We start from the raw sequence: 144,179 nt of genomic DNA, 5'->3' as shown, positions 1-144,179 counted from the left end.
GTGGTCACCATGAGGAACACCTTGGACAAAAAACTATATGACTATTGTGATGTCTTCAGAGATTTAGACCAGGCTGTATGATTTAAAATAATCATTCAGTCAATTACATCAATAAAACTATCAATTAAATTGGTATTAGAGAACACTATTTTTGGTAAAATGTATAATTACCAAATATTTACTTATAATACTCTCCACATTTGAATGATGCCGTAATACTTTACTTTGCAATGGCCTCATTCTGTATTCAACTATGGAATAGTATTGTATGCAGAACATTTCAGTGCTTACATTTCATGGTAAACTTTCCGTGTGTGTTCACCTTGAGAGCATTAATTTGTACCTACAATATCTTACTATAGCTTAATATACAGGTTAATACACTGGGGTGATGCTGTACCATTGTAAAGCGTTACCAAAAAGGTATTTGCATACAACATACACAATTCAAAAAGCACAGGGTTAAATACGTTTCAAACTGTTGGGCTATAAATTCACAATTCACAAATGTGTCACTAATAAGAAGAAATAGTAGTTAATCATCAAATGTGAAATTGTATCAGCAGCGGTGCAGATATGAACATGAATAAATTCACCCCTACTGCATTAATTATTTGTGTGCAGAGAAAGAATACTCAAAACGGTGTTAAAACAAGCATTGTGTGATATGTCTGTACCACAGTGAATAAAAACTACTGTTACTGTACCTGGGTCGAAAGCTGATGCAAATTGTAAGAGTGTCACCACCAACAGTACTTTGGATCCACCAAGCCAAATCATCCTCAATCACTCACACACAAGTTAATGAAAGGGCTGTTGTAGACACATTAGAACAGAATGTTGCAGAGACAAGTTGAAGGTACAATCGCACATGACAATCGCATGCTTATTTTGCCGCAACAAAATAGAAACTGCATGTGCTGCGACCACAAAGCAGGCAAGAGAGGGGGTCGACGCATTCTGTACAGTACATGTGGTTGTGTGTGTGTGTGTGTGTGGGTGGTGGATGTTGACCTGAGTACAGTTCTGAGTAGTGTTCCATTCCATTGTCTAGTTTAAGATGGGATACATTGTAAGTTAGTTAGTTAGTTTGTTAGTTTATTTCGGTCATGTTTCTTTTTAACAAAACAGTTGAACATACAACCTACTGTAGTCAACAAGATGACTATTTGGCCGAAAAGGTATGGGCTGAAGCCGAAGCTTATTTTGCCCTCCTTATTACCATTTAAAATAAATGATCACAGTAGCATAGAGAAACGTAAGAGCAAACAATAGAAGATGAACTATCACAAAGCTTTAAATATTACATTTCAGTACAGACGAAACAAAAAGAAACAACATTCCTGTTTACATTAGTTTTTCAGACGTAAACAATTTGTATATATATTTTACTAATTATATTATAACATCACTAGTAGCATTTATACCATCACTATTTAAAATGATTATTACTATTTATATTATTTTTTTATTTTTTATCTTTATTTATTTTTTATCTTCCAATTGTTAAGGTACATTTGTATTTATTATTTGTATAAATATATATCTCAATAACACACTTTCTATACATGAAGTGATTGCTTCCTACTTATAATATATGCATTCAAATACACATCCATAAACATATTTCTCCACATATGTATATGTGCATATGTATGTATGCACACACACACACACACACACACACACACACACACACACATATTTCAATTCAATTCAATTCGATTTCAATTCAATTTTATTAAAGTGTGAAATCACAACAAGTTGTCTCAAGACACTACATGTAGAGAAGAGACCCGACAGTCCCACCCTGAGCAAGCAATTTTGCGACAGTGGCAACGAAAAACTCCCCCTTAACTGGAAGAAACGTCAGGCAGACCCTAGGCTCTAGGGTGGGGGCCTTCTGCCTCGACCGTGTCGGGGGGAAAGAAGAGAGAGAGAGGGAGAGACAGAGACAGAGGAGAGACAGAAAGAGATACAAGCAGTAACAATAACAATAGTAGCAAATATAATAGTGTAATATAGTATATGATAATATAATATAGTACAACAATAATGTGTATGCAGTATATAATGGTATAATATAAGAATGGATACACACTTTCATCTTTTTACGTATTCATTGCATTGATGCTATATTATACTTTGGTACACACTTGCGCATGCTTTGTCCATGCAGTGTCAAGCTGTACCGACACTGTATTGCTGTACTGCATGTGTTTGCCAGCCTGTGTCATGGCATAGAAATTAGATTTTAGAGAGAGAGAGGGGGGAGAAGATAGAACATTTGTTGGAAAAGGGGTATTTGAATTCTAATCCAGCAAGAATCACTTAAGTGGGAAGTATGTGATTTTTTATACTTCTTCTTTTTTTGTGGGTGATTTCCAAACTCAAACACGCACGCATGCGCACGCACACATCTCGTGAAATAAATGCCTAGACAGTGTCCGTGTTAAAAAGAGAACCAAGTGTGCTGTTTAACATTTGGATCCACTGCGCCATCATCGAGGACATAGAGATGGCAGATTATGTCAATTCTCAGGACTTAGAAGATGAGAGAAAGCGGGTGGGGGTGAAAAAGAGACATGATACAGGTAAGACTGCTCATCAATGGACAGAATGTTTATTACGGTACAGGGGTATGAAATTACAAATGTGTGATATTGACTAATTCAAGGCAGGGTACTTGCCAGGGTACTACATAGAATATCTGTCGTAAACTTACAAGATGCATGTGAGAGAAAATCAGCGAATCACATTGAATGTCCCACTTTGCCACCACCATGCAGTCTTTTAACCACCTAAACCCTATGTATGTACTTACTTAGTTACCAGATAATTAGTATTTAGTTACAATACTTAGCGACCAGATACTTAGTACTTAGTGACCAAATTCCCCAGGTGGCTCTATACTAGGGCCGCTAGTATTTCCCTCTACAGTATACCAAATCTCTTTGGGGAAAATAGCTGTTCACAACACATGTTGCGAAGCGTTGTGAGCTTGTAGATTGGCTATTTTTGCTGGATGTTTGCAGCAGAATGGGGAAGCTCAAGTGGTTAAAGACAATGCCAGGATAGATTAAATTAATTTAAATAGAAGAAGTTCAGCCATGCTGGTGATGTTTAAAACATGGCATGAGCATTAGGAAAATAATCAGCCAGATTTGTATTGATTAACACTACAGAATGTATGCAGAGATTTATTTTCAATACTGCAATCTCTGCAGGACCACAGTGGAACCAAGCCCCCAGGGCTTTTGGTGTTATTCTTTTAACAATCTTTGTAAACTGTACCTTAATAAAGTATTCAATCAATCAAATTAAAGATTTGTAATTTGTGTGACAGCACTTCTTTTAGACCCAATGCTTGACACATGTTATTATCTAAATTTCTCAAAATGTTGTAACAGTGTTGTAACAAATGTCTTGCATTCTTACACGATTTCTTAAACGACTGCTTCCTCTTCGTGGTTACACACGTGTGTGTGTGTGTTTGTGCGTGTGTGTGTGCGTGTGCGTGTGCGTGTGTGTGTGTGTGTGTGTGTGTGTGTGTGTGTGTGTGTGTGTGTGTGTTGTTTCTGCCAGGGTCAAAGGTCTACAGAGTGGTTGCCATCAGCTTTGGCTTACTGTGCATCCTTCAAGTCACACTCAACGTTTCCCTACGGGTGTTTTCCTGTGAGTATATTAATTCATTAAACAATTAATAAAAGCACAATAATGACATTGACACATACAGTAGTGCTATTGCATATTGCACAATGAGGCTTAAACTCAATTTTCATTCAAATGCAGGATAAAAACAAGGCAGAGTAATAGAGTAAATAGATTTTCCTGGTAGACTAGTCTTAATGCAAGGTCAAGATGAAGTTTAACTGCACTAAACACTGAATAAAAATGAGGAACCTTCATATCTCAATTGCCTTCAGATGAGTCTTGTGGAGAGTATGACCACCAGTTATCACACAACATTGTGATGCCAACTAATGACATCACAGACCTGGCTCAAGGAGAGAGAACCCAACTAAACTATCTAAGGAAGCAGAAGAGGCGTTTACAGGCTGGTTATGACAGGTTGCAGACCAGCTATGCTGACTGTACCAGGAACCTGACTGCAGGTGCAGATCGGAGGAACCAGTTGCAGGCTAGTTATGAGCGGATGGAGACCAGGTATGATGACTGCACCCGGAACCTCACTGCAGTGGCAGATAAGAACCAGTTGGTGGAGCGCTTCAACGCTTTGACCAGAGAGAGAGACCAGTTGCGGAACGATGTCAGTAAATTGAAGAATCGCATTGAGGCGCTTGAGAATGAGAGACGGACGCGTTCCACCCGGGCTCTACATGGTGAGTGATGGAGATGATACCTTGCAAACAATTAACATTTTAATACAGTTGAACAGCATTATCTTTTAGCGGAAACGCCCTGCTTTGCCACACTTATTTCAGAATGTTAAAAAAAAACTTTTTAACATTGAAGTGAATGGAGCAGCAATTTTTTGGATAGCGTTATCTCCTAGTTACTTTGAGATACAAAAAAAAAAACAAGACCAAAAAATATATATATATATATTTTAAAAAGTTAAAAAAAAAAAAAAAAAATGTTTTTAAAAATAATTTCGTCATTTCCGTCCGTGGCCATGAGAGCCATAGTAGCATCGGACGGGAATTCCCGTTTTTGGCAATAAAAGAGTTAACGGTAACACACATTCCCAACTTGGAATGGCCCAGTGCTGCCGCAACTGCTACTGGGTACTGCTGCTCAAGTGCTCTGCTTAACACCCCTACAAAACAAAAGTTTCAAAATTAATAGATAAATCAATTCTAAATTGTTTCAAAACTTTTCAAAAATACTGTAAGGATGCCTTAACAATACTTTGTCAGGGAAATGTGTTTGATAAATTTGTCGAGTCATTTGCAGCTTGAAGGTTAATTTGTGAATATGAGATGACCAATAGTAGAGGGCATACACTTTCAACAAGCAAACTCTCTTAAGCTTAATTTGTCATAGGACGGTGTTGCTTGCTGGCAAGGACAGATTTTTGCACTTTAAATTAGGCTTCACAATTCTTAGATATTACAGTACCATCATCCCAACGTGTTATTCATCATTCATTCCATCCTGTGTCATTGTGTTTAGGACCAGAGCAACAGCATCAGGTGTGTCCAGTAGGGTGGAGCTTACACCTGTCCAGCTGTTACCTGGTGTCCTCTGAGCTCAACAGCTGGGAGGGGGCCAGGCTGGACTGCTTGAAGAGAGGAGCTCACCTAGTGGTGATAAACAACAGAGAGGAACAGGTGTGTGTGTGTGTGTGTGTGTGTGTGTGTGTGTGTGTGTGTGTGTGTGTGTGTGTGTGTGTGTGTGTGTGTGTGTGTGTGTGTGTGTGTGTGTGTGTGTGTGTGTGCGCGTGTGCGTGTGTATGTGTATGTGTATGTGTGTGTGTGTGTGTGTGTGTGTGTGTGTGTGTGTGTGTGTGTGTGTGTGTGTGCAGCGCGCGTGCGTGTGTTTCTGAATCCAAATTTATATAGTTGTGCGTTTGTGTCAGACGCTTACAATAAGTATAAATCAAGCGTAGAGTAGCTGCCTGCTCTGAGTCTGTACACACAAGCCAATGTCATTTTAAATTAAACTCATTTATCCCAAGGTACAGCTTTTGAGGAATAGACTACAGAAGAAAATCATTTTTTTTTAAATATATTTGTAATGTTCAGCGTGCTCACTTCCCATACATTTTTTTTAACATTTTCCAAATTGAATAAGATTATTCAGTATCATGATTATGATAAACTCTCAATGTCAAAGAATGTCCTAAAATGTCTACTAGGGGCGGCCATAGCTGAGTGGTTAGTGAGCCCGCCTAGGGAGCCAGAGGCCCTGGTTGCCCCAGGTACGATTCCAGGCCACGCCAGCATATGTGTCGTTGAAATGAAATTTGTCCCTGAGCAAGACTCTTAACCCCTAATTGCTCACAGGCCCTCATTGGAAACAAGCTCCTGTTAAAAGGAATTATCCTTTATCCTAGCAGTCCAACACACGTTATGTGTGGAGGGGAATTAAATAATGACATTCTTTGGAAGACTTTTCGTCGGAGCAGGAATGAAATCCCAGTCCCTGGTAGTACTATGACCATTTTCTAACCAACCATGTGATGAATTAGAAATGTACTGTATGACATAACAATTTTGCATGAATATTCTGTAATCCTATTATACTTGAATCATGGCCAACAGGTAGCACTCCACAATGGCTCAGATATCCCTGTTGACGCGTGGATCGGTCTGTCTATCGGGGACAGGATGGGAAGGTGGACATGGGTGGATGAAACCCCACTGAACACAAGGTGAGAATTCATTGAGAACAATGAGGATTTTGTCCCGGACGGCTGGCGTAGCGGTCCGGGCACCTAGGCTGCTGATGCGGGTTCGAATCCCGATTCCGATGACCTTTGCTGCGTGTCACCCCCCTGTCAGACTACTGTATACTATAAAATAAAGGCTGAAGAAGACAAAAAAATATCTTCAAAAGATTTTCCTGTGTGGATAAACATATCCATCAAATACCAAAAATGTACAATTTATTTTACAATGAGTGATGTAAATCATATATCGTCTCTGTCGGGTGGAAACCTCATATCTCCAAAACAGTTCCTTTTCAGGATTCAATTTCAAAAACAGCAAAAGTAGCAGATCTACAAGCTCAACGCTGCTTCGCACCGCGTGTCGAGCTTGTAGATGCTTTTGTGAGACGCTGTAATATAATCAAAGGGCATTCATTTACGAAAAAAACGATATGTTTTGTATTCTAGGTTTTGGGCAGACCAACAGCCAGCCAGTGGGGGCTCCAGATATCAGGACTGTGTGTACTCTAGTCAAATCCAGCCTATGATGGCCAGTTGGCATAATGCTCCTTGTGGAACTTCACTTCACTGGCTATGTGAGAAAGAGCTCATGTGATCCATGGGGTTTAGCTTATAGTTTTATCATACAGTGTGCTGCTGTGTATGGAAAGATAGGCATGTACACAAATGAATGCATAAATGCTTACTACGCTCCTTTTGATATCTCATTGACACACTCACACTAACTCACGCCTGCACGCACACACACAGCACGCGCACACACACACACACACACACACACACACATACACACACACACACACACACACACACACACACAAAAGAAAAAGGATTTGTCTGCTTGTTTTTACTTCAAAGAAAGGTATATACAGTAGATACAGTAGGCACCAGTGACCAGGTAATGATGACACGCTACATCAGAGCGATTAGGTAGCTTTTTGAATATTGAATTTTGGTGTTATTTTTATGATGAATTGAATACATAGGACCCAGTGGAAACAAGACCGCAAGGACTTTTTTGGTGTTATATCCTTTTAGACCAAGTGTTTCACTGTACTCCTGCTGTTGGCATTTCTGTCAAATAAAGTATTCAATCAAACAATCAGCTATACATGAATTGTTTTTGGAAGACCCTATTTTGCATGCATTAAGATGATTATTGAATGTACATATGGGTGTTTATTCATTCCATTTTCAAGGCTTACTATTGTTTGTTTGTAATGTTGAAGAGGACCAGCAATTTAAACTCACTCATGTGATAAATTAGTGTGAATCAAAATATTCTGTATTTGTAACCTGCGCACACCCTTCCTAAACACTAGAGGGCAGTGTTATGGTGACATATTTCTTCAGCATTGCACGATACAACTTACCAAAATATACTGTTATACTGGGTTGAAAAGTAAATAAATCAAGCAAGTTTATGTATGCATGGATGTATTTGTTGTATTGTTCTGTCTCTTGTACTCTTTGTATATTTGTGGTAAGGACCCCCTCGAAAACGAGATGATACATCTCAAGGGGTTATCCTTTCAATAAAGGTACTATAAGCACATTTCATGTTCAAACTTAATCTGCCTCTTTTGTGCTGCCAGCAAATCCATCCACTCTTTCCGTGACTGGATCCCTCTGTTCATATGACCTTTTCACAGGCTCACTCCTAAAAAAAGGACAGCAAAGCCTCAATTGATTGATTGATGTACTTTATTTAGAAAGACATGAGAAACAGTACATGGAAGTACAATTCCCAATACAAGGTCTACTAAACTGGATAACTCATAAAAGCACTAAGCTTGTTTAAAATGAGTTCCCACGCAAACAAATCATGATGACAAGAGACAGACAGATATACACTACCATACAGAACGTCATACGATCAGCTTACAGGTTACTGGTATGAAACATAAGAAATATGTACAAGAAAAGAGTTCAGGGGGGGGGGGTAGGTTAAGACTTTGACAGGGGCCAGTTTGGAATTGCAGCCTCCTGAAGGTGTCTCTTTAGGGCAGTTTTGAAAGTGAGTAGGGTTTTACACTCCTTTACTCCTTTTGGTAGGGCATTCCACATGTTTGTTGTATAGCATGAGAACGAGCTCATTCCCGTTGTTGTGCCCAGGTTGAACATGATCCTTGGAGCTGCCTCTGGTGTTGTGATATTGTGTGCAATAGGGCACAACTGTGCCCACGACTGTGTGTGCAGGTATTATGTGCAACTGAAGTAGGCCTACTACTAATTATTCATGGAATATCATCCTGAATGTACCATAACAGCATAATTGTAAACAGTAATTCCTGCCTTAACAAGAGTAGTTGAGTGCATTGCTTAATTATTGATTTCAGAATGTACTCTGAAAAGTTAATCAATTACAGTAACGAGACTACTTTTAACTTAGTTACTTCCTGCCCCTGAATATGTGTTACTTTAACTGACACTGTGGCTTTTGCCCCTGATAAGCAACGTATTATGCTGTATCTTGATAAGAATGTCATCTAAATGCCCAATGATAATTACTGGGCATTCAAATTACTCAAAAAATCACTCTGTCCTTTGTCACAGACTTTCCTTTAGTAGTAGCCTACATGTTCCATTTCCACTTCCATTTCCTGTCAATAGAAAGTAGAAAGGAAGCCTAATTAGAGAGAGCAAAGTACAGGTGCTCACGCTCAAGGCTATTCTTCGGCACACATAACCTACCTACCTCTGTAATATCCTGAGCAACAACACCACAGGCACGCACGCACACAGGCACGCACACACACACGTGCGCGCGCACGCGCTCTCACCGCGCTCTCTCACACACACACACACACACACACACACACACACACACACACACACACACACACACACACACACACACACACACACACACACACACACAGTCACACACACACAGTATTCTTCCATGAGCCATCAGTCCTGGCAGTAAGTGCTGTCCTGGTGTTTCTTACTGTAGGATTCTGAATTATTTTAGGATTGATTCTCTACCGAAGGTTGTCTCAGTGACTTTAATCTGCCTTTCCTCTTCATTTGTCATCAAATTTGGTATCTCCACCTCATATTAAATTCATCTCACACAAGCTTTTGTATAATAACATCAGTGGAAGTCTGAGACAGTGGCATACTGTAAGTGCAGCAGAATAATTTTTTTTTTGTGCCATTATCTATTCCTTTACCATCTTTCTTTCATACTTCTCTTTGTTTTTCCCTTCCGTCATTCTGTACCTCTACAGCGCACGCTGGGGTTCAATGGCACTTGTCTACGATTCTGATTGTTAGTTTTAACTTCCAGGTACACTGTCAGTCGTAGCAAAGCATACATAATTGACTTATAACTATCCATTGCTGAAATTCTCTAAGCCTTATATGGCAGTATTTGCCTTTACCTGTGTTCTGGAGTGACCCCACTCTGCATGTTTTCCAAGGAAAACAAAACAGCAAGTAGCCTACTTCTTGACCCTGGAGTGAAGTCTTGATAATGTTCCAACCTCCAGTCGATCTTCCACACATTACTATGTCATGTGCTTTGTAAAGACATATGTCCTTGTCTAGAAATCGCTATATATCACATTGACAGTAAACAAGTGTACGTACACACACACACACACACACACACACACACACACACACACACACACACACACACACACACACACACACACACACACACACACACACACACACACACACACACACACGTGCGCGCGCACACACACAGGTCAGTACTAAGCCAGGGTTGTGTCCGGGGTTCAAGGGTAGCAGAAGGACACAGCCCCAGTTCTTCCTCTTAGGAGGGGTTTTGACATATCCTGTTATTCAGACAAATCACCTCCACCAACACTGGATAAGTCAGAACATGCTGACTGGACCCTGGATATCCTTTAGTTGTTACATCATGGTCTCTGTGAACTGCAGAGCTACAGGGTAGCAATCTGATAAAAAATTGTAGGTCTGTAAAGCATAAAAACACACTTTTGGCCAGTATGCACTTGGGTCAATGTTTACACTCAGGATTCTGCTAGAATGTCTCATAATCTGTCCAAGTCACTCATAGAGAAAAAACAATTACCACCTGTTACCAAGTGGTGCCGCTTTATTTATGGGAAACATAGAGCCATCCAGAAAAGTAATCTATTTGCTTGTAAGACTTGACATTAGTGAATTGTGATATATCTCATTATCTTATATGAAATGACTATTATAATGACTATTATGTGCTGTGTAATGTATTTGAATAAATTATCTGAATGTTTCTCCATGTATTGTCCATGTAGTTTGTCTGTATGTAGTAAATTATTTATTCTCGCCATTAGTAACAGGCTCCTGCAGTACCACATTTCTAGTTGTCTCCGCCAGGCCGAAAGGCATGGCGAGAGAGTATGTTTTTCCCCCTGTCCGTCCGTCCGTGTGTCCGTCCGTCCGTCCATGTGTCCGTGTGTCCGTCATTCTGTCATTTTGTGTACAGCTAATCTCCGGCACTGTTGGCTTGATCGCAGCGAAACTGTGCACACACCCTCCCTGGATGCCAGAGCAGAACCTCTGCCCCAAATTTTTCAAATTAGCCTTTTATAGCTTCACCAGGAGGCCGCTTTTTGCAAAACACATTTCTTGACAGTACTCCTACAGATTTTATCCAAACATCACGCAAATCAGTACACAGTATTTCTATAGTCATGTGATCAACACGGATCTGTCCAATTTTCCATATTTCATCCTGATTGGCTAAGGTTGCCTTCCAAAGTTTGAAGGATTGCTCCGTTTTCAACAAAATGCCTCAAATCATGAACGCAGCTTGCGATTTCCGTGAGATTTCACACGCACATTCCCACTAGGCCGAGGAAGAAATGCCACTTGAAAATGTTCAAATCAGCCTCATGGTGGCGCTATAAATGGACGATTTGTGTTTTTAACTATAACTGCACCGATCTGCATGAAACTTTGCACGCACACTCCCTAGAGGCCAAGGAAAAACAACTGCCCTGCATTTTTCACATTTGCCTTTCATAGCGCCACCAGGAGGCCGACTTATGTAAAACATTTTTTTTTATATTAAGCCTTCAGAATTTATCCAAATTTCACGCACATCGGTACACATGATCTCTATAGTCATGTGATCACGATGGATCTTTTAAAAATTTCATATTCCATCCTGATTTGCTAACATTGACATCTAAAGTTTGCAGGAGTGGCCCGTTTTGAACAAAATGCCACAAATCATGAATGCAGCGTCCGATTGTGGTGACACTTTGCACGCACATTCGCACTACATTGAAGAACAAATGCCACCCTTTTAACATTGCCCTATTATAGCGCCACCAGGAGGCCAATTTTGCAACACTTTTCTTTTTTATATTACTCCTACAAATTCAAACATCATGCAAATCGGTACACATATAGTCAAGTGATCAAGATGGTTCCGTCCAATTTTTCATATTCCATCCTGATTGGCTAATTCCGAACATTGCTGCCCCAAAATAACCTACCTGACCTGGCGGAGACCTGTGCTCCGAGGAGCACTTTTTCTAGTTGCCTATTGTTTTTTTTGTTTGTTTTTTGCGACAGCACCACCTAGCAAATTGGTTCCATCCGCAGGCTTGCAGAGTAATGCAGACCCATTTATTTATTTATTAGAATTGGCTAAAGGGAGGGCGCGCCGGCCGGTGGGCGGGCGGACCTCTGACGTCACGCTCATGTCACCATAACACCATGACTCAGCCATAACCAGGACGGATCTGTTACCAAACGATCAGTTGTGTGCGAACAGATTCAACAAATATGTTTGCATGTTGACATTGTGGTAGCGAGCAGCACAGACAAGGCTGGTCAATAGGAGGGTCTTTCGCTCAACAACAGGATTGTGGGCAGGATGGGAGCCTCATCTTCAACCCCTGTTCCTCCAACCGCCAAGGCTGAGGCAGTGGCGTTCACACCACCTCAGGGCTGTCCCATGCACCACGATCCACAGCCTGTCAAAGTGTCTCCTCCGTCAGAGTGTCCCATGCACCAAGCACAGCCAGTAAGTGAATTTCCCATGCAGCAAGCAGCGCCACCAGCAGCTCCAGCTCATCAGGACAGGGCCTATGAGTTTGTGGGATGTCCAATGAAGGGAGCAGCGGCGGGCATGAAGAGTGACATCGACCCGACAAACATGATGCCTCCTCCTAACCAGATACCCGCTCCAGACCAGCCCTTCCCCCTGCCCGTCAACCGGCAGGAGTCCATGATACCCCGACACGGTTCAAGCAAGAACTGGGTCTACCCTTCCGAACAGATGTTCTGGAACGCCATGCTCCGGAAGGGGTGGCACTGGCGTGAGGATGACCTGGGTCCACATGACATGAGCAACATCATTAAGCTCCACAACCAGAACAACGAGCAGGCCTGGCAGGAGATCCTCAAGTGGGAGGCTCTCCATGCACAGGAATGTCCATGTGGTCCCTCTCTAAAACGGTTTGGAGGTAAAACAGAGTTTTCTCCCAGGGCACGCATCCGCCACTGGATGGGGTACGAGCTGCCGTTTGATCGCCACGACTGGATCGTGGACCGCTGTGGGAAGGAGGTGCGCTACGTCATCGACTACTACGACGGAGAGATCAACAAGGAAACCTACGAGTTCTCCATCCTGGACGTCCGTCCCGCCTACGACTCCTTGGACGCAGTCTGGGACCGCGTAAATGTGGCCTGGTGGCGTTGGACCTCCTAAAAAAGCCTCTGTCCCTCGTTCTCTTGTCATTCGTCGGGATGTGACGTGTTGTGAGCTTGTAGGTGTGCTGTTTTCAGAACATGCCCAAAATAGGAACACCAGGTGTAAAGCACTTAATTCATACTCCATTGTGCGAGAATCTACATGCAATGCGGCTTGTTTATCAGTTCTTTCTGGCAAGTGACATTGTCGTACTACTTGTATAAATTAAGCTTAAAGGACTCAAAGTATCTCACACACAGTCACAGTTTAAAATACTTGTTTGGACGGAATCCTCTTTTCACATTTGGAACCAGTGAAGCAAGTCAAGAACACTCAACATTACCCCAAAGGAACAGGCTGTACCGATATTCACCATGCTAATATTGATTATATTAAAACATTTAATTATTTCCTTTAGGCTTGTCATGCAATTAGAAGGTCTAGGAATAAATAGGAAATATTTAGGAAAACAGCTACATGGAATTGTATGTTCTCCCTACTGCATTGACTGAAGCTGCCCTTCTGATAGACCAAGTGGAACCCATAGGATTCTTTGTTAGAATTATTGTTTGATAGATATTGGGAAAACAAAAGCACCCTTCCCTGGGTGCGTTTGTCCTTCCAGGCTGGGTAGGGCGTTCTGGGACCCCAAGCCGGCTCAAGGTCCTGACCGTTTCCAGTCGTATCCCTGGCCACCGTCACAACCTCTGCTGCACGCTGTCTGTCTGAATGGCTTCGTAGTTCGAACCAAATGGACCCGCTTTCAGAGTTACGGAGCCACAAGGGTCCATTTGATTCGTGACTATCAGTCATATAGCTGGGGACCCCCTCTAAGGTCCCCGGGCCCCACTGAGAGAGAGAGAGAGAGAGAGAGAGAGAGAGAGAGAGAGAGAGAGAGAGAATGAGAATGAGATTATGAACCCGATCCTAAATTGGCTAGAAAGTACTTAAAATTTTAAGGCAGATGGACAGTAATACATTTTAATATTCTACCCTCAGGCCATCTTTATCAGGAAACAGAGGAAATGTTGAGGTGACCTACAACTTGACCTCCCTCAGGGGACTGCAGCCGAAAGAGAGAGCAAGGGGAAGTCATTCAGGTTTTCCTGAACGGTTCTCCCTGCCTCCACTTGTCGGGTCTTGTTAGTGCTGAGTGTCAACATGTTCTGTCTGGCCGAGTCTGTCACCCTGTGTCCTTGAGGTATAAGCACACAAAATGTCTGGGTTATGCAATCTGCCAGATGGTCACCCTATCTAGCCCCTCTATACTTTCTCCTCTGGTGAGCACTGGGAATGAAAACATGAAAGAAAAAAACTAAAAATGAAAGAAAGAGAATGTGTGTGTGTGTGTGTGTGTGTGTGTGTGTGTGTGTGTGTGTGTGTGTGTGTGTGTGTGTGTGTGTGTGTGTGTGTGTGTGTGTGTGTGTGTGTGTGTGTGTGTGTGTGTGTGTGTGTGTGTGGCACAGAAGTCGTAGCCCTAATCTTTTCACAACTTACCCTCCTCCAAACGGAGAGACAGGCAATGTAGATGGATGGATAGAAAATAATCAATAACTATAATCAACTTTATATAATACCTTTCTTGAACAATGTTTACAAAATGGTTAACAGAATAGAAACAGAAAGAAACATGAAACAACACAACAATCCAATGTTAAGAATTCTGAAACAACCAGAATAATGAAAGAGTAAAACATATGGAAGGTTGCACTCAGTAGAGCCCAAATCTGTGCCAGGAGGCATGCCTAAGGACTAATAGTGATGTATTCAGTTCCATTTCTACATACAACCATGATAGAGAAAGGTGGCATGTGATACCAGTGGTATATTTTATGTATTAGCTTATTTATTATGTAAAACGTATTAACTTAATTCGGCTTGGAATTCTGTACTCTAAATTCTGTAAAACAGGCCTTAGCTCGTTTTACAGTCTTTAAACTGCAAACAACCCCGGACTGAGTTGCGCAGACATTAAGAAGGCCTGTCATTCTTTTGTGCCATGGCCAGTTAAATCATCTGAAGGGCTTTGAGAGACGTTTTGCTAATGACAGAGCAATGGGAATTGTAATAAACTACAGGAGGTTATGAACGCATGGATGACAGATAGATGCTCCTTTCCTTCCTCTAGATCCCACTCATACTGCTCTCTCCTCCCCTTGCCTCTTCTTCTTCCCTGACCCCTCCCCTCCACTTCCTCTCCTCTTCTCTCTGGGTGCATCCACACATGAGATACGAGTTGACGCTAGTTGTCGCAAGCCCTTGTTCCGGTTCCGGCCATTTCTGGCCATTACTCAAGGCAGACCGGAACCCGGATATGAGCTTCAGACGCGCATCGGGACAGTCTTTCCGGTTTCCGACGACTTGTATCTTATGTGTAGATTCACCCTCTGACTACTCTTCTCACTCTCTCTATCTCCTCTCCCTCCCTTTTCATCACTTCCTTCAGAGACATGACTGTAATAACAGATCGGCTTTCATGTGGATATGGATTGAACTTGTCAGTCTGCTTACTGGAAAGATCAGTACTCTGTACGTCTGTCCATAGCTTGCCAAAATTAAGATACGGTAGACAATTATTGTGTCTACTGAACACTGATAAGGAGCTCTTTAAGCTGGTGATGTGGCACACTGGGGAGCATGGCAAGATTAACTGTACCTGTGGATAAGAGAACATCACTGAAGATGACGTCAATGTGCTCATCCGGTCGCACTGACATCTGATGGCGGCGTTGGATATGGATAGGGCATTAGATAGGCTCCTGTTTGAATTGTCTCAAAAAACAAACAAATACCTCCAGTGACAAAGCATTCTGTTAGTTTATTAAAGACTGTGGTGTTCTTTGTAACAGAACCATGAGTTCTTCTGACATCCCCAAACAAATGATAAGACAGCGATAGCAACACATTTTGGTGGTGGTGGGGCGATACTGAGTCAAGACTGAACCAGAAGAATTTGAATCCCAATAAATTCCATGACCAAATAATTCTGTTGTACAAAATAAAAAAATAAAAAATATATATATATATATATATTTATATAAATGTAAGTAAAATATAACTCATACAACATTTTACTGACTTTGGAACAGCTTATTGCCCGCGCTGATAAATATGGTCAGATACCATCTGGCCTGCATTCAAAATAATGTGTAAATAATTTACATCAAACCTTTTGAAATACGCGAACCAAAATGTACAGTATGCATAAATTACTCAAATTAGGAAGTAATTATTCAGGTGATTAATTCAAAAATAAATTGAGAATAAAAATAAATAAAAATAAATGTATGAGATCGAGATCGAAACATCAACATGAGACCATTGACTAAAGCCTTACTCCCTGCTGTAAAGTACTGTAAAGTACAGTACTTGGACATAGTCTGGTGGTGACGGTTTAATTGAATTTAGAGAAAAAACAACTGGCATCCATAAACACAAAAATAAATGTGCTTTGACCCCAGCTTTGAATGAGGTCATGTAGCCTACTAATCACATGTTGAGGTTGAATGCTTGGTTATCTGAACCAAAGAGCTGTGAAGTTTACAGCAACCCATTGCTCATACGCCTTGTCTTGCTTTCAGGATATATAGATATACCAGCCTCAGACCACTGTCAGCCTGGTGTCCCTATTTTGGGCATGTTAGCGAAAGGTTCAACTTTAAAAAATAAATAATATTTAAAAATTAGCAAAATAGATTATATACAAGCAGCTCACTGTGCCTTTGTGAGGTGTTGTGTGCTTTTCAATCTGCTATTTTTTGCCAATTCTGAAAATGTTTCAAAGTATAAAAAAAGCCTAGGGTTTTGTTTGAGTGGTTAAGGGCTCAGGGCTGAATGATAAATGCCTAAAGGTCAGTCGTTGATGTTGTCAAGTCGGTGGAGTCGGTTTAGTTTAGGCCATAGCCTACTATGCATTGGCTTCCTAGTCTTGCGTAGCCAAACAACTATTCAACAATCTGCTAACGCTATGTATGACCGGAAACATTGAGGGTGCTATTGGAAACATATAAACATTTGAAAATTGTGGAGGGCAAGATATATTATAACTATCATGGGCGACAGTGTGGCCACGTGAGACTATCCGCCTGGTAACGCTAGGTTAATTGGTTGTCTGAGGTTATTTTTAGCTATATGCTCCTGATAGCTCTGGTTCTGAAGGCTGAAGGGGGCGTTCCCATAACTCTATGGGCGTTCCGCAGCGCGCAGGACACACCACATTCATCATCATCAGTCTCACTCTGCTCTGGAGGACACAGTGGAAGGACGCCGCTGGCTCAGTCCGTGGATATTCGCCAAGATGCTTCTCTCATATGCACAATATAAACATTAGAATATAACAAGCCTGGTCTAAACCACCACAACAGCATCAACTAGGCTCCTCCATAAATTGAGGAATCGAACGTTTTCAGACCGTTAAAAACCCTGTCAGTTCAGTTGGTACTTGGTACGTTGATAACGTCAGATTGTCTTTGTTCACTGTCTCGCTGCGAAATGGATCATTTAAAGGAAAACAGATCGGATGAAGAAACTGAATACGAAGAAGAAGAGGTGGACCCTAGAATTCAGGTAACATTATGCAAAAAATACCATGCGGTTTATTGACATGCTGACTGGTGAAATTTCTCTCAATCGAGTCGAGTGTGCAAGAGCATAATAAGAATATCTTCTGTGCATCATTGGGGTAGATTTGTTGAACGGTTCTTTCTAACTTCTTATTTTTTAGACCTCCTAAACAATGGCAATCCGAACTCATAAGCGTTATATGATTATTTATTAATCTATCATCTTTTTGCATGGCATTTAGATTGGATGATGTCAGCTGTGGCACTGGATGGACCAGGCTTGTAATCTTTCAGTTTAGTTGGCATGGATGCCATGTCTTATGTTCATCTAGTTAGTAGTAGGCTATTCTCCACAGGTTTGACCTGGTTTGGTTAAATCTGGAGCTGGTGACAACCAATGCCCAAGATACAACAATTAGCTGATTTAATGGCATTAAGCCTGGGTACCTATTTTAATGTAGTAATAATAATAATATAGGTTTTCAAACCTTTTCAATATTTGATATAATGTTCAATATAACTAATCGGCTACATGTTTTAAATAGGTTACAACATGGTTGAAATGGACTATTTTTAAACCATTGTTCTGTCTCCTATGGGTTTTACATATAATATTTCAACATTATATAAGCTAATTCATTCCAGCTGTTGGCCTTTCCCCCACTAGTATATCAATATACATTTTTGGATTGCTTTCTCTCTCTCCCCCTCTCCTTACTGTTGCTCAACCTTCTCCATCGTTCTCCTTGTTCCAGGGAGAGCTGGAGAAACTCAACCAGTCTACAGATGACATCAACAGATGCGAGACAGAACTGGAGGTGAGTTTATGGGACGATAAGTACACACACACACACACACACACACACACACACACACACACACACACACACACACACACACACACACACACACACACACACACACACACACACACACACACACACACTAATGTCTGTGTCAGGACCTTGTACATGAACTATCCTTCACTATGCAACGTATGACCAGATAAGACAGACTGACATTGACAGACAGTTAAATTAAACTGACATTTTCAGATGTATGCTTAATCATTACAGTTAACATAAAGTCCTACTTATGTTAAAGTCATACTTTATCCAAGAAGAAATATGTTCACATGTTATTATGCTTGTCTTACCAGATATGGTCTGGTACGTTACAATTTGGGTGTTCTGTCTAACATTCACAATGAATGGGTCAATGGACACCACCACAGTATTAAGGCAGGGTAACTGCATTATTGTGATACATATACAGTACTTGAATTTAGAAGTTTAGCTGACGCTCTCATCCAAAGCGTCTTTCAAATTGCAAGGTTGGAGTAAGTGCCATTAACCTATAACCATTAAAACACAGACTTTGACCGGGGGAATCCAGTGTGCCTTTTTGGTGTCAGCAAGCTCAGTCAAGTTGCATAACTCTGATCTTTGGAAGCTATTGGCCTATAAAGGCTGATGGCTTACATTTCTGTGGGCCAGTCAACTTGTAAGACCCACCTTGAGGTGAAAGTCTTGCAGTGTCTTTGCAGGCCATATAAATCTAGATGCTGTACATTTTGTAAGGTGTGTGTGTGTGTGTGTGTGTGTGTGTGTGTGTGTGTGTGTGTGTGTGTGTGTGTGTGTGTGTGTGTGTGTGTGTGTGTGTGTGTGTGTCAAAGACCACTTTCACAGACTGCATGTCGTATGTTTTTAGAGATACTGAAAGATTATTCATTTCTATATCAGTAAAAGCACATTTTTATAGCACAATTCAAAGCATTAGCAGTGGCATTCAGTTTGAGACCACAGATGGGAAATGCCAGTGGCATGTGTGGTGGTCAGAATGTTTCAATCTGCCATTCCAATTTTGGCATAATAATAATACAATTAAAGCTAAAATAGAAGCTACAAGCTCAAAACGCATTGTGAGCTTATCGTTATGCCAATTTAGTATAAAGTTAGGTTTAAGTGGTTAACAGGCTATTGATTGAAGTGATTGTATCCTTTCATGTGAGCGATAGAGAGAGTGAACTCTTCAAATCTGAAGGGCAGTACAGAGGGTTTGGATGCTATTAACATGTTGACGATAGGGCTGAAACTTTTTTACCTCTTTTTCTCCCCAATTTAGTCATTATGCCAATTGAATCAATTCCTCCCCACACACATTTGTGCGTTGTCACTGCTGTTGTATCCTACTGACTCACCTGCCAGTAAGGAGCCTCCGTTTTACTCCTCTCGCCCAACACTCCTGCTGACAGGTGCCGCTCCAGCCCGCAGGAGTATGTGCAGTGACAAATATCACCCTCCATGCCCCTTTTACCTCCCCTGAACACGGGCCAATTGTGTTCCTATAAACGCTCAACAAAGCCGGATACACTGCGGTGGATTCGAACACCCAGCCTTCGCGGTGGTGGGCAGGCACTTTACCACTGCGCCACCTGAGTGCCCAACTGTTGATTATTTTCTTAGTGATTATTCGATCAATTGCTTTTTTGAATAATCAAGAAGTACATTTTAGTTCCTGTTGGACTTCATGGTCCGCTTATGTCATTGTGTGTGTGTATATATATATATATATATATATATATATACTGTATATAAAAGACATGTAGAAACGACATCTAGGATGCCTTTTATGTCTGTGTATTGCGTGTGTATATATTAGATTGAACATCATCTGTAGATATGCTGTATATCAAGTACTCAAGCCTATAGAAATAATTACTAACAATTGGTCACCCAGAAGAAATTCCCCATGTTTAATAATGCACTGTACTTCCCCCTTCCCGCATGCAAAGCAGAAGTGATGAGCAGCTGAAAATGTTTGTTTCTCCGGAAGCCAACGATGTTAACTAAACATAAGCTTATTTTCATAATAACACACATGGCACTGTCGTAACTTTCACCAGCAAAAGTGGAAACGAAAGAAATACAAAATCGATTATTTTATTTAAATTGTTTATTTGCTATAATCGAGTAAAAATCGAATAGTCCGATAACTGTTGCAGCCCTAGTTGATGAGAAGAATTGCATCACTGTTTGACCCCGGGTGTGAGGACAGAGTGTCCGCACTGCAGCCTCCGCATCTCTGCCATCAGCAAGAGAGGAAGAATCAACCCATTAAGACCCGAGATACAACTTTACAAATGTCTTCTAGATCCTAACAGTTTTCTGAAACACTTATGCTGCTATAATATCAGTGGTGCAGTGGCGCTCAAACTCTTTCATGTCAAGGACCCCCAAAATTATATGTATTTGGCCCCGGACCCCCCATCTGAAAATATTTTGTTCCAGGGACCCCAAGAAGCAAAGATGTGTGTACAAAATGTTTGCTTTAAAAATATATATATATTAAAAGATTTGCACAAATTTGCAAGATTTTTCAAAAATAGCAGATCTACAAGCTCATATCAGTGCCGCGTTATGAGCTTGTATATCTGCTATTTTTGATTAGCCAAAGTATAAAATAATGGTTTAGGTGGTTACACAGATGAGTTTCCGGTTTTAAGCAGAGAGTGATGGGGATGAAGAATAGAAGTAAAAGCAACAGCATTTAGCATGCTGTTGCATATCCATCTGGAATGGATATGCTTGGGCATAATGATGCAGTTTCTACTGAAAACGGTTGAAATCACGTTATTCTTGTTGGACGACAAGGTTTTTTGATTAAGTAGAAGTTCCGGAGAGATAATACTGGATTGCAATGAAATAAAATAGAATAACAAAATAAAAGTAAGATACAAATAAGGATAAAAGGTACTGGTAAGACTCTCACTCCAAAACCTCTTAGCAGCAATGTTGAATGTGCAGAATTTGGAAGATATACTGTACCTGTATATCTCAGAAAACAGGATTCATTATTCTAATTTTCATGCATACTGTATGTTTTATTTATGCTGTATGTAGTACTTGCTTAAGTTGATCTGTCCGGGCGCTGTGGCGTTGTTCCTTGTCTAGGAACGAATGATGTGGTAATTTCAAGCAATTGCCATTGCTGCTCTGAAGTCACTCTAGAGTCTAGACTTACAGTGTAACGAACAGATCCTCATGATTCCTAGAATGATCATGCATGATATCGTCGCTGTCGGGTGAAAAACGGGTATGTCCAAAACGGTTCGTTTTTTAAATTATTTTAAGTAGTGAAAATAGCCGATCTACAAGTTTGTAGATGGGCTGTTTTCACTTTTGTGCGACACTCTTGTACGATGAAGTAGGGCATTCATTTACGAAAAAACATTAGAAGTTGAAATATGGAGATGCAGGGTTTCTGCCTGACAGCGACTACATGCTGCAGTATTAAGTAAAGGGTAGACAGGATGAAGTTGAATACTCTGTCTCAGAAAGAATGAGGAAAACAGCCAGTGACTGTATACACTGTATACTGTAAGTCCCATACCAAGCTGAGATCTTGTTGTTGTTGTCTTCAAGTCACCATCCTCCGTGTATTTGATCTAGTGCTAATGTGATTCTTGAATCTCCGAAATTCAGAGAGGTTGAAAATAGAATTATTAAGGTCAAGCATTTATTTGTAAATTCTCAGTTGTCAAGTGTGTCGAGTTTCCTTTGAATGCTCAATTTTATTGTTGATTTAATTAGCCTCGATTGTACACTAACCAAGTTGATGTAATTAAGCTAATGTGCTATATTAAATCTTTAATACATCAAACTCTTGCCATCCTCACATGGACGCGCACACACACACACACACACACACACACTCACACTGGACCTAATTATAACCATCAATTAGCTAAGTTGCAGCAGGTTCATATATTATAGACATTTCTTTAATCTTAGTTTTCTAGGAACTTTGAAATTGTATGAATTGAAATATTTCTGTATGTCTCTTATACCCCCCCCCCCCCCCCAACAACATGTTTTTTAAGATATACATTTTTTTACAGAAGTTGTTTGGAAACAGCCAAGTTACATTTTGGCCTGTTCTGTTTTTGTTTAGTACTCATACATGATTTGCTGATCAGTGATCATTTATGCTGTTTTTCTTCAACATCACCCCGCTGCTTTTATTTATCCGGACTAAGTAATTTAACCCAATTTCTTGGTTTCTCTCTTTTCCTCTCCCCCATTAGGATGCAAGACAGAAGTTTCGCTCTGTGTTGGTGGAGGCCACTGTGAAGCTGGATGAGCTGGTGAAGAAGATTGGCAAGGCTGTAGAGGAGTCCAAGCCTTACTGGGAAGCCCGCAGGATAGCCAGACAGGTCAGACACCAGGGATGGATGGATGGATGGATGAGAGGGAAACGGGATGGATAGGTGAAGGGAGGGAAAGCTGCATACACTCAGTGGATAGAAGGGCTGATGTGGAGGTGGGTGGAGGTGTGACAAATGAGCAAGGAGATGGTCATTATGGAGATAAAATGGCATCCTTTCTGCTGAGATTGAGAATAGTGCAGAGAAAGTGATTAATTCTTTGAGACTGCGTTGGTTTGTCCCCATTTAGCCTGATGTGTTTGTGTGGTGGTGGTGGAGGAGGAGGGGGGGGGGGCAGCAGAATTAGCAGCCACCTGTGCTTCTAGATAAGCCCACACAGCTAGAAATGTGCATAGAGGAAGCACAGGGATGTGCAACCGTTTGAAAGGTTTCTTTGTGACATTTGTTGCATCTTTTCTCCTGTAATTATGCCATTGCAGGGTATTGGCAACGTAGTAATTTTGAGTGGTCTCTTTTGTCAAGCTGAGTAAATGAGGGACTTGTTTTTATTGTGTAATGCAACACTGGCTGATGAGGAATGCAGGGCTGACTTTTCAGTTAGATTATCCTTTTTCAATGCCTCTGCTGGTAATCTCAAAATCATAAGCTAGCACCTTGGAACATTCCAATTTATGAGTTGATAATATATAAATAAATGAGACTCTAATCCAGCTCTAAGAGCTGGGCCGGTTTTGTGAAGTACAGCATGATGCTATGAATACAGTATGTTTCATGAAAGTTGTTTTCATATTGCGATGCGTCGCGTTGTAGATTGGCTATTTTCACTATTTTCTTTTTTATTAATGTTTTGAAACTTTTCACCTATAATTAATGAAACCCAAAATAAGGATACATTATTAATCAATTATCTTATGAAATGACATACCATCAATTATTTTTTGTAATTAATAATTATCAGTAATTAAATTGATTAGTTTGCTGTTGCACCTCTACAGTGGATCACTTACAGTATGTGATCATAAACATTATATGGGTATGTTGTAAATTCAGTTTATGTTGTTAACCCTGTGCTTTATCTTTGCCATAACTTGTTATATTTTTAACTAACTGGAATGACCCTTGTGATTTTGGTGCATTGAACATCCCTGACATCAAACCACAAAGCTTCCCTATGGGAACTGAGATTAGGATGTAAAGTTTTGTTTTGGTTCTTATTTCTGTCTTTTCTCAAGAGGAAATGCAGAAGCATACGATGTGTGTGTGTGTGAGTGATGGGAGTGTTGAATATTAGGTGGTAGGATGTAGTGTTGAATATTAGGTGGTAGGAGTTTAAAGTTTGGGCTGTACTCAGTGGCGTAGCTTACATAGGGTTGCTGGGTTACAGCAAGGGGGCCCCCCTGCTGGCGAGGAGTTTTCCTTTTTTTGTTCCTCTTAGCACCAAACGGCGTGGAGAAAGTGAAATTTAAAACCGAAATTTAGAAGCAGTGGCTGCTGAAGGAGCGCTAAAACAGTGAACCCCCCCCGTTGACAAAACGGACCCGGGGGGGGGCTTTTGATCTGGAAAACCCATGCGGAAAAAGGTCTGTCTACGCCACTGGCTGTACTCCAAGCATGCCTGAATTAAAGGGTAATTCAGGGTAAAGCTGCAGATTTTTCTGGTGAAGCAGAGTACTAATTATGTTCAAGATTATCTGGTGGTAAGGATTTCAAACTTCCCGGAACTTGGAGGTCCCATATTTCATCCTTCATGTCCCCAAGAATCCAGCCTATGAAAGTGCCCTTGTTTGAACAATTTGAATAAGAAACCTATCAACAACAAGTCAGCTTTATCTTCAATCTGTATATCTAGTAAGCTTTATTGGGTTTCTCAAAAGCTTCTTAGAAAAGGCCTCTGTTTAATAGAAAATATAAGGGTCAAGATGTTTCTTGGAAGCGACCTTGTAGATTTTTATCAATCCTTTCTCAGTTTGTCTCTCTTTGCTTGGTCCGCTCACTGCTAGCTAGACTGCAGTGGAGTTTTTATCAGATCTATGTCTCGCTGCACTGCAGTAGCAGCCAAGCTCCTAATGAGAATCTTACACTGGCTGCAAGGAATGTGATGATTCCAGGAAGGGTTGTTCTGGATAAGACTATTTTGTTTGATAGTTTTAAATAAAAGACCTACAGAAGATTAATTGTACTTCCATAATACTAAGAACTTCCATCCAACTCACCATAGAGATGCATGGTATATGCATCTTGAACTTGTGTTAGGTAACCGCTAATTGTCATGGTGAATTCAGCCGTCATTGTTTGTTGTCTCCGCCAGGCCGAAAGGCATGGCAAGAGAGTATGTTTTACCCCCTGTCCGTCCGTCCGTCCGTCCGTGTGTCCGTCCGTGTGTGTGTGTGTGTGTGACGTGTGTGTGTGTGTCCGTCCTTCTGTCTGCGACCAGCTAATCTCCGCCACCGTTGGCCCGGTCGCTGTGAAACTGTGCACACACACTCCCTGGATACCACAGCAGAACCTCTGCCCCACATTTTTCAGATCAGCCCGTCATAGCGCCACCATGAGGCCGACTTTTGCAAAACACATTTTTTGCTATTACTCCTACAGATTTTGTCCAAAAAAACATGCAATTCGGTACACAGTATCTCCATAGCCATGTGATCAACACGGATCTGTCCGATTTCCCATATTCCATCCTCATTGGCTAACTTTTTTTCTAGTTTGAAAATGTTTCTTTTCACCAACGAGTTTACTGGTACGTACTTACCTACAGTATTATACCGTAACTGTGCTTGATGCACACATCTAAAAAACCCAAAAAATGAGCTGTCCTGATTTATCCTATTATTAACACTACGCTGTTTCCAAGTGTCTGCATTCACTTGATGATGAGCACAAATGACTTCAACATCAATGCAGAAAACATGTAACGTTTATTTTGCCCAGCACACCTTGTTTCCATTAGCACACAATTCTTACATCATTATATCGGTGCAATAATATCGGGCTGAAATTTTGGTCAGTCTCCAGATGATGTAGACACTGTGTACAGTACCATACTCTATGTACCATAACATACTTAAGCCAAGACAATTTCTTTTTTATAGTTAGTTATGGGACTTGGTAAATAAATAAAGAGATTATTATTCTTGGCTGTTTTACAGTTTGGCCCTAGATCCTCACAGTGAAGTAGACCTTGTGGACTTCTATGAACCTGTTTTACAATTTGGCCCTAGATCCTCACACTGAAGTAGACCATGTGTATCTAGGAACCTGATTTACAATTTGGCCCTAGATCCTCGTAATGAAGTAGACCTTGTGTACTTCTACGAACCTGTTTTACAATTTGGCCTTAGATCCTCACAGTGAGTTGTGTACTTCTATGAACCAGCACACCCCTGGAATTGATCTTGACAGAGTTGGAACATTCTGTACAGTGGGAGCTCTAGAATAAATGTTTTATGTGTGTGCTTTGTCCTGGTGCACATTTTGCAATTTGGCAATTTGTCCCTGAAGAGAGGGATCGTGAAGGTTCATTGGCATCACTTTCTTGGCACAAATTCTGAAATGGATCAGCCTGGTTTCCCGTCAAATTTAGGGTGGATGTGAGGGACAGGCATGATTAGATTTTCCTGTTACAACTGTCAGTCATGCTCAATAGCACTGTTGTGCTCTCTTGTCCTGTTATTAATGGAGCCAAATGAAAAAATAAAACTAAAACCGTATGTTTTGGATGAAGAGTCATACATTCACTAGAGATTTGCATTTCAACCATTTCTTCATCTGTGTTTTAACCCAGGCCACCATCCCTTAATAAGGCGTTTGTATCTGTCTTCTCTGTCTCGGCTTTCCCACCAGCAGACTCCAAAAAGCATCTGTGTGTTCTTACAAAGCTATCCTTAGCTAATTTCCCATATGTTGTGGTGTGTTTGGATACAGGAATATTTTCCTGTACAGGGAAATGGGTACTGTACTCAATTGAGTTTGAAAAGACACAATTGTTTTGTACCCTGAAGAGTATTCTGGTCTGAAAAACAACTCTTAGTGATTGAGTCTGTTTGAAGAAAGGTAGCAGGTAGTTGACACTCACCATAAGCTCATGAATGCGAAGTAATAGTTATATTATAGCGGAAGTTGTATACACACACACACACACACACACACACACACACACACACACACACACACACACACACACACACACACACACACACACACACACACACACACACACACACACACACACACACACACACACACACACACACACACACACACACACACACACACAGAGATGTCATTAGTTAAGTTGGTCAAATGTTGAAGTGAGTAGTAGCCTAGACACAGAAACACAGTCATTCTCTGTTATGATTAGGACTGACATTTATCTGCTTGACCAGTGAATAAATGTATTGATTAATTTCACACTCATCTGCATAAGCACATACTAAAGCACTTGATGCCATGGCCATCAACTGCTTTATCAGATAGACTGATGCCTGTATGTGCACAATGATATGAGATGCATCTGTTGTTTTCCTACTCATTCTGTTCTTTTCTATTTCTCATATCTTCTGGCCACGGTCATGCGTCCAGTACTGTATATTCTCTGTGTGTGTAATAAACGAATAGAACTTGTCGTGTGATACTGCCTGGTGTCACACCTTGTTCTCCAACCACCTTTAGATAGAGGGACACTATCAGGACCACATGGAGGGTTGACTAAATTCACAAAAAAAATCTCTTTCACACTTACTTACACACCGATTTCAAAATATGGCTTCCATTATTGCACAGTATGTGCTGTAATGGCACTTTAACACAACCTGACAGCTTTCCTAATCCACCCTCCAAATTACCCTTCCTTCATTCCTGCCTTCCTTCCTTCATCCCTGCACAGCTCTGCCGTTCTCAGTCATCACTCGTCATGTTCTACTAATACACCAACACTACGACTGTTAGTTTTTAATATTGAGTTAGTATCAGTGAATTGGAAATTCTTTGCACGCTCTCCCCCATGCTGTAGTACTGATAAGTGCACATTATTTACTGTTCGAGATAAGCAACAGCAGCAAGGAGTGTTGAAGGGTGGAGGAAAACCACTTACTTTAACCTTGGAGAGTTTCAGTATAAAATGCAAAACTGTTGTTTTAAAAAACAAACCAAGCAGATGTCTTCCTGTTATAGAACAGTCTCTCTAACACCCAGGAACATGCTATAACATTTACATAATCTAAAACCTGTCAATTAAGAGTAACAGAAATTCATAATACACACATTTTAGACACTTAGCCGATGTACTTACACATGGAAAATTGATATCTGTGCACAGACAGTGTATTGCTCATGACCACTGTTAACCCATTAAGGCCTGAGGTTCCGATTCTTTTCTGAAAAACGTATGTTGCTTTTTCATGTCAAGGACCTCCAAAATTATATGTATTTGGCCGCAAACCCCCATCTCAAACTATTTCGTTCCAGGGACCCCACCATAGGCAAAGATTTGAGTTAAAAATGTTTCTTTAAAAATATATATATTCAAAGATTTGCACAAATCTTCAAGATTTTTCCAAAAAAGCAGATCTACAAGCTTGTAGTGCGGCACTCTGTGCCATGCTATGAGCTTGTATATCTGCTATTTAGAATAGCCAAAGTATAAAATTATGGTTTAAGTGGTTACACAGATGCGTTCCCGGTTTTAATGGGCACGTTGGCTGTTGGGGGAATGAAACCTGTGATCTTTCACTCACGGAATGATCTCTTCAGCCACTACTGTATGTCAGCACATGCTCCCTAATAGTGCTACTGCATATTTCAATCACTGACCACTTTGAATGCACATTTTTCTGTGTGCTGAGTCTGCTGCTCTTGCAGCTGAACCAACCATGAGCAGTTTTAAACTTTCAGGAGTGTTCTGTGTAACGTCATGAAATATAGATTACCTCCATTTTACTTTCCACGTTCCATGCCTCTTGATTATTTAGTTGCTTTTGTAGAAAGTCACTCAGGAGTTTTCAACGGTCCTGATCCAAACTCTCCAGCTGCCCCCTGGTGTGGCCCTTTCTCTTGGCGTGTACCTCCAAGTCTCTGTGCTAGTAACCTGCTCTCCTTTTTATAAATACCAATGCTTGTTTTAATTTTTTGCCATTCATCAAAAGGTTTGTAAGTCTTAGGTATCACTTAAAAAGAAAAAAAAAGATCTGATTTGGCATGAAACTATTACACTCAGTTCAATTCAATTTAAATTTTCTTCTCCCTTTGTGTGGCCTTACATACAATAGGAGACAGAAGGTGGTATAGGTGAGAGTAGCAGAGCTGTGTTATGTTGTGTGAGTCCGAAAAATAAAGAGTTTAGACAGTGGACCCATCCATCATCCAATCCTGTGGCATCCTTGTCGTTGCTGCCAATTACCACTCTCATCTCTTGCACCTGCAGCAATAGTATTGCAGCGACTGATGTCCTTTAACAAGAAATGATTTGAATAAATCATATGCCACAGGCTTCTCTGCCTTTTCTATACAGTATGTGAACACATGCAGGGGAATTAATGTTGACAGAAATAAACACACACACACACACACAAACACACACACACACACACACTAAATAGTTTATGCCTTACATAAAGAGCAAAGACTCCAGTTTTGAGCGATTCAGCGATTGGGCTGAATGCAAAAGCTAGAAAACAAGGACTCCGCTCCCAGAGGGGACGCTGGGGGCGTTGTCACAAGTGCAAAACTTAGTTTTGGACCGTGGCGGAGGCGCGCAGTCTCAAGCGAACTTGAGCCACGAGAGGCACCACCGAGCGAGCTAAAGCGAGTGAGTTGCCGTGCCGAACGTTGCGAAATTCGCTTGAGCCTACTCAGCGGCGTCCGAGTTACATACCGATAGGGACAGAATAGTAAATCATGTTTTGGGGCGAGTGTTTGCCCCAACTGCCAACTCAAAGTGACTACTGGCCAATAACGGTGCGTCTTTTCCGGGACTTGGCAGAATCCAGTTGTATAAAACTATCACGTACCGTGGAGAGAGCTATGTGTGGACAGAATACTGTAGGAGGACCTCAGGGGGTTTGTGAACAGGGAAAGGAAGAGAGATTGAACATATTGTAAGTTGGACAGTGGTATCCAAGACAGTGGTTTTGAAAAGCAAATGATGCCAGCAGACAGGAAGGAAAGAGGGGGAAAGAAAGACATGGATAACATCATGCATACATACAAAAACAAAGACATCTTCTGCCTGGTGTTGAAGTTAAGTCCTCCATGAGTACCGCTGTACGCGTAGATTAAACAGATGTGAGGCTTTGTCGATTCACATACAAGGGAGGGGGGATAACGGAGGGAAAATGAGAGGGAGAAGCAATGAGCTAATATCTCAGTCCTTTAGACGATGATCCTCTGGAATGGTGACAGCGGGGATTATTATTTTTTGGCGCAGCTGGAATTGAGTGCAGTGAGGGGGAGAGGGTAATATGATGGCTAAAGAGAACAAGAAGAGATGGGGGGGGGGGGGGGACTTCAGTTGATGTATGAGATTGTTCTGGCTCTGAGTAAAGGAGGAGACTGGAGCCCACAAACCTGTCTCATTAAAGATGGATGGAAAATTGCAAGGCGCTGCATTTTGGATAGAGATAGACCTGCAGTGCATTGTGCCAGGAGGGAGCAGTTTGTGTTTTTGGACTACGGCACTCTGTGTGAAAGCATGATGAAGCCTTGTTAAATGATTCGCTGTGCAAAACTTAAACTTGTATCAATTTCTCAATGAAAACAATCTCAAAGCCCCAAGTCTTTTGCTTTGTTTTTCCTTTTCCTTTTTTTTTTTTTTTTTTTTTACTGTGGGGAACGTTCCAGACGTGGGATTTGAACAGGGATCTGATGCCATATGGCCATGAAGCTAGTCTAGTCGGAACCCTGTGGTTATGTTGGCTGGTGCTGTGTCATCCCGCAAACCTGCATCTGTGACCTTTTACTTTTCTCTCTTGGCCTTTGTCTAGCTTTCTGTTGCTTTCGTTTTTGTCATTCGCTTCTCAGTCTGTCTGTCTGTCTGTCTGTCTGTCTGTCTGTCTGTCTGTCTGTCTGTCTGTCTGTCTGTCTGTCTGTCTGTCTGTCTGTCTGTCTGATGATGATGCATGGATGGCACAGCTGACAAGGGCCAGTGGGACTTGTAGGGGGGGCGGTTGTGTAGAGAGATGGATGGATTTGAGGGGGAAAGGGAAACTGTGAGAAGGTCAAAGCCATCTGGTCTTGTGCTGGCCTCCTGGGATGTGTGTGTTTTCACACTGCAGTACACCAGTCAGTCCTTAGTTGTAATTGCATCAACGCACGTCATAGTAGCAGCCTTGACACGATGTTGTGTGTATGGGTGTGGGCTTCCTATTGTTCCTCTATGAGTGACTCAGTGTGTGTGTGTGTGTGTGTGTGTGTGTGTGTGCACTAGCCGATATAAATATATGACAACTGGTAAATGTGTGTTTCTTGTGTACTGTGTAGTACAGTATGTTATTTCATATGTACTGTGTGGACAGTTGGAGGGACTGTGCGTGCATATAATTATTACATTGTTTTTGTGTGTGTATAAATCTATCAACCATAGCACTAGATCAAATGTTTTAATCTTTCGTGTCATCATGACACTTCAGTCAGTCTGCTGTACACTAGACTGACAAAAGAAACTCCTCTTCCTCATTGCCCCAATCCGTCTTCTCCACCAGAAAATCCATGTTATGCAATGGACAGCTTTTACTGGCTCCATTGTCTTAACATCAGAAAAGGGTCTGAGCCGAGATGCAGCTGTCAATGGAAATTTAAGTGCTGTCAGGAGAAAATATGCATTTCCAACTTGGTTCTGCTTCAAAACCCACGTTGCCGTTTGAAAGCTACATGGCTGTCAGCTTAATCTTTTGTTGGTTCCAGAAAAATGCTCTCATCTGACAACTGTGAGGGAATCGGACTGTAGTCCTAAACCACAGCAGAGTAAGCTAAATTTGGAAGGAGAGGCAAAAACAGTACAAAAGAACAGAATTGTTTTTTGTTCCAGTATTTATTGGACTAATATCATCAGCTCATCTGCATGTTTTCGACTTTTGCCTTTGTCTTGTTTGTGATGTTGTCTGGGCGACTGAAATTCCCCCACAGGATCAATCAAGGTATCTATCTACACAGTATCTATGTCCCGTCACGTCCTGACGAAGGCGAAAGGCTGAAACATATTGATAATGATGAAATTTGCCAATGATCAAGCGTGCTCAATGGCTTAAGTATGTTACTTTGAAATGGTTTACATGTTGCCTTCAAAGTGGGAGGATGAGAAAACACAGGAGCAGTATGTTTCAACTGTGAAATATCATCAGTAAAATGTTTAAATGGCTTGTTTTCTTAGCTCTTTTTATGCAAAGGGCTACAGTATACTGCTTTCTTACAAGTAAGTATCATGCTAGCATGCCCCTTTTAAGAGCTGAAAAGGAAAATGAAATCACATTTTAGGGTTTGAGGAGATTGTGAGATGCTGATCTCACGACTTCAAGGTTGTTAAAGCTTCAGTCTGACCCTTCTCACAGCATTCATGAGGGGAGAATTGACCACATCTCATACGGTCAATGAGGGCAGGAGTCATACAGCTAAAAGACGTGCCACATCTGGGTTAATTTGTCCATAAAAAAGCGTAACTTGAAGATCAGTAGTCGATAACCTCCCTACACTTGAGGCACGTGCGGTCCATTCCGTGGGGGGGGAGTGGCTCAAAGTTCGGTGAACTTTGAAGTCTGTTTTGGTTGGCACGTCGTTGATGCCAGGAAGACGGTAGGCCTCTCATGATGAACCAGAGTCTCCCGCTGATGGGCTGACTTCACAGACAACAGAGGAGCTTGGACACAGCCAGGAGCTTATCTTCAACATGCCAGCTCACTAGTGAGTTCTCTGTTAAGGGCTCTCAAAGGAGTCATATGGTGCTGTGAATAATTCCAACAGATTATTATTCAAATCAACTTTCTTAATGTTCAAAGGAGTTTTGTGGCTTCTTTAAATACTTACTTTCCTTATACTGTACTTACTGCATGCAGCTGTCTTGTGGCTTAACGTTGAGACAGAAATTTTGCAGAGCCATCACAAATCTGAATAAGAACCAAGTAACAGATGTTAAAAGGTGTGTGGGTGGGTTGGTGTGGGTGGGTGTGGGTGTGAAAAAGTGAAAAAAGTGAAAAAAAATGCTCAGTCTCAACTCTACCGTACAGAATGGGGAAATGAGAGAATAGAGTCTCTTGCAGGTGAATGCAGAGCTCAGTGATTAAAGGGGAGGTTCACACCAAGATGAACTGTCAAGGGCCGCTCACACCAAAAAAAGCACTCGCACCAAACCGTGATAAAGGGCCGTGGATTAAATTGTCTTTGCATCCAGGATTCCAGGCTCCAGGCAGCTTTATTGGAGAGCTGATCAAGGAGCTTGTGTGGAAGAGATCTATTAAATAACCAAAAATACATTTGTCTCTGATATGTGAGAAATAGACCACGCTGACAGAACCACTTATACCTATTGAAGAGGGAAAGAACCGATTTTCTATCTCCTCTCTTCTCTCACTATCTATCCCTCTCTTCTTCATGTCCACCAGGGTTCACCATTCTAATCCTGTCTACATCTATATCCATCCTCTATTCCCTCAATTATTTCATTACCCAGCTCACTCTACCTCTTTTCCTTTTCCTTCTCTTTCCTTCACAACCACTAGTCACTCTTCCACCCATCTCTCCAACCTATCTCCTTGCTGTTCTGCGCTCTTATCGCTAGTATTGTCCCCTTCCCTCCCCACCTCCTGCATCACTTTTCTCATCCTCTCTCTCGCTCGCTCGCTCACTCTCTCCCGCTCTCTCTCTGTGTCCAGTTTTGTTTACTCTCTTCTTGTCTTTCAAATTCACTCCCATCCTTCAGGAGTATTTTGAAAGGAGCAATGAGGCTGATACGCAGTGAAATTCACAATGTTCAATTTAACCATTTTAAAAGGGTTTCCAATTTTACACTTTAAACAGTTAAATGAACACTCCTGGTTCTACTGTGTACAGATGGCTTCTGGCTGACACTATGCTGTCACAGAGGACAACACGGGATAGGATACAGTGAGCAGTCTGAATACAACAGTTGATAAGCTTGATAAGCCAGTCTGTTTAGAGTAGGTTCATATTCAGTATATTGATTAGTTGGTCATATGCCTCCTGCTCATTTGTTACATGTATGCGGCGTGTTTGATTTGTACTGAGTTTTGCATTGGCTCGTTTTTGACTGAGTTTCAAGCCCTGTACAGCCAAGCACAATTGAAAGATGCACAGCACTTGAAGGCATGTCTACCTTATTTGATGTGCACTATTGAGGACGATTAACTACTACACTGCTTCTGAAAGAGTGTGCATGGTACATTATTCAATTATCGGCCTGTTGTTGAAGATGAACAGGAAAAGAGCAAGGAATCTATAGAGCACCGAAGTCTGACGTAATTTACACATCCTACCTGGTTCGCGGTTTTCCACCCCCGTTCTAAATTCCCATTGACGTCTTTAATATCGCGTCAAATAAGAATTGTGTTCCAAAAATAAGCAAATGATCCCGGCGGTTTGACTCTTATGGATATGAAGCATCAACTGGCGGTGAGAAAACGCTAATGTTACTTCCGCCGAATTAGTTAAATTTTCATCCAGAAACAGGCTGTATTAAATATAAGTCACTGACTATGATAAACGATACAGAACCTCCTCCCTGACAATATCGCCGAGACAGTTTGTTTATTTTTGGACCACAATTCTTATATGAGACGATTCTATGATGACCCAATGTTATTCTCCATAGCTAAATTACTTTACGAACCAGGGGATGAACGAGTGACGTCAGGACTTCTGTACTCTATTATGTTTTGGAAAATTGGGTCAGGGGAAATAATGGAATGTTAAAGTGAAATGTGTAACCATGGTAACCATGGTTATTGTGCATGCAGAGAAGATGTTCTCTGCGTTATGAATTATAAAAAACACACAGTATAATGAAATGGACCTTTTTAACGTTTCTTGACTAAAATAGACCAAACAGGCTGGAAGTGTTTACTAGTCTAGAGAGTGTTTGATAGAGAATGAAAGAAAGAGAGGCAGGGGCACAGGATGAGAACACGTGTACTGTAGTTTGGAAGTCTTGTGGCCAACGTGACAGACTGACACACTTTTCACAGGATGATGTTGTGGGTGAAAAAAGAAAAGGGTACAGTCCCTGGCTTTCTCTTTCTGACATGAACAAATATGTAGACTTGTGAGTGACTCTCAATAAAGATCTGCTATTTTTGAAAAACCATGAGAACGTGTGCAAATCTTTGAATATATATTATTTTAAAGTGAACATTTGCTTGCTTCTGGGGATTCTACAAATCTCTTCTAATCCTAACAGTTTTTTGAAAAAACTTATGTTGCTATAATATCAGTGCTTCTCAAACTGTTTTCATGTCAAGAGACACCCCCCCCCCCCCCCCCCGAAGCAAAGATTTGAGTTAGAAATGTTCTCTTTTAAAAGATTTTCACACATTTTCACGATTTTTCCAAAATAGCAGATCGAACAAGCTTGTATATCTGCTATTTTTTGAATAGCCAAAGAAATCTTAAAATGACACAGATGCGTTCCCGGTCTTAATGGATTAACTGGGAACGTTCCGACTCCAAGACTCTACCTCCTGAGCCTGGTACAGGAACAACGGGATGGGCCATATGATGCAAGAAGACTGTATAACAGATGCATGTTATAGACAATACGGTACACATCATGAATCATTGTGCATTCAAGGAGCATGGTATACAGAAGAGGCCATATGATGGCAACAAGGCAGAGGTTGTTTTGGCTTTTGCTGCACTGGCACATTGATGGGCCACGGGTAATGTCATTACACTGAGCACGCGGTGATGTCAGAAGGTCTGGAAATATGCTAGCTTGCAGGTCCTCTCTGTGGCCTTTCCAAGAAAAATGGGTCACGTGTTGACTGATAGTTAATCTGGAGAGGAATCTCCTAATTTGTAGCCTGATGTTTTAGCTGACATTGTTGTCCTCCAATGGCTCCAATTCTGTACTTGGAAACTTGATGTCTGTTTGTGATGGTGACCCAGATTTAACTGATAGTAGGAAAGAGGGATAGAGAGAGTAAAGCTACTTTAGTGGAGCTGTTGGGTCCTGAAGTCAGTCTCTAAATGCTTTGCTCAACTAGAGACTGAGGACAATCTCACAGCTTTTGGACTGGGTGGAAACAATTAGAGAGTTGGAAAAATAGAAAACTACATTGCAGAATTAATCAAAAGTCTTTAGGGTGGCCCTTCATATTGGGACAGTGATTGGTTTCCAAAGCAGTAGGCGTAGGTTTGCCAGTGCCATTCTAGCAACTACCCAATGTATTTGTACTTGTATTTATAGAAGTCCCGAGATGATCAGTAGATGGAGATCTCTGATTGTCAGGTATCGTGAGACTAGGATCCCCTTGACAAATGAAAACGTACTTAAAATGTGTTGTGTTGTGGCCAAGCCCAGGAGATCTGTCACTATCAACCTCCCATCTGTTTCTCACTCATATACAGTACTGTACCAGTGGTAGGTCATCTTCTCAAGTAGAGCAGACGATCAGTGCTTCAGAACTTAGAAACCTTCACAGACATCCAGAAAATGTTCTTTGAAATGGAAAGAGAAACACACGCATGCACGCACACTTGCTCTCTTTACTCTGACACACACACACACACACACACACACACACACACACACACACACACACACACACACAGCTTAGTTTGGTTTAACCCATTAAGACCTGAGGCCGATTCTACAATGTCTTCTAAATCCTAAGTTTAAAAAAAAAACTTGTGTTGCAATATCATGTCAAGGACCCCCAAAATGATATGTATTTGGCCGCAGACCCCCATTTTAAAATATTTTGTTCCAGGGACCCCCAGAAGCAAATATTTGATCTACACGCTCGAGTGCTGCGCTACGAGCTTGTAGATCTGCTATTTTTGAATAGCCAAAGAAATCTAAAATGACACAGATGTGTTCCCGACTTTAATGGGTTAAAGCCATGACTCGGCTCTTTTCACCCACAGATATATAAAGAGCTTAACACAATCCAGTCAGCTAGGAAGGCATACTGCCAGCTGCTACAATGAACAGATTAGAGGAGGAAAGTAGGAAACGGGAAAAGATGAACTTTGTGCTGTTGGTAGCATCTTGATGTTGCATTACTGTAACGGCTACAGGCAAGTATCATTCTGGATCTGAGGCATTGGTTCTCAAAGTCTGGTCCGGGGACCCCCAGGAATCATTGAGGGCGTTCCAAGGGGGTCTCCAGGAAAATGAGGATGGTTCTCTCTACACCAGGGTTTCTCAAAGTGGGTGCTGTGACGCAAGTCCAGGGGTGCCGCGGAATACTTTGACAATATTTGACTTTGTAAAACAGACCTCAACCACAGACCTCAAGTTTTCCTTGTGACTTAACTGTATCTTCGGGGGAAACATTTACACATTTACTTACAGTAATATGACCGTAATATGACATAAATATAAGGTTCTATAAATTAACAATGCAATTCAGGGGTGAGTGGATGAAAAAGTTGTTTACAGGGGTGCCCTGAGCCAAAAATGTGTGAGAAGCCCTGCTCTATACTCTCTCCACTGTTATGTCCCCACTTACCATATACAGTAGACAACTATAGAAGTTTGTACTAAATATCTAACAACAAACAAACACAAAACATATAAAAATGGGGGTCCATGGCCTAATACGTATCAATTTAGAATCTGTGAAATATTTGAGAACCACTGTTTTAGGCTACATGTCAAGTATTTTTTGTCTGAGCCCAGGAGAGCACACATACAGTGACTAAGGAGGAGGAGAGCACACATACAGTGACTAAGGAGGAGGAGAGCACACATACAGTGACTAAGGAGGAGGTATTCAGACCGAGCTGGCAGCGGCTGATGCCGCAGGATGAAGATGTTATTTATAACTGACATCCATCATATTAAAATAGACAGGACACCTGAATGCAGAAAAATATTTAATTGCGCTGTAAGGCAGTGCAAAGTACAAAGTACATGTTGACATGACAACAAAAGTGGCAACGGAAGAACTCTGGTTTGAAACGCGTTGCCATTCTGTGTTGCATGTGTGTCGACAGACGTTGAAGTGTTCCTTGCCCTTAAAGGTGCTTTTTTTTGTACTTTGTAGTTTGCACTGCCTTATAGCACGATTGAATATTTTTCCTGAATTCAAGGACCCAGTATTTTGGACCAGTTTGGAAGCCTTTCCCCTGCTATTCTTTGTTGTTACCCTTTTCTAATCTATTTTCAAATGAAAACAAATTTTAGTGCTTTTTGCAAGATGGAACACCTTTTCTTCAAATACAGTAGAGTGCATGTCTTCAGTCGATACATTGGTGCAAACCTCTTGTGTCGAGAAAAACTGAGGCTACAGTTTAACATGAAACATTCAAATTTAAAGCACTTCTCTATGTGTGAAGAAACCCCAAGTGTGAGGAAAACACTTTACTTTGAGCTTGAGCAATATAATGCTCTGTCTGTCTGTGTGTGTGTGTGTGTGTGTGTGTGTGTGTGTGGGGGGGGGGGGGGGGGGTTAGTCCACTGATGTCAGGGATGTGTTATGCATGGTAATGCTTGGCATAGGTCCACTCTGGGACACAAAGACTTGGTGTTGTTGTTGGGTACTACTGGTCATAGTTGCTATTTTTTTCACAGTGACAAATCTGATTTTGTGCTATTTTTAGCCAAGTCAGCTGTGTATGTGGTTGGTTATAACACAAGTTTGTAGTCCTAGTATAATAGATCAACAACAACAATGCACTGAAAAAAAATATATCCTCATAATTAAATTTTTATTATTTAGTAATAATAAAAATGTAATCCTCATAATTAACTCTTACCCTGCCAGAGTTTTTTCAGAACAGTCTGTAGCCTCTGCCAGGGTTTTGACCGATTTTGGTACCTTTTCGCATAGCCACAAAATATTTTTCTCAAGTATGATTGATCCCCAGAAAATTTCTAATCACAGATGAGATTCAGGTGTGGTTTCACAAATGTCAACGAGGTCAATTTGACCTTGTTGTCATGTGTTGTTTGATGTTTGAAAATAGCTCAAAACCAGTAGTTTCAAACCAAAAAACATTGTGAATTGTTTGTCCGTTTCAATTTTAACATTGAAGTGGATGGAGCAGCAAATCTTTGGAAATTGTTATCTCCTTATTCGTTTGGTATATCGAAAAGGTGTCAATACTAAATAATTCGAGAATCTTTTTAGAATTTTTTTTTTTTTTTTTTTTCCAGGACGTTTTTAAACGTCCTTGGCAGGCAACAGCTAATTTCTCAAAGACGTTTATAAACGTCTTTGGCAGTTATAGAGTTAATTAAACCCTCATTACAAAAAATTGCCTACTTTTTGCTATGAAAAGCTCTGATATCGTAATTTTCAAGCCTTTATTTGTATAGGACAGTGAAGAGAGACAGGAACTGGCAGGAGAGAGAAATGGGGAAGGACATGCAACAAAGGTTCTCAGTCGGATTCAACAGATGCCCCATCTAAACAGTTTTTATGGTTTAATCACTGTGATGGGAAGTGATAATTACATTAGTTAATGAGTTGTAACAGGTTCCTTTTACAGTACCCGTGTTGTACTTTGCTATTTTACTTATCTAGTATGTTGACATTTTGTGACTGTATTTTTTATTGATTATATTTTTTGCAGTATATGTTCAACAGCTAACAGGCTCTCTCTTCCTACCTTTCTCTCAGGCTCAGCTAGAAGCCCAGAAGGCCACCCAGGATTTCCAGAGGGCCACGGAGGTTCTACGGGCAGCAAAGGAAACCATCTCCTTGGCAGAGCAGAGGCTTCTAGAGGAGGACAACCGGCAATTTGACTCTGCCTGGCAGGAGATGCTTAACCATGCCACTCAGAGGGTGAGAACAGAGTGAAGGGTGCTTTTTTGTTTCTTTAGGGGTCGTTCTATTTGCATCTCACCTGCACTAAACTCTTTCCATGGTTAATTCTGTGTATTGACTTATCATGACTTCTGACCGGCTTCTGCAGGTGATGGAGGCAGAGCAGACGAAGACGAGAAGCGAGCTGGTTCACAAGGAGACGGCCGCTAAATACACATCAGCCATAAGTCGCATGAAACAGCTGGAGAAGAAACTCAAACGCACTATCAACAAGTCCAAGTGAGTCCCCTGCTCTGTTCTGACTACTAGCAACCACATTGCTATGCTACATTCTGCTTGCATTCATTCAGTTGGATGAATGCTAGGTAGAGCACCAATAATGACACAGCAATAAGAGAGACATAAAAAAAGAAAATCTAGTTATGCTTTCCTATTTTTTCTTAGACACTGAAACTTGCCCAAAATATAAAGTTAATTTGCAAACCACATCGAATAGGTCTCTCAAATAAAGTCAGGTGATCGAGGGGGAGGTCGAACTTGTTGTTCTTCTTCTGAAATATCACTAAATGATGACATTGTCACTACATGGAGACATTGAAAGAGACAAAGATACAGCTTTAGTGTTAAATCTTTGAAAATGCTTAGTTGGGTAATGTCATTTTACAAAGTTGCAAATAGGACACTGGCTGTGTCCTATTTGCGGCACATTCAACAGAACGATGATATCCATTATAGATAATATAACCAAATATAATCAACTAAACAAGGAATTAAATATAATGTGTAACATTAAAAATGTGATATACAGTATGTAACTGTTTCCCGGTGATACCCCGATATTAACAAACAATCAGAGTTGTGGACTGTTAAATAAGGTACTTTATCTCTCAAAACTACTTTAGAGGCAGGTTACCGCAACAACAAGGGGAACCTTATTGACCTACTGAGTGTAAGGATCTTTTTTTTAAAGCCATTTCCCTTCATGTAAACAAGGACCCTTGAATAAAAGACAGGAAATTCTTAACCTAAAGTAAGACCACTGTTCAACGAAATTGTTAATCCTCAACCAGAACTTATGTAAGACATTCCGTGAGTGCCGTGTCCATCCATACATCACTCATTAGACAGTGTTTGTGGAAGGCAGTGTCAGGCACACTCCTATAGTCTTTCCAGCTGTCAGAGTGAGCTCATTGGCCAACACTCCAACGGGGTTGAAAGTTCTCTCTGCATTGCCTCTGTTAGCCCTGACCTGCAAGTAACAGCATAACATATTGCTTACCGTTGGAAACCATGTACGTATTCACATACATTGTTAAAGGAGTAGTTCATCCAAAAAAATATGTATTTTCTATCAATTACACACCACATGAAGCAATGAATTCATGGAGATTATTTAGGTTTTGTCGCATTCCTAAACCAATAATTTGATGACCGGCGGTCTCTCCGGTAGGAGACTCAAAGTCAACTCAAAGTCTCCTACCGGATACATTAGCATCTTTCTGCCGCTAAGAAAATTATTGGCTTAGTAATGTGACAAAAAAAAAAAAAATCCATGAATTCAAGGCTTCAAGGTGTGTGTAATGATAGAAATTAAGTCATTTTTTGGGTGAACTACACCTTTTAATATACTGTAGGCATTCCCAATGGAAATAAGGAACCCTTAGGGCCTTTTTTTAAATACCTATTATATCGCAAGGGAACTTCAGTTCTCAGTTTCACTCAGCTGAGTGCTGCCCACATAGGAGCACGGAGGGGGGAGCAGTTTGGGGTTAAGTGTCTTGCTCAGGGACACTTCGACACAGTGCTAAGGGCTGGAATCGTACCTCCGGACTCCCAGACGGGCTCTCTAATCATTCAGCTATGGCTGCCCCTTTACAAAAGGAACAGAGCCTCTAACTCTGGCAGTGTGTGTTCCATGTTCTACCCATAGTTGTTCCATGTTCTACCCCTAGTTGTTCCATGTTCTACCCATAGTTGTTCCATGTTTTACCCATAGTGTTTTAGGATCACGGTCAGTTTAAGTTAACAGATGTGCTGAATGGAGCTGGCTTATGTTTAAGGCTTGCTGTGTGTTGCCTCAGCTGTGGGTTAATCCATTCTGCACAGTTAACACATCCACCCCCTTCCAGGTTGTCATGGCAATAATGTTGCTACAGTGCTTTTCTGGGTTATTTGTTTTTCTTTTCCTATTGCTTCTAACCCCCCTCCCTCTCTATCCCCTTTCTTCCACAGGCCTTACTTTGAGCTGAAGGCAAAGTACTATCTGCAGCTGGAGGTATGTGCTGGCTACTGGCTTGTAGCATACTTCCATCTATAGCCCAGTGATTGCCTCTTAAGTTTGTAATGACTGTGTTGTTGTGGCCATAGCAGGGGTTATTTCTAGTCTATTTTGGTTTAATCTGTGGTAAACAACCTTGACCTTGAACTGTGAACATCATTTTACAAGTAATCTCTGCTCTAGAAGATTGCCTTTTTGATGCTACAGGTACACCCTATTTCCACTAAACCCATACCTTTGTAGCATTGCATTAGATGGCTTCTCTGTCTACAGTAGCTTGCCAAATTGTGCAGTTAGCCAGGTTCCTACTATTGAATGTTAATCTACAGGAAAATAAAATGTATTCTTTGGTGTTCTACCAAGTTGATATGTCTGACATCAATAATTAATACTTTGTGGCCTGTCTGAAATCCCAGATCTTCTGCACGCAACAAAGCATAAAATAAGCACAACACCCCTCCCTTTTACATTGTGCTGTTTGTGCTCTAGCAATTGAAGAAGAATGTGGATGAGCTCCAGGCCAAGCTGTCCCAGGCCAAAGGCCAGTACAAGACTGCCCTCAAGAACCTGGAAATGATCTCTGACGAGATCCATGAGCGCCGCCGCAATTCCACCATCGGCCCCCGGGGGCGGGGTGTCGGCGCCGAGGGAGACAGCGTTGCTGGGGACGACATCTCCAGCTTTAAGATGGAGTCAGATGGTATTTCCAGTAAGTACAATTGTGTTGCAACAGAACCGAAACATGTATTTTTTCTGTATAATTTAACACATTCTATTGATTGAATACTTTATTAGTCAGAAACAGCACGTGGTACAGTAAGACATTAAAGCTAAAAGGATAACACAAACACAAAAAAGTCCTGGGGACTTGTTTCCATTGTGGTCCTGGTCCATTCAAGCCGGTAAACGCCTCTGTGTCATTTTAGTTGTTGCCATATAGCAACATTATTTTTTATAAAGATTTGAAGTTTTTCAGAAAACTTTAGATTTAGAATTTAGAAGGCGTTTTGGTTAATGCCTTCATTAAGGTGGAAGATAAACAATGAACTCAGGCTGCTGTAGAGCCTGCGCAGATAGAAGGAGCACTGTTGTGGCAAAAGCTTAACGTTCATTTATACTTCATCAAAGATTTAAAAAAAAATATATATATATATATACTTTTTTTATTTGTTATTTTTTTCCCTGACTGGGAAAAAGTGTTGACGTTGACAACTTTCAGTGGAAAATATTCCACTTAGTTGAATGAAAATGATTATTCAGCATATTTTATGTGTTGTTTTTAACTGCTGCAACTCTAGATACTGTATCAGTTCTCAAGTCCTTGGAGCCTGCAGAGTTGTTATGTACATGAAAACATAACTAATCTTAAAAAGATCTTGAAAACACTTGGCATTCAATGGCTTTTGTGTGTGTGATCAAGCCTGGATCCAATGTGTGGCGATTAGCAGAGCATCGCCACTCCCACCCACTGCTGATTATGTGTGTATTGAATTCATTCACGGGATGACGTTGCCCAGCCGCACTCACTTTTATGAATGGAATGACGTAGGCCTTTCCCCGACTAAGGATTTGTATAGTCGAATCTGATTGGCGACTAATTGCCAATAGTCGACTGGCAGTCGACTAATGCAACACCAATTTTTTTTCACTCAAATCATGCAAAAAATATGTTATGCAATAGAGGAACATTCCATTTTGGCTGTAGGGGTGCTTAGTGTCTGATTTAACATATACTATTGGTTTCTACCAATAAATCATGATGTATATCCTATTTTTGGCAAACTATTAGTTAATTAATATAACAAACTAGGCCAATCTCTCAGTCAAAATAAATAAATAAACTGGCTGCCTTTGTTTGCTGCCGCGGTCCGCGTGTTTATTTGTTTGTAGCCACTCAAAGTTAGGTTTTGTCACATGGATCGGCTTGCTCGGATCGGAAGATACAGGTTCATTGGAGGATCACACTAAGAGGACGCATTTGCTCTGGGGATCGTTGCGATCATCGGGAGTAAACCCTCGGAGGAGTAGGGATTTAAGTACCATTAGGAAAGGTAGAGCCCTCACTTGTCTTAACTCTCTAATTCCTGTGTCCATACCCTTCTTCCAAACCCACATGTACAGTATAGCTCTACATCGCAGAATTTACAACTTGAGTTGCCAGTGCTTATTCCAGATCAGTTTAGTTTATGGTCTGGCACTGATGGTGTGAAACTGCAGCTGAACTGTGGAGGAGCAAGTTGGTGGTCCACCTCCATTCGGCCTTGATTATGAGATATATATGCGGTCCCCCATGCTAACCGCACGGCACCAGAGCATTAGCCAACCCAAATGCAGACAAGGTTATTGTTGTTGCATGTTAACCCGTATTAAAAAGGAATGTGCTGTATTGGCTGTAATTTTAATTGGACAGTTTAAAGTGCATGGGTGTGAGCACAAATGTGGACATGCAGTAAAAGTAAGCAATGACAATTTAATCGTTATCTCTTTGCTTAGGGTTTAGGTTCCTCCAGGTTGGTTCATGGTTGTGACACACACACACACACACACACACACACACACACACACACACACACACACACACACACACACACACACACACACACACACACACACACACACACACACACACACACACACACACACACACACACACACACACACACACACACACACACACTTGATGAGGAATTGTAACTGTTGGCATCCTCCTCCCTGTCACTATGATGTACATTAAACACTTGTTTGATTTCTCTCTGTTTCATATCTTCCATTTCTCGCTTCTCTCATCTCCTCCTCCTCTCCTTTACACCTGGCAGTCTTGTTTAGTCTCAATGCTGTGATGCAGATACTGAAAACGTTAATCACTTACATCAATTTCTCCCCATCCCTCTCTTTTCTCTTTCTTTATCTGCCTCCTCCGCCTCTTTGTCCTCCCATCCGTTTCCTCCGCTTTCCATCCATGCTCCCTCTCTCCATCATCTGAAATCCCTACCACTGCCCCTCTGTTCCTCTGCTGTCACCCTGTCATTTCTCTCATCCTCTGCTCCATCCCTCCCTCTAAATGTCTCACTGCCTTTCTTCCCATTCATTCTTCATCTTCCCCAACATTCTCTCCGTCCCTCTAACATCACCGTTCTCTCGTTGCAGTGACGTCAGTGTGTTTTGAGGATGAGGCGTGCAGCAGCAGTGTCATGTCTGAGGAGGACGACTCTGAGACTCGATCCACCTGCAGTCTCAGCTCCTCGCCCAACAGCCCGCAGGACCTCCTCACAGCCTGCCCCTTCACCAGCTCTTGCTCCTCTCCTTCCTCGTCGCCGTCGCCCAGCCCCTCTCCTTCCTCTTCGTCCTCCTCTTCCTCGCCAGCTCCCCTGTCGTCGAGGCCCTGCAGCCTGGACCTCCCCAGTACGGTGTCGCTGTCCGACTTCGGCCTCATCTCACCCGTCCTGGGCCCGCGCAGTGAGTGCAGCGGGGCGTCCTCACCTGACTGTGACCTGGAGAGAGGTGGGTGACTAGTCTGTGTGTGTGTGTGTGTGTGTGTGTGTGTGTGTGTGTGTTTGATTCAGCTTTGAGGCAGACACTGCAGTGCAAGTGTGTGTGTGTGTGTGTGTGTGTGTGTGCGTGTGTGTGCGTGCGTGCAGAAAACAAACAGAAGTGAGATGAATGGTGTGTTAGAATCTATTCCCAGTATGACATGTGATATTGTGGTACCTGAGAATCTGTTCCCAGTAAGATATATGATATTGTGGTGCCTGTCTGACTCAACACCTGCGCCACAGGAAAAGCCTATTAGTCAAAGTGACAGCCAACCCAGGTGCAGGTGGCCTGCATGCACTTGCTGCTTTTACCTCTGGGTCCATAGTGCAATTTGCTCTGGCTCATTTGGATGGAGGAAAGATCTCGGCTGCTGTGTTTCATATGTCAGTCATGATAGGGAAAATCTTTGTGGAAGGGATTTGCGTGGCCTCTGAATGTACAGTACATGACTGGAAACGTTTTTTTGTAGGGTTTCTAGAGTGCATACCTTTCACAAATACACAACAGTAATGCATGAAGCAGCAGCGGGAGTATTACTTTCAGGCAATGAATCCCAGTGCTTTAACTGTGAACAATTATCCATTCTTGTTATTATTGTAGCAGAAAACAACATAATTTCTTCTGTGGTTCAGGTGACAGAGCAGAAGGGGCAGAAGGGGATTTGGACAACACCCCTAACAACAATAATAACTCCACAACTAACACCAGGAAGCTCCTTACCCTGGAGGGTCGCTTCAGCTTTCTCAATCTGCGACGCCCGCGTACGGATAGCACCAGGAAATTGGACGGTGGCAGCCCAACCTCTCCCCAGAATCCCATCCAGACCATCATCCATTAACCAAAATGAAGTTTGGGTTTGAGGGGGAAAAGGGCCACTCTTAACCAAACTGTCTGATTAAAGATAAGATCGTCATGCTAACTGTCACAGCTATGTGCCATTTGTGAACTCTATGAACAATGAGTGACTAAATGTTATGGTCTGTGTATATACAGTACGGTTCCTATGGATCATAGTAATGATGTTAATGACTGTCTGCGTTCTAGGATTTTTGTGTTTTCTTAGCCCCACTTCCTGACCATTCACTTTTGTATCACAGTTTTCGAGTATGGATATATGTTGATAGTGAATGGTTATGGAAGGGAAATAGGGGTCCAGGTTTTTCTTTTTTACTGTTGATGGATAACTGCACTTAATGTCAAAAAGTAAATACACTGCATATGCTACCTTTTGATTTGAGATTATTCTTACAACTTTTGTACTTCTGTGACTGCCTTCCTTTAATACCAAATGGAAAATGAGGGCTGGTGATGAAAACGGAGGACTTTTGAGTTTGGCATTCTTTAAAGCATTGAATGGTCATCTACTGCTTAGTATTTTAAAAGAAGAAGTCACAGGTGTTGAATAGTTTAATGAATAACCTCAATAATAAACCTTCACATATATGCCCTTATAAATACCTGTACTATGGAATATGTTGTTCTTTGCATTCAGAAAGATGTATGGGCGTCATGGTACATCATGGGCCCTCAAGCATTACTAGTTCTACTTCAGTTTCCATTGAGTTGCATAAAATACTACCCACATCCACAGGCAGTGTAAGCATGTGATCAAGTCTGGATCTTGCATAGACTATGGGGAATTTGACCATGAGCAGGCTATCTTTATAGATTTGAAGAGGATTTGATTCTCAAAATGGCCCATAATGGATTGGTTAGAGAATATGCATAGAAGTGAAGAATGACTTGTTTTTCCACCTCCATGACCCATTTGTTCAATTATCAGTTCTGCTTTTGTGTGGTGGCAGAGAAATGGGTGTCCAGATCTTGAGACGGCATGCACACTTTCTCCTGAGGATGATCATAATAAAAGATAAAGCAATAAAATAACATAATTCTGAGTGTCATAGACATTTATAAACATGGACCTTTTTCTGGAATGAGATGTCCACATTAAAAATGGAGACATCTATCTGTATTTTAAACACAGCCAAGATTGCAGGGCTCTTGAGTGCAGAGTGAGTAAGTTGCCCGATGAAACTGCTGCTGGAATGTGTTAGTGAGTGAAGTGATTTGTGTACATTGGCAGAATGATGGATGTTGCAGAGGGTACTGAGCTTCTATCTCGGTCAGGGCGGTGTAGAGAACTTCTTCCGGGACCACTTGCGTTCCTAGGACCACTCGGAGGATAGTCTTCACGGATCTTACTTCCCTCTCCCATGAACCTCCAAAATGAGGGGAGGCGGGAGGATTGAATATGAAGTCAACTTGTTGAGGGGCCATCTTCGCTCTCAGTTCTGGCTTCATATGTTCGTAGGCGTCTTGTAGCTCCAGGTTCCCTCCGATGAAGTTTGTTCCTCGATCGGACCGGAGTTCGTGAGGCTTCCCCCTGCGAGCTATAAATCGGCGGAGTGACATGAGAAAGGAGTCCGCACTCATGTTTGTGAGGAGCTCTATGTGGATTGGGTCCGGGTCCGCTCCTTCTTCTGTGAACCATAGCTCACTGTTGCCGGACAGGGATCCTTTCGGGAGATGAGCTATCACGTCGGGTTTATTGCTGGCCCACTCTCGCAGTTCAAATCCTCCCCCCAGGAGTAAGACATACATGCTGTCTACTGCCTCTTTGGCTCCCTGTTGAGAGGGGAAACTCTCTAGCCAATTGTCTACGTAGAAACCGCGTTCTATCGAAGTCCGGGCACCTGCGTCAGGCTCCGTGTGCCTGACGACGTGGGTCTGGAGTGCGTATGTGGCGCAGCAAGGGGAGCAGGTGGTGCCAAACGGGAGCACCTGCCATTCGTACACCACTGGCTGTTCTTTCGTCTTCATGTCGCGCCACAGGAATCTGGTTAGAGGTTTGTCTTCTTAGAGCAGGCGTACTTGGTGGAACATGCCCTTAATGTCGCTGCATGTCGTGACTGGGTACGCCAAGCAGGCTGGCGCCCAATGTAGGGCCGGGGAGCAAGCGTTTGTTCATGTTCTGATTCCTGTACGTGTGTGAGAAATCGAAGACTATCCGTTTCTTGCCATTGTGGGTTCGCATGAAGTGTGGTATGTACCAGGATTTGGTGTCCTGATCAAGTCTCGCCTGAGGCACGGCAAGGATATACTCCTCGTCTAATAGCCCTCAGTTGTCTGAAGGGGACATCCATCAGGCCCCGGCAGCGGGCAGCCAGCTCAGAGTAGGTTCTCCCAGTAGTTGTTCGGGAGCTGGCTTCAGGATCAAGGCCCAGTGTTGCAGAGGGTACTGCAAGATATATAAGGACTGTATTTCTGAATAGGCTGGCTCTTCTATTGACCGCCGCGAGTGACTGACGGGGGCCCGGATTGAGATTTGTCCTTAATCACGCACCTTATATATGGTGAAAAGGCCCTGGTATTTATCTAGGTATTATTACTATTATTACTACAACGGCCGAACACTAACCTGTCTGGGAGTCGCAATATTTATGGGTACGATATGATGCCATGCGGTCGTAAGACGACGTCACGCTACCGTTGTGTCCATATACGGGCGTAGTACCGGATATCGCTGTTCTTTGTAACAATGGATGAGTGATATTTGAGATTGCATCCTCTGCACAGTGTCAACAAATGGATCTGTATTAGCGGTTAGATACACGCTGTCCAAAATGTACCACAGTAGTGTGTAGGATTATACTGTATGTGTGGACTTGGCTATGTTACATTAGTTTAAGATGAACCTTTATATGCTCATTTTTTGTGTTATTTGTCTTTGTAATGCACTTGTCACATTATGAGAGAAAACATCTGCCATTGTTGGCATGCGTCATTGAAATTAATTGTTACCACTAGCTCTAGTTGAATATAATTAACTTGTGGTTAACAGTACCGTACCTATTACTTTCAGTGAGGCATGCTCAATTGTTGATTAGCTTGAGTGCCAAATATAAAAATCACATTGTAAACAGTGTTGGGTGATGAAAAATAACTGGCTAAAATGGAGAAGAAAAAAAATCCTTTACAAGCTTCCTCTCCTTGCGTCTTTGTAGTAGCGTTAAGAAAGTGTGCAAGGAACGGAGACTGTTAGGAAAGCATTGCTTCCTGTAAACTTTATCCTGTCTATGTGTGTACAACATGTAATGTTATGCGTGTATTACGTGTCACATTCTGGTGTGGAATTAATGATGTACCCATGACCAATGTCCTTTGATAGCTGTATTTTTCCAGTGGGCCATGTTATGGTAGAACTTTCCGTCTTATTTCCACAGCTTATGTGCCTGTTTTTCAGATGAGAGTAAAATAAAAGGTTGTTCACTGCATTGTTGCCCTGCTCTCATCCAAGTCTATTTGCTGTTTGAATGGTACAGTAAGTCATCCAGTATGCTTTTAAATTGGCTAATGTTATACACCATTGAGATTGCATCCTCTGCACATAATTCTATACTGTAATGACCCAAATATGTCATACCATAGATAGACTATAGAGCCATGCCATACGGAGACGTTTGGGGGCGCTGGAAGCAATATCAGGGGGATGCTGAGGTGCTATTGGGGATGGGGCAATTTAATATATTCAAGTGCACATTTTCTTTTTTTCATTAACTGCAGTCAAATGGGGTGTGGTTTCTGAATTGTGTGTAGTTGCACATTTTGTATTGGGACGATGGAAGATTGGCTAGATTTGTAACTGTTGAATGGGGTTTGTACAGGTGGAAGCATGTCATGTTCAGTATATGTGAATGTGACATGATACTGACTGATACATGATACTGATATACTATAGTAAGTATCATAGTCAGTACCATAGCCATTAACCATAGGCAGCACCATAGTCATTAACCAGTCACTACCATAGTTAGTCAGTACCATAGTTATTAACCAGTCAGCACCAGTCATTAACCATAGTCAGTACCATGATCATTAACCAGTCAGCACCAGTCATTATCCATAGTCAGTACCATGATCATTAACCAGTCCGTACCATAGTCGACTCATTGACTATAGTCAGTACCATAATCAGCACCATTGTCATTAAACCAGTCAGCACCATAGTCAGCACGATAATCAGTACCACAGTCAACAAACACCATAATCAGTACCAGTCAGCACCATAGTCAGTACCAGTCATTAACCATAGTCAGTACCATTAACATGATACTAACTTGATGTCCTGGGGCCTATTACACGAAAGGAGAATTAAATAAGCCTGGATTTAAGTCAAATCCAGGTACAGCCTCAGCCTGGTTTATTCCGTTCCATGAACGCCAAGCCAGGCTGAAAAGGAGCGACTCGAGCCAGGATGGTAAAGCCAGGCTTCACGTATTCCTATAAAAGACCATGAAAGTCGATCCTTGAACTTGACCAATCATGGAGCCCAAAACCAGAGCGGCGTTCTTCTCTGTGGCTGAACAGCAGCACTGCAGCAGCTCATGGAACAGTGGCGTTCCCAGGGCAGGCGAGATCCCCCCCCCCCCCCCAAACAATAAGCACCAAAAACAATTAGGCGGGCTAATGGTCCGACGGCCACTATTCTGTTTGGATTATTTTCACTGCCTGTTTTTCAGTCAGTCTTTTACTTCATTTTCTAGCGGAGGCGAGATTTTAGTTCCTCCCTCTATGGTGGGTAATTAGGAATAATAATTGAAATATCAATTTAGGCATGAAAAAGGTTGAAAACCACTGTTCTAAATGGCAGTGTTCACAAACTTTTTAGAGTCTTGAGGCTTGGGTCCCGGGCCTCCCGGCTCCCGGGGAGACATCAAATTTCTCTTTTGGGTCTTGAGTCTGGGACTCGAAGACCCAAAAGAGAAATTTGATGTCTCCCCGGGAGCCTGGGTCTTGACTCAAGACCCAAAAGAGAAATTTGATGTCTCCCCGGAATCATACAAGGAAGTAAAATGTATAATAAGCAAGAAAGGAAACACGGCCGCAATAAATGGATCCAGGGAGAAAGCGTGGCAAAGTATTGCCGACAAATTAAATGCACAAGTCGTCCAAAAATATATACAATTTATACACAAGTCCATAAATATATAATTCAGTTAGGCTTAAACATGAGGAGTGTATAGTGAATATTGGAATTATCGCCTGCTAATCTATAATGCGATAGCCTATTATATGCGCCATGCCAACCAATATCTCTGAGTCTGTGCTCAGGAATGTGTCAAAAACAAAAAAATCTCCATGAATTCAAGGCTTCATGGAGTGTGTAATTGATAGAAAATAAGTATTTATTGGGTGAACTATTCTTTTAAATGTTTGTTCAGGGACAATTTAACCCATTGCTGAGACCTGGGATCGAACCTGGAATATCTAGCTTATTAGGCAGGCTCTCTAACCATTCAGCTATGGCCACATCATCAGCAGGGATTCTAAGTCAGTTGTACTCTGTAACTGTAAAGGGGTTTCAGGGGAAACCAGCAAAATGAGGAATAATATAATAAAAGATTATAACGGAATAACGGGACGGTATACCGCCGCCCCCCGTTACCACCGGGACCCCCGTGGACGGCACTGCAGATATATAAATAGATGGATTCCATGTAATCTCTACATTGCATAATAATTAAATTGATAATTTAAAATATGCTCCTCATTGACTTACATTGTACAGTGAAGAGGGTCTTTTAAACCCGTAACTAATCATTTATATGTGTGTGTGTATATATATATATTATTCTATTTAAGTAATATAATTAAGTTGATTATATCTTTATTTCTTTTTATTTGAATGCAGGGTCATTAAACTGAGTCCATATACAAACACATGTGTTGAATTAACTGTGGAAAAACTTGAAGAACAAGGCACTGGATTAAGTAAGCTTGGCTGTTAGCCTGGTCCCTACCAGGCTAGTCTCGCGTAGCCAGACAACTATTCCACAATCTCTGAATGTATGACCGGAAACATTTGAAAATTGTGGGAGGCAACAGTCTGGCCATGCGAGACTACTACCAGGCTAACTTCACAGCTACATTTCCATGGTAACTAAGGTAAATTTTATTTCGTGAAATCGAGTCATGGATAAACTTATCCAGGGTGCTCTGGCTAAACTAATCTGGCAAGATAATTCAGCTTTCATGAAACCGATTCATCGCTAATCCTGGCTAAATTAATCCAGGACAGGTGTTAAATCCAGGTTTAACCCCTAATTCTGCTTTCGTGAAATAGGCCCCCGGTCAGTAGATGTAGCCAGCATAAGAGATGTGGAAATATGGTCAGTTGAGTCTTCTTTCACCATATTCTTCACAAGTGGGCTACAGCCACATTTGCTGCCCGATCTAACAACCCATTGAGGACCACGGTAGCCAAGAAAAAATTAGTTGAGCTGGATCCACTCTTGCAGTATTTGAAAACAATTTACCCAATCCTACAGGGTGTTCAATGATTTTCTTTTTGGAAGGTTATGTTGAACACCGATATTAGATTCTGATACTATTTTGAATAGACCATCCCTTCATGCTGTGTTCATAATAACATTTTACATTTTGCACTTTTTCTAATACTTTTGTACTTTTACTGAACAGGCCTTTTACTTGTAACTGAGTATTTTTATATTGTGGTATTTATTTTGCTTAAAGGGATAGTTCTATCGATTCGTCACCCAATGGAGACTTGAATTCATGGATATTTTTCACATTCCTAAGACAATAATTTGATGACCAGCAGACCGGTAGGCAACGGAACCGCTGCCAGTCATTAAATTATCAAGTAATTTTGGGGGTGAACTATCCCTTTAAGTTAAAAAAATCTGAGTACCTCTACCACCATTGATAAAGCGTAATGAAGAAATCATAAATCAAAAAGCAGTGAGCATTGTTTGTGTTGACATTTGTTATTTAAAGTGACATTCACTTCGGTGGGACATTTACAATGGGGCTTTGGCCTTTTATCAATCGATAATTGGCCATAGAAAATAACAAGAAGATCAGTTTAAATGTTTACATTGTTTGTAGGTGCTGAAATCTAATTTTAGGCTAGGCTGAACAATTGAGTCAAATTTTTGACATGCCCAAAACAGGGACACCAGGTTGAAGGTGGTTAAATGAAAGCAGGTGACACTTGAGTGTTCTCAGGGCTGATATGCATGCTAGTAAAAATGCTGTATTGACATATTGCTTCGAGTACTGTAAAATGCAAGTGCTTTATACATGTATGCTTTGTGAACATAATGGCTTTCAGTTGATGGTCATTAACAGCAGTACAACACTACTACAGTACGTTGACTGGTCTGTCCATTAGTCAGGTTCAACTTATAGTTGATGTGCTGCAACTGACGGTAACCTGGTGTGCTGATTTCTACTAGCTAATATATAGCTAGAGTATCACGTTTATAGGGGCCTAGAGACAGATGAAATACACAGCAGTTATATGTGCTGTGAACGAGCAATGTCACCTGCTTTCCACAGCAACAAACAAGGAGACTGTAGTAAACATTGGTAAGAGTTTCTCTGGTCTTAGAAATAAATAGATTGGCAAGTGGATTTGTGAGGTACTGGTAGGGAATACAGACTACATGGTTCTACAGGTTGTTCAAGAAAAGCCTGACAATTTCATTTTGGTATGGTCTTTGGGATAAAAATAAAATGGTAGAAAAGTGCAAGTACCCCCCCCCCCCCCCACCCCCAAAAAAGAACAGGATTGACAATACATGGTTACAATACATATACTCGCGCACACACACAGGCTTCCATGCTGGTATCAATCATTCTTCAGTGAGAAGCCTCCATCAAAGGCAGGCTGATAGTCTGTATGCAGCTACAGTAGCAAGCCCACTGACAGAATAAGGACATCATCAATCTGCTTCCACACTGTATCCCTGTGTTGTTGCACATGTGCTGCTCCTGAGTAGAAACCCATACTGTACCTTGTGTTTCTATCCACTAGCTGGTGGCTTTCAACAGACATGATAGAATAAGTCCTTGACTCCACACCTGAGTACATTTGGTAACAGGTCCATAAGAGAGAACTCAGCTGTATACAAAGGATCTGAAGCCTGATTTGCAGTTTACACATTTCAAAGAATAGTGTTCTTCATCTACTGACCTTCCTCTGTTATACCTGTATACCAAAACTGTTGTATCATCCCAAATCTTGAAAACACTCCAGCAACTTTTAAACACTTTAACAGCCTGATTTGATTGTTTGAGTGAAGAACCTCCAGAAAACTTCTGGTTACCTGTCAAAGTGGCGCGAAACAAAGCATTGATAACAAGAAGTTGCCCTACAATCAGAGTGACTGAGTGTGTGTTACACTGACCATCAGGAGTATATTTTCTCTGCTGCTCTACACACACCTGCTAGACTCCATGCTCGTTCTGGAGGTTTGTGTTGATTTCCTATAGAATATCCAAATAGAAGACAATGACCATTTCACGAATATAATTTGTCATTTGTTGTGGCCATGAGAGCCACATGAGAGTAATCATGCCAATATTATTGGCAGCATGTATTTCTTAATAGATGTCTACTGTATCTATGTTACTATGGCAAAGACAGCATGGTGGCCTTCTGTGACACCTTTTCATCATTACTTTGTCAAGAAGCTTTATTTGTTAAGTCCTTTCCATGCCTCCACCTTCCCCTAAAGCCTCGATTCTATTACAAACTATAATAGAATCAAATTCTCTTATTTCAATGTATTTGATGATCCATCGAGTCTTTGAACCATCAGTTACAAAATGTCAACAACTAAGAATCAACTTCGAGGCTTAAACCGATCCACTGAAACTGATTCAAGTCCACAGAAGGTCGTTGGGGAGATGCTGGGAGAGAACGGCTGAATCCAACATCTGGTGGGTTTTCTTCAGGCCTCACCACCACATCCAATGTATGGCTTGAGAATATCCTTTAATGCCACTTGATGTCTCTGTTGCTGTGCATTCCAAAACCCTGCCAAATCCTCCTCCCTGCAGACCTCCCCTCACTGCAGCTGGGAGACTTTGAGGGGCGTGGCACTGCCAAAGTCCAAGAAGAAGGGTCCTTCCTGTTTGGGTAGAAAGGTGGTGGGGATGACGTTGTAGATGCCTGCTGGAATATGGTCCGCCTCCATGTAGCTGAAACCACACCTGCAAAGACAGAGGGAGAGAGAGACCATGTGTTGTGAAACACTGTAAACAAACTAGATGTTTTTTCTTTCTTCAGGGAATAAGGAGATATAGATCGCACCTCAGTTTCCATGACCACACACCAAAATAAACATTTTCTGAACATGTGCAGTGTAACTTCACCAGTTTGATATAATCTAATACTGTGAAAACAAGTCACTGCACATGTTAAGGCGCAAAACACATGACCTAGGGCATGTGACAACAACAACACTACAGCATGCCAGGGACAAAGAAAAACTGTTTATCATGAAATATATGATGCATGTCTAGCTAATTTATAGCGACTAGAAAAAAAGCTCCCTTCGGGCATTGACCCCTTCAGACCTGTACGCCGCCCCCTCCCCCCATAGCCTCCACACCCCCATTTTCCAAGCAGTTCCTACCTCAACCAACAGCAGTGAGTTTGTGAATTAGTTAGAAATTGTATGTGACGGCCCGGACCACTGGCGTAGCCTAAGCTGGGCTACAATGTAGCCTGAGTGCCTGACATGTATGTGACCACCAAGGGCGAGACCCACAGATTACCATTTTGTTCACCAGGGTAGCTCCTCATTGATGGTAATGTTAATCTATTCATGATATTGAAGTAATGCTTAAATGCACTTTCTTTCAGTCTTTGTAAATAAATGGCTATGGGCATGTAAATAATAAATTATCACCTGGCTTTCATCGTTGTAAAATATTTTTTGTTTTCGTTTTGTAATTCAATCCCCTTCCGTGCTACATACAGTACAATATTAAATATTGGAATTCACCCAACCCCTAAAAAGTATACATACTCCTGGGGATTGGCCTGACCTACCTGTAATCTCCACTGGTCTTCTTCTGGAAGCCTGCTGCGCCTGCATCCACCACTGTGGACACAGTCACCACCTCAAAGCCAACACTGTACTGCCTGCAGAAAGACACACAAACAACGTGTTGAATGTTTAGGAGTAGACAATAGATTTCATATACAGCATTTATTACATATATTGTCTGCAAACTGTTATCCGTTATAATGCTTTACTCTTGGGTTGCAATAGTTGTTGATTTTTCTGATGATTCTTCCACTCTGAATAAGAGTGTCAGCTAAATATCTGAAACATAAATATGATGTGAGGGAGATGAGAGTGTGAGTAGGGACTCCACTGTGAACAGTGTGTGTGAGAACAGAATATTTACCAAATGACTGTGATGCCGGAGTGATATCAGAAAAGACAACTGCAGTGATCTCAGTCATTTTTAATGTTTGTGAGTGAGAGAGACTCTACATTACTAGCTAATTACAATGTGGGCTGAGGAGAGGCAGTCTGTTAATGATCGTTATAATCAGCCTTTTTTATGCTCCAAAGGCCTGCAACTCTTCTTGTAGAATAAACTGGAATAAACCTTTACTTATTTACTTGCTGCCTAGAATGTAGGGCAGCAAAGGATTTCCACTCCTGTCTGTTAAAGACACTGGCCCAGAACAGACAGTGGTAATCCTTTGTTGCTGCCCTACATGCCAGTCGGCATAAAGGGTAGTAAGTATGTAAGTAAAGGTTTATTCCAGTTTATTCTACAAGAAGAGTTTTAAATACAAAAAAAATTACAATTTACAATTTGGCTCGGCAGCAAAAGAAAGGGAATGTGTGTAATATCTGTAACAAACGCCTTTTAATCAGCACCCTAGATTATTGAAAAATAAATCCTTAAATACAGTTCAGTGAAACGTCATCTATCTCACCCCAACACCTATAGACTTAAACCATAGAAATATACTTACAGTAGTTGACTGGAGTCCCCCAGGGCTCTATACCACCCCCCCCCCCCAATGGAATAAGCTCCAGGTCAATCTCAAAAACTGTAAACATTATCACTATCACTGCTCCTGCATACTTTCCCCAAAGCTGTTTCTGTGACCACAACACATACTATGCATGTATTAATGAAGACTTAAAATGTGTGTTTTATATCACAAATCACACTGCCACCATATCAGTCATACATTTTTTGTGATGGTTTGGCCATATTGCATGGGTCCGAGATGAGGCTTACCTGGACCCTCTGAGCTCAATAAGCAAGGGCCCTGGTCGTTCCAGATTAAATTGATAGATGGGGTTGTGCTTGTAGGAGTCCTTGTAGTTGCCACAGCCTCCTGCACTGGCCCCCTTCCACTGGCCGTTGATCTGAGGAACAGAGAGAGAGAATTGGGTTCAGAAGCCAAGGAGAGGATTGGAGGAGAATGCTCATTGCTTTTCGGCACTGCCACTTTCCACTTAATTTGTGCCCCGCACAACCAGTCTGCTACTGCTGGCTTAAGCGTCTCAAGGGTACCTTGAGAGAAGTGAACGAATGCTGGGAGGGACAGGGTTATAGGGAAAGACAAAACCAGGGGTGAAATAGGGACTGAGAAACCTGGCAGCAGACACAGAAACGGATTTTCGCTATTTGGGCCATTGAAACATGGTACACACACATACAAACACTGGTACATACTGGTTTCTTAACACATCCACCGCCAGAGGTTAATCTCATAATGTACTCACCAGTGCCAAGGTGTTTTTGTTGTTTTTTTGTTTTTTTCATGTCGCCATAGATCTTGTTAAAATCCTTAAGATTGAGCCGTGAACGGTCTGTTTACATCCGCGAGATCTCCCAGTGAAGACCGCATGTCAAACGGACTTCCATGACTGTAGTTAGAGCGGATTACGTTAAACAGTGAAATGCGAGGAGAAAAAACTACAGGAAGAGAATTGAGTTTCAGTTTCGTCTGTAGAATGGGAGCGGGCGTGATCGTCGAAACCGGATCCCAAATAATTCTATTTCCTGTCATCAAACCGGAAACGGAAGTGGATCAAAAAAATTCCGAAAGTGCACCCGGACCGCGCATGCGCGAAAAGACCGCAGCCCGTAGGACTACGGGCTCGGCGCTTAACCGTTGGATTTAACGGCCCGTAGAACTACGGGCCCGGCGGTAAAGGTGTTAACATAAAGAAAATTCTGGTTGTAGGATAGAAAGATATTTGTACCCTTGTACCATTATGGATTAAGGAACCATACACTGCATTGTCATCTATCATTTAATTCACGAAACATGTCTGTATGTCCCGGGCTTAACTCTGGCACTGCCCGACCAAACGGCCTCAACCTGTCTGTATGTCCCGGGCATAACTCTGGCACTGCCTGACCAAACGTGTGTTCCATATGACCCGGGGGTGTGCAGTGCCAAGAAGCAATTCGATCGGACCAACGGTTTCCAAGAATAAAAAAAACCACACAAATATCTTCACTGATTGGCTGAGCTTTGCATCACGTGTGCCGTTTCATCAATATAAGTGGCAGCATGTACAATGGAACAAATAGTACAAGATGTGTGCTCATGGTTGACGGAAGCCTCAGCCGATGGAAGCGCAGAGCAAAGCAAAAACGCGGTGCGCCTGAAGCTGGCAACGCGTACGAGTACATCAGATAACAGGAGTATTGCAAAAGGGCATGTATTCCCAACTTGCATTGTTCCTGACTTGCATGGCCCCAGAGTAGGCTGGTGACCAAAGGGCACTGGTCTTGTATTTACAAAACATTATGAACTCATTGTTATGGTGTGTGAACAACGTACCCTTTTTATGTTTGTGAAGGGTGTTGGAATCTTGGAGAAGGTGAACTTACATCCAGAGTACACCTGTAAAGAAAATAAATATCATCATTCAATACATTTAAAATATAGAATATTTAAAGTGAAAAATGTATATCACTTATCTATTCATTAACAAAAAAAGAAATCATGTTGTGCAACAGCAGTAATCATTTAGTAAAATGTAAAAGTAAAATTAGGTGTAATGTTTATTTTTTTCCTTTTTGAAACAGAAAATGCTTGTTTCAGTACATGTCTGCCTCTATTGCATGCTCTAAGTTCCACACAGAGTGCCTACTGATGCACACACACATACAGAGAGAGAGATACAAACACACAGTTTTACATTACTCCGTCAGACAGTGTTGGGTTAACGGATGGTAGCTTTCTCCGAGTGAGTGGTGCACACGACTTATGTGCGTTCATGTGATTTTTTGTTGCTTTCTCCAAGTGAGGTAGTGGCCAGTACCTATAGGGATGTTTCGGATTCCTACATGAAGAAGCTGAGAGGAGATGTATTGAGTCATTTAGGCCAAATTGAAACTCAGGCATGCCTCCTGGTGGAGATTTGTAGGTTTCTTAGTTTGATATAAGCCACTGGCAGTATGGCAGTTGTGTTGATAAAAAGATTGACAGACACACTCGAGGACAGCCGCATGTGTATCTGTAGACACATCCATATAAAAAGAGCCATGCGAACACACACACACCGTCTCAAAAGGGAAGAGAGCAAGTTTTCTTTTGTGAACAGCTATTTAAAAAGGTGCAAATTGCTAAAAAAAAAAACGATACGAGTCACAGCTGCATGCACAAGAAAAGAATGTGAACATAAACACTCAAGTCAACCTCACACAGTGTTACACGCACGCTCACACACACACACACAAACACACACTCTGACTCAGTTGCTTTCACAGTCCCAATGTGGTGGTTTCCCATGCAGGCTGTAATTAAATAATAATCAGAATGGTTAATTTCAGTCTGCAGCCGGGTGAAAAGTGAGCAGAGAGCAGAGGAAAGGAGATGACACAAGACGGAAGAGAATGTGGTCTTGCCATGCATCGGCACTTCTCCCTCTCTCGCAACAAACCCAAGTCAACAACTTCTCTCTCAACCCTGCCAGCAATAGTTCTCCCTTTTGCACAGATGTACATTGTCGCACACCATTGTGCATTTGTAGATGTAAACTGCCGCACACAAGCGTGCATTTCTATACTGTATGTCACTGTGTAAGGACACTGTATTGATTGACTAAACTGAATTCCTAACCCTGTTTTTTCATCCATTAAATGTTTAACCTTAACCTTTATCCTAACCTGACTCACTGACTGTGAAGCTAATGTCTCAGTGTTTGCTCCTCAATTGATGACCTGAGATGATGACCTCGCAAGAATGGTAAGACAAAGTGCATGCACACACACAAAGACAAAACTAGAGCTGCAACTATCGCTTATAGTGATTATTCTGTCGATTAATTTTTTGTTTTAATCCAATTATGGAGAAGCACTTTTTGAACATTTTCTTATTTATTTTTTCTCTCTATATATAATCATCAAATTGACAGAAATTTGAATAGATATTGATATTTCATAATCGATTACTAACTTAAGAACTCACGAACTTAAGCCCTATTTTATATTTCATCATACAACATTTATCATCAATTAAATCGATTAGTTCGATTACCTGTTTCACCCCTAGACAAAACAGCCACTTTATAGATACAGTGTTGATAACATTGTGTGTTTAAGTCACTACTGGCATTATTTTTTAAACACACGCTCATGCATGCACTCACCCACTCTTACACATGCTTAGTTGCAGGGACACGCTTTCTCAAATCTCACTCTCACTAATATGTGCACACACCACAAACACATACCAAGGGACCCAAGTATGGCCCAAGCAATGCATTAATGTATTATTCTCAGTCACTGCATCAAACGTAGCTTAGATCTCATCCTGCATACTGCCAAGTGCCGACTCTGGGGACTTCAGCCCTGACACTTAGTGAACACAAAGATAGCCTTTCATCTCCCTCCCTCTCTCTTCTGACTCATCATTCTCTCTTTCCATCTCCCTTCCAGCCACCCCTTCTCTTTCTTTCCTCCAGCTAAACTGCAGGGTATATGCTGTCATCACACTAGGATGACCTCTGCACCATAAGATACAGACCACAGTGTTTCTCAATTTAAAAGGATGATCCCACACACAGGTGTGTGTGTGTGTGTGTGTGTGTGTGTGTGTGTGTGTGTGTGTGTGTGTGTGTGTGTGTGTGTGTGTGTGTGTGTGTGTGTGTGTGTGTGTGTGTGCATGCGTGCTATGCGACTGACTGTATTGCAGTGTTGGAGTCGATTCACTTTCCATTCAAATTATTCACAACATCGATTTTTGACAAACAAAATAAAGTGGTGTCCACGTGGCGTAAAACCTTGTCCATTACTGGAGAGGTCTGGGTTTGCTGCCTGCCAGCGGTGCCTCCGGTTTGGACAGGTGCTCCAGCGAACACAACTGACAGTGTTTGAGGAAGGGAAGCGGACAGGGGATTGTGTCCTTGACGCTGCACTAGCGAGTAGCGACTCCTGCTGGTTATAGCCTCTACACACTGTACGATATTTGACCTGATTTGCCTCTCGGGATATTTTTTGGTGATCGCCGAGAAAAGTGGTGTAAGGTACTCCGAGAAGAAACACCCCGATAAATTGCGCTCGGCGAGCATTTTTACTTTTCTAGCATGTTGGATATTTCGGTTTGTCGGATCCGATGAGAGCCGTGCTACACCCAATCAGAGCAATTGATAGAGTGAGCGAGCCTGCTCAACGATAGAGGAATAGGGGCTTGCAGACAGAGAGAGAGAGAGAGAGAGAGAGAGAGAGAGAGAGAGAGAGCTGTGTGTGTGTGTGTGTGTGTGTGTGTGTGTGTGTGTGTGTGTGTGTGTGTGTGTGTGTGTGTGTGTATCTCTGAACAGTATTGCCAGGTTTTGCGCGAGAAATAAGCAACCATGTCTATGAAAACAAGCCCAACATAGGCTGCATGAGCACTTTAAACCTATATACAAATAAAATAGCCGATCTACAAGCTCACAACGCGTCGCAAATATTTTCAAAGAAAAAAAAGCAACATTAAGAAATAAAGCCAAATAAGCAACTACACTTTGGAAATAAGCTAAAAAGAAACGCAACCACCAATATTTTTTACAAGCAACTCGCTTATAATAAGCGGACACGGCAACACTGGTCGGGATCACATCATGGCGAAATATCTTGGAATCAGTGAACCCCTCTCGCCGACCAATCAATCGTGCGAGAATCACAACGATATATTTAGCCCGATTTCAAGAGAGAAACTCGTGCAATGTGAAATGCTTAACGATCTGTTCACTCGCCGACCATTTCAAATGTCGGGCAGTGTGTAGAGGTCTTTAGTCAGGGTGCTTGTTGTTCATCAGGAACCCCACGTTCACACTTAAAGCGATAGTTCACCCAAACAATTATTTTCTTTCTATCAATTAGTCACCCCATGGAGACTTGAATCCAATAATTTGATGACCAGAGGACTGGTAGGCAGCGGTTCTGGTAGGAGACACAAAGGAGACTTTGTGTCAGTGTCTCCTACAAGAACCGATGCCGGTCATCAAATTATTGGCTTAGGAATGCAAACAAAACAAAATAATCTCCATGGGGTGACTAATCGATAGAAAAAAAGTAATTTTGGGGGTGAACTATCACTTTAATGAGTTGGGTTTGAGGCCACAGTAAGTTGTATCATAAAAAAAGGAAAAGAATAACTGTTGTTTCTGTATCATGTAAATTAAGTTTACATAATGTACACAATGTATATTGTGTGTGTGAGTGTGAGTGTGAGTGTGAGTGTGTGTGTGTGTGTGTGTGTGTGTGTGTGTGTGTGTGTGTGTGTGTGTGTGTGTCTGTGTCTGTCTTTTCTCACCCGGAGCGTGTAGTTGATGGTGTTTTGCTTCTCATACTGGGACACCACCAGAGTGAAGGTGTGCGTCCCTGCACTGGTCAGCCTCATCTTGGTCAGGTAGTGGGGACTGTTGATACGGATACCGTCGATGTAGGGAGGAGGATCAGCTGAGGAGAGACACATAAGATGTTGTCAGGCAGGATAGAAGATAAAGTTAACACCAGACATTTTAACACACCCGACTGATTAACAGGTAAAGGACTCTATATACACTATATTTTAGTCAATGATTACATGATAGTAAAAAATACTGTTGATGGACAACACATGCTGATATTGGCAACACACTTGTAACTTTTTGGATATTGGAAAGGCTCGATGACCACTTGTTTTGTTTTCTCTCATGTGGGTTCATTGGGTTCATTTCTCAGCTCTGTATTGTGAAAGAAAATCCTTAATTCCTGTGTGTTTGGAGTGGCATCGCTGGATCACAAACTGTTACAGCTTAAACCCTTATCAGAGAAGACGTGACTTACCAGGGTAGTAAACTTTCTTCCCATCTGTCTTGTAAACAACAAGGGTGATGAACTCCCGATTTTGTGCAAAGTCATCCTGGGTAAAAAATAAAATACCAGTCATTAAAACGTTAATCAAAAGTATATTATTATTATGTGAAAAAATGCCACGTAACAAGTGCTTGTATTAAAGCTGAGGTGATGACAGAGCTCCATTTAAAAAAGTGTAGTGTTTTTTTTCCATATCTCTAAACTTTCAGTGGTCATGATGGGCGCTTAGCCTTTATGATGTGACGATGTTAGCCGTGCTGCTTCAAATTTAGCCATTATGGACCTCACTAGTATATGAAATGGTAACAGATGATGACTCTTTAAAGCCAAGAGGCATTTATTTATTCATAACATGCACGTGAATATTATGGCTTGATCTACCATCTTACCCGGATTCTGAGGTCCTGCTGTTCCTGTGCCACAGCTGTTACCGTGTACTGCTACTTTGTTAGTGATGAATATGTCCCTTCAATAAATGCTACTTGGTAAAGCTCACCTTATCAGTGATGTGTCTGGTAAGCAGCACCCACACAGCTGCGCCCCCTGCTGGACACTGGACCTCCAGTCTGAACTGGGGGTTGTTGGCCAAGCTGTAGGCATCCTTAACCGGGCCCTGCTTCCCATCCCAGCTACTGCACACAGCCCAAGGAACAAGACACACACACACTTGAGAAAATGGGTGCATTTATATTCATTACATAATTTCATACTGTCATAAGCTTAGGTAACACATTCTTATAAATGTCTCATTTTGATTCATGGTTCACTGCCAGTTTTGAGCAGTGACACGCGAATATTAAAGAACACGCGCGTGTCATTTGGGTACATGGTTTTGAATGATGTTTAGTTTCAAAACTCTTAAAGACCAATTGCACTAACACCACCACATACATTATACACACCTGTGGATGCAAGAGGATTCTCTGAACAGGCTAGGGTTCCAGCTCAGGTAGATGACATCATAGTATTGACACAAGTCCTCCCAGGTTATCCAGAACACACCTGAAGAGGAAATGCTGGTTAATTTACTGACCATATTCTCACAGTGGCCATTTTGCTCCCATGTCATACTCAAGATTCAAATAATTACGAGGCTATTAGTGTACCAATTATTCATACAAAAGTGTGCCCTTATTGGGCTGGGGTATAACAAGCCATTTCTGTTCTTAGCTGCTGCTGCTAACGCTTAGAAACCGGTCCCTCAATAATTCATAGATACTGAAGAAGTTTTCCAAAATGGCACAGAAGTGTTCATTTATACCATTATCAAATTTCTGCGCCGTCTTGGGATCAAAGTTGAGGTACTTGAGTAGTTCAGGAGTCCAGCTCTTCTCGTCTCTCTCGCTGAATCGTCCCTTCCATCGCAGATGGCTCCATGGGTTCTTTAGCTGAAGGAAACGCTGCCCCTACAACACCAAAAGAGGAAGATGCAGGTTCTATTCCAGGCACAGCTGCATAATTAATCATTACGATTAATTCACTGTCTGTATGGCAATTGAACTTTTTATTTTTAACATATCCCTGCTTGATGTGTATTCAAAGACCTTACAAATACAGTACAGTACGCAGAGTCATCGCGAAGGACCTTTGCATCACATGCAACATTTCAAAGCTAATTCACTGTGTCAGCTATATATTGGCTACATTAGCTTGATGAAAACATCTCATCTTCCCTGCTTAGGGGCCTATACAGGACCCTTCTACTTAAAATAGCTAATCTAAGCATCCCAAGAGAAACACACCAAGAATCATCAGTGATATTTATGGTTACCTGATTAAAGATATTAAAGCAATGACCATCAATCCCATTATTTATATTTGACATTCAACGTAATAATGAATGAGCATGTTTATTAAATTAGTTATTGCTGTGGGAACAGCAGAATGATGGAGCGCAAGCATGTCCAATATATAGGAGGACTGACTCATACTAACGCTAATATGCTAACCTTGTACGGCAGTGATAAGTGGTTAGTGCTAGCATGCTAACCTTGTGGTCCCGGATGTCAAGGACAGCGTAGGCATGTGTGGGCACCAGGCCCCACCTCTCCCCCTCCTCCTCTGTCATCACCCCTGTCGCTGTGGTGACGAGGACATCACCCCGATGAAACCTAGGAGGGGGAGGGAAAGACAAGGGGAAATGTAGGCTTAACTGTTGGACAAGGCTGCAAACAGGCTCATGGAAAACTACTTGCAAAATAGAGATAATAATAGCTGCATACGTGCACAGCTCACTCACCTCTGGTACAGCATGCGGAAGGAGTCATCCTTGCTAAAGGACTGATTGTCTGAGTGCATAGCGATGCGTTCAGGGATCCAGCCAGTGAGCGCGTGGAGATCAATGTTCTATTAGACATATGAAGGAAAACATATGGACAACACTGGTGAAAATGGCCATGAATGAACAGTCAGTGATGTAACTGAAAATGTTACAAATACATTGTTGTTATTTTTTATAAGGACAGCTTGCTGAACAAAGGCCTACTGTACCAATGCTGCTTCATACAGTTAATTTGAAAGTACGATTTCCGAGGAAACGTTTATATATATAACACTGACGTGCATAAGCAATCTTGGTAAATACAAAGCAGCATATAAAATATAACCTCATAATCATACAGTATAAACACTCAACCATGTTTTTTACTCTACAAGCGTTTAAGTGGAGGTGAACATCTGCAACATACCGAATTGGATCCAGGGAAGTCGTAGCCTCCCATGACCTTCATGTAGGCCTTCTCAATGAGAGAGACCCACAGCTCATTCCTGTTGCTAGAGTAGGAACACAGCAGCTCCCCGTTGCGATCCACAGGCAGATAATCATCTATGATCACCTACAAAGACACAAATTCTGGTGGGTTCTGGTAAGCTCCTATGGTACACCGGAGATGGTGGTCATAAAATGTAGATAAACTTATCAAACATTGTCTCATTGTGTTAACAGTTAATGAAACTCCCACAGTTGGTAAGTTCACACTCACCATGAATAAGAGAACATTTTCTCATCATTTGGAAGTAGAACCCACATACCTAGTTATAGGTACTACTACTAACTTAGACTTCTTTATTGATCAGATATGACAACGTTTCGATCTGCCTATCGATCTCAACCTATGGACCGAAATGTCATATCTAATCACTAAATAAGTCTAAATTAGAATGTACCTTGGTATGAGTTGTACTTCCAAATCATGTTCTGTACTTAACCCAGTACACACGGTCCACTGTACAATTAATTTGCTACTCAATTTGTCACCATTATCAAACATTTGGTGTCATCCACCTCAAGGACACCTGCCAAATGACCATTTGAGAATGCTGGATTGAGTGGGGATGCCCATTCTATCCAACCGATTTCCATCTCCGTCTTACCTTCCTGGGAACGCCGTTGATATGAAGTTTAACCATATACTTCCCACAAGGGTTATACTCTGGTTGCCCTCTGCGGTTCTGAGGGTAGATGATGCTGCAAGAAACATACACACAGATACACGCACACATCATACACACACATAAGAATAATAACGTTTCAGTGATGAATATGAATATTCAACTGATGTAATAATGGTGAGTAATGCTGAAGAATTTCCCATTATTTTGATGGTGCTGGGGTCATGTACCTTGTGATAAGCTTCTTGCTGTAACGCCTCTCATAGGCTGCGCTGATGGCTAATGAAGCCACAAACGAACAGTCAGACACCACCGTCTGAAAATATACAGAAGAACAGATCACGTACACATGTCATACTTTCAAAAAGCTTCTTCTATTATTTTTTTTACTCTGTACAATAATTATATGAAGTGATGCCATCTGGTGGCTGAGTTTGCACGTAACATTTCAGGGAGAGATTGGTTACCTGTGGTTATGAAGGACTGGCGATTATTTTGGAATACTGACAATAAAAGATTAAACTGTACTACCTCTTCCTGACATTTTCCTCTTTTAGAGTATATATTAGGCCTATATTACAGATACTTTACGGCTGTGTCAGAGTTCTAATTAATAATAATCAAACCTGTTTGATGCTGAAGCTAGACACAGACAGGATCATGGTGGGGTTATTGCAGATCTCGTCTGGTCGGACCCAGCGGGAGAAAATAGCTTTCTGCTTGGGTGATAGCGCCAGCTTGCCCATTTTGTCTCTGTTCAAGGGAACATGCACATACATAGACAACAAATCGGTTATAGCAGTTATGGTTAATTGGCGTAGTTGTTCAAGTTTGTATTTTACTGGGTTATTTCATCCTTCATCACACAATTTATTTTGTCCATAAATAGTGGCTATGCATGTGATCATATGGCAATGTAGCCATTTATGTTCCTAGATTTTACCATAGCTGCACACCTACAGTTTAGCCAAGTTCCAGTGTTTCAGAAAAGGAGGATAAAAATGCTAAAAAACATTTTGTGGAAACTAAAGGAGAAAAGCTATGTCTGATGAGAACAACCACAGAAATTCAAAATGTCAAAGTATCCCTTTAAACCCTCAGTATTCAGGGTACTTGAAACATAACACAATTTTAGAACTGCGCAGCATCTTCATGTAGCACATATTTTTTCTTGTTGCTTTGATTTTATAACTGCATTTAATGCATCTCATGATGTGGATATGAGTGTACAGTAAATTGTTACAGTACATAGTTACATGTTACAGAACATCACACACAGCTGTGTGAAGGTGACTTTTGAAGGCAGTTGTATGGTTTACTGAATTATTGTTATATTATTCAAAACTCTGTATTTATATCTAAAAGTGTGACATCATTTTGCTCACATCTACGTATCTGAACAACATTGAAGCCATTTGACTTTGTATCACTGAACAGAATACTGTTATAATACAATGACAAACAGCCCAAAGTTGACTTACGAGAAAGGGACAGGGAAGGCAAATCTCTCCTTCAGGTCCACACTCATAAAGGGAACATAGGCTATGCTGTTGATTGTAGATGTGCTCCTAAAAGTGAAGGATGACAGAGTTGTATTTGATCTCAGGCCTTGCTGTAGAATATGAAACATTACACAATTTCCAGGCAATATAAACACAATAGAGCCACTGTACTTTCTTATGTTGGTATGTGTGTGTATCTAAAGTAATCTTGAAGGGGCATACATTTCTGTTCTTCACCCTTTAATTTGCAATGGGAAAATCATTTACTAAGAAGTTAGACTATCAGAAAAAGAAAGAGGCAAGAACAAACATGTTTCATTTTCTAAGAATCCACACGTTTCCAGATGTCAATTTATCGGCTGGAGTTGAAAAAAGTGTCTGCCTGGAAAATACACCCTTCAAGTACTGTAGGCTCAACGTTACTCGTCATACACAAGTACAGTAGTATTGACCATGGGTCTACAGCTCTATACAATATTTTATTATTTTGTAACATGTATATCAGCATCAAATAACATTTCCTCTACTATGTTTTGCCAAATTCCATAAATATTCCGTTCTAGCCAAGACATTGCGTTTCTGTGTAGAACATATTGCTCACACCAGCCTGCTTACCTGAGCACCTCAATCTCCTCTGAGGTGTACCTCTGGCCCTGAGGCTCGCTGGACTGGACTGCCCGGACCGGCTGGGGCCGATCATGAAGGGAGAACTCTGGCCCAAGGGGGAAAAACTGACGAACCGGACCACCAGAAGGAGCACTGCTGGGCTTGGCCCCAGACAGTCCCTGTCTGTCCTGAGGCTGGGCTTGAGCCGATTTGGAAAGGGAGTCTTTGAGCCCCTCCGCTCTGAGAGAATCAAATGTAAGTGGTTGTTTATTCCAGTCTGGTACATTTGACAAATTGCAGTTGTTGGACGATGACAACTTTATTAAATAAAGTAAATAAACTCACTGGAAACAGATGATTAAAAGTCTTACCGGTCTAAAGCCTGGCGAGCCAATTGCTTCAGTTTGACCTGCAGTGCCTGGTCTGATGTCTCATTGGACTGTTGGAAATACAAACAATGAGAACAGCGTAAAGAACAAGTGACAGGGAATAGACCAAGAGAAGGCATGTTATTTTATGAGAAAGAGGGGGGGGAAGAAACATAAAAACACATAGAAACACAAAAACACACAAGGGAAGAGTTCTCTTGTATGTGGACTTCAACCATACCTTCACATTGAGTAAAATAAGGAAGTGCCACGCATCAACACTATTTCCATACACAGGCTTGCAACACACCTTTACTCAAGAAATGTCATTAAGTTTCTACTCCCTGGTATTATAGCACACATCTGTTGAATAGCAAATTGGAATGCCCCATAACCAGTTAGTTGTTTTAGTTAACTACAAAAACATGCACTTGGGACTTACGTCATCAAGAAATGTGTTATTTAATTAATTGTGGATCTTCTTTCAAAGACACCTACTGTAGACATATCAGCATCCAAACACGGTGTCAAACAGTAAAAGAAATATGACCAACATTTCATGGAATTTCAAAACGTTTTGCTTCAACACTATTTACAAATTCAATTTCGATGCCATGGGTGAGGTAGTGAAAGTATACTCATTACCCATTGCCAGAGCAAAGCTATAAAGATATATGTTAGAGGAAGCCAATGCTCTTTGAACCTGACACCAAGTGCACATTTAGACCGAAGGAACATGCCAAGCCATCAGCAATGGGTCAGAGGAAATTGAGAGGAGAATATTACTCAAAACCCCCTGCATACAACCTACAGATGCCATCTGTGGCATGAAACTAACATATATTAATATGAAACTAACTTTTCTCTGGTGGTACAACATGGCCCAAATGAAGACTAGAGTTAAAGTTAACTTTACAGGCTAACAGAACCCTCAAGGCCTTTCCTGAGCAACACCTACCGTCTTGATGCACAGTTCCACAGCCTGCATGTAGAGCTCAATGGCCTCGTCCCCACTGTTTCCCTTCTCATCCTCATCGAAGGCCTGGGTGACCAGGAAGTGGGCTCGCTCCAAGTCCACCTGCTGCCGTGACTTCAGTGGATCACTGCTCTGTGCCTGGACTGGGGACACAAGTCAAGGAATAGGACATTGCCAGTAGAGGCATTTAAGAGGGCAGAATAAGTACCTCAGAGAGAACAAGGTATATAATATTAGACTTACTTATGCCAACTATGCTGCACTATTATTTTAAAAACAAATACAGAGGTCACCATTTAATATGGCTATTTCTAAGAGAAGCCAGAGAGCCTCCTCGTTAAGGTGTTTGGATTTGGATGTAGTTCAGATCTCATGCTAACTACGGTAACATCAAGTTTCACATCAGACTCAGCTAATTCAAAGCACTAAGGTGCTGTTACAGTACCAGCTCACTTTCTCAAACATTTGAAAAGGCTGTAACAGATTCCCTACATAATCATACAACATGTTATAACAAAATTCACCAATACAAATTATGCTTCATTTCGGTTTTCTCATAAGGAACACATTTGGCACACAACTGATTAAAAGTACAGTACAATAATGTCCTGCACTTGGTTCCCTGGAGGCAACACCCACTGAATATTCAATAGACATTTCCTTGAACACATGACATGAGTGTTTGACTTAATTTCATTCATGTACTGTATTCATTCATATCCTACACACACGCACACGCACACACACACACACACACACACACACATTATGCGCTGTCCCAGAAATGATGGAAATAATCAGTCAGGACCAATACATATAATTTTTTATTTTGGTTTTCTCAATAGGCACAAAGTAGCACACAACAATACTTTTCCTGCACTTTGATCCTTGGAGAGACAACACCCACTGAATATTCAATATACAGGACACTTCCTTGTGTGGTGTCGGGGAGGGGAGGGCGTTTCCGTTTCATTCATGTACTGTATGCTCGCTCTCTCTCTCTCGCTCTCTCTCTCACAGAAATTATGGAAAAAATGACTCAGGACAAAATGAGAATTTCCCCTGGTCCTTTCACCAAAATTTGCTTAGATCCATGATTACGAACTGTTCAAATGTAGCAAATATATTAAAGGTTACAGTAGGGGGTGGCCTGGTGTTTAGAGAGATGTGACTATAAATGGTCACAGCAGGTCTGCTTTCCCACAACAGCTACTTTGTTCATCAATGTCAACATTGATGAACAACATGAACAAATCCTTGAACAAGACACTGAGCACCTAGCCAGCAGTCAGTTTCATGTTTAAAACATGAATAGGTTGGAAAGTAAAAAACTAGAACCCAATGTTGTCTTTTCTCATATCAACTCACCAGCATTATGGAGGGCTTGTACTCTATCCAGATACTCTGTCACCTTATCCTGAATGGCCTCCAGCTTGGACCCTGCCATGCTCGCATAGATCAGGGCTTGGGCTGCCTCCTACAACAAAGCATCCAAGAGAAAACAATGGTTTCATTATGACATACTGTACAAGAAGTCAGAATGGGTAAGTACCTCACATTTTTTACATTGATGGAAAAACAGGACGAGGTGGGTTAAGTTGATGGGGGGGAAAAATAAGGAGGGAGCCTGGTGAGTGGATGGAAACCCCAATGTGGGTGTGTGAGTTTAAAAGAAAATCCTTAAAATGTTTAAGGTTTTGCTTATTATTGCAAAACATACATTACCCACGTCATTTGAAAATAGCCAATCAAAAGATTGTAATACATTTTATACATTTGGAAACTTGTGAAATCTGACATGATGAGTACTTTCTACTTTTGTACTTTAAGTATATTTTTGATACCAATACTTTTGTAATTTTACTTAAGTACATTTTTAATACCGGACTTGTATTTGTAACAGAGTATTTCTACATTGCAGTATTGATACTTTTACCTAAGTAAAAAATTGGAGTACTTTCTCCACCACTGGGAACAAACCTTAGGCGCTTACCTTATAATAAAAGACAGCCTCGTTATATTTCCCATTCTGATCACAGGTCACAGCCGTTTTAGCGAATTTGACGGCATCCAGCTCCAGCTCCGTGCAGTCCATAGTGAAGACAACTTATTAAGTTAGCAAATAGGCTAGCTGGCTAACAAGCTAACGGCAGTCCGTTTTTATATAAACTGAGGACACCAATCATTTACAGATTTGAAAATCATACTAAATGTTACACTGGCCTTTATAAATACTTAATTATCCACTGGTAACATCATATTCTGCTAACGTTTGGTTTGACAGCGGTGTTGTTTACCAAAACAACCATGTTGCTTCCGAGAATGACCTGCGCAGCCGCAGCAGAGTCTCTCTCTCTGTCTCTCTCTCTCTCTCTCTCTCACTTCCATATATTTATATATATATATATATATATATATATATATATATATATATATATATATATATATATATATATATATATATATATAGATGTTTTGTTTTTTATAATTATTATTATTTTTGTTTTTTTTGTTTTGGATATTAACCAAATATTTTCTTTTTACTTGTGCAGTTTCTGTTTCCAGGAAGAGAATGTGATATTGTTTATTTATGTTTTTGGTGTCTTATTATAGTCCCAGGGATGGGTCTTATTATGACAAGACATGAAAATACAAATTCATTCATTCATTCATTCATCCACCCATCCATCCATCCATCCATCCATCCATCCATCATCCATCCATCCATCCATCCACCCATCCATTCATCCATCCATCCATTCATTCATTCATTCATTCATTCATTCATTCATTCATTCATTCATTCATTCATTTTCAGACACCTTTCCCTGGGTGAATATGGTTGATATAAACTCACCTGCTCCAAAATGGCATCTGTTAATGTATGTTCGTTCAGATTTAGTGAGGAGTCATGTGGGCTCAGCCTCAGTTTGAAGCGCTTCATTGTGGTACCTAATACGAGGTACACATACACACACACACGCGCGCGCACGCACACACACACACACACACACACACACACACACACACACACACACACACACACAGACACACACACACACACACACACACACACACACACACACACACACACACACACAGACACACACACACAGACACACACACACACACACACACACACACACACACACACACACACACACACACACACACACACACACACACACGCACACACACACACACGCGCACACACACACACACACACACGCAGAGATGGGGAGATTCACAGTGCAGCCACACATGGAAAATCACTCAAATAAACACACTGGATGGCTCTCCAGTATCTGAAGAAGGAGTAGCTATTGTCTGACCACTGCCAGGCATCTCTGAAGAGGCCAAACCACACTTTCACACCACTCGCCACCTTCTGGATCTCTGATTCTCTGTCTCATTCCTTACAGGAGCCAGGTCTGTGGTGCTTCCTGCAGTAGTCTCGAGCCATGGTCCATCCCATCATTTCTTCACCTCGAACATGTCTATCTTGACCGTGTTTGGTCCCCGAAAGCAAGGAAACCTTCAGAGTTTTTGAGTGGTTATATTGATGATAGGCCTACTGTGTGAGATATACTGACTGACCAAAACATGCACATTTATTGATGGGTAAAGCTCAAGGTCACTGTACAAATACTTTTTCTGGCAGCAGTCCCTTATTTCATTTCTGACTGTTTTTTTAATGGTAGCCTATTTCAAAATACACAATATAAATGTATTGTACCTGATGCCAAAAAAAACGAACTAAACCTTTTTAAATTAAACCGGGTGCCATTACGGGGATATGGTATGGTGAAAGTTATTGTCAGGGTTAGAATAATAGGTAAAGCTTTAATTTACCTCGTTAATGTGTCAGCCTGTGTAATGATGGGGAAAGGCACTGTAAGTACAAAATGATCAAAGTGTGTAAAGATGTAAAAAAAAAAAAAAAAAGATGTAAAATAAAAGAAATAAACACAATACTATGTATATTTATATTTACATTTGAGGTAAATATAATAGTAAAGTAATATTATTGAGCACAGTAAGTAAAGCGTAACAAATGGAAATTTACCAATACAGCATTGCTATCAGGCAGAAACCTTGTATCAACATATTTAAACCTTTTCAGTGATTCTTCATAATGCATTAATTATTATTATTGCAAGATTATGTGGATACATTTACATTAATCATCTCCAATGGCACAGACTGTAAACTTACTGTATTATACAAAGGCTCAAGTTGAAAAAGCTTTGTGCAAACTCCTGTCCAGCAGGTAGCAGTAATTACCCCGTTTTATTTACGTGTCACTATCAAAGGAAACACAAAAAGAGTTACATCCTGTACAGTGTTGCCAGGTCTGCTTTTTATAAGCTACTTTGGGCTTGTATTTCTGTAAAGTTGCTTGTAAAATATTGGTAGTTGCAGGTTGCGTTTTTTTTGGGCTTGTTTCTAAATTGCAGTTGCTTATTCGGGCTTGTTTGCAATATGTTTAAAATTATTGTTTTAACCAGTGGTTCTCAAACATTTTCATGTAAGGACCCCCAAATGAATGTGTATTTACCATAGAGGTATAATCAACTGGAGAATATTGTGAAGTGACTAATATTGTCACTTCACAAGACATCCTACCAATACCTAATTAGCGGTTTGTCGTATGACCATGTTGTTCACTGAAAACAACAGATTTTGAGTTATTTTCGGTGAACAACGTGATCATACGACAATGTATACCTACATATAAGAATTCATCCATAGGATCTAGAGTGGGTTCAAACAAGTCTCAGGAGGCCTTCTCCCCCACATACATCCCACCAACACTGCTGGATATCCGCTATGTCTTAAGCCAGCCTAGGGGTGGTGTAACTGCTAAACTAGCACACTGTAGCAGAAATGGAAATCTGCTGTGTGTTTATGTGCATGTGGATGGGAGGAAAGGGCTGGGAGAAGTGCAAAGTGTCTGCCCTTGCACCTCAGTGAGATGAAAAGCCCTTGCAGCCTGGAGAGTAGGAAAACACTAACAGGGCAGAAGTCAAACTCCCCAGGCCTTAGAGAGAGAGGGAGAGAGAGAGACAGCGAGAGAGGGAGAGAATCTATAAAACTTTTTCTTCTCTCCCGCTGGCATAGTGTATGAGCATCTGGTCAAAGTGTGAACCTGGTGTGAAAACTTTACTTATTGAATGTGAACTGTACATGGCAGTGTGGTGAACTTCCAGGCAACTGGTGAAAGGCCAAACTGACTGACTGACCAACTGACTGACTGACGAACCTGGTTGAGTGTATTGTACGCTCTGTATGCTCTTGTTGTCATTTCCCTGTAATTAAATTGATTAATTTAATTTATTTCCCCATTGCAGTCATTTATTTGTCTGCAATGTCCATCTGCAGACTCATTTTCTGTGCCCTTTATCTATTGCTTTTGAATGCTTTTATGGAATGTCAAGTATCTTCAAATGGTCAGAAAAGCAACAATAATCTTACATTACTTTTATTTCTGTATTTGAAGCACTACATACAACATACAGAAAGTGGGTTGTTTTCATAAAGCATAGTAAGTCAAAGTCTAATACTAGTTAACAACACACAATTAAAGATACTTTGATAGAACATTCATTCTATCACAAATATTTCTCTCACAAATGAATCAAATATTTACCTTTATCACCTTTTACACATACTTTATGGAAACGCTGTAACACAGGGGGAACAATTCTTTTGGTAGAGCAGAAAATAGATATATTTCACTTTAGTTGCTCACACAACACTGTACACTGTAAAATCCTGAGTGTTAATTTAACTCTGAGTGTACAAAATGGAACCAAATGGGCCTATAGATGAACACTGAGGATTTTACTTTGTCCTCCCCAGGGGATCTGCTGTCGTAACCGCTGTTTACTTGTTATGTTAATCATGGTAAATAAGCACATTACAGTTCAACAGTACTGCAGGGTTGAGTTCCATAGGGTTCCTTGGGCTCACTGAATTTGCGTTTCTTTGAGGAGGGCAAGACCACCTCCTGGCTGTCGAGAAACCTGAACTGAGACATCTGAAAAGAGCAGAGGAAATACAGTAGGTGTAAGAGAAGCTGAAGTCAAATAATTGGTCATAAACAAAGGGTTCATGTGCGATATGATTAGTGAACATATTTAGTTCAGATGCACTTCCTTCTTGACTTGTAAATTAGCGAATGGAATTGATTTGTTTTACAGTCTGTGGCTACAGCAAATATGAAATGAAATCCTACTTAACCCATTAAGGCCTGAGGTTCCGATTCTACAAAATGTCTTCTAAATCTATCTAAAAAACAGTTTTCTGAAAAACTTATATTACTATATCAGTGGTTCTCAAACTTTTTCATGTCAAGAACCCCCAAAATGATGTATTTGGCCGCTGACCCGCATCTCAAAATAATTTGTTCCAGGGACCTCCCCAGAAGATTTCAGTTAAAAATGTTCGCTTTAAAAAATATATATATTCAAAGATTTACAAAAATTATCTAAATTTTTCCAAAATAGCAGAATTACAAGCTCATAGCGCAGCACTCGGTGCCGTGCTATGAGCTATGCTTGTATATCTGCTATTTTATCTCTGTAGTACAGAGATGACAAGGTCATGATAAATAACATAAGAATAAAGGTATTTCTGAAAAGCGACAGTTCATTAGCATAGAGTACAACATGTATTTCTCACCTGTTTGTCCTGGATGGGAGGGAGCTTCCTGGCAGTCTTCTGTACCTCTTTGGTGGTTTTCTTCTCCTGCACACACAACAATGGTGAGAGTCATCAGCTTTGTGTGAGATACTAACATGACATGCATGGATTAAAGCAAAAATAAATGTTGTTAGGCCAAGTCCAACAACATTTCTAACGAGATTTGTGAAGCCTCCCCACACACTAGCGCTGTGTTTCATAAACAATTATCACAATATGTAGAATTATGATGTTTTGGTAGCCATACAGCCAACAAGTTGAAGAAATTGCAGATTTTATGCTAAAGTGGGACATACCAGCCCTGACAAAAAAATGATAGTTATTTTGTATTTTAAAACAAAATGCCAGACGGTTAACCTTTGCTTTTATGAAATATCTGAGACCTTTAGGATTTTCTGGAAGTTTGAACATGCATTCTATTGCTAGTTTGACCACTTCAAATACTTGAATAACCGAAAATATGCTATCTACAAGCTAACAACACGTCGATGTGTTGTAAGCTTGTAGATCTTCGGTGTGCGGCATGCTTTCATAGAAGACAGGCTGGCTTCTATGGAATCCAAATGACTGAAATCAGTTGTGGCGACTGAGAACTTTAATCCATTATTTTTTATACTAGGGCTGCCTATTGTTGGTGACTTCAAATTGTTATCCACCACATGGACCATAGTGTGATAGTACTGTATTCCTAATTTATTGAGATCCTCAACTTTGTATTGTGGGGGTATTTTTATACCTGTTATATTACCTTTAGAAACAACAATTTATCTTCACAACATTTTATCATCATCGTCATCAAAACTCACTTAACATAAAGTCATACTGTGTACGTTCTTCAATTAAATAAAAGTTATTTTTGACTGGGATATTTTCATAATAACCATTCCACATAAATGTGTTTTTTTGACAACTTTCCTAAACACAAATGTAGTTACAAAGTTACAAGTGTGTACCCCAGAAATTTGTGCCAAAATGACACAGACTACTGCAATGTACCATAAATGTATTGATCTATCTTAAAGTCAATACATATGGTTTTTGAAAAAGTTTCAAAATAACCTCAGCGCTAGGATCCTTCATTAATTTCAGAGTAGTACTGAATTCTAGGAATCAAAGTTCAGATAACGGAGATACCGGAGGTGTCGCCAAAAACTAATATATAATAATAAAAATAAATCAAATGGATATGACAAGACTTAAACATATAACATAGTGTTACTCAAAAAAGTATGAAACAATACTCAAAACGTTGACAATGAAATAAAGGGATGAAATCCATAAAGATATGATATGGTATATACCTTATTAATATTGATATATTGTATCAAAATAATGATCATATTATGCAGCTAATTCAATACTCGATGTTGAATACTACAGTATTGAATTAGTACATTGCAGTTTTTAAGTCCTTTTACTATCAACAGTATAATGTCGCTGTTGGGCAGAAACCCTGTGCCTGTTTCACATTTTATGCCCCTCCGTAAAGTAATGCCCTACTTCATCATACAAGAGTGTCGCACTAAAGTAGTGAAAATAGCAGATCTACAAGCTCATAGCGCAGCACTCGGTCACACGCTATGAGTTTGTATATCTGCTATTTTATCTGTCATCTCTGTAGTACAGAGATGACACGGTCATGATAACTAACATAAGAATAAAGGTATTTCTGATAAGCGACAGTTCATTAGCATAGAGTACAACATGTATTTCTCACCTGTTTGTCCTGGATGGGAGGGAGCTTCCTGGCAGTCTTCTGTACCTCTTTGGTGGTTTTCTTCTCCTGCACACACAACAATGGTGAGTCATCAGCTTTGTGTGAGATACTAACATGACATGCATGGATTAAAGCAAAAATCAATGTTGTTAGGCCAAGTCCAACAACATTTCTAACGAGATTTGTGAAACAGCGTGAAAGGAGCCTCCCCACACACTAGCGCTGTGTTTCATAAACAATTATCACAATATGTAGAATTATGATGTTTTGGTAGCCATACAGCCAACAAGTTGAAGAAATTGCAGATTTTATGCTAAAGTGGGACATACCAGCCCTGACAAAAAAAGGATAGTCATTTTGTATTTTAAAACAAAATGCCAGACGGTTAACCTTTGCTTTTATGAAATATCTGAGACCTTTAGGATTTTCTGGAAGTTTGAACATGCATTCTATTGCTAGTTTGACCACTTCAAATGCCGAAAATAGGCTATCTACAAGCTTACAACACGTCGATGTGTTGTAAGCTTGTAGATCTTCGGTGTGCGGCATGCTTTCATAGAAGACAAGCTGGCTTCTATGGAATCCAAATGACTGAAATCAGTTGTGGCGACTGAGAACTTTAATCCATTATTTTTTATACTAGGGCTGCCTATTGTTGGTGACTTCACATTGTTATCCACCACATGGACCATAGTGTGATAGTACTGTATTCCTAATTTATTGAGATCCTCAACTTTGTATTGTAGGGGTCTTTTTACCTTTAGAAACAACAATTTATCTTCACAACATTTTATCATCATAGTCATCAAAACTCACTTAAACATAGTCATACTGTGTATGTTCTTCAATTAAATACGTGTGCCAAAATGACAAATGTATTGATCTATCTTAAAGTCAATACATATGGTTTTTGAAAAAGTTTCAAAATAACCCCAGCGCTAGGATCCTTCATTAATTTCAGAGTAATACTGAATTCTAGGAATCAAAGTTCAGATAATGGAGATACCGGAGGTGTCGCCAAAAACAAATATATAATAATAAAAATAAATCAAATGGCTATGGGGCGGCAGTGGCTCAGGGGTAGAGTGGCCGGGTAGAGTTCGATCCCGGGCTGGGGGGCTCCCCCAGAGTTAGTGTGGAAGTGTCCTTGAGCAAGACGCTGAACCCCTAATTGCTCCCGATGAGCAGGTTGGTGCCTTGCATAGTTTCCCCCGCCATCGGTGTATGAATGTGTGTGTGAATGGGTGAATGTAATGCACAATCTATGTAAAGCGCTTTGGATAAAAGCGCTATACAAATGCACCATTTACCATATGACAAGACTTAAACATATAACATAGTGTTACTGACAATGAAAAGTTTCAAAAAAATAATTATCATATTATGCAGCTAATACTCGATGCTACAGTACTACTACAGTATTGAATTAGTACATTGCAGTTTTTAAGTCCTTTTACTATCAACAGTATAATGTCGCTGTTGGGAAGAAACCTTGTGCCTGTTTCACATTTTTATGCCCCTCCGTAAAGTAATGCCCTACTTCATCATACAAGAGTGTCGCACTAAAGTAGTGAAAATAGCAGATCTACAAGCTCACAACGCATCGCATAGCTCTAGTAGGCTATTTTCACTTTTTTTAAATGCTTTTCAAATAATAATAAATAAAGGAACGGTTTTGGACAAGATTTCCACCCGCCAGCGACGATAACTAGTTATTGTTGAGTACTTATTGGTTAACAGACCATGGTAGACTTGATGACTCTGCCACTCCTGGTCTTGGTGATGCCCGTCTCCATGTCAGAGGTCCTCTTCACCAAAGTATCCATCTGAGAGTAGGCCAGTCACAATTACTACATAATTCGCTTTCTCGCAATTATTTGAGATAATTGCAGTTGTTTTCGCATAATCGTCAGAATCATTTACATTCATCTGTATAAATTAATCTGTTACAAACGTCACATTTAAAACAAACCTACATTTTGATTGATTGATTGAATACTTTATTAGTAAATATGGCCTGTTTTGAATGTAGTACATTATTTAAATTGATTCGATTTTGATTTGATTTTTTTGTTTACTTTACTTTACTTTATTTGTTTATTTAGACAGGACAGAGCATATTAATGAACGTCACATGAACGTAAATACACCGGATTTAGCAAAGATGCTAATTTTCATCCGCAGTCCTCACACAAAACATAAAATCAGAAAAACATAACATCAGAAAACAGACAAAACGGTGGAATACATTTACATAACATTACATAGCCTAAAAATAAACCTAAAATATGATCACAAATGGTTGCAGCTTTGGTTTTCAAGCAACCATCTTTTCACATTGAATTTAAAAGATGGAAATGTAGCACAATCCCTTATATGTGGAGGAAGGCCATTCCATGCTACACAACCCTGTACTGAGAGGACATTTTGACCGAAGGTTGTTTGCCGGTGCGGCACTTCACAATCTCCTCGAGTGGTTGCTCTGGTACTGATTCCTCTTTCAGGCTTCCTTTTAATGAATTCCCTTAGGGGGGGCGGGCACAGACCATGTAAGGTCTTGTATATGACCCCAACCTGTTTGAACTTTTTGAAATTGTCGAAGCAAAAAATGTTTAGCCTCCTGAGTATGTTACAATGATGATAAGAGTGAGGCTTCCTGTCAAACACCTTGAGCGCACTTTTGTAGAGCTGTTCAATGGGTTTTAGAATCGTCACGCCTGTGCAAGACCAGTTTGTGAAACAGTATTCAATGTGTGATAGGATCATACAGTGAAGATACGATCTGGCAGCTCCAACTGTCAGGAAGGGTCTAATTTGTTTAAAATGTTGAAGGTTGAATTTAATCGTATTTGTGACTTTCTTCACATGTTTTTTAAAAGTTAGGGTTGAGTCTAGTATGACTCCGAGGTACTTGAACTCTGGGACAAGTTCAAGTTCCTCCCCACCCAGAAACACATTTGAGGACTCCAACACAACTGGTCTTTTGGAGAAGGCCATGCAGACTGTCTTTTTGGCATTCAAGAGCAGACATGAATCTATAAGACAGTCTTGAATGCTTGTCAGCGCTGAGGTTAAGATTATTGACACCTCTGCATAGCTTTTACCATGGGCAAGTACAACGGCATCATCTGCATACATCTGGACATGTAGATTATTACATACTTCAGGTAGGTCATTTATGTACAGTGAGAACAGAATTGGACCTAGTATTGAGCCCTGGGGGACACCGACTGAACAGGTGTGGTAGGGGGATTTAACACTGTTTACACTTACACACTGTTTTCTGGTGGATAGATAGGAACTAAACCATTGTATAGCTTCTGAAACAACAAACCCTGAAAGATGTTTTTATATGTTACATTAAATTGTTAATCGCAATTATTTGTATGACAATTATCGTCAGGTAAAGTGTAATGATCGTGACAGCCATATCTGAGAGGGGACAGATGCTGAGTAATACCATGACAACTTTTGCTGCCCTCATATCCATGCTTACATAAGAGCTGCCTGCACATCTTCAGGTTGTAACCATTTGTAACGTTTTGGTCACAGTCTGTTCTGTATCATCTATTATTAAAACAACTGATGCCAAATTATGACAAAATACCTAACATTTAGGTTTACACACTGTGTTTCTACACATTTTACATTTCCAAATACAATTTCCAGACCTTAACGTTTTGAATGGATTTTGAGGTTTGACTGTAATATGACTATTATAGAGTGGAAATTGTACAAGATTTCATTGGTGATCAGTGGTGGCTCAATAATAAAATAGACTGCACTATGTATGAGTATCCATGCATGTTTGTGTGTGTGTGTGTGTGTGTGTGTGTGTGTGTGTGTGTGCGTGCGTGCAAGTAAATAAATTATAACACCCACCTGTGAGTTCTCTGTGATTTCTTCACAGATCTGAATCGTCTCCTGACAGCTCAGCTGGACTTCTACCAAATGTAAAATAGCAACTTTTAAGGATTTATAAGGCCTTGACATCAACTTAAAGTAAAATTAATTATTACAAAGTGGTCTTCAATATTTTAATGGGTAGAGTTCTAACTTTTAACACTGCCAGAGTTAGCAGTTTGATTCCTCAGGAGTCATCCAAGAAAAATACATTTGTAGTATTATAAGATACTTTTCTATAAGAAAAGGTTTAACAAGTATGCTAACCAGTTGTCAAAGAATCTCATTAAAGCCAAACCACAGTGTTACAGATGAAAGGGAAATACATAGAACATTTACCAGTGTCCAAGTACGAATTCACTTTGATGGTGTTCTCCACAACTTCACTCGTGTGATTCTAAAGATGCAATCATTAGTAGGGCAATACAGTATGGTAATAAAGTACAGTGACCACATCAACGTACCAGTTCAGATGTAATAGTACAAAACGATACAAATATTTACATTGACACAGCAATGGCTCATTTCAAATATAAAGATTATAATGTATCACTAACGGTTAAGCCAAAATTGGGCCCAAACAGAGACATGCCTCACTGCTATGGAAAGAGAAGGAGAAAGACAGGCACCTCGTGTGTCATAATCTGTGTCACAGCGCCATCACCCTCCAGAAGCCACTTGTCCCTCGCAGTCACAGCCTGCTCCACGTCCACCTGTGAACAGCAGACGAATCAATGTCAATCAAAATAACGCCCAGGGTATTACTTGCATGACTTCTATTAATCAGAAGTCTCGTGACACCCTGATGAAGCCACATACAGTATATGAAACAAATGGCTGAGAAAAAATAGGTTTTATATGGTGGGAGAGACAGAATGTGTTAAATCTTCCTTTTGTGCCTTATATATATATATTTTTTATCATATCATTGTTGGCACACATACGTAAGTGTATTGTATACAATAGGTGTGTGCTCCTTTAAGATGTGATGTCTAGTTTATGACATGTTCTAGTACTTCATTTTAGAGTATATGACGACTTCTTTTCTTTAACCTAATATTTAGTGTGGTTGCCCTAACAGGGCAACCACACTAAATATAGTAATATACACAGACTATAGTAATCTTCACACTTTATTATTTATTACATATTTGTAGGGGAGGTTCATAATTTAGTCCGAAATTATTTAAAAAAATATCACACCATTCGGCCACATGGTGGCGCTATAACAGCCCCCTTTACGTTTTGGCCTATAACTCTTGAACCGTAGGTCGTAAAATAAAAATGTTCCCCTGGATTCCTTGGGTCACGACGCATCTCCCCATATAGGCCACGCCCATTTGCGTCAGGATAGATTTTCCGCCATTTTGAATTTTCTTCAAAACACACTTTTAGCTCCTCCTCCCATATATTTTGTCCAAATTTCACAAAAATCGGTACACATGATCTCTGGACCCATGCAATAATCTGGACCGAAACAGAATTTTGATAGTCCATACCGTTCGTCCGTAAATGGCTTCCAAAGTTAGCGGGAGGGGCCCGTTTTACAAAAAAGCCCACAAATCACGAACAAAACGTCCAGTCAATCCCAATTTGAATCACATGTCAAGTGTGGTTTACTCAACAAATCCCCAAAAGAATTTCCACTTTGATCCATAGGGGGCGCCACAAATGCTCAAAATGTAACCTTTTGATGCAAAAACCATATGTTGGGGGGACCAATCCTCTCAAAATGAAACGCAAGTGATCTCAGGAGTTACGTGACAATGTAATTGGCGCAGCCTCCGACGGTATTCCTCCCAGCGTATTCCTCGAGTCCCGGCGGCAGCGACCTGCGACTCGCAACCACACTCTGCAATTGCCCTGAATTGCGACGCATCTAGTTCTCCTTCAATTTGCTTCTTCTTTTTTCGTTGCAATGTTTAACATTTTCGCTTATGTTTACTAAGCAGGATTTCCCTCCTTGAAATAGCATAATGCAAAAATTATCCCCCCCAATCATTACTTATGACCCATCAGTGCGTTTCTGTAGTAGTCACTAGTGCAGCAACAGAGATCACCCTCGTTGCCTGGCTTCCCACCCGCAAACATTGTATTAGTTGTAGCGCTTGGCCAAGCCGGATGCGGTGGTGGGCAGGGACACAACTCTTTGCCAGTTGTATTTACATGTCGCAAGTGGTTGAATGCTACTTACCTTTACAATACAAAAAAATCGCCAACATTTTGGACCCAACAGCACACAATGTTGCTGTCCTTTTCACAGCAGCCATTTTGACAGAAAGACACAGCTCAAAATAATATCATTAATTGTTGTGGGTGTGTTGATTTACTGTAGGCGTTACTGTGCCAGCATGGACAGCTCACCTGATCAACTCTATGTTTCTCTGTGGTCACATCAACCTTCAGAGTGTGGAATGGGGTGACCACTTCGCCCATGGTCAGCTTGACTGGCTCCTTCTCAAACTCCATGGTGTCACTGTCACCCTCCTTGAACCCCGGTGGCTGGTAGTCAGGTGGGGTGACTGGAAGAAAAGACAAATCATACTGTACAAGCGGACAATCAGCTTCACACAAATTCTCCCCAGAACAGGGGTAGTATGTGCAACTTTAACTTATTTTGATTTAAATGCCTGACCAATGTGTAACTCAGTGTAACAATTAATAGAATTATATTGCAAGAAAGTTGTGTGTACATGTGTGTACTGTACATGTGTGTGTTGTACCGTCATCATAGTAGGACAGCTTCATATTGAGACAGACGTTGTCTGGCAGGGGACCCAGGTTCTGCATCAAAGTGTAGAGCTTTCTCACAAGCAAGATGCTGGCCTTCATAGTGTTGGCGCCTGGCATTGTCACCGTCTTGTCACTATTTTTGCTGAGGTTAAGAGGAAGCAGGGTAGTAAATTAACACCATCACCAACCACTAACTGATACTGGCACATTTCTAGCTTGAGAAGCTATCAAGAAGCTGCAACATTGCTAGGTAAACAACCACAATGTGATGGTCCTTTTTGTTATAAAAAATCATCTGATTAAGAGGTCAAGTCAACAATTGTTGCATGACAATGACATCACTGACGCATCCTTGGTATCTTACAAGTAAGACGCGCGAACGCGGGAAGCGAACGCCAAAAAAAAATAATAATAATGAAAAAAAAATATTAAAAAATAAGTAACCAATAAAAAAATATATAAAAAATACGAAAGAATTCTGCGTTAAAAGGAGCATCTTAGAAAAATACAAATTCACAAAAAAAAAACTTTGAATGTTTTTGAACAATTCAACAAAGTGTTTGAAGTGCCTGTTTCACCCACTTCCGGGGGGCGGAGCCAAAATCCGAGCCCTAAGTATTTGTTCGTAGACCCCCACTTCGTAGAAAAAGTTTCGGAGCGATTCGGGCACTTTTCATTTAACATGGGGTTTCAATGGGGAGTTTTTAGGAGGCTTCTCCGGGGCGTGGCTTCCGGGGGAAGGGGCGGGCTTAAACGCAACCTTGACAGGTGTGTTCAGTTTTCAAAGATGTATAGACGTACCATACATCATTTGATGTATGGTACGTCTATATTGGACATTTACTTGGCTGCACACAGGCAGTGCACACAGAGACGCAGCGACGCAGAGAGACACACAAGCCGAGCACGGTGTCATACAGTAGTAAGCTCCACTTCCTTCCGCTGCGTTCGCAATAAGCAGCTTCGAGCGTATGCCCGCTATGCCGTCAAGTGTATGGTGTCGCATAACAGTGACGTCACCCACAAATCCTTGGTATCTTTATCCTAGTCTTCAACTAGCGAAGTAGCCACGTAATTTCAAATCGCAATCACCATGGGTGGAGCAGAACACATTAACTTGCACAGCCAAACCCCTCACGTGACCGTGTATAAGCGACGTGATTGGTTAAAAAACATTAACCTGGCCACAGACGACTAGTATGGTCGGTTAGTCTCGCCATGCGACCTCCGGTCGCTCGGGGGCGAGACAATAAAATACTGAACCAGAAGTCCCATTACAATTCTTCACACTTTTGTATTATCATACCTATTCTCTTATCAAAGCATATTGTATAATTGTACCTTTCAAAGTCCATCGTGGCTCCCTTTTCAGTGTATTGTATCTTAAACTGGTAGCATTCTGTCACCTTCTGAAAGTCAAAAAGAGAGACCAATGTAAAGATGAACTTAAGCTTCAAGGTCCATGTAACCTGGATGTAAAGTTGGTGCAAAACATTAATAAATACAAGGACAGATGCTGTGGAAGTACCTGTGGTTTCTCTGGATCGGTGTAGATCTAGAATGTGATGAAAAGACAAAACATTAGCCCACTGTATATGTTTGAATTTCATAATGGCCTAACATAATTATTGTCAATCATGATACTCACAGACAGGACAACTGCTCGCAGCTGGTCAAAAAGCAAGGGAGATGTGTGTTAACGGTTGCAAAAGCAAATAATTGAGAACATACTGTATTTCAAATGTTTTGGCAGTTTGAAGAACTTCTACAAACTAAATCATCATAAAGAAAAGTTTACATAAAAATCGCCAAGATAATATTTAAAGGGGTAACTGACTTACATATTTTCTCTGAAGGGCATCAAAGCTTCCCTGCAACCTGAAGAGATGAAACGCAACTAATCAACACTAAACGCATGCTGACATTCTCACACACACATATCCCTTTAGGATACAGTGAGTACTGGATCGTGAAAATAAAGCAAAGTCTTATAGCACCCCTGTGTGTGTGTGTGTGTGTGTGTGTGTGTGTGTGTGTGTGTGTGTGTGTGTGTGTGTGTGTGTGTGTGTGTGTGTGTGTGTGTGTGTGTGTGCGTGTGCGTGCGTGCGTGCATGTGTGTGTGCGTGTGTGTGCGTGCGTGTGTATGAGAATAACAACTGGTGAACTTGTTAAAGGTAGGGTAAGTGATTTGCTTTGGTTAAAATAAGTGTTAAATAGCTCTATATTCTGATAGTACTCATTGCTATAGAGTGTTTGTTCAGTATTAGGAGTCTCCTTGTCTCTCCACCTCTTTATTAAACAGAAAATGCATTTTCGTTTCAGTTTCAGTTTCATTTCCAATTTTATCCAACCAGGACAGAGAACTCAATCAGGATATAGATTAAACAAGTGAAATTGGAAGTGATGACACTAAGAAATGAGCAGACAAAATTGGAACTGAAACACTATACAAATTAAGCTTAAAATGGGTACTTTCTCCTGATTGGCTGAGATTTTGACACCTACCGAAAAATGTATTTTCTGTTTATTAAAGAGCTGGAGAGACAGGGAGACATCTGTTACTGAAAAAACACTCTATAGCAATGATTACTATCAGAATATAGTATTTTAAGCTTTTAACAAAATACTTTTTGTTTAAACCAAAAGATATCACTTACCCTACCTAATTGTGTACAAATGAAATGAAGAGCAAAGTTTTGATCAAAGTCAACCATTTGAGAAAAGGTACTACAAAGGTACTACAAAGTTGATTCATCAACAAAACTAATTATAGCATGGTTTTAATTGTCTCCTTTACCTCCTACAGATATGATATGGGCTGATTGCCCTCAGGTAAATTCTAAATTGATATAGTATTTATGTAGGTTATAACAAACAATAATACACAAAGGCTGCCATTTATTTACTGAAGGGTGATTCAGACATCCTCCAGCGCCAAATGCACTTTTCTGTAATCAAGTTCAAACTAAAAATCTTTATTTTGGTTAAACTGAATGAAGGTCATGACTCATCATTCCCAAACTACCCACTAATTGTAGAACATGAATAATAACATGAACTAATAAGAAGCTCTGTAGAAATGCTGGGTCCATTACATATAAATAACTATTTATATCACTAACATAACAGAGAAAGAAATGTATAATTTTCTTGACTATATTATTCACTCCTCTAGGAACTGGCTATTAACATCAAGTGTATAATTGCTAAACAAAACCACTGGTCTAATCATTAGATAAGGACTTCTACACTCGTGTGGAACTTTTTGGGATACTGACCATTGAAGAATCTGAACAGCACCAGGAGAGGAGAGATTCTCCCTGAGAATCATCACTTTCTGCTCTGTATAAGAGGAAAAGGGAAATAACGATTTGAAGCATTTACACCTCCATTATATTGTAGGCCTATGAATCACCTAGATGAAACACTAAAAGAACCAGTATTAACTCATTAAGACTTGGAACGCATCTGTGTCATTTTTAGATTTGAGCTAAAAAGCATTATTTTACACTTTGGCTATTCAAAAATAGCAGATATACAAGCTCATAGCGCGTCACCTAGTGCCGCGCTATGAGCTTGTAGATCTGCTATTTTTGAAAAATCGAGAACATGTGTGCAAATCTTATTTATATTTTTAAAGCAAACATTTGTAACTAAAATCTTTGCTTCTGGGGGTCCCTGGAACCAAATATTTTGAGATGGGGGTCCGCGGCCAAATACATATATATTTTTTTAAACGGTTAGGATTTAGAAGACATTTATAGCATCGGAACCTCAGGCCTTAATGGGTTCATGCATACTGATATAACTGAGCTAATCATCAGGGCTGGGAGCACACATTTTGAAATATCTCAAAATATCACCAGCCACTTTCTAAACTTTCCCACCTACCATATATGGTATTATAATCGAACACAAACAGAATTTGGCTTGCGGTTGGCGGTCTCCTGCTAGTCATACAGCTTACCTCCAACATATTTGTTCCCATACGCTGTCTCTGGGAAGAGCCCCCTGAGGTAGGTTATGCTGGAGACTGCAATAGCCAGAAGTTTCTTAACAACAAGCAAGGATTGCTGTTCTGTGGCAACCACATTTGGTATTTGCAGTGTTTCCTGGAGGAGTACAAATTATTCACAGATTGAATGTTAAGTCCAGGTCAAAATTGCAAAAAATCCATGATCACACACTAACTTCATTAATCAGTTTAAACATGCTTGCTATTTGATTGTGGCTTGTATAAGTTTTTTTGTATAATTTGAAGTGGTAAATAAAATAGATACAAACCTGTTTCACTGCTGGTACCTGAGGAGATCTCACACACTGCTGTGATGCCATGGTTATGATGAACACTAGGCTGTCACTGTCAGTTGTCTCTCCAGTCACAAAAATGAGTTACTACTGTAAACAGTGGTGTAAGATAAATGAATTAGTCCATTAATTAGCAAACTAATTCAAGACACCAATGCTACTGTAGCTAATTTCACATTTAGCTAACCAGCTATGTTAACTTGACACGCCAGAGAGACTAGTTTAAATTGAGTGATATTAAGGTAAATTAATGTATCTTAATCGTTATATTAGCAATGGGAAACGTATCTCATACTTACAGGACAACTCTATGAGATTGTGTTTTATTGAATTAAAGAATTAGACTTAATTCAGCGAGCATTTAAGAAATAACCCAGCAGCTGCTGTTAAATGACGGCGAACTCGTTCCCGCTGTCTGCTTGATTGACATGAGTTAGCGACGTCCCTCTAAAAAAAAAAAACAGCCAATCAAAAGGCACGAGGCTCCACCTGGACCCGCCCACTACGCAAGGTTAACCTACAGACGATCTACAACAAGCCCCCATTCCCCCCAAGCTTGGCGATCTGCTATGGTAGATCTTGTAGATCTGCTATTGTCGATGCGACGGGGTGAGGGGTGAAGAAGAAGAAGAAGAAGAAGAAGAAGAAAAAAGATTCAACGAGGGTGAGGAGGACTGTTGAATCAGGCATTGTGCTCATGTAAATTAAAGTTACATCAGTGTTTGTTCATTTGTCAATTTGTTAACTTAAGTAAAAGTATCAATATTGCAATGTAGAAATACTCTGTTTTACAAGCAAAAGTCCGGAATTCAAAATGTACTCGAGTAAAAGTATAAAAGTATTGGTATCAAAATGTACTTAAAATATCAAAAGTAAGTACTCATTATGCACAATGTCCCATTTCAAGTTTTGAAATGTATAACAATCATTTGAAAATAGCAGATCTACAAGCGACATTGTGAGCTTGTAGATCTGCTATTTTCAAATGGCCGAAATGTATATTGGGCGGAAGTGGTTAATGTATGTTTTGTAAATAATAATCAAAATCTACAAAGTAACTAAAGTTTTCAAATAATTGTAGTGGAGTAAAAAAAATACTTGAGTACTTTTTCCACCACTGCTCTGATCACATTGGACCGTTTACTGTCAGTGTTTCCGTTCCTGGCATTTCATTGGCTGTTTTCGCGGGCTTCTGCCGTTGCCTCCGTGTTGCTATTGGCTACTGTAAATGTCAATCACACTCGGGAAATCCCTAGTGGTGATGTCACAAATCTTATCGCCATTTTTGTTGAGGAGCAGTCAGCAGTGTTGCCATGTCCACTTATTATAAGCGACTTTGGGATATTTTTTACGTAAAGTTGCTTGTAAATATAATTCCCTCTAACGCCCTGGAAGACCCAGGGCTCTGCGCTTGTACAAGGAATTCCACTGCCCTGCGAGTGCTCCAACAGTAGTGAAAATAAACAAAACCATTTCGCTACTCACCGAAGCAAAGGCTGTTTTGTGTTGTTGAAAGTCTATTCTCGGAGGTGGGAAGCCTCTCAGCACCCCACCTACTCTGTAAAATACACTTTTTGGGCAGAAAATAAAATGTCAGCGAGACGGAAATTATTTGTATTTACTCCACAGTGCCCTCTACAGATCTGGAGGATTTGAACTTACCATTAACCAAACTCTGTAGAGGGCACTGTGGAGTAAATAAAAATAATTTCCGTGGCTATTTTCCGTGCTTCGAGTAGCGAAATGGTTTTGTTTATTCCCCTGTTGGAGCACTCGCAGGGCAGTGGAATTCCTTGTACAAGCGCAGAGCCCTGGGTCTTCCAGGGCGTTAGAGTAGCTATTTATGATTCTGACGTCTTCAATCTACGAGAGTTGTAGGGTTCACGCCCTATGGAGACATGGACTTTCTGCACTATGCCCCGTACACACTCCAAACATGTACAAATTGAAAATAAAGGTGCTTACCCCCAAGCCCAAAATGTTAACTGGGTCTACGGGGAAGTAGTTTAATGTAATAATCCATATCTTTCAATAAAGAAGTGTTTTAATGCCGTCTGTGGCTGATTCTGTCGGAAGTTCCCAATGGGCGGTAGTGACGGGGCGCATCCGGTGAAACCCGGAATTACACTAAACAGGAAGTAGAAGAGGGTGAAAAAATGGCGTGCGGCCACAGACGGCATTAAAAGACTTCTTTTTGAAAGATATGGATTATTAAACTACTACCCCGTTTTGAAAATAGCCGATCTACATGCTCACAACGTGATGCCAATATTGAATATTTTCAACAAGCCTATGTATGTACACATAGGTTTTTTTTTAAATGCTCATGTGGTCGCTTCTTTTGGGCTTGTTTTAATAGACATGGTTGCTTATTTCTCTTGCAAAACCTGGCAACGCTGATCCTGTCTGGTGCTGGTGAGTGCTGTGGTCCAGTAGAGTCAGTGGTCCAGTGCAGAGACCTGGTGCTGGAGCTGTCAAATCTGTGACTGAAAAGGTGCGTCCATTACTTTAAAATACAGAACATTTAAGGACATGAGTGTGCATTCTGTGTAGCTACTGTCCAAACCACGCGATGTACAGTAATGAGTTCTGTATGAGTGTAAACAAAACTTGCTGTTGTGTGACACTTGTGTAAATGTGTAATCATTGTGACACAGCAGTTGCTGTGAGAGCGAGACAAACGATGTTACATTATATATTCCTTATCTGCAGGCAGAGGGAATGATGACTTAAGTACAATATTGAATATTGGTTGATTGATTGATTGATTGAATACTTTATTAACAGTTTGCAAAAAAAGCACAGAGGTACAGATTTATACAAAAGGATGCTAAAAGGATAACACAAAAAAAAATGGCTTATTTCCATTGAGGTCCTCCTGTGTATTGGAAATAGACTCCAAATAGAAATAGACTCCCAACACCTCAAAATGACTTGGATGACTCATCTGCTTTGACTTTAAAATAATACATTGTCCTCCACAGCTCGTGTAACAACTACCTTTTGAGATGAAACAAGAGTACCAGGATCTCATTCTGCAGGCATGTGAAGCGTCATCACTAAGCATCGGTACCAAAATCCAGACCCTCTGGAGCGGCTATGGAGAAATAGTCAGGGTGCACTTGCAGGGCTGTGAACGGCCCTCAGTGGTAGTCAAACATATCAAGTTTCCAGAGGATGCCGAGCATCCTGGTGGCTGGAACACAGACCGCTCTCACCAACGTAAAGTCAGGTCTTATGAGGTGGAGACCCACTGGTACCAGAACTACTCCACCAATCACATGTGCCGCATACCGGTCTGTGTCGCTGCCCATTCCTATGGAGACGAGATGATGATAGTGCTGGAGGATCTGGATCTCGCTGGCTTTGACCAGAGAAGGTAATCTATAGCTTGCCTTGCATGGCTGTGCAACAGTTTTTGTTTTAGTTCAGTGGTATTAAGTAATCAGAATCAACTGTATTGTCACATAACAGTTTACAGGTGTAAAAAGTGGGTGAGATTCATTTTTTGTTTAGGGATCCCCCTTGGTCAGGAGAGATATCAGGCTTCTGGGCTTCAGGCTGAGCTACTCTGCAACGGGACCGTACCTATGTTCCCCGGGTCCTATGTTCCCCGGGTCCTATGTTCCCCGTTTCCTAGGGAGAGCGGGGAATATAGGACCTAACCTAAACCTAACCCTAACCATAACCTTAGTGGGGAACATAGAACCCGGGGAACATAGGTATGACCCCCTCTGCAACCACCTGATTCGAATGCTATCAATGCATTGAATGGGACATTATCACGTTTTGCAACACAGACTGAGACTGTGACAAGACCATCTTTGACAGCACCATCCAAAAATATTTAACTGATAATATCACATGTCTATACTTTTTCACTGCCTGACTATGACAAAATGATCAAGTGAATAGATAATTTGTGATGTACTTAATACTTAAGGTTGATATTCTTTGCAGATCCAAAGTGAAGGATGGAGAGATAAGGGCATGCCTCAGCTGGCTTGCCCACTTCCATGCTCTCTTTTTGGGTGTTTCGCCAGAGGGGCTTTGGCCTATTGGTACCTATTGGCATCTGGAGACCAGGCCAGATGAGCTGGAGGCCATGGATGATGCCCAGCTTAAGGCTGCAGCTAGTGAGATTGACAGGATTCTCAACGAATGCCGCTTCAAGACCATTGTGCATGGCGATGCCAAGTTAGCAAACTTTTGTTTCTCCTCCAGTCGGACGGACGTGGCAGCTGTAGACTTTCAGTATGTGGGTGGGGGTTGTGGGATGAAAGATGTTGTGTATTTATTGGGAAGCTGCATGGAGGAGAGGGAATGTGAAAAGAGGGTCCCTGACTTTCTGGACTACTATTTCACAGAATTAAAATCAACTGTGACCACAGAAGTGGACTTTGCTGCCTTAGAGGCAGAATGGAGGGAGATGTTTGCTTTTGCCTGGACAGACTTCCATCGTTTTCTGCTGGGTTGGATGCCAGGACACTGGAAGATCAACAGGTACAGCAAACAACTGACCAAAGTGGTGTTGCAAAAACTTAAACTGTGATTGTGGGGAAAAAAATTAATTAGTGGTGGCAGTAACCTGAAGAAGTGTGCTTGTGACTGAAGATTTGCCAGTTTGAATCCCAGGGTGCTTTGGGAACGTGAGTGAGAACATCTACCATAAAGGTCCCCTTAAGAATGACATTTAACCCCCAACTGCCCCAGCAGTACTACTCAACAATGGTGAACAGTGAAATGCTGGTGTTGAGCACTTTCCAGATGTGTGTGTGTAAAGGGACAGGAGGGCATACCGAAAAAGGACATAAATGTTCCTGAAACCTTCACATGGGTAAATAAAGGTTTAAATGTAGTGTGGCTATTATTGACTCATTGGTTTTTATTAATTTAATTATTTTCAATTGAATCTGATAAATGTACATCTCTCCTGGGTGAAATGTGCAACCTATACCTGAACATTTATTTTGTTTATTAAAGAGCTGGAGAGACCCCTGAACAAACACTATTTAACAATGATTACTATCAGAACATAGAGCTTTAATTATTATTATTTTTAAATTACCAACAAAACAAACCTTTTTGTTTAACGAAAAACTATCACTTACACTTCCTTTAATTAAATATAAATATAATTGCTTCATTTACAGGATAAAAATCAAAACGCAATAGACACTCACGTTTGTCTTTATACTTTAATAAGCAGATTCCATTGCGCGAGGGATCGCTTGCCAAAAGATCCGATCTAAAGTTTACATTTAGGTGTTGGTATATCATGTATTCTTTTTGGCAGTGGTGTAAAGTAACTAAGTACATTTACTCAAGTGCTGTAGTTCAGTGCAATTTTAAGGTACTTACTTTACAGGAGTATTTATTCATAGTATTCAATTTTCAGTACGCCACTATCTTAGAGGCAAATATTGTGCTTTTCCACGACAATTATTTGACAACTTTAGTTACAATTAGGCTACTTTGTAGACTGTGATTATTATTACAAAACATACAATAACCTCTACATTTCGGCCATTTGAAAATAGCTGATCTAGATCTGTATATACAAAAAGATTTGTATATAATGTATACATTTGAAAACTTGTGAAATGGAGACATTCTGCATAATGAGTACTTTCTACTTTTGGTACTTTAAGTACATTTTGATACCAATACTTCCGGACCTTTACTTGTAACAGCTGTATTTCTACTTTAGAGTATTGATACTTTAACTTAGGTAAAAAAAATGTGAGTACTTTTCCACCACCGATAGATGGGTATGTATTCTTTTTGGCAAGCGACGCCAATCTTGACGTTGTTTCCGGGGAGGGGATCATCACGCCCGACATTACATTAACATTACAACAACAAGCTAGCTGTAGCTGAGCCGACCAGCAGCACAGTGAGTCGATTGGGGACAAGACAAGAGGGGACGAAGAACATTGAACACCGCAATCAGGTACAAGCGATGATCTACACTAACTGCGTCAAATCATGACATGAAACGGACATGAAATTGGATAGTGATTAAAAGTTAGATGGCAGAACAGAACAGATGACCTGTCTTTGTCTGTCAGCCTGTCAGATGCCAGCAAAGCTACAGCTAAACGTTAGCCAAACAGGCAGCTGTCGTTAACCAGGATCAAAACGACGTTACTGAGCTGTTGTATTGGGATCATCTGATAAACTATTGATTTGCATAACTGAAGATTTATGTCGGCTTATCTGTCAGCTCACTGGCTGTAGATGATGGGTTGTATTTGTTTTGACAGCTGTCTGTCTGTCTGTCTGTCTGTAAAAATGAGTCTCCACAGCAGGTGTTGAGTGTAAACTCAAATGCCCCCACACAGATTTTAGATCAGGTGTCTAGTTTCTTTGTTGATGTGTCTAAGTTGCTGCTACCTTATCACCACTGGATATTGGATGCCCAGAATGTTAGCCTAGTTAAGTTCAAGCTAGGTGAAGCCACTTGCTACCACTATGGCACACGTTTGTAAATATAACAGAAAATGCATGCCATGTTATGCATAGCCTATGCTGCATAATGCTGTTGATGTTATGCTAGTACAGTACTGATAGCATTCTGTCTACTTTGAATATAGCCGTTGTGTGTCTAACATTCAGGACTATAATTTTAACAGCAACAGCCAAAGTGAATTGAGGCTGTGGCTGGTCAGTGTGGCTGCACTACAAGGTACCTTAGTTACAGACATCCATCCATCCAGCCATCACCTGGACATATGTCTATATGTCTGGACATAATGATACCATGTGATATGATATAAGGTGAAATAGTGAAGGGAGTCTACATATTGGAATTCTACAAGCCACTTAGGCCAGTACATAAAGATATCAAAGCAAGTGCTTAGTGTGACCAGGTTATTTGCAAAGCAAATTAAAACTAAACCTTTTACCAACCTCACTCTGTCCAACAGGGATCAAAGAACTGTGGCCACAGGAGGATCACCTATCGATAATTTTGTTTGGACATTGAGCAAATTAATTCACTAGTCAATGAGAGAGTTGTGGTAAAGGGGGAGCCCCACCCCCATCCATCAGAGTGATCTGTTCAAGCGGTGTGGTGAGGTCACCATGGAGAAGATTTGAGTGTGTCGTGCTCCACAGGTAAGCCCTGAGCTGTGACGATAAACCCCTCCCTCCTCATAAGCTCAGGTTCTGTAGAGCCCACACACATAGTAATATGAGCCATGGACTCTGGGGTGTTTGACATTCCCGTCACCTTGGTCATCAAGGCCCCCAACCAGAAGTATGATGACCAGACCATCAACTGCTTCCTCAACTGGACCGTGGAGAGATTGAAAAGCCACATCTCCAATGTGTATCCCAGCAAGCCGGTAAATATTGAGCAGCCACCGTTGTTTTTGTAATCTAACATAAACTGGTAATCTAATCTAATGCTGTGTAAAATAAGGCTATACTGGTATGTGTTTGTCTGTTTTTCTGGGCTCAAAGTCCCTTAACAGAATGAACAGAAACAGGATCTAAGCAGCGACGTCCGGGTGGTGCAGGGGTAAAGTACCTGCCCACCACTGTGAAGACTGGGGTCCACATATGGCTGTGGGAAACTGGCACGGGGTGTTGTCTGTTGCTCCAATAGGGACTCCTATAGGTTGGTTGGGGTGCCTGTTCAGCGGGGAGCGGAACTGGGAGGGATAGCGTGTTCCTCCACATGCGTTTAGTAGACACTTTTGGATAAAAGCGTATGCTAAATGACTGTAATGTAATGTCAGTCAATGTCGGTGAAACTCCTCCATGTCAGATGAAAAGAAGCGACTGAGACGTGGTTGTCTACACACCCTCCCCAAAGCCAACAGTAGGGGTTGGCAGTGACGGGGACATTGGAGGAATTGCCAATGACTAAATGAGAAAAAAAAAAATAAAGCTGTTTATTTTATTATTATACGATGGCAAAATGTGTATTCATATGAATATTTTTTGGATGGTCACTAAACTTCATATCACAACATCAGATTACAAAGTGTTGGTGGGACTTCTCAGCTTCTCTGACTCAACAGCTTCATGTTTACTTTCCAGTCATCCAAAGACCAGCGGCTGGTGTACTCAGGGAGGCTCCTCCAGGACCACCTGCAGCTCAGAGATGTGCTTAGAAAGGTGTGTGTGTTGGAGAGAGAGTTGTTGTATTTTTATTGAGCTTTTGTGGTAGGTAACTATTAACTTGTGTCAGTATTCAGAAAGTGTGTGTGTCCATGTGCATGTAAGAACAAACTGAAAGAGATGGTGGCTGGGCAACAATAGCTGATCTGATGCTGCATATTAACAAAGGTTTAGCATTGTCTCTGAATTCTGGCCCTTTCCATAGTAATCCTCTCTCTCTGTGTGCTGTTCTCCGTTTCTGTTTCTCTCATTGTCCCTCTCTGCTCTGTGGCTGGCACCAACTCATTCTCTCTTCCTCTTTCTGTCATTTTGTCTGTCCTGGCCATCTGTTTCTCATTCCACAGCAGGATGAGTACCACATGATGCACCTGGTTTGTGCCTCCCGGACCCCTCCTGACTCTCCCACTCCTCACAGTCCCACTATGACTGACCCAGTGGCCTCTGAGTCTGGCTCCAGCTCTACCGTGAGTAGGCAGACTGTCTGCTCTTGTAGGGCTGCAGGATCTGATGTTTACTGCACTTATTTAGCTAGATATGTGATTACAATTGTCATGGATTAGTTACTCGGGGAAACGCATTGAAAACTTCATTCATACACTTAATTGATTAATACTTTATTAGACCCAGATTGTCCTGATGGTTTATACACCTGCTTGAATTATATGGCCTCTAGTTTCCTCTGAAAAGAACCTTTTCAAACAATGGTTGCCATTAGGTTTGTCATCATGATAATCTAGACATTCGGTAGATTAGTGCTCTCAGGTGGCTTATGATTGGTATTCACTTCTCCACACTCAGAGTTCAGACGGCGCTGGCTCTGCTTCCCCTGTCACCATGCCAAGTCAGGAGAGTCAGCCCGTCCCTCCTTACATTGTACCAGGAAGTTATGATGGGCTGAGGTATCGTGGTGGCTTCCCCCAGTACAATCCTCACACCCCACTTCCTACTGGTGTTAATCAGTGGTGAGTTAACATGAACATTTTCTCTGTTATTGGTTTACTAAAGCTCCACAGGTTGGGGACCCCTGGTGAAAGCACCGTTCAGATCAAAGATTTGCGACGAACCCATTTGAAACTTGCAACCATTTCAGACTTAGAACAGAATCCTAAAAACGGCAACATTCTAAAACTGGACAGTCCACATCAAGAAATTGACTAGACGCAAGGAGTGGTTCAAGGCAGAGAGCTGGTTGTACACGCTTGCGCTTGCATGCCGTTACAAATTCTTAAGTCGCTGATTGTAAGACATTTTTAATAGTTGCACTGACGTATGTTACATTCTAAAACTTGTTGCTTCCAATTCGACAAGTAAAATCTCATGAGACTTAATCAGCCAGTGTCAGCCAGCCTGCAGTGTTTTAAAAGGTTTTGTCTCGTTGCAGATCTTTGATCTGAACAGTGCTTAATATAAATTCACACACTGTAGATACCTAGTTTCAATCACGAGCATTACAACAAAACATTACAAAAAGTAAAAGTGGACAATAGCTGCCACAGTGGGCATAATGCTGACAATATGCACTATACATAATGTATCATAATTGCACACTATACAACTCTACATCCACGAAACTACTAACACGGTGGGCACGATGGCACAATACGTACATTCAATTATTTTATTTAACATTTGATGACATTAACATTTGGCACCCCAACATTATTTGCATTTAAATTACAGGCCCTAACGTCACAAATGAGTGTATGACCTCCACGTAATCACAGATGCAGTCTGTGACAACATGCAATATCATTGTTATCATGACAGGAGAAACAAGAGCCAGAGCCAAGCATACAGAGTTGAAAAACATCTCCCATAACGACTCTGTAGTCTGATACTTCTTTAAAAAAAACACTACTGTTTTTCTAAAGTGTATTTCGTCTCTGTCGGGTGGAAACAGCTACATTTCTCAAAATGCGTCGCTTCCCGCCACGTTTTGAGCTCTGCTACTTTTGATGCTTTTGTGTGACGCTGTAGTATGATCAAGTAGGGCATTAATACAAAAGATATAATATGGAGATATAATAGGAGGTTTCTGCCTGACAGCAACGATTTATTGCCAAGACTTCAAGATGAGATTTTCCATCTGAGAATTATATAACTTTTTGAGGGGATCACTGCCAACAAGTGTGTATGGGACCCCCGCTGTTGTCTGCTGAACACTGTATGTGTATTTGCTGCTAAAGTTCAATGGCACTTACTTCGACCTTGCACTTTGTAAGTCGCTCTGAGCATCTGCTAAATGCCTAAATTGTAACATGCTAATCATAGGACACTCATTTTCAATTGTCTGTTAAATAAGTCTGTCACTTTTCAGCAGTCCTTTGTCTCTTATTTGTATCTAATTTACATCTTTGTCCACAGGCCAGAAGGAGCACAGGTTCCATTTCAGGGGGGCATAGAAGCCAACACCCATCCACACCCAATGTACATGCCCGTGCAGATGTTGTGGTGGCAGCAGATGTATGCCCGCCAATACTACATGCAGTAGTAAGTAAGAATGATATCTAAATTAACGTTCTCAGCAGATTATAGATTGAAAGGACATGATGTCACGAAACAGTACTATCTTCTTCAGCCATGAAAGCTTGAACAATCTAGGAAATGCCCGATGAAGTGAAAGTTGTATCATAGTTGAAAATCTAGGCATGTAAAAGATGTTGTTATTGTTATTGTGAAGCACTTTTGTTCTTATATGTGAAGTATTTTGCTATTTCCATTAGCCCAAATTGAGGTGTAGACCAGCACCACAGCAGGACAGGAACACAAAGCAGCCAGCCTGCATAGTGCGGCTTCACCACTGAACACCACAGTGTGTTAATGTGTTTGTCAATTCTGTTTTCATATTTAGTAACAAACTGAACTAGATTTATTATTCTGTCGGATTATTGACTGAAAGTAGAGCGTAATCTGCTGAAGTTATTTCTGAAGGTTTCATCTGCTCCTTGTCGTCTTCAGTCAAGCAGCGATGGCAGCATCCCAGCCTCCCAGCATTGCCCCTCCGTTGCCTTCGAGCCCCTCCCCCTCGCCCCATCAGCCCGCCCAGCCCAATGAGGCCATTCAGCCACCACTGGGACCTAACCCTGCCCCTGCTCCCCTGCCGGAGAACCCACCGGCGGGCAACCGCAATATCCAGATGAACGCGCAAGGCGGGGCTGTGCTGAATGAGGACGAGCTGAACCGTGATTGGCTGGACTGGCTGTACACAGTGTCACGCGCGGGCGTCCTGCTCAGCATCGTCTACTTCTACTCCTCCTTTAGTCGCTTCGTCATGGTGGCCGGCGCCATGCTGCTGGTCTATCTGTGAGTAAGATGTGTGTGCGTGTGTGTATTCCAGGTTATTCAGTTACTCATGAGTGATGTCACAGAAATACTCTTTGCAACAGAGAAGAAATCATCCCAAATTAAACTTTTCATCCCCCTGTTAAGAAGGTACCACGATTGCACACAAAGTAGATTCTTAATTAAGTTAAATGTTTTCGCTGTGATGTTAGAGTAAAAGCAAAGGGATTTGTGTTATTTCAGTGTTTTGACTGAGACCCTGAGAAGGTATGACCCTGTAATGAGTTCCATGTTGAATTTGCAGGCATCAGGCTGGTTGGTTTCCCTTCAGGCAAGAGCAGCAGAACCCCAGAGGAGGAGAGAGGGACGGGGCCCCTCAGGAGGAGGCAGAGAGACACCAGGATATACAGGAAATGGTGAGTTGTATGCATTTGTTTTCCCCCTCTGTACATCATGTCATGTTGTACTTGCACATGTATGGTGGGTTACCCTTATTTGTTGTTCATAGTTTGTTTTGGTTATTTCTTTTGACACTGCTGGTGTCTCTATAGTAATATTTCTGAAATTTGTTTTCTTCCTCACGGCATCGTCTGTCTCTGCCCGTCTGTGTCCAGGAGCGGCTGATGGACGAGGGACTGGAGGATGAGGACAGTGGTGAGGAAGGAGGCGGAGGCCCTGAGGACCAGGCTAACAACGCTGCAACCCTCCAACAGCCTGGCTTCCTCACCACCGCCTGGTCCTTCATCAGTACCTTCTTCACCTCGCTCATCCCAGAGGGACGGCCTCATCCCGCCAATTAGACAGATCTGTACCTCGTCCCCCCCACCTCAGATATCCCCTATTACCACCACCAGTTACCCCCGCCCCCAACCAGACTGTCTTCTTCAGCCCAGCCACCCAACCACAAACGTACCACATGCTGCCAACTAACAGACTTAAACTCTACTATAATGGGCTACCCTATAGTAATGGGGGAAATGGACATGGTGTGTGTTGAGAGTGTATTGCTGATATCTGTATTGGAAGAAAGCAGGTGAGTATGTCAACAAACCTTAAGAAGCTCAAGCTTCAGCAGTGTAAGATTCTCTTAAGATGTAATGCCGAATTCACACCAACAGTGATAGTGTTTTTCCGCTAAGCCTTCTGCTAAACAGATGTGTTCAAAATGTTCGAAACGTCCACGTCACCTTTGTGTGTACGTATGCCTAGTTCAGAAAACAGTGAGCTTCTAATTGGTTGCCACCTTGTCTCGTCGCAAAACTCAGCAAAACAGACAAATGTTCCTCAACTTTTCTGCACCACTTTTTGCTGGCCTTGCCTACCGTCACAGCAAATTGCACCTTGCCATATACAATGCATGGAACCAGGGGTGGTTCCAGCTGATTTGTTTTGCGGGTGCTGATTGGGAGCTTAACTATTAAGCTCCCCAATGGTGTTACAGATCTGTGGATACAGCCAACCAAGATAGACATGCACACACAACCAAATGCGATCGCGCATGACACCCAAAAGTGTGCCGTGTGCGCAAAATATCTTGTGCATAAATCCTATCTGCTATTCAATTATTCTATTTGCGCATATTGCAGGACTCAAGAATCAGCGACCGTTCATAAATGAGTGGGTATGTTGCAAGGCAGTGATGGCTACATCATTGCATGCACATGTCAATATGTATATGTAAATATAATAATACATTTAAAGTTTGTGACACCTGTATGCTTCAATGTCTGTTGTGGGGCTGTCAGTTTTTACCAGATTCAAGTTTGAATGTATCCAAAGTTAAAGAGAATTTGTTTGTAGTACATCAAACCTGTATTTTCATAATAACAAGCAATCCCAAAACAATTATTGTGAATGGTTGTAACTGTATTGCCTCTGAGAGTAGAATTAAGGGTAGAGAGAAGTCACAATTATGAACACACTTGCAGTCTATGAAACATGTTCATTTCTGGTGAAAGAACATCATGATTGATAATATGAAAGACAGATTAGGCGATGAAACCCGTGAGACTGATGTAGTCGATACCGTTAACGACTGGAGCTGTCCTCTGTAAATTCCTTGCAGGTAGTGAATTTCATGTACAGGCTGTACGCAGATAAAACAAAATACAACATAATCAGACTGTAGCGCAAAACAGCACGCATACACAATGTATGCAGTCAGTGACAGAAACCTCATCACTGTTGGACAAACAATCCAGATTAGCTGAACAAATTAATAATGGGATCATGTCACACAGTCTAACACTTAATTTTATTTAGTTAAAAAATGTAATGTGTGAAGTTGAAACATTTCTTTTGGGCGCTATGGCCTTCTTATGGGGTGCTTAAGCACCGTTTCTGTATGGAGCCACACCGCTTTTTCAGAACAACAAAGCGGAGTTACGGTCATGGTGTGAATTCGGTGTAAGGGTAGTTACAGTTAGATAGACATGATGGGTGTAGTCTTCCATTGTAAGCAAGAGATGAGGTTAAAATGAAAGTGATGAGGGATGTGGTATTTAACACAGGAACAAGGAAAAGTATTTGCTTCCCATTAGAAATTAATGGGATTTGTGTGTACAAAATGATATTAAAACCCACATCTGTGATGAGATGTAATATGTGCATTCTGAAGATGCACATATAAATACTGCTGCAACTGAAGCACATTGTTTTCCCCTCTGTGTATTTGAGCATTATGTATTTACATATGTAAGTATATGCATCTTTAAATTACTGAATATATGCTTTTTTGAATAAAAGCCATGTTGCAGTTTTATTCATTGGCTGTTTTATTGTCCTGTTGTGATACTGTAGTACTTGCCATGTCCTGCAGGTGGTGCCATTTGCTTACAGTAGGTCAGATTTGAGATGGGGATGCTTTGTAGCATTGCTCTCTTCCCTAATCTCCCCTGGTCTCTAGAGCATCCTATGAGCAAGTTACTGTGTGTGAAAATAATATAGTATACATTATCAAAAGTAGCCAAATGCCAAATCCTCTGATGAGGGTGTCCTACTCAGATTGGTTTTCACTGCAGACCCTCAATAATTTGATTACTGTATCATGGAGAATTATTGGTTATTTTCAATTGTTGAATTGATTGAATTGAATTGACATTCACTTTATGTAGACATGAGGAGTTGTTTTAATTCACACTTTAGATTTAGGTGGAGTTACACATGCAAATAGCCAATGGTAAAATATCCTCCCTCCCACCCTGAACAGGTCTTGGTAGCACTTTGCAAATGAGCTTTAAGCAGAATAATATTCCAGTGTATTAACTCCTGTAACTGTGAAAGCACTAAATCACAAGCTTTTTCTTACATACTGTACATTGAAGAGTGAAACAGTATGGGGAAAAACTTTACTAGTAATTCATGTATTATGTAATTACACTACTGTTCCATAATGTTAATACAAGCCATTATTAAGTGTTCATTCCCATTTTACATGCACAGGTATACCCAGCCTGCTACTGTCAGACAGAGGTGAGCGGGGAAGCAGTTCAGACAGCGATGCACTTCGGAGAGTCCTCCAAAACCCCCTAATCGAATGACCATGGATTTTTGTGTTGCTGGTCGTAGAAGGCCCAATTAATTATGCATGACAGCGGCTTGACGGCCATTTGATTTCGTTACACACGCCCCCCTCACCGAGCCGCCGATCCAATCGGGTTACGACAGACCCCCCCCCCCCCCCCCTTCAGAAGGTTAGACTCTCCTTATCAGTGGGAGAGATTTCCTAAAGATGGTGTTCGGGGCCTTGTAGGACATTTCATCATCATAATAAGCTCTTGTTATGCAGCCGCTCTCCTGCTTCTCTGCTATCAGGCCTCGTTGTCTTTGGAAGAGCTGCAGTTTGGCTGGACACCTGCCACAGACGACAGAGGGGAGATACACAGCCCTGGGGAAAGTTGAGAGACAACTGCAAAATTATCAGTTACTTGTTTACTATTTATAAGCATGTGTTTGAGTAAAATTTACATTTTGTTTAAATTGCAAATAAAAAATATTTATTTGCGGAAAATGACAACTGGTCAAAATAATCAGACCTTTAATGTAGCAAAGAAAACACATTCAGGATCCAACATTTGGTGGAATAACCCTGGTTTCCTTAACTAAGGCACCACTAACACTGTTGTTGCCATACAACTGGTCTCATTGCAAAGTCTTTATACTTTTCCTCGTTAAATAAGATTAAGTACAGGTGATCACATAGGAAGTACCTCATCAAGTAGAATAATGTGTTTGAGTTGGAATTCAACAGATACCGGAATGGAATTGCTGCCATACATGTGGAGATGCTAATTTATGACAAATTTGGAGATTTTTCCAGAGTTGCAGATGGTGACACTGAGTTTATTAGGTATTATGCAAAGACATATGAAGAATAGAGATAGAAGACAATTGGAATGGGATGGTGATGCAACACATCAACTGCCTATGTTGAAGCCACTCTTAAATAAACCACATACTGTATCTTGATTTAGTCAACTTTGTGACCTATGCCTGACGGTGTCTGCTTAACGTATAATATAGTTCTTGCATCATTTGGTCAGTGTAAGCCTACTATGACTGATAACATTTTTAGGTTGCTGTAGGGAGGCAAATGTATGTATGACCTAACTACATCCTAAGCAGGACAATAGCCATATGCTGAGTAAACTTCAACTGTTTCAGTGTCACTAATGGGAAGTGACTTGTTTGTAACCACTAAGGCAGACTGAACATAATCTAATACCAATAAACATAATTGTTCTGGTATAAAAGGCCAACGTCATTTAAAGCCTGCATATAGTTTGGAACTACAGTATGTGCTTCGTCATTGACAAAAAAAATTGGTCCCACTTCAAATCTTCCCCAGGGTCCCACAAATGTCAGGTGAGGCTATGGAGAAGAGACAAGGAAACCACTACTGGAGCCCACATGTCACAATATATTTAGATGACGACAACAATCTCCAAGTCTATCCACAAAATTGCTTTTTGTCAGGACAGAAATTTTACTTCAGTCAGCAGGCAGTGAATTTGGTTAATTTTGAAGGACATTTTATGGACAGACAATGTAAACAACTGCTTGGGGTGCCCGAGCATCAAAGGCCTATACACTAGATAACTAGCACGCCCCCATCTACATGCACAGTGTTGCAGTGTTCAGGTTCCACTGCATACTATACATCTCAGAGTGCCCCTCATCGCCAGGACGTTCTACAACAGCACCATTGAGAGCATCCTGACGAGCTGCACCACTGCCTGGTATGGGAACTGCACTGCCTGTTAAAAGATGATTTTCCCAGGCAGGGACTGACAAAGCAAAAAAATCACTTTTCCCAAATGTAAGCTGTTTACTAGCATTCTTGCCAAAGGCTAAAGGTTCGCGGTCACAGTCCCATAGCTTGGAAAAACAGCCATGCCGTGGATTTATTTGTCGGTTGGTTGGTAGGGGTGTGCTTTTTTAGCTGCCAGGGTGTGTCAGAGAGAACGCCAGCAGAGATCAAGAAAGCTTTTTCAACAGTGCAAATATATAAAGGACTTATGCATAGCAAGCAGTCGACCCAGCAAGGCTGGGCTATATGAACTTGGCTCATGGAAACAATCTTGTGTTTGTACTCAACAAAGCGCAGGAGTTTTAATTACTGTCAGTGTCTCATCAATTGTGTCTGCAAGAACCCACTGTAGCACCAGCATCCTACAGTGACATAACAGCCAATCAGCGGACGACAGGGACATTGATACAGTTATGTGGACATTCCCATAAATTTTTGTCCTTAGTGGGTTGGTCAGTCGATCGAAAATTGCACATGGGCATTGACCATTGGCATATGCAGAGACAAAGCTGATTTGACCCTTTCCCAAAATGAATCTGTTTATTAACATTTTTGCCACAGGCTATGGGATCTGCAGTTGCGGTCCCCATGTACAGTATGGACTAGTGTTCCTGGAAGGTTGATCTTTCTAGGTACTGACCTCTATATGTTCCCATGGAAGATTATACGGCTGTTTTGCATGTGTTCCCATCAGGAACGTGACTCTGAACAATATAGATTCTCTTCTCTTCCTCCGTTAGGGGCCAAGGCCTTCCTCTTTCTCTGTCAGGGGCAAGGCCTTCCTCATCTGTCAGGGGCAAGGCTTTCCGCTTGTACAGGAAGGAACGCTGCCCACAGTGCTCCCTGCAACAAGCACCACACGCCATTTCAAAAGGAAGCACCTATCTTTCATTTGACTTTTGCTAAACAAACAATAAAGGTTGTAACTTCAAGAACTTACACAAAATGGTACTTTTTGTACAAGGATTGATGTCTGGGGATGGCATTATTCTTGCACGTGAGATTCTTCTCCATGAAGGGCCCTGGAGCCAGAGCAATACTTTGTCCTTTCTCCACTACGCCATCAACTGAGTTGATCACGGACTGCACAGGTAAGACCTACAAACAACATGCCCTTAAGTTAAGCACCTAAAGGGTTTTACTGTATGTTAACTGAAAAGCAACATAATTGAAACCGCAAAAGAAGCATTGGAACACTGAAGCACCCAAAACTAATACACATCTATCAAATGCATCTAACAGTTTGCACGGCAATATAGTCATAGTATCAGGTCTATTCCATGTAGGAGTTTTGAAGATACTGGTGGAGGATGTCTAGGAGGACATTTCCCATGATAGCCACATTAACAAAGGCAGTTCATAAATGAAGACAATCCAAATAGCTTAACTTTTATGAGCCATTCTGGTCACTTCAGCTCCATTAACAGTTTGTACAAATTCCCTTTTCAGGGAGACAGCTATGCAGTAAAATTGGGATTGTTACTTTACTGGGTATATAGACCAGGTCAACAAAAATGCTTGGGGGAAAATAGTTCATTATATATTAATTAACAAAAACTGTAATATGGTACACCTGGTGACATATGAAATGACTGATGACATACTGTATGTACAGATGCTTCCAGATGCCACATACCGCCCTTTGGTGTGATCTGGGTTTATATTGAAACAACTCATTGTGAAATGATCAAACAATACAGGCAGTGAGCTGTCAATGGTAGGAACAATAGAGACATAGAGGACAGAGTTAATAATATTTCATCTTGCTTCGATTTAAATATCCTGATTAATCAGGATGATTGATTACACATGAACAGAATAGTAACTATTTTACCTTCAGTGCCATGCCTGGCTTCCTGAGTGAGTATTTCTGGGGCTTATCTTTCAGTATTTCCTCAAACCTCCCTGAACCTCTTCGCAGGTGGCACATGAACTCTGGGAGCTGTCCGTTGACTCGAGGGACGACGCTGTTGCTGCTGTCCCACAGAATCTTTCTCTGCCACCTGTTATACTGCTCTCTGGCTACTTGACACTGCTCCTGCTTCAGAGCCTCTCCTTGAGAGAGAGAGACACACACACACACACACACACACACACACACACACACACACACACACACACACACACACACACACACACACACACACACACACACACACACACACACACACACACACACACACACACACACACACACACACACACACACACACACACACACACACACACACACGCTGTGGCTAATTTGCAAAGCTCTAAACAGGGAACTTTATATAGAACACTAAATAGAAATAAGACACATGTATTACTTTATTCAAATAATATACAAAGACTATATGAAGACTAAAATCTGTAATCATTCATCATCAGTCTGTATCTAGTGATTATGTGTCTACTTCACCTTCGGCTTCGTGCCTACGACCGCAGCAGACCAGTGCCAATATCGCATGGTATACAGTAGCACTATTATTGCTGAATTACACTGTCAAATACTCTTTCGTTTCATATGTGTTGCATAGTATTATTTAAAACACAGCAAATATAAGACCATATTAGCTGTGTTTACCATTTTTATATACACTGGTAACAGCCGAGGCAGGAAGCATTATTTCTTTTCACATTTGGGCATATTGAGAGACATAGAGACAGAGATTTCTGGATTGTTTAGATATAGTTGAGTCTGGACAGACATTGATGTAAACTGCAACTGGTTGCCAGTGGAATATAACTGAGAATATATGCTTATTACGCCCGGTAATGGTGTTTATTTCTGCCCCCAAGTGAACATCACATAATAATGGCTGCAGTACAACCCCTACCTGCTAGGTGAATGGTGAGAGGTTGAAGGATGAAGACGGGAGGTGGTTTACTGTAGAGCTGAAAATCCAGTGAGTGCTGGCTCCACGGCCATGCGTCTCGAGTAAGTGTGGGCTTCAGAGTATTTGCATGTAGAATGTTCTCTCTCCATGGCTGTGGGCACACCCAAACAATGGTCGTAATAACAGCAACATTATTTAGATGTTAGTTGTTAGTTCAAACTCCAGGGTTAGTCATGAGAGACAGCAACATTGATTGCATTAAACCTTGGGTGTCACAGTATCTCTCATTATATAGTGTAGTCACAGCCATGATCTCCGTTCTTCACAGAGGCCTGACTGACTGTCTTGTACTGTACTGGTTCATTATTCTCTAATATACAGCCCTTCAAAGATACAGTGTAGAGAGACAAGAAACATGGAGAAAGAGAGGGGAGTGACTTGCAGTCGGTAGGCCAGGAATCAAACTAAGGACTAAGTAAGGAGACACAAATAATAATGTTAACAACCACAATTCTTGTTTGAAATTCTTGAGAGAGGTGATCTTGCTACCATAGAGAAGGACGTTAGAAAATACATGATACATTTTAAAATACATGATAAAAAACCCTAAATAATGTGCCCAGACTGTAAGGAATTCCTCCGTGGGCTCTTAGATTAACCCTATGTTCAGCAGTGACAATTACCTTCTTCAGCTCTGCCACGCGGGCTTCATCTGGACGTCTGGGATGCTCATGGGAATAGTCACTGCTTGCATGTGAGAAGCATTTGGAAGGGGCACTAGATGATCTGGACCTGGGTTTGGTCACATCACCCGGCTCCACAGTGGCACTGTGATACTGCTGACTGTAGGTGAACCTCCGACCTGGCATCTGATGAACATACTGTATGATCAGAGGCATGATGCCACACTGGACATTTAACAGTTAAAAGCACAACATGATGTCTGGTCTTTCTGAACCTTAGGCATCTCCTTGCGCAACAGTTCCCATGCTTCCTCGTTTGAGTTAAAGGTCTGGATGCTGTAATTGTGGGCCAGCCTGGAAGCAGTGTTTTTGGCCACAAACACGGTGGATTTTGGCTTCTGCAACTGCATACTGGCTTGTTGCACTTCTTTAATGTTGGCCTGATATATTACGTGAAATATTAATGTAAATATGAACACATAAATATGAAACCGATATAAAACTGTTAGATACGATACATATGATATAGTTATAGATTATGCTCTTTTAGGTCTATATACTGTACCTGAATAAAGTCCTTGATTTGTTTATGTTTCAACTTCTTGTTGAAGTGATCTTTCATGGATTCTCTTTTATCCATGTTGAGGGGTCTGCATGTCTTCTCTGAGATGAGCACAGAAGACATGTCTGTCTGAGGAGGGTTCACCTCTAGCTTTTGCCCACTCTTCCCAGTAAACGTGTCAAATTCCCTGCTCATGCTGAGAACCATGTCAGCTGAGGGGAACAGCTTGTTCTGCACTGCATCTTTTAGTTGCCTCGCTTGGCACATTTGGCTTAACCTAAGAAAAAATATAATTCACATGAGAGAACACAATATTGGTTAAAACACTGAACTCCACTCCACCCATATTCTATATTTTGCTGAATAATAAGTATGACCTTTATATAAGATAAGACCACACTGCAGCCTAACTCTGCGGTCAAATCTGCAGTGTTCATTTACAGTAGAGTAACTCTGACACACTCTTAGAGTTAAAGGAACATTCTGAGTTTTAATGTGTACTGTACATATTAATACCGTGACACAGCTTGAAAGCAGGAGTGAGGGACCATGTCTCTAATATAGACCAGAGGATGCCTCATGATCATCTCCAGTGGCGTGTGAAGATGGACAGGCCTCAGAGACAAATCTAGTGAGTCATAGATGCGCTTGGAGAAAGTTAGGCCTGAATTGTAGAGAACATTCACCTGCTCCTCCTCAGTCCCATCCAACCTGCAATACAATTGTTTGTTGTGAATTATTGTCTGTGCTGAAAAACAACAAAGCAACCTAGAGGTGTGCATAGTTGAGCCACATGACTGTTTCAGACCAAGTTCATTTAGGTGTTTCCAGTATCCTCATGTGTGGACACGAGTGGCATGCATACATACTGATAAATACAGTGAGCTTCATTAGGCTATAGTAGTTTTTCACTCATGCTTCCTGCAGTTCAACTAATATTCATGAGATTCAAGAGATTACAGAAAGTGTTGGCAGACTTACTTTGGTGGGACTGTCTGCCAAAGTATTTTGATGGCTTGATGTTTGAGCCCCTCAAGAACAAAAAGGTGTATATTTTCATCTAACATGTGGAATCCTGTTACAAAATCCAGCTCCTTGTCCTCCCCGCCCATGGAATTATTTTTATAAGTGGACAGGACTCTGTGAATTGTTTCCATGGATGGTAAGCCTAGTTGGAAAGCGGATGCATTGATTCTCAGAATCTCCGACCTCAGCTTGGTCATTGTGGAAACATTCTCGTACCTAAAGAGATACACGATGCGTCCGTATGGGCAATGTGAAGACCCCACTTCACAGCGATCGCTCAGCGGAAAAGCGACTTTGATCTTGACTTTGAGTTCAGAATTGGCATTAAGGTAGTGGCCCTGGGGCATGGGCTGTTTGCCAAGGATATCAGCAGCACCTGGTGGATTCATCCTTTCAGCCTTTTTCAACCTAGCCCATACACTTCTCTCAGTGGCCAGTAGCTGAGGTGGAGGGGAACATCTGATGGGCAAGTGCAGCTTGAGGCTTGTCTGACCGAGTAGCAGCTCAGACAGGTCGAGACTCGCGAGACCGTAAGAGTTGTACACATTGGTCTTCTTCTTGAAGGGATTGTGGGTAGTACGTTTCCCACTGACCAGTGCAGCATTGTTCACCTTGTCATCATCCAGCCCTGTGCCAAACTGTGCAGGGGGTTGGTCTGACTTCTTGTCGCGATCGTGAACCTCTATCTCCAGTGGAGGACCTGTCAAGAACTCTTGGAGTTCTCCTGGACTCATCAATCCAGTCAGGATAACATTCACATCTTTGAAGGAGACATTGTTACTGTGTCCTTGATAACTTGTCCTGTGCGTGTTCAGGTTATGGACGTTATACTGGCAATACACCGGCAAGCATTTCTCCTAAGAATAGGGATATGATATTTACACCAGAGCTCAGAACAACATGGCAAACTCACAACTCAAAATTGTGTGATTCAGAAAATATAAAGCATCAGTGAATAAACAATGAGGAAATTAAATAAAGGTACAACAAATCGATCATTCTAACTAAAGTTTGTTACCTCTAGGACATGGAAGGGGACTGGGGATGATGGCAATGAGGTGGCTGACAGTATAGTGATGACCAGTGGATTTAGTTCAGCCTTCAGATGATCACATAGTAATGGTCTGTCCAGAGATATGTTGAACATGGCTTCATTTATTGCAGGTGAACAAGTAGACAAGCGATCAGTCAGTGTCGTCTCTCCTGGTAGGTGCATAAATAACACAGTGAAGACTTACTGATAAAAGTGATCGCTAAACTTAAGAATCATTAATATATGGGATCACATTTAATTAAATTATTCCTTAACCTTAGTAGCATGGAATTCGTATTGACACAAGATATTTATATTGGAATACTTGACAATTTTTACTTTAATTTACATGAACAAAGGAATGATATACCTGCCAGCAAATGAACAAGGTTGATTTCAGCTGAGGCGAAAGCGTTCCTTTTGACATTCTCCAGATGAGCTGCATCACTTGCAGGTTTCTTTTTTGCTGCAGCCAAATTCATGTCCTTGAGGAAAGCTGAGGAAAGTATTATTTAAATAACTCTCATTTGAAGCACACAATTATGGTATAAAATGGAGGCAAAGATGTACAATTATATAACAAATGGCGTTTTTGTACTTTTGCTAAAGCCAATTGCCGTAATCAAAGGCGCTGTCTCATTTGCAAGGTGACTTCCTGGGTAGGTAGCATTCTTAGGAAATATGGTCACTTAATTTATGACTGTGTCATTATCATAACATTACTGTAGGAAGCATAGGACATATCAGGCATCAGATACATTACGAAGGCCAATTCGACCGAAACGTTAAATGAAAACATATTAAACTAGAAAACGTGCTCCTCGGAGCACAGGTCTCCGGCAGGTCAGGTAGGTTATTGTGGCCACCTGGTGGCGCTATAATAGGCCAATGTGAAAAGGGTGCCATTTCTTCCTTGGGCTAGTGGGAATGTGCGTGCATTCATGATTTGAGGCCTTTTGTTGCAAAAATGTGTTTTGGTAAATTAGACCTGCTGGTGGCGCTATAACAGGCCAATGTGAAAAGGGTGGCATTTCTTCCTCGGCCTAGTGGGAATGTGCGTGCAGGTTTTCACGGAAATCGCACGCTTTGTTCATGATTTGAGACATTTTGTTCAAAACGGACCAATCCTGCAAACTTTGGAAGCCAACCTTAGCCAATCAGAATGGAATATGAAATATCGGACACATCCGCCTTGATCACATGACTATAGAGATACTGTGTACCGATTTACTTGATGTTCGGATAAAATCTGTAGGAGTAAATGGGTTTTGCACAAATCGGCCTCCTGGTGGCGCTATAACAGGGCCATGTGAAACATTTGGGGTAGAGGCTCTGAATTGGCATCCAGGGAGTGTGTGTGCACAGTTTCGCAGCGACCGGGCCAACGGTGCCGGAGATTAGCTGGTAACACACGGACAGGACAGCACACACGGACGGACACACTGACGGACGGACGGACAGGGGGTAAAACATACTCTCTCGCCATGCCTTTCGGCCTGGCGGAGACAATAATTATAAATTACATGAAGACACAGTTTTTGGGGGTGGCTCTCTATCACATATTTGATTTAAGTAATTTCTATCAATGATGAACACAATCTGATTCTCCCTTCTCTTTACTCTGTCTTTCCTGTTCAGTTAAAGCAGAAAGGCCATACTTGTAAGTCCTTACAAAAAGCTTCAAGAAACTCAGACTTACCAAACATGTCAGTTGTGTCCTCGGGTTGCGTCTGTGGCAGTCTGAAGGCTGGTCTGTCAAAGCGAGCCTTGTTGGACACTTTGTCCTTGCCTTCCCATATCTTTAAGATGATCTTGTGTGAAAGAAGTTTGATCAGCAGTTCTTTGGTAACGCTGACACTGAAAGACTGAGACCAACCAACCCATATCTGATCTCCTTCATGCCAAGGCCTCAGAATCTGTTCACCGGTACATTAAACATTAGATGCATTCATGTTTGGGTTACTCACTTGAAATTATAGACAGCATTATATCCAGTCAATGGTGTTTCCATGATAATTTCTCTGATAAGTAGGCTACTATCCATTTACCGCCAATAAATGCTTAACATTCTAAGTAAATGTCACTTTTGTACAGTGGAACACTGTATAGTACTTATAATGGATGTGAGTTGACCATTCACATAAAGAGGAATCAATCAAGCGTGCTAAAGTGAAAATAAACCATCTTAATCCCTTGAGAGGGATCTGTAACTTTAAACCAACTTGTCTTTGTTCACTGCTCGTGTTCATGAATTGTTCATACTGGGGATACACGCACACATGCTCACTCTAAGGTAGTGTTTACCTTGGACTCGTTTTTTCTGTATATTTTCGCAGTTGGCCCAAACATTGCAAGGTCCACTTTGACTGTCTCTGTGTCATCTGGCAGTAAGTTGTATTCAATATGATAGTAGCCCTGAGCTTTTGGGGTGTCGACCATGTGACCGGAGGGAACTTTCTTTGGCTTTTTCCTGGCCTTTTCAGCAACTACATGGGATTGCTCAGCCTCTCCTAAAAGGGAACATGTGCATATTGAGTATGAATGTGATCAGGGAAATCAACTATTTGTCTAACAGACATTGGATATGGGAAATTACCTCTTGGAATAGCTACTGCAATATAAACTGTCCATGAGACTTCATAACTGTCACTACTGTGTGAAATGACTTCCTCAACAGGTGAACCTGAATGTAACCCATTTGACATGTCCTGGTCCATGGATGATTGCAAATCAGTCTCAGAGGAAAGATGTTCATTATCTTTGCAAAGAAATGCATTATCTGCATCCACACCAATGTGACCTGGCACTGAATAGCAGAGATGTTTCTCTGAAAGGCTTGTCTTCAAGCCTGATTCCTCTGTGATAGTTTCCATCTGTATGAAAAAGAAAAAAGGAAGTTAATTATCAATATAGGCTATATTAATGGTAAAGTTTTGCTATTTTTTATACAATAATAGAGAGTGTGAGGAGAAAGAAATTCAATCATTTCAGTTTACATGCAGTGGTTAGTCTATATATATGATGCACTAGCTGCCAGCTGCCAGCCCCCATCAATGTCACTGTCAACTGATAATATTTTGAGCAATCAACACAACCAGCATGGGCACAAGTTGTCCCCAAAAACACAGGTGCTTCCTAATTGAAAGTAGATTTTCATTATGTAAGTTTAGCATGTGGGAACATTAACAAAGGATATTTCAATATAAACGTTTGTGTAGCGTGTTGAATGAAAACAACTCCAATTATTAAATCACACAGTGATAATAGCTTCACTGTATCAATATAATATCAACTAATCAAACCAATCCTGTGGTTCCATATATATATATATATATATATATATATATATATATATATATATATATATATATATATATATATATATATATATATATATATATATATATATATATATATATATATATATATATATATATATATATATATATATATATATATATATATATATCATTGGTATATCCTACCGTATGTTATCATTATTATTGAATACAGATAACATTTACAGTAGCGTTTTCTTTTTTTGACAGCCAAACTTACTTCTGATTGGACAAACTTGTGAAAACAAGTCCTCTTTGTAGCTCCCGAGTCCTAGAATCCACTTAAATGGTATTTATTTTTCTTTAAAACCAATCCCATGTTTAAAGTTCTATCCTACAGACCATAGAGGTATGCTACGGACAGATACAACACATGTTCCCATGACAACCTGTGTACTGCAGAGGTGAGTAATCGCAATGTATGCAAACACCCCATATCCCGAAAGCCCAGTCGCACTGTGATTGGCTTATTGGTTGGCAAGTGGAAACGAAATTCGCCATGGAAACGCATAGGGGGCGCACTTTTATGTTTTGTAGATGTCATTATACCTGCCACGGGATAACAAGCCAGGCTGTCTAAAATGGCACTTTTACAGAAATGTGTATGAATGTGCATTGTGTCTGTAGCTCTAAACTGTATACATAAAAAATATGAAATGGAATATGTACTCAGTGGCGACTGTTATGTATATGAACTGGAAATTAATTAATTCGTTTTAATTAATTAGTGATGGAAGCACCAACCAGCACGAATGACAATCAAATGAAATGTCCTCATTCAAGTCATTGTGAATGAGAGTATGAAGACGAAGTGTGTTCAATATGGAGAAGGATATTGTTACCACCTCTCTCTGTGACATATCAACTGTCTCAAAGACATCAATATGACTTCTTAATTAATATGTTCTACTTAAAACGTGCTGTAATGGTTAAAACATGTCTTTTGTTAAAAGGTTAAAGGTCTATATGTGATAGTAATCACATTGCTATAGACTTTAAATAGACTCGAGTATTTGTTCAATAACAGGTTTCCCCTTCTCTCCAGCTCTTTTTTTTTTTTTTTTTTTTTTTAAGTTGAAGCTCTGATATACTGATAGTAATCATTGCCATTGAAGTCTTTGTTCAGTAATTGGCATCTCTCCATTACTGAAGCTCTTTATTAAACAAAAAACGTTTTCAGAGGTAGCCTCCTGCAGAGCCAAGCTGTAAAAAGTCCAACCAAAACATGTGCAAAACAAGTGCTCTTGTCCTCTTGCCATCCTGCGGAAAACCATAATGAACACATTACTTTCTGTATTGGTAATTATGGCTTCCTTGAGGAGCTACAGTGGCATTTGCAAACAGATATAAAAAATCTGTACCTAGTACATTATGGAATTATTGTGGAAGAGAAGACTTATCACAAAATAAATTCTATTTATTTTAAGTTTAAAATTACAATTACAAGTACAATTTTGACATACATTTACTTTATCTGAATATTTCAATGTTGTATACTTAACTCTACTACATATTGTACTTTTTAGATTAAAATAAAACAGACATTCATTATTTTAATGTTTTATTGATTTTTGTAATACAAAACATACATTAACTGATGTATTATAGGTTGTTAGTTTTTTACATGGATTAAAGCAAAATAAAATCTCAAAATAAAATCTCACGAAAAATCTTGTGAGGCCAAGTCCTAATCTGCGATTTGTGAAACGTGAAAGGACAATAGTGCAGTGTTTCATAAACAAGCAAAAATAATTATTTTGGTAGCCATAGAGGCAGCCAGTTAAAGAAATTGCAGATTGAGGCTTCTTTTATGAGATATCCTAAATTATTGGGGTGTTCTGGAAGATTGAACATGCATTCTATCTATATCTATTAGATCACTTCAAATACTCTTTCATCTTGAAATAACTAATAACCGTAAATAGGCTATCTGATGCTTTGTAAGCTTGTAGATAGCCTATTTTCAGCGAGTCGTTGACTTCTATGGAATCCAAATGACTGAAATCAGGCGACTGAGAACTTTAATCCATGAGTTTATGCTGCAATTTTGTTTAATATGATTTGATAAATTATTTGTCTAGTCCTCAACCGTGGTGTCCTGTTGTGGCCAAAGAGCCAGGCCATACTGTACCATTATATACACATAATCGGATATTTTAGACATACAACAGGGTTAGTGCTAGATTCCTGTCAGTGTAAGCATGCCTTAACCAGATCCTTAGCCCAACCACCCCAACCACATGTCTAAACCTAACTAAGATTGTTTAATGAAACTATACCAAACACTATGATTTGTCAGGGGTGCTGTTTATCATTCCTCTGTTCCTACACTTGGTGAGATATAGCACAAACTATACTACAGACAGGAAACCCCCCAAAATGAAGACATTTAGGACACTGTCCAGAACATTGACCAGATGGATAGTAATTAATCAACAATCTACAAATATATACATTTTAATGGGTAAAATGAAAATATAAGAGAAGAAAACAAAAATAGAACACATTGCTACAGTAAATGTAGCAGGATCAAAGGCTTCTCATTGAGGTCTGTCTCCACAAAGTAGAGTGTCATTAATCCTCTTGACTATCTTGGTCAAGTAGTTTCTGGCTGGGGTGATTGAAAACACGATTTCCTCCATCTGATGGATCCTGCAAAAATATGGGCACAAGTAAAAAATATTAATTATCATTACATGCACACCTGCGACGCACCAATTATGGCTTTGAATTGGCTATAACAGGGTTCTAAATTACCCTGAAATATCAGACAAGTGGGTGACTATAACAGTTTTACCATCAGTCATTTGACCTTTAGGAAAGTACTGGTCCCATTTGGATGTTATATCCAATCCATCAAGAGTCTAGTTTTTCCATTTAAACATAGCACCAACCAGGTACGGTATATCAAAACAGATGTGCAAACGTTTCTCCATAGCAACATCCATGTATCAAAGTAAACATTACATAATTGTATATCAGGTCAATATACTATTACATGTTCAATGTAGCATTGTAAGTTTGAAATAACATTGAAGTCAAAGCAACAACAATGATTTTCAACTGGTTTGGTTTTAGCCGTGATTTGTTTGGCATCCAGGAGACATTCTTTTGTCCCTGGGGCAATATTTCCAGTCATCTTAATGGCCACACTTACGTGGTGTTTCCGATGTAGTTTCTGAAGTTGTGCACTTGAGGAAGACAGAAGGGATAGCCTGAGGTGAGCTCTATGGTCAGCTAAAACTTGGTAAACGCCTGGAGACTGCTGAACAGCAGACGAACCCTGGAAGGAGTAAATTGCTTCATGTGACTTGGCATCCAAAAAACTATTGGGGTTTTCAACTGATTTTGACCCAGGGACCACCATCCTGACTAAGAGCAACCTGGGGACCACCACTATTGTGCGTGGTGGGTCAATCATAGACCCACCCCACACAATAGTGGTGGGGGGTTCATGCACCACAGGGAGCTGGAGAAAATAGCTATAATATCAATATAATATCTAATAAAATACAGTGATTTTGTTTGAATATGATGGAATATGATTAAGGATTACTGTGATTATGGTAAGCTCACATTTCATATCACACACACACACCATACAGTAAGAACTCCTGTAAGTTATTAAAAGTAAAAAATAAATAAAATAAAAAGTTTTATTTTATTTTATTTTTATTTTTTTGCCAGGGACCACCTGCAATACCTCCGCGGAACACCGGTTGAAAACCCCTGGGTTAGACTAAAGGGCACTGAGCCACGTCATTAAATTGATTTCACCTCATAGTGATAATGCATGAATGAGTTTTTAAGGGAATGCCAATAGTCGTTAGGCAATGCTTCCAACACAGGGGGGGGGGGGGTCATGTAAAATATATTGAAAATTTTAGAGCACGAAAGCAATAGTTTGAGCCCTTGGCAGTAAGAATTATCAGTATGTCTTCATTAGAAATTAGTTTCTTAAAGCCTACTGGTCTCATTTGTCATTTGTTGGAACAGGAATTGTCATCACTTCAAGATACTGCTCATGCACAAGCAGCACTTTAAATAGATGCTCAATATCTACAGCAATATAACCATTGAGCAATATAACAGTTTCCATCAGTAACAATTCTTACTGTGTGTCCACACAGCCCACTTTTTCATCAAGAGCATCTCCTCTCCCAGCAGACGGCAGCGACACACAGCCAGGCTCACATTGTGAAGCAGCTGGACATAAAAGCAGAGAAAGAATACCTTGGAGTGAACATTTTGCCATGGGATACTTTCACCACACTTCCCTGCCGTGAACCAACAAGTACAACCATGAAATAGGCTTCCAAGTACACAAACGTCACATGCAAGTGTTTTTCTTGACCAATTAAAATGAAGAGATCAATTCAACCACATGAACTCTAGGGTCTCTATTCTGGGGCAAACATTCAATGAAAATAGTAGATCTTCAAGCTCACAACAGGCCACGCTACAATGCGAGCTTGCACATCGGCTATTATTTCCCGGAGATGTTATGTTGAAGGGAAAATGGCACGGACCAAGTATAGAGCCCTGGGAGACCCCAGCCAACTGAGTGTAGGCTTTAAGTGGTCAAGTGAAGCAGGAAAATATTGTAGTGAAATATGTAACCTCTCGTCTTTACCTTCTATTTACACTTACCGCTGTAACGTAATGACTGGTGGGATACTTTTTCACCCAAGTGTTTCCTTCTTCCTCGATGTACTGGGACAGCAGTTTGTGAATAAGCCGGGCGTGACACTGTGACTTTTCATCTAGATTTAAAAAAGATGTACAAAGAGAAGAATCTATCACGTCATTTTCCCTGTGTATTCAGTTCTGCCTAAACACAATGTTATACTGTACATTACAAGAGGACAAATTAGTCAGGGTTTGATTTAGGGCTGGGCAAAATGTCTGGGCTATAATGTATAATGCAATAGATATATTCAAATGAATGATATTCAATATCAAGAGGATTCATTTAGGGGTAAATACTTAATCAAAATAAGCCTCTCTTAATTGTTTGGAGGTTTGTGTAAATTGTGTAATTAAAGACATTTACTGAAAACATGACATTATGGAGAAATGTTGCATCTAATATCAATGGTCCATAAATATCCTGTTAGCACTTTAATGTCACATCACCCAGCTCTAGTCTGAAGCCAGCATACAATACTAACATCATTACACAGACAACAGCAAAAATCGACAGCAAAAGTATTAACAAAAATGTATCTAAAAACTCACAATGGGTCATGAGCTTGTTTGTTTAGAGGGCAAAAATGTGTGGACCAAGAGTGTAAAAATAGACCCTTGCGGGTCCAGAGTTAAACTGACACTCAGAATTATGCAGTGCAGAAGAGCAGGGTGGCTCAGACAATCATTTGACTTTTAGCTACCAGTACTCACCATCCAGTTGAAGCTTCAAAGTGATGTCTGATATATTCCTCTCACAAGCATCAGTATAGTCTCCTTAGAAACAGATCAGAAAATACTTCAGCAAAGACACAAATATATGGAAGAGAAACATCAACTTCTGCTGGCAACAGTGTTCAATGTCCTGTGTCAGATATCTTACCATGATGCTCCTCAAACACCACCTCTAGATACATGGTGTTGTGGAGAAAGGTATACACTGCATGGTTTTCTGTCTTCTCCTTAAGCTTCCATTCATTCAGCCTGCAGTGAAGAAATTTAAAAAAATATACAATCTTATGCCTTATGGACATCAAAAGTCTCTTGCACACCTGAATAAAATCTTTGTACAGGTGTACCATACAAGTCTATATAATGATTTATTCATTTGGCAGCACATGTCTGAAGCGAAATGTTGCCAATTAAATGTATTCTTTATTGAGCAAGTGTGCAGGTGTTTTTGATATATTACTGGATAACACCTGAAAGTAATTATGCAAGTGCACACTTGTTATGGAGAAACCAATATTGCCACAAATTTGTTGAACACTGACATGTCCAATGTTGTGATGTGGTTCTGAAGTTGGCAAGTCTCAGCTCTGAGCCTGTCCAGTTTGTCCACAGTCTGTTTCCTCTGAATCTCCAGTTCATACATTTGTCTGTGATAGAAGCAAAACAAAACACACATTCTTCTGTATCATTGTATTGACTTTGCTGATAATATTAACTAGATGTCAGGGCTCACATCTAGGCCAGATCCGAGGTTGGTCCAGTCACTCTGCACTGGCCTAGTCACTCTGCACACATGTCATGCGAAGTCCGGCCCCTCTGGCCTCTCCTCTCGGCTCCTCTCCTCTCCTCTTCTCCCTCCCCGCTTTGCTTTGCTTTGCTTTGCGGCCCTAACCTCTAGTCCCAACCTCCCAACCTCCCAACCTCGGTCATGTGATAAAGAGGTCAGACTGCTTGTATCTGGTTTCTATGGCAACCTTCCAGATCAGGCTGAGGGTCTGATAGGCGAATCAGAGAATCAATCAAACCGAGAGTCCGATCACTGATCAAGGTGGGGTAAGATGCCTAAAACATAGCCATAGCTCTGATCAACAGTCTGTGACGGGTCTTGGAGGCATGTGGAGTGATCCTGTGCTTGCGAATCGCTGCCGAACTTCGGAGGTTTTGTCAATTATATAGTAAGATTCTAGATAAAATGATCATGAAGGAGGCTGATCCTGTTTATGCTATGTCAGGTTCAACTTACCTTTCGTTATCAGCCGTCTCCCTTGTGACTCTCTCCAATCCTGTGGTGAAATAACGTATTAATATCTGCAATTTAATAAAGGTTTGTAGCAGTGTGGTGATGCTGCTGTGTACCGATTCACCTGTTCCTCAACATTGGGCAGACTTGATCCCCTTTTTCATGCTGCATTGAGGTTCATTACCAGCTCCACCTACAGGACACACCATTGTATTCTGTACTCCTTAGTAGGGTGGTCCTCCTTAGCATCTCGCAGGTTGCTACATTGGTACACTTTTATCTATAAAGCCATTCTTGGTAATTCCCCTTCTTACATTTGTTCAAAATTTGAATTAGTCCAAAATTCGCTAAACCTCAGATCAAACGCTTGGATGCGCTACGTCGTAACCAATACCAAATCTGAGGCAGGGAAAAAAACCCTTGCGGAGAAAAACAAGGAACAAGACACTGACGCCGACGCTGACGCAGACGCCGAAGAGGGTGAGGAGGAAGAGGATGAAGATGAGGAGGCGGAAGATGAAGAGGAGGAGCCTGCAGAAACTGGAGAAGATGATGCTATTAAAGCTTAGTTTTATATTGGCTTGGTAGTTTCATGATGTATTGTTCTTATTAGTCTTTTATTAGTCTGTATTTGGTGCTATTTAGATTCTTTTTGAGCCTCCCTGGTAGTAGGCTTTTGGTATTACGGATGTCATATGTTTGTCTTTGTCATGTCCTGTATTTGTTGTTACTGGCAGAGCTGTGTAACATTTATTTGCCTCTTATCTTGGCCAGTGCACACTCATAAAAGAGACTATGGTCTCAATGTGATTTTACTGGTTAAATAAAGGTTAAATAAAAATAATTTAAAAAAAAATATTCTGACTGTTTCCCCATGATTCTTTTACACTTGTTTCACATGTTTCACATGTCCCTCATACCGAGGTGAGTTGTCCCTCATACCGAGGTGAGTTGCAGACCGCAGATCTTTGAAAATGTAGGAATTTTTGAATGAAATAATAAATAAAAACATAAAATAAAATTGGCAACGTTAAAGTGATAAACACATTAATGCATTACTAACTACAATCCAATATAAGATTGTAAAATGGGCCATTCTGCAGAGAGTAATTTTTTTACTTTGGTACTGTAACTGTATACTGAATACAGTACTTTTGTACTTTTACTCAAGTACAGTTTTGAATACAGAACCTTTAAAGTATGTCTATGTTATGGTATTGCTACTTTTGCTTAAGTACAATATCTTCCACCACTGCTGTATAGGTTCAGGTTTTCACAAAGCAGTTTTATTTGGGTTAATTACACAATCAGCGGGAGTCATATGAGCTGGCAGTTAATTGTTGTGTACTGTTGTATTGTTGATAGTTTGGAATATTGTAACATTTCATTTAGTTTTATAGTAGTTACTTTAACGTCAAAGAATATCAATTTAAAGAAGGCAAAGCTGTTCCCATAATGATGAATAGGTTTTCACCATTTTAGTCTGAGTTTAGCTACAAAGTGATAGGAATAAAGCCCTAATAATATTTCCATTTTGTGTCATCATTTTATTGTCTCCGCCAGGCCGAAAGGCATGGCGAGAGAGTATGTTTGCCGTCCGTCCGTCTGCCTGTCTGCCCGCCCGTCCGTCCGTCCGTCCGTCCGTCCGTCCGCCCGCCCGTCCGTCCGTCCGTCCTTCTGTCTGCGACCAGCTAATCTCTGCCACTGTTGGCCCGGTTGCTGTGAAACTGCGCACACACACTCCCTGGATGCCACAGCAGAACCTCTGCCCCACATTTTTCAGATCAGCCTGTCATAGCGCCACCATGTGGCCGACTTTTGCAAAACACATTTTTGGATATTACTCCTACAGATTTTGTCCAAACAACACGCGAATCGGCACACAGTATCTAGTCATGTGATCAACACGGATCTGTCCGATTTACTATATTCCATCCTGATTGGCTAAGATTGGCTTCTAAAGTTTGCAGGATTGGTTCGTTTTGAACAAAATGCCTCAAATCATGAAAAAAGCATGCGATTTCCGTGAAATTTTCCACGTAGATTCCCACTTGGCCCAGGAAGAAATGCCACTTGAAAACTTTCAAATCAGCCTCATGGTGGCGCTATAACAGGCCGATTCACGTTTTTACCTATAACTGCACCGATCTGTGTGAAACTTTGCACGCACACTCCCTAGAGGCCAAGAAAAAACCTTTTCCCTGCATTTTTCACATATGCCTGTTAGAGCGCCACTTTTGTAAAACATTTTTTTGCTCTTACTCCTTCAAATTCTGTCCAAAAATCACGCAAATCGCTACACAGTATCTCTATTGTCATGTGATCAAGATGGATGTGTCCGATATCTCATATTCCATCCTACTTGGCTAACATTGGCTTCCAAAGTTTGCAGGATAGGTCCGTTTTGAACAGAATTCCTCAAATCATGAACGCAGTGTGCGATTTCCGTGAAAGTTTGCACGCACATTCCCACTAGGCCGAGGAAGAAATGCCCCCCATTTTCACATTGGCCTGTTATAGCACCAAGCAAACCCAATTTTTCGAACAAAATGCCTCAAATCATGAATGCAGTGTCCGATTGCTGTGAAAGGCCTAAGAAGAAATGGCACCCTTTTCACATTGGCCTATTATAGCACCACCAGGAGGCCATAATAACCTACCTGACCTGGCGGAGACTTGTGCTCCGAGGAGCACTTTTTCTAGTTTATTTTAAACCTGACATAATATATTCAGACATAACTACTATATCTCTGCTGTCCAGCCTGAAACCGCTAACTCCAAAACGCTCATTGTTCAGGAAACGAGAAAACAAAATATAAGTTTTCAGGAAATGAAGAAAACCTTATATTTTTAAAACAAATCAATACTGCCTCATCAAAGTTGGTATAGTGACTTTATATATTGTCAGATACTTGCATGTGTCATTATATTATCAACACTTTACCCAAATCGCGGGTAAATCAACACTTTACCCAGCGCTAGTGGAGTTAGTAGTTTCAGACGAGCAGAAATCAAGCTGAAATGGAGTTATTGTCCAAACAATAGCTCCACTCGCTGCTGAGGGAGAGGTTTCAGCGCGACAGAAATGCTATGAACGCCTTTCTTCTTGTCACATTGCTCTCCTCATTAAACACTTCATAGATTTTAGAAATATAATTACTTGTTTTCATAACATTAGCGTCAGTGCTAAGTTTGATAAACAGGTACACTGCATAGTTTTAACAGACTACGGGGAGTGTGTTTACGTGATCCTCCTCCTGGCTCACTGCGCAGCGCGCTCTACTCATGCTGTGAAAAAGCAGCATTGGAGAGGAGAGGGGGGAGTTGTTTGTTTTTGACGGACAGTTTGAGGATCCAATGGAGTTGGGAGTTTTCGTCAGAGGCGCTTTTTAATACTTTTCATTGGTTCAAATGTTTTGATTTTTTACACAGATGTAAAGGGTGTTCAATAGCGTTGATTTATGAAAAAAAAAAAAAAAAGCTGAAAATGGAGTTAGCTGGTTTGTCCCGGACACCGACATTGTATAGACAATATGCAGATAAAATTAACATCAACATACCAGCGGTAACAATTGCTATGCATCCCATGTCTATAATGCATTATATACACTAGACCATACCCGTAGGGGGATATGAGCACCCAAAGTGTGCAGTTTGGGTTATGCGGTGAGAACAGACAGTTTATCAGGGATCGAAAGTGAGTTTGTACTGTGTAGTGCAGTGGTTCTCAAACTTTTTCATGGCAAGGACCCCCAAATTGACACTTGTTAGCCCGCGGACCCCCATTTGAAAAGATATGCGAGGGACCCCCATAAGAGAAGATTTGTTTACGGCTGTAGCAGTGAATCTCAACCATTTTAATTTCAAGGTCCCCCAGTTTGACATGCATTAGGGCTACGGACCCCCATTTAATGGCATTTCTATCCCTTGGACCCCAGTTTATATGGTAAAATGTATGTTAATTTAACTGTGAGAGTGTACAAATGGAACCAAATGGACCCGTTAGAGTCCATTTGTACACTGTCAGAGTTACAGACCCATAAGGGTCCATTTGGTGCCTAATCTATCATTTAGCTGGGGACCCCCTGGAACTCCCTCAAGGACCCCTGGGGGTCCCCGGACCCCACTTTGAGAACCAATGGTGTAGTGTGTACACGCACATCCCGTCGTGGAGGAACAGAACACCCACAAACACCCGCGCATATAAAGATCTAACAGGCGGAGCCGTTCCCCGTCGGCCGTTGCCAACACACACACACGCGTGCGAGCCGTTGCGAGCGCGCACAAACAAACACACACACACACACACACAGGGCCGCTTCTCCCTACACGCACACTACGCGGGCCCCACGCAGGGCCCCTACCCACCGAAAAAAAAAAAAAAAAAAAAAAAAAACTTTTTTATTTTTTTATTTGTTTTAAAACGAACCCAATCCGCCCAGAACCGCAAAAAAAAAACGCGGACCCCCGTGAAACATCGCGGACCCCATCGGCTGTTTTTTTTTTTCATGAAGAAATTTCCCTGGGGTCTCCAGGCCGTGACCTACAGACATGGCGAAGGAAAACTGTGAACACAGCCACGCATGCAAGATGTTGCACATGAACGCAGCAGCCGCACTGAGGCGCTCCAACACAAACACTCTGACATTAAGCTTCACACAACAAACATCAGCAGCAAACATTCACCACAATGACAAACAAATTACGTCCGCGCAAAAATAAGCGAGGGCTCGCTTATTTTGTCTTTCCCTCCCTCCCTCTCTCTCTCTGTCTCTCTGTCTGTGTCTGTCCGTCTATTCTCTCTCTCCCACCCTCCCTCTCTCTCCCTGTGTGTGTGCGTGTGTGTGTGTGTGTGTGTGTGTGTGTGTGTGTGTGTGTGTGTGGTGGGGGTGGGGCGGGGGGGACAGCCATGACGCAAGGGACTTTTGAGATCGCCATCCCCAAAATAGGTTGACTTATTGGGATACATGCGTGTGACTGGTCGCCCCTGCCGGTTCTCTGATAATTTTAAAAAAAATAGGCTGTCATGATTAATTGACCACACATATGAAGTGAAACAACTAAATTCTATCCAAACGATATGTTATAAGTGAATTCCGTGCGTCAAAGAAGAAGTTTGAGAGCGTTTAGTAAGCGAAAATAAGAAGTCAAGGCACTCGTACCCTGACTCGCACATCAACAATGGCTGCCGTTCGTCTTTTTCAGGCTGCGAACTCGCCACCTGATTGGCCAACTTTTGCTGTCAATCACAGAACGATGAGCGACGTTGCCATGTCCAGGTTTTGTAAGCGTGAAGTGGGTGTGAATTGGTTAGAGAAAGTGCGTCGACGCATGCGCAGTGCGCGGCTTTGTGTTTTTTCATGAAGCTGGTTGCTTGTTGCTCGCGCACGATCTAGCGCTGCGTTTGGCCTTCTTTTCATAGACCTTGTTGCTTGTAGGGTTCGTTTCGTTTGGCCTTGTTTTCATAGACCTTGCTGCTTGTTTTGCGCGCGAAACCTGGCAACGACACATGCGCAGTTTGGGGCACAGACGACCCAAGACACCAAGACCGACAGAGCTTACTCTAATTATTACTCTAATTATATGTAAGATATTTGGAATGCCTTATAATCTGCTTATAAAAGTGTGAAATTATAGTTATAAGTGTTAATAAATCCTTATCACAATAATCATTACACATTACAGGTAAACTAGTGAGACTAGTGAAACTAGTGAGTTCAAATATTTTAATACTTCATAATTGCTGGACACTCACATGCAATGTTGTGGCATGGATCAAACTTTATTATAAATACATTATAATAATTGTATATGGTATAATATATAATCACTATTACAATGCATTATAGTGTGACTGTCACTGTAAGTGGTAATTGTAAATTGATCAAAAGTTATTGCATTCCTGAACGTGCAAGCATAAATGTTTTGTATGAATTCAAACTTTGATGAATTTTGTTTTACTTTACTCAAAGCACCCAATCTTCAGACTGGTCCTAGCCTTGACGACCATGCAGTCTGATATTATACTGTTTAGACTGATGATAGGTTCTTGGCTTACCTATGATCCTAGATTACTGAGGCACTACACTGTCTCTATGCATTTGATGTATGTGTTTACCTTGCTTACTGTAAATCACTGTGGATTAAGTGCATAAATTGTAAATTGATTGAAAAAAATTAAAAGAAGGGGAAAAAAACGCCAAATGGATGAGACACAAAAAAGCCAAAGGCTTGTTTCCATTCAACACTCAAACAGCTGGATAAACAACAGTGCAGTAAACACTGTTATAAGCAATATACAATATTATAGTGCATTATGAGTAGCCTTTGTTTATAATGTATCGGATACATAGCAAGTGTTACTCTAGAAGTCTCATTGTCTTTTTCGGGATCAAAGAGTTGGAACTGGAGGAGAAAAGGTTTGAGTGTTTGTCGAGTGTCTTCGATACAGTGAATACGCCCTTACGCTGATTGTGTTGTGCTCAGATTCCTGTGTAGCATGGGCAGGAGTTTTAGAAGGGTTTTTAAAGGAACCAATCCAAATTCTGAAGAAGCCTACAGACCCCATGTTACCAGAGGTCTTCACCAAAATCAGGGAAGAGTTACGGCTACGTAAATATGTCTTAGTGGACATCAAGCTTCCATCAGGGACAATTAGACAGCATGTGTTTTGTATTGAGCCACGTGGGAACATTATTTGTGAAGCACGCATTCTGTATAGTTGACAAGATATCCACAATTTTCAGGCTATAGAATATATGCCTACAGACAAGATGGTAGAGCTTATGAAACAACGTATCTTTGGATTGGGAGACTGATAGAGAAAACCTAGAAATTGTGTTTCTTCAACTTGTTATTTTTTCAGGATTGAAATTCAAAAGTAGCAAATCTAAAAGCTCAAAACACGTCGCTTCGTGCCCCGTTTAGAGCTTGCAGATCTGCTACTTTTGATACTTTTGTGTGACGCTGTAGTGTGATCAAGGCATTGATTTACGGAGAAAAAAGAGATAGGAGGTTTCTGCCCGACAACAGTGAAATGTGAAAGTTTTGTAAAGTGTTGGATTTTACAGGTGGAAACACCGGAGGTCCAAATGGACCCTTACAGGCCTGTGTGTGTAAACGGAACAAAATGGACCTGTGGGTCCTTCTGGTTCCATTACACACTCTCAAAGTGAAACTAGAAGGTACTGTTCCTGAAGAAACAGTGTGGGATCGCTAAGAATGTTGATGGTATTGAGTATTGATAGTGTTAGTAGAGTTAAAGGTTTGAAAGGTTTAAAGGTTTTAAAGGTTTTAAAGGTTCTAAAGTTTTGAAAGGTTCTAAAGGTTTGAAAGGTTTAAGAGGTTTGAAAGGTTTGAAAGGTTTGAAAGGTTTAAGAGGTTCTAAAGGTTTGAAAGGTTCTAAAGCTTTGAATGGTTCTAAAGGTTTGAAAGGTTTGAAAGGTTTGAAAGGTTTAAGAGGTTCTAAAGGTTTGAAAGGTTTAAGAGGTTCTAAAGGTTTGAAAGGTTCTAAAGGTTTGAAAGGTTTGAAAGGTTTGAAAGGTTTGAAAGGTTTAAGAGGTTCTAAAGGTTTAAGAGGTTCTAAAGGTTTGAAAGGTTCTAAAGGGTATTTACTTTAAATTATTTTTAGTCACTTTATTTACTTTAAAGTATTTTTTACTAATTTTTACAACTTTTAAGTATTTTTACTATTTTTTTCAACTTTTAAGTATTTTTACTCATGTTGAGTACTTTTAAGTATTTTTACTCAGTATAAGTACTCTTAAGTATTTTAATCAAGGTACTTACTTTAAAGTATTTTTAGTCACTTTATTTACTTTAAAGTAGCTTTTACAAATTTTTACAACTTTTAAGTATTTTTACTCTTTTTATCAACTTTTAAGTATTTTTACTATTTTTTTCAACTTTTAAGTATTTTTACTCATTTTGAGTACTTTTAAGTATTTTTACTCAATATAAGTACTCTTAAGTATTTTTACTCAAGGTATTTACTTTAAAGTATTTTTAGTCACTTTATTGTGGGATCGCTAAAGCGATCACACTACTGTTATCTTCAACACTTTTGGTCACGTTTTTTGACGGCTAACTAGTCCTTCATACTTTTAGCTACAAACTCCGTTCCAACTCTTCAACGTTCGGCCTACTCAGGACATGTCGGCTACCATTTGAATTTTTGAAATAATTTGTACTTTTAGAGATATTTCACTTTTTACTTCTAAAAAACTCCCATTCATTTCAATGGAGAAATTCATACTTTTAGATAGAAACTCCGTTCCAACTCTATAACGTTCAGCCTACTCAGGACATATTGGCTACCATTAGAATTTTTTGAAATAATTTGTACTTTTAGAGATATTTCACTTTTTAAATAGTAAAAATACTTAAAAGTTGATAAAAAGAGTAAAAATACTTAAAAGTTGTAAAAATTAGTAAAAGCTACTTTAAAGTAAATAAAGTGACTAAAAATACTGTAAAGTAAATACCTTGAGTAAAAATACTTAAGAGTACTTATATTGAGTAAAAATACTTAAAAGTACTCAAAATGAGTAAAAATACTTAAAAGTTGAAAAAAATAGTAAAAATACTTAAAAGTTGATAAAAAGAGTAAAAATACTTAAAAGTTGTAAAAATTAGTAAAAGCTACTTTAAAGTAAATAAAGTGACTAAAAATACTTTAAAGTAAGTACCTTGATTAAAAATACTTAAGAGTACTTATACTGAGTAAAAATACTTAAAAGTACTCAACATGAGTAAAAATACTTAAAAGTTGAAAACAAATAGTAAAAATACTTAAAAGTTGTAAAAATTAGTAAAAAATACTTTAAAGTAAATAAAGTGACTAAAAATAATTTAAAGTAAATACCCTTTAGAACCTTTCAAACCTTTAGAACCTCTTAAACCTTTCAAACCTTTCAAACCTTTCAAACCTTTCAAACCTTTCAAACCTTTCAAACCTTTCAAACCTTTCAAACCTTTAGAACCTTTCAAACCTTTAGAACCTCTTAAACCTTTCAAACCTTTAGAACCTCTTAAACCTTTCAAACCTTTAGAACCATTCAAAGCTTTAGAACCTTTAGAACCTTTCAAACCTTTAGAACCTCTTAAACCTTTCAAACCTTTCAAACCTCTTAAACCTTTCAAACCTTTCAAACCTTTAGAACCTTTCAAAACTTTAGAACCTTTAAAACCTTTAAAACCTTTAAACCTTTAAAACCTTTAACTCTACTAACACTATCAATACTCAATACCATCAACATTCTTAGCGATCCCACACTGTTTCTTCAGGAACAGTACCTTCTAGTTTACTTTAAAGTAGCTTTTACTAATTTTTACAACTTTTAAGTATTTTTACTCTTTTTATCAACTTTTAAGTATTTTTACTATTTAAAAAGTGAAATATCTCTAAAAGTACAAATTATTTCAAAAAATTCTAATGGTAGCCAATATGTCCTAAGTAGGCTGAACGTTATAGAGTTGGAACGGAGTTTCTATCTAAAAGTATGAATTTCTCCATTGAAATGAATGGGAGTTTTTTAGAAGTAAAAAGTGAAATATCTCTAAAAGTACAAATTATTTCAAAAATTCAAATGGTAGCCGACATGTCCTGAGTAGGCCGAACGTTGAAGAGTTGGAACGGAGTTTGTAGCTAAAAGTATGAAGGACTAGTTAGCCGTCAAAAAACGGTGTTGACAATAACAGTAGTGTGATCGCTTTAGCGATCCCACAATTAGCACTGAGGATTTTACAGTGTAGATTGGGCACCCAGTATAGAAAAATGTTATACAGCTGAATCATGTCAGAAAATCTGAACTATTCATGTCTTAAGTGGCCCATGATGATGCAACAGACCTGAAGGACAGGTTCCAGGAGGAAGTGAGATGTAAAACATGGAAGAGAGAAGCCTGAGTCATCTTCAACTCACCAGTTGTGTCCCAAATGACCCTCAGCACAGCAGAGTGATGTCATCTGTAGGCAGCTGCCCACACACACACACACGCACGCACGCACGCACGCACGCACGCGCACGCGCACGCACACACACACTAACACACACACACACACACACACACACACACACACAGTGTTGTTTTTAATTAATGCAGACCTCAGAGGATAAGATTCAAATGTTACAATAACACTAATTAAATCTCACATGGGTCAATGCCTTGCTAAATTAGCCGCTCTGATTAAATGTGTTTATTTGATGAGATTGTCCAAAGTATAGGTTCAATACCTTTATTACGGGGCCAGAGCTCAGCTCTGCCTCTGGACCTGTTTTAATGTTCCCCTCTTTTTTCTTCTGCCACTTTTGGCAGTTCTGGCTGAACCGTGCATACGCTTTTTACGAAACTTGGCCATATGGTAGATGGTCATGAAAAACTATCAAGAAATAATTCTCACAATCTTTCGTCAAAAGGTGGCGCTATAGCAAAATGCCAACTTTGAACAGGTACAACTCATGCCCTGTTTGACCTACAGCCATGAAACTTCAATATACATATGCGTCTACTCATGATCAACAACTTTCACACTCTGACTTTTGACCTCTGACCTTTAGATCTCCCACCATTTTGAATTATATGAAAAACAGTTAAAACCTATCTCCTCCTGGGATTTTTGAGTAATCTGCACGAAACGTTTTACACATGAATTTTGGACCTATGCCGACAAACATGTGCAAAAGATTTTCCATAAGTGAAAAAATTAAGCTTTAATGAGCCAATGAATATTGCAGTTTTATGACAATTATTCATCTGCCCCTAACACATACATGCAGACTCACATTTCTTTGAAACTTTGCGGTAATGTTGAGGGTCATTCCAAATATCACTGAAACCAATCTTACTCCAATTGGTCAAAGGGGGGCGCTATAGCGATTTTTTGAAAATGCAAACTTTAAACAGGCAAAAGTCATGCCTCGTTTGGCCGACAGCCATTAAACCTGCTTACACATGTGCCTTGACTCATGAGGAACACATGCATCACGTTGACCAGTAAGCTCCGCCTTTAGATTGTCCGCAATTTTGAGCGGTTTGAAAAACACTTAAACCCAGGATTTTTCAGCTATTTGCATGAAACTGTATCATCTGTGTGATCTCCTTTTTCACAGGTTCTTGTCTGTTGGTCCAATGGCTTCTCCCTTAAGCGAGTGCCTCACGATCGCAAGGTTGCCGGTTCAAGCCTCACTTGATGCAGACTCATTTAAGTTGAATTGCAACAAACATGACTGTATCAATGAATACATGTGCAAACGGTAAAGATAACATTAAATGCTTATTTGAGAGTATGTTTTTTCAATGTATGACGTACTTCATTGTGAAAATAGCCGATCTACAATCTCACAACTTTTCAGATAGCAACGTTTTGTGAGCTTGTAGATCGGCTGCTTTCACTGGTTTCGGTTTCGAGGAGACATACAATTTCTCTATTGGTAAATTGTTTGTGAACGAGTGATCTTAGTGTTAGTGTTAGTGTGAATTCTTTTTTCACTGGTTCTGGTCTGTTGGTCCAATGGCGTCTCGCTTCAGCATCAGCCTCTGGATCCAAGGTTGCCAGTTCAAGCCTCAACTCTTGCTGGCTACTTTTCAATTGTATCGCAGAAAACTTGATGACTATCAATTAATGCATGCGCAACTGTTAAAGGTAACATGAAATGCTTCTTGGAGAGAGTATTTTTTGCAATATATGACAAAATTGTGAAAATAGCCGATCTACAATCTCACAACTTTTCAGATAGCAACGTGTTTCTGAGCTTGTAGATCGGCTGCTGTGTTATCTCTTTTTTCACAGGTATTGTCTGATGGTCCAATGGCTTCTCCCTTAAGTGAGTGCCTCATGACTGCAAGGTTGCCGGTTCAAGCCTCACTTATTGCAGACTCATTTAAGTTGAATTGCAAAAAACATGAATGTATCAATGAATACATGTGCAAAGGGTAAATATAATATGAAATGCTTATTTGAGAGGGTATGTTTTTGTAATATATGACATCATTCATTCTGAAAATAGCCGATCTACAATCTCAAAACTTTTCAGATAGCAACGTGTTTCTGAGCTTGTAGATCGGCTGCTTTCACTGGTTCACTTTTATCTTCAACAGACAACCTCAGCCTGGACAAAGCTATAGCACTATAGGTAGTGTTGCAGCCTGTCAATCCGAAGGTTGCGGGTTTGATTCCTGTTAATGGCAATAGGTTGAGACGTCTAATCAATCCATTCTGCTTCCATCTCTCTCCCTCTTCAATCTATTCCGTTTCCATGTCTCTCTCTCCGCCCTTAGATTGTCCGCAATTTTAAGTAGTTTGAAAAACACTTAAAGAGCTGGTGCCATGTTTTTTCACTTTTTCTGTTTTTCATGTGTCTATGAGGTTGATAGAACTTCATAAAGCCCCCCGGTGGTGTTTTTATGGTGTTTTATGTCTTCTCTGACTATTTGGAGTTTCTTCCTGGAGGCTGAAACCTTGAGGGTCAAACGTGCCAATAGAGAAACAGCGCTTTAGTGACATCACAAAACCATACCCTCCCCCTCATTATCATAACACAACAGGTGTGGGCATGAGGAGGAGGAGGGACTAGGACAGGTGGGTGGTGCTAAGGTGGTGGAGGAGGTGCTAAGGTGAGAACCAGGTATACTTAATGAACTGGAGGCGTGTCCACATAAAACATAATTTTAACAATTTCTGTACACTTTTTTTTTGTTGAAACAAATCCTTACATAATAATAATACCTTATGATCAGGTTTTAGGGTTGAAAAATATCATGGCACCCCCACAAGCTATTTGCGTGAAACTGTATCATCTGTCTGATCTCTTTTTTCACAGATTTTATCTGTTGGTCCAATGGCTTCTCCCTTAAGTGAGTGCCACACAACCGTAAGGTTACCGGTTCAAGCCTCACTTGATGCAGACTCATTGAAGTTGAATTGCAAAAAACATGACTGTATCAATGAATACACGTGCAAATGGTAAAGATTACATGAAATGCTTATTTAAGAGTATGTTTTTTCAATGTATGACGTAATTCATTGTGAAAATAGCCGATCTACAATCTCACAACTTTTCAGATAGCAACGTTTTGTGAGCTTGTAGTTCGGCTGCTTTCACTGGTTTCGGTTTCGAGGAGACATACAATTTCTCTATTGGTAAATGGTTTGTGAACGGGTGATCTTAGTGTTAGTGTTAGTGTGAATTCTTTTTTCACTGGTTCTGGTCTGTTGGTCCAATGGCGTTTAGCTTCACCATCAGCCTCTGGATCGCGGGGTCGCCGGTTCAAGCATCACCTCTTGCTGGCTACTTTTCATGACTGTATCAATTAATGCATGTACAACTGTTAAAGGTAACATGAAATGCTTCTTGGAGAGAGTATGTTTTTACAATGTATGACAAACTTCATTGTGAAAATAGCCGATCTACAATCTCACAACTTTTCAGATAGCAACGTGTTTCTGAGCTTGTAGATTGGCTGCTTTCACTGGTTCACTTTTATCTTCAACAAACAACCTCAGCCTGGACAAAGCTATAGCACTATAGGTAGTGTTGCAGCCTGTCAATCCAAAGGTTGAGCGTTCGATTCCTGTTAATTGCAATAGGTTGAGATGTCCAATCAATCCATTCTGCTTCCATCTGTCTCTCTTCAATCTATTATGTTTCCTTGTCTCTCTCTCTTCAATCTATTCCGTTTCCATGTCTGTCTGTCTGTCTCTCTCTCTCTCTCTCTCTCTCTCTCTCTCTCTCTCTCTCTTCAATCTATTCCGTTTCCATGGCTCTCTCGCTCTCTCGCTCTCTCTCTCTCTTCAATCTATTCCGTTTCCATGTCTCTCTCTCTCTCTTTCTCTTCAATCTATTCCGTTTCCATGTCTCTCTCTCTTTCTCTTCGATCTATTCCGTTTCCATGTCTCTCTCTCTCTTTCTCTTCAATCTATTCCGTTTCCATGTCTCTCTCTCTCTTTCTCTTCAATCTATTCCGTTTCCATGTCTCTCTCTCTCTTTCTCTTCAATCTATTCTGTTTCCATGTCTCTCTCTTTCTCTTCAATCTATTCCCTTTCCATGTCTCTATCTCATGTCTCTCCCCCCCCTCTCTCTCTCTCTCTCTCTCTCTCTTCTCTCTCTCTCTCTCTCTCTCTCTCTCTCTCTCTCTCTCTCTCTCTCTCTCTCTCTCTCTCTCTCTCTCTCTCTCTCTCTCTCTCTGTCTATTCACTGGCCCCGTATTATCGCTGCTTGCAGCTATATTATAGATTTATAATTCCCCTACAAGAGTAGAATAATGTAACTTTATATCAAAATGTGACAAAATAATTTATTGTTAATTCAGAGTGAGTGTGTTAAAGTAAACACACGCACACACACGCACGTACGCATGCACGGACGCACGCACGCACGCACGCACACACGCATGCACACGCACACGCACACACACACACACACACACACACACACACACACACACACACACACACACACACACACAGTACTATAGTGTCTCATAGTGGCCCTCACATTGAAGTCTGAAAACGAATGGTCTACAAACGCTATTTTTGATTGTAATTAAACATGATCAGGCATAATTAATATCATTATAAATGGCAAGTGGATGAACACATAAAATTCGGCCCGAATCCGGCCGTACCCGACCTAATTAGCAAAGATTTGGGGTCTGGCCCGGCCCGAAAACGTCCGGTAGGGTTGGGTAGGGTCGGGTTCGGGCAGAATTTGAGAATTCTAATTAACATACTCAAGCAAATGCTTTCATATCAAAATAATGTTTGTGTTCTGTAATGTGTCAACAACCTCGACCACAGTCACCCACTGTAGGTCACGACAACATAGAAATAACAATCACATGTAGCCTTGATGTTTGTGTGAAACCAAGGCCATGCTATTTGCTCCAAATAGTACTGTCATTAGCCCCCCAAACCACTGTGGATGGAGTAACCATCGAATGGGTGGCGCTTTACAAGTATCTTGGGATTTGGTTGGACAACAAGCTAAATTTCAATCACCACATTGAGGCATTGGCTAAGAGGTTAAAGTTCACATTGAGCTTCTTCTATAGAATGAAGTCCTGTTTTTCTTCTGCCTCACGGAAAAGGCTGGTCACTGGCCTTTTTATGTCGCAACTCGATTACGGCGATGCTGTGTACCGATTCGCCTGTTCCTCAACATTGGGCAGACTTGATCCCCTTTTTCATGCTGCATTGAGGTTCATTACCAGCTTCACCTACAGGACACACCATTGTATTCTGTATTCCTTAGTAGGGTGGTCCTCCTTAGCATCTCGCAGGTTGCTACATTGGTACACTTTTATCTATAAAGCCATTCTTGGTAATTCCCCTTCTTACATTTGTTCAAAATTTGAATTAGTCCAAAATTCGCTAAACCTCAGATCAAACGCTTGGATGCGCTACGTCGTAACCAATACCAAATCTGAGGCAGGGTAAAAAAACCTTGCGGAGAAAAACAAGGAACAAGACACTGACGCCGACGCTGACGCAGACGCCGAAGAGGGTGAGGAGGAAGAGGATGAAGATGAGGAGGAGGAAGATGAAGAGGAGGAGCCTGCAGAAACTGGAGAAGAAGATGCTAAGCTTAGTTTTATATTAGCTTGGTAGTTTCATGATGTATTGTTCTTATTAGTCTTTTATTAGTCTGTATTTGGTGCTATTTAGATTCTTTTTGAGCCTCCCTGGTAGTAGGCTTTTGGTATTACGGATGTCATATGTTTGTCTTTGTCTTTGTCATGTCCTGTATTTGTTGTTACTGGCAGAGCTGTGTAACATTTATTTGCCTCTTCTCTTGGCCAGTGCACACTCATAAAAGAGACTATGGTCTCAATGTGATTTTACTGGTTAAATAAAGGTTAAATAAAAAAAATAAAAATAAAAATGTTCTGACTGTTTCCCCATGATTCTTTTACACTTGTTTCACATGTTTCACATGTCCCTCATACCGAGGTGAGTTGTTCCTCATACCGAGGTGAGTTGCAGACCGCAGATCTTTGAAAATGTAGGATTTTTTTAATGAAATAATAAATAAAAACATAAAATAAAATTGGCATCGTTAAAGTGATAAACACAATAATGCATTACTAACTACAATCCAATATAAGATTGTAAAATGGGCCATTCTGCATAGAGTATTTTTTTTACTTTGGTACTGTAACTATATACTGAAGACAGTACTTTTGTACTTTTACTCAAGTACAGTTTTGAATACAGAACCTTTAAAGTATGTCTATGTTATGGTATTGCTACTTTTGCTTAAGTACAATATCTTCCACCACTGCTGTATAGGTTCAGGTTTTCACAAAGCAGTTTTATTTGGGTTAATTATACAATCAGTGGGAGTCATATGAGCTGGCAGTTAATTGTTGTGTACTGTTGTACTGTTGATATTTTGGAATATTGTAACATTTCATTTAGTTTTATAGTAGTTACTTTAACGTCAAAGAATATCAGTTTAAAGAAGGCAAAGCTGTTCCCATGATGAATAGGTTTTCACCATTTTAGTCTGAGTTTAGCTACAAAGTGATAGGAATAAAGCCCTAATAATATAATATGTAATATGTTCGTCTGTCCGTCCGTCCGTCCGTCCGTCCGTCCGTCCGTCCGTCCGTCCGTCCGTCCTTCTGTCTGCGACCAGCTAATCTCTGCCAACGTTGGCCCGGTTGCTGTGAAACTGCGCACACACACTCCCTGGATGCCACAGCAGAACCTCTGACCCACATTTTTCAGATCAGCCTGTCATAGCGCCACCATGAGGCAGACTTTTGCAAAACACATTTTTGGATATTACTCCTACAGATTTTGTCCAAACAACACGCGAATCGGCACACAGTATCTCTATAGTCATGTGATCAACACGGATCTGTCCGATTGACTATATTCCATCCTGATTGGCTAAGTTTGGCTTCCAAAGTTTGCAGGATTGGTTTGTTTTGAATAAAATGCCTCAAATCATGAAGGCAGCATGCGATTTCCGTGAAATTTTCCACGTAGATTCCCACTTGGCCCAGAAAGAAATGCCACTTGAAAACTTTCAAATCAGCCTCATGGTGGCGCTATAACAGGCCGATTCACGTTTTTACCTATAACTGCACCGATCTGCGTGAAACTTTGCATGCACACTCCCTAGAGGCCAAGGAAAAACCTTTGCCCTGCATTTTTCACATATGCCTGTTAGAGCGCCACTAGGAGGCTGACTTTTGTAAAACATTTTCTTTGCTCTTACTCCTTCAAATTCCGTCCAAAAATCTCGCAAATCGGTACAGAGTATATCTATAGTCATGTGACCAAGATGGATGTGTCCGATATTTCATATTCCATCCTACTTGGCTAACATTGGCTTCCAAAGTTTACAGGATAGGTCCGTTTTGAACAAAATTCCTCAAATCATGAACGCAGTGTAAGATTTCCGTGAAATTTTGCACGCACATTCCCACTAGGCCGAGGAAGAAATGCCCCCCTTTTCACATTGGCCTGTTATAGCGCCACCAGCAGGTCTAATTTAGCAAACCCCATTTTTCGAACAAAATGCCTCAAATCATGAATGCAGTGTCCGATTGCTGTGAAAGGCCTAAGAAGAAATGGCACCCTTTTCATATTGGCCTATTATAGCGCCACCAGGAGGCCATAATAACCTACCTGACCTGGCGGAGACTTCTAGTTTATTTTAAACCTGACATAATATATTCAGACATATATACTGTATATTGTATAGACAATATGCAGACACAATTAACATCAACATACCAGCGGTAACAATTTTTATGCATCCCATGTCTATAATGCATTATATACATATTTGGAATGCCTTATAATCTGCTTATAAAAGTGTGAAATTATAGTTATAAGTGTCAATAAATCCTCATCACAATAATCATTACACATTACAAAGCATAATGACTAGTGAGTTCAAATATTTTAATACTTCATAATTAATGGACACTCACATGCAATGTTTTGGCAAGATCATACTTTATTATAAATATATTATAATAATTGTATATGGTATTATAATCACTATTACAATGCATTATAGTGTGACTGTCACTGTAAGTGGTAATTATTGTAAATTGATCAAAAGTTATTGCATTCCTGAACGTGCAAGCAGAAATGTTTTGTATGAATTCAAACTTATATGAATTTTGTTTTACTTTACTCGAAGCACCCAATCTTCAGGCTCCACTTTAGCAAGTAGCGCTTACCGTAGAACTTGTCCTAGCCTTGACGACCATGCAGTCTGATATTATACTGTTTAGACTGATGATAGGTTCTTGGCTTACCTATGATCCTAGATTACTGAGGCACTACACTGTCTCTATGCATTTGATGTATGTGTTTACCTTGCTTACTGTAAATCACTGTGGATTAAGTGCATAAATTGTAAATTGATTGAAAAAAATTAAAAGAAGGGTCAAAAACGCCAAATGGATGAGACACAAAAAAGCCAAAGGCTTGTTTCCATTCAACACTCAAACAGCTGGATAAACAACAGTGCAGTAAACACTGTTATAAGCAATATACAATATTATAGTGCATTATGAGTAGGCCTTTGTTTATAATGTATCATATACATGGGATACATAGCAAGTGTTACTCTAGAAGTCTCATTGTCTTTTTCAGGATCAAAGAGTGGAACTGGAGGAGAAAAGGTTTGAGTGTTTGTCGAGTGTCTTCGATACAGTGAATACGCCCTTACGCTGATTGTGTTGCGCTCAGATTCCTGTGTAGCATGGGCAGGAGTTTTAGAAGGGTTTTTAAAGGAACCAATCCAAATTCTGAAGAAGCCTACAGACCCCATGTTACCAGAGGTCTTCACCAAAATCAGGGAAGAGTTCCGGCTATGTAAATATGTCTTAGTGGACATCAAGCTTCCGTCAGGGACAATTAGACAGCATGTGTTTTGTATTGAGCCACGTGGGAACATTATTTGTGAAGCACGCATTCTGTATAGTTGACAAGATATCCACAATTTTCAGGCTATAGAATATATGCCTACAGACAAGATGGTAGAGCTTATGAAACAACGTATCTTTGGATTGGGAGACTGATAGAGAAAACCTAGAAATTGTGTTTCTTCAACTTGTTATTTTTTCAGGATTGAAATTCAAAAATATCAAAAGTAGCAGATCTAAAAGCTCAAAACACGTCGCTTCGCGCCCCGTTTAGAGCTTGCAGATCTGCTACTTTTGATACTTTTGTGTGACGCTGTAGTGTGATCAAGACATTGATTTACGGAGAAAAAAGGAGATAGGAGGTGTCTGCCCGACAACAGTGAAATGTGAAATTTTTGTAAAGTGTTGGATTTTACAGGTGGAAACACCGGAGGTCCAAATGGACCCTTACAGGCCTGTACAAAGTATAATTTTCCCTACGCACAAGCACGGCCACACACTTGATTTTGTTTTACCTTTACCTGTTTTTAAATCCTGTTGAAATATGTGACTAAGTACACTATTCACCTCATCACAAGCTCATCTGCCAGCTCATCCCTCGTGCTGTAAAGCACATTTAATGATATGATTACCAACCGCCTTGAAAAACTGAGAAGAAGACGGCCCAGTTATAAGTTACATAACAAAAGTATTGGCATAAGAATGTACTTAAAGTACCAAAAGTTAAAGTACTCATTATAAAGAATGTCCCATTTCATCTTTTGAAAATAGCAGATCTACAAGCTCACAATGCCACGCATTGTGAGCTTGTAGATCTGCTATTTTCAAATGACATACACACACACACACACACACACACACACACACACACACACACACACACACACACACACACACACACACACACACACACACACACACACACACACACACACACACACACACACACACACACACACACACACACAGTGTTGTTTTTAATGAATGCAGACCTCAGAGGATAAGATTCAAATGTTACAATAACACTAATTAAATCTCACATGGGTCAATGCCTTGCTAAATCAGCCGCTCTGATTAAATGTGTTTATTTGATGAGATTGTCCAAAGTATAGGTTCAATACCTTTATATAGATTTATAATTCCCCTAGAGTAGAATAATGGAACTTTATATCAAAATGTGACAAAATAATTTATTGTTAATTCAGAGTGAGTATGTTAAAGTAAACACACGCACACACACACTTACGCACGCACGCACGCACGGACGCACGCACACACGCACGCACGCACGCACGCACGCACACACACACACACACACACACACACACACACACACACACACACACACACACACACACACACACACACACACACACACACACACACACACACACACACACACACACACACACACACACACACACACACACAGTACTATAGTGTCTCATAGTGGCCCTCACATTGAAGTCTGAAAACGAATGGTCTACAAACGCTATTTTTGATTGTAATTAAACATGATCAGGCATAATTAATATCATTATAAATGGCAAGTGGATGAACACATAAAATTCTGCCCGAATCCGGCCGTACCCGACCTAATTAGCAAAGATTTGGGGTCTGGCCCGGCCCGAAAACGTCCGGTAGGGTTGGGTAGGGTTGGGTTCGGGCAGAATTTGAGAATTCTAATTAACATACACTAGCAAATGCTTTCATATCAAAATAATGTTTGTGTTCTGTAATGTGTCAACAACCTCGACCACAGTCACCCACTGTAGGTCACGACAACATAGAAATAACAATCACATGTAGCCTTGATGTTTGTGTGAAACCAAGGCCATGCTATTTGCTCCAAATAGTACTGTCATTAGCCCCCCAAACCACTGTGGATGGAGTAACCATCGAATGGGTGGCGCTTTACAAGTATCTTGGGATTTGGTTGGACAACAAGCTAAATTTCAATCACCACATTGAGGCATTGGCTAAGAGGTTAAAGTTCACATTGAGCTTCTTCTATAGAATGAAGTCCTGTTTTTCTTCTGCCTCACGGAAAAGGCTGGTCACTGGCCTTTTTATGTCGCAACTCGATTACGGCGATGCTGTGTACCGATTCGCCTGTTCCTCAACATTGGGCAGACTTGATCCCCTTTTTCATGCTGCATTGAGGTTCATTACCAGCTTCACCTACAGGACACACCATTGTATTCTGTATTCCTTAGTAGGGTGGTCCTCCTTAGCATCTCGCAGGTTGCTACATTGGTACACTTTTATCTATAAAGCCATTCTTGGTAATTCCCCTTCTTACATTTGTTCAAAATTTGAATTAGTCCAAAATTCGCTAAACCTCAGATCAAACGCTTGGATGCGCTACGTCGTAACCAATACCAAATCTGAGGCAGGGAAAAGAAAAAAACCCTTGCGGAGAAAAACAAGGAACAAGACACTGACGCCGACGCTGACGCAGACGCCGAAGAGGGTGAGTAGGAAGAGGATGAAGATGAGGAGGAGGAAGATGAAGAAGAGGAGGAGCCTGCAGAAACTGGAGAAGAAGATGATGCTAAGCTTAGTTTTAT

At 40.7% G+C, this 144,179-nt stretch overlaps 10 protein-coding genes across 11 annotated transcripts in view; 5 read left to right on the top strand and 5 right to left on the bottom strand.

Annotated features, from left to right (window-relative positions):
- The window catches only part of LOC308083846 (uncharacterized protein), a 3,036-nt gene extending 2,117 nt beyond the window's left edge, over window positions 1-919 (bottom strand). For both annotated transcript variants that reach the window (XM_080426252.1, XM_080426253.1), the window contains exon 1: window positions 708-919. In XM_080426252.1, the coding sequence (XP_080282378.1) occupies window positions 708-780 (73 nt within the window). In that variant the 5' untranslated portion in view covers window positions 781-919. The remainder of the gene's footprint in view (window positions 1-707) is intronic.
- Window positions 920-2,464: 1,545 nt separating this feature from the next.
- Window positions 2,465-7,910, top strand: LOC308083130 (asialoglycoprotein receptor 1-like). Its single transcript, XM_080425286.1, has 6 exons — window positions 2,465-2,594; window positions 3,586-3,675; window positions 3,927-4,343; window positions 5,137-5,294; window positions 6,228-6,337; window positions 6,803-7,910. The coding sequence occupies exons 1-6, from the start codon at window positions 2,519-2,521 to the stop codon at window positions 6,948-6,950; spliced, it is 999 nt and encodes a 332-aa protein (XP_080281412.1). The 5' UTR covers window positions 2,465-2,518; the 3' UTR covers window positions 6,951-7,910.
- A 4,290-nt stretch (window positions 7,911-12,200) lies between these two features.
- On the top strand, window positions 12,201-13,058 carry LOC308083310 (holocytochrome c-type synthase-like; the record flags this gene model as incomplete). The annotated part of the gene is made up of 1 exon (XM_080425588.1): window positions 12,201-13,058. Exon 1 carries the CDS (start codon window positions 12,222-12,224, stop codon window positions 13,056-13,058), a length of 837 nt encoding a protein of 278 aa, XP_080281714.1. The 5' UTR covers window positions 12,201-12,221.
- Window positions 13,059-17,293: 4,235 nt separating this feature from the next.
- sh3bp5b (SH3-domain binding protein 5b (BTK-associated)) lies at window positions 17,294-47,853 on the top strand. Its single transcript, XM_080426015.1, has 9 exons — window positions 17,294-17,606; window positions 18,358-18,420; window positions 22,689-22,817; window positions 39,563-39,727; window positions 39,858-39,988; window positions 41,942-41,984; window positions 42,477-42,696; window positions 45,135-45,488; window positions 46,154-47,853. The coding sequence occupies exons 1-9, from the start codon at window positions 17,532-17,534 to the stop codon at window positions 46,357-46,359; spliced, it is 1,386 nt and encodes a 461-aa protein (XP_080282141.1). The 5' UTR covers window positions 17,294-17,531; the 3' UTR covers window positions 46,360-47,853.
- A 4,519-nt stretch (window positions 47,854-52,372) lies between these two features.
- Window positions 52,373-72,830, bottom strand: LOC308083806 (calpain-7-like). The gene is made up of 21 exons (XM_080426191.1): window positions 72,507-72,830; window positions 71,882-71,990; window positions 70,496-70,656; window positions 69,541-69,608; window positions 69,179-69,409; window positions 68,543-68,629; window positions 67,688-67,814; window positions 67,292-67,377; window positions 67,044-67,137; window positions 66,359-66,505; window positions 65,911-66,017; window positions 65,662-65,782; window positions 64,933-65,077; window positions 64,574-64,673; window positions 64,168-64,303; window positions 63,642-63,717; window positions 63,127-63,272; window positions 59,167-59,229; window positions 57,606-57,736; window positions 56,389-56,481; window positions 52,373-55,544 (listed from the first exon to the last, which is right to left on the bottom strand). Exons 1-21 carry the CDS (start codon window positions 72,606-72,608, stop codon window positions 55,400-55,402), a joined length of 2,475 nt encoding a protein of 824 aa, XP_080282317.1. The 5' UTR covers window positions 72,609-72,830; the 3' UTR covers window positions 52,373-55,399.
- Window positions 72,831-76,433: 3,603 nt separating this feature from the next.
- Window positions 76,434-89,906, bottom strand: LOC308083558 (HORMA domain-containing protein 1-like; the record flags this gene model as incomplete). The annotated part of the gene is made up of 17 exons (XM_080425872.1): window positions 76,434-76,553; window positions 77,198-77,263; window positions 77,515-77,519; window positions 78,920-79,001; window positions 80,678-80,761; window positions 82,818-82,879; window positions 83,178-83,235; window positions 83,468-83,551; window positions 85,203-85,360; window positions 85,562-85,713; window positions 86,913-86,980; window positions 87,100-87,126; window positions 87,220-87,240; window positions 87,413-87,449; window positions 88,850-88,913; window positions 89,539-89,683; window positions 89,874-89,906. The coding sequence occupies 17 exons, from the start codon at window positions 89,904-89,906 to the stop codon at window positions 76,434-76,436; spliced, it is 1,266 nt and encodes a 421-aa protein (XP_080281998.1).
- Window positions 89,907-92,095: 2,189 nt separating this feature from the next.
- Window positions 92,096-94,737, top strand: pkdc (protein kinase-like domain containing). Its single transcript, XM_080425562.1, has 3 exons — window positions 92,096-92,373; window positions 92,864-93,258; window positions 93,840-94,737. Exons 2-3 carry the CDS (start codon window positions 92,888-92,890, stop codon window positions 94,429-94,431), a joined length of 963 nt encoding a protein of 320 aa, XP_080281688.1. The 5' UTR covers window positions 92,096-92,373; window positions 92,864-92,887; the 3' UTR covers window positions 94,432-94,737.
- Window positions 94,738-95,701: 964 nt separating this feature from the next.
- Window positions 95,702-104,052, top strand: herpud2 (HERPUD family member 2). The gene is made up of 9 exons (XM_080426995.1): window positions 95,702-95,832; window positions 96,809-97,228; window positions 97,929-98,006; window positions 98,354-98,473; window positions 98,808-98,971; window positions 100,374-100,499; window positions 100,968-101,312; window positions 101,596-101,707; window positions 101,906-104,052. Exons 2-9 carry the CDS (start codon window positions 97,082-97,084, stop codon window positions 102,089-102,091), a joined length of 1,278 nt encoding a protein of 425 aa, XP_080283121.1. The 5' UTR covers window positions 95,702-95,832; window positions 96,809-97,081; the 3' UTR covers window positions 102,092-104,052.
- Window positions 104,053-105,033: 981 nt separating this feature from the next.
- Window positions 105,034-115,161, bottom strand: cfap92 (cilia and flagella associated protein 92 (putative); the record flags this gene model as incomplete). The annotated part of the gene is made up of 13 exons (XM_080425870.1): window positions 105,034-105,177; window positions 107,240-107,442; window positions 107,540-107,697; window positions 108,434-108,654; window positions 109,419-109,569; window positions 110,102-110,287; window positions 110,377-110,541; window positions 110,667-110,940; window positions 111,180-111,374; window positions 111,645-112,546; window positions 112,708-112,892; window positions 114,422-114,638; window positions 115,027-115,161. 12 exons carry the CDS (start codon window positions 115,159-115,161, stop codon window positions 107,262-107,264), a joined length of 2,970 nt encoding a protein of 989 aa, XP_080281996.1. The 3' UTR covers window positions 105,034-105,177; window positions 107,240-107,261.
- A 4,997-nt stretch (window positions 115,162-120,158) lies between these two features.
- On the bottom strand, window positions 120,159-122,757 carry LOC308083555 (outer kinetochore KNL1 complex subunit KNL1-like; the record flags this gene model as incomplete). Its single annotated transcript, XM_080425869.1, has 6 exons — window positions 122,722-122,757; window positions 122,021-122,125; window positions 121,630-121,730; window positions 121,461-121,523; window positions 120,711-120,823; window positions 120,159-120,266 (listed from the first exon to the last, which is right to left on the bottom strand). The coding sequence occupies exons 2-6, from the start codon at window positions 122,119-122,121 to the stop codon at window positions 120,159-120,161; spliced, it is 486 nt and encodes a 161-aa protein (XP_080281995.1). The 5' UTR covers window positions 122,122-122,125; window positions 122,722-122,757.
- Between the last annotated feature and the right edge of the window lie 21,422 nt (window positions 122,758-144,179).

The sequence above is a fragment of the Gymnoscopelus braueri genome (genome assembly GCF_963280865.1).
Source record: "Gymnoscopelus braueri genome assembly, chromosome: 4".
Classification (NCBI taxonomy): Eukaryota; Metazoa; Chordata; class Actinopteri; order Myctophiformes; family Myctophidae; genus Gymnoscopelus; species Gymnoscopelus braueri.
The sequence above is the reverse complement of the archived record's forward strand: the minus strand, read 5'-3'. Positions and strand labels throughout refer to the sequence as shown.

Bases quoted from the DNA above. Each gene is read 5' to 3' on its own strand.
- herpud2 (XM_080426995.1), top strand. From the start codon at position 97,082: ATGGACTCTGGGGTGTTTGACATTCCCGTCACCTTGGTCATCAAGGCC. The intron at 98,474-98,807 runs GTGAGTAGGCAG...CTCCACACTCAG, and splicing joins AGTCTGGCTCCAGCTCTACC to AGTTCAGACGGCGCTGGCTC. The intron at 101,313-101,595 runs GTGAGTAAGATG...TTGAATTTGCAG, and splicing joins GCCATGCTGCTGGTCTATCT to GCATCAGGCTGGTTGGTTTC.
- sh3bp5b (XM_080426015.1), top strand. From the start codon at position 17,532: ATGGATCATTTAAAGGAAAACAGATCGGATGAAGAAACTGAATACGAA. The intron at 39,728-39,857 runs GTGAGAACAGAG...CGGCTTCTGCAG, and splicing joins TTAACCATGCCACTCAGAGG to GTGATGGAGGCAGAGCAGAC. The intron at 45,489-46,153 runs GTGGGTGACTAG...TCTGTGGTTCAG, and splicing joins TGACTGTGACCTGGAGAGAG to GTGACAGAGCAGAAGGGGCA.
- LOC308083130 (XM_080425286.1), top strand. From the start codon at position 2,519: ATGGCAGATTATGTCAATTCTCAGGACTTAGAAGATGAGAGAAAGCGG. The intron at 3,676-3,926 runs GTGAGTATATTA...AATTGCCTTCAG, and splicing joins TTCCCTACGGGTGTTTTCCT to ATGAGTCTTGTGGAGAGTAT. The intron at 6,338-6,802 runs GTGAGAATTCAT...TTTGTATTCTAG, and splicing joins GAAACCCCACTGAACACAAG to GTTTTGGGCAGACCAACAGC.
- pkdc (XM_080425562.1), top strand. From the start codon at position 92,888: ATGAAACAAGAGTACCAGGATCTCATTCTGCAGGCATGTGAAGCGTCA. The intron at 93,259-93,839 runs GTAATCTATAGC...TATTCTTTGCAG, and splicing joins GCTGGCTTTGACCAGAGAAG to ATCCAAAGTGAAGGATGGAG.
- LOC308083806 (XM_080426191.1), bottom strand. From the start codon at position 72,608: ATGGACTGCACGGAGCTGGAGCTGGATGCCGTCAAATTCGCTAAAACG. The intron at 65,078-65,661 runs GTTAGCATGCTA...TTGGTGTTGTAG, and splicing joins TTGACATCCGGGACCACAAG to GGGCAGCGTTTCCTTCAGCT. The intron at 64,674-64,932 runs GTATAAATGAAC...TTTCCTCTTCAG, and splicing joins GGCGCAGAAATTTGATAATG to GTGTGTTCTGGATAACCTGG.